Here is a 144,179-nt window from a genome sequence, read left to right as displayed (position 1 = left end):
TACAAAGACAATTTAGTGAACAGTGTGTAAAATAAGAATTATATAGATTTCTTTTTTGCAGGAAATTATGTCACCATTCTACTAGACGGCTGATACTAAGAAAAAGAAACATGTGTTTAAGATGTATGATATTGTCAAATATAGTGTATAAAAATATATATCTGCTGCAAAAGTATATGTGTTTTGTTTGTTCGTTTTCTTTTTCGTTTTTTTCTATACAAAGAATGCTTCCCTTATACTTCATAAAAGAAATATTTTAGTACATATAAATTTCCTTATAAACAAATGGCACATGCACAAAATCATTGCTAAATGGTTAAAATAGTACTATAGGCATTATATTTAATCAACAAACTGAACGTAATAATCTTTATTTATATCTCATCATTGTACAGACATATACACAATGTTAAAAAGTTACAGCATAAAAGAACAATGCCACTCCAGCATGGAGTTATAAGAGATGAAATATCTATATAACAATATTAGAATATAAATATATATAAATGCATAAATCATTAGAACAACACGTTTAAGTGATAAAACTGAGAAACCATTGCTATACATAGACTAATAAAAGGAAACATCGTGACTACCTGAAAGAAGCAATTTAAGATAGTAAGCATACAACATTAAAACTGAGAAATCGTATAAAAATAAACTAAAATAACGATTTCTTTTCAGTTAAAAAATCAAACTAATAAGAATAGCTAAGAAGAATAGCTGCAGTATTTCATACAAATGTGAAAGATATAAATATTTACACGAATAAGAAGCTATTTACATAATAAAAACCGGCGTCTTTGTCAAATATTAAAACAGGTTTGGCACAAATACGAATCATATCTATGTTTGAAAAAAGAAAACAGTATTTGTCATCATCAGACAGTGTCGAAAAGCTGTACTTAAGGAACATGCTTTAGCCAACAAATCCCGCCTTATATTATTGTAAAGAGAACAATTCAAGATAACATGTAATTCATTTTCTATACTATCAGTATTAAAAAAGGACAGATCCTGGCTTGCTCTGGTTAGCCTTCATACCTCCCCATTTCAATCCTTATGGGAGCGACCCTGATTAGGAAATTTACAGAAAGCAGGTCTATGAATTGGTGGTAATACAAGTTTACAGTATTTTTCTACTTTATACTCAGTTTTAGATTTACTATACACTCGTAACTTATTACGTCCACGACCAGAGGGCCCAACAACTTTGTTGATTTTGTTATACCAAATACTTATACAATTATTCAATGTTTTCATTTCAACAGCATGGGCAAAAGAACGGGGTAAAGGACCGATAAAACTGGTGTACAAATGTAACTCATTGACATCATAATAACTTCTAACATGAAAAAACCAGTTTCTATATTAGCGACTAGCCAGTGTGCCAAACGTTTATTAATTCTTGCCGAACTCATACATGATAGCTTAGACCAGTATAAAGAAATACATTTCCATTGTCGGACAATTGGGGGTTTCCAACCCATATCGCCTGCTATACCATCATTAGGTGAATATTTCCCGACACCAAGAAAGAAACGCATAGCTCTGTTATGAACGGCCTCGATACAAGAATATGACCGGAAACCCCATAATGGAGCTCTGTAATTAATAACTGGCCAAACGACGGTGTCGTATAATTTTGTAAAGACATCGTATGGTACACCACCAATGACTTTGCATTTAGCAATTAGCAATCCTAAAGCACGACTGACACTCTGGGCAACAAATTTTACAGTAATATCATAATCTAAATGTTCATTAAATACTACGCCTAAGTAAGTATATCTATCAACAATACAAATCTGATTCGTTCCGCAAGTAAACATAAATTTGGTAGATAATTCAGATTTATGTCGGAAGTGTACACCATTACTTTTATTGGCATTAACATTCATATTATTAAGCGAACACCAGCAATCTAGAGCATTTAATAACACTTGCAGATCCTCTGCTGATTCGAACAGTATAACAATATCATCGGCGTAAAGCATAATAAAAACATTCTCGGTTCCAATGTCTATACCTTTACCAAATGATTTAAGATAAATGGACAGATCGTTAATGAATAAATTAAACAAAAGAGGTGAAAGGATACATCCCTGACGAAGGCCACAATCAACATCAAACCAACCTGTCTTATGATTGTTAACCCTAACACATGACTTTACCGATACATGTTATAATTTTACAGCTCCAAACATTTTACCACTTATGCCTATATCAGATAAGCGCTTCCATAAAATACTTCTATCTATAGTATCATATGCCTTTTTGAAATCTATGAAAGCACAAAAATGGGATTTACGTAACTTTTTCCTAGTTTCAATTAAATTTGTTAAGCAAAGTACTTGGTCTGTAGTACTCCGACCTTTTCTTAAACCATTCTGTTCGTCAGAGACCTTATCATTGTTCTCGGACCAAGCATTTAACCTACTGTTTAAAATAGAACAATAAATTCTATACATAGAAGGGGCTAGGGCAATACCTCTGTAAGACAAGGGGTCTCTGCGATCCAATGTGGATGATTTAGGAATGGGGTTGATAATGCACTTACTCCAAAGCGACGGGACAATGCTATTATCAAAACATATATTAAATAAAACATGTAAAAAAGAGATTGTTGCATCATTATTAAGTACTTCAACAGGAATATTGTCTATACCACTAGTCTTACCTTTATGAACAGATTTAATAGCTTTTCGAACTTCTAACAAAGATATGTGAGTATTAAAACTGAGATTGTCATAAAAAATATCATTATCATTTGATGTATCCGTAACATTATTTGTCGTTTGGAACAGGGAGCTAAAATCATTTTTCCATTTCGATAAAACAATATCTATATCACCTGAGATTGATCCATCCTCTAAAACAACTTCCATTATCTTTTTTACAATTCACTCCAATTTTGCCAATAGATTTCCAAAACTCTGTGGTATTAACAGCGCACTCATCTAATAGCTGCGATTGTAACGAGTACCAATGGAAACGCTTAGCTCTCTGAACTTCGCGATCAAATAATTTACGGGTACTTACATAATTAGACTTTAATGTAGAACAATTTGCTTTGTTTTACTTGAAAGCCATGCTTTTTCAGATATACAAACGTTATTCCACAAATCTGATAACCGATCAGTCCACCATGGCTTTCCGGGGCGCCGTCTTTTTTACAATTACCATATTTAATCTCCCTAAATGGTAATTTATCGTGCATGTTCTGTTTAACAATACCATACCAATCATTATATACCTCGTCAATATCAGATTGTGTACGAAAACTACATTCAAGTTTAGAAATTGCTAAGTTAACATCATATAAAGTGTCTTGATTAATCATAAAATCAGCTGGAACATTAGTAACGTCATATTTATAATAACTTTTATCATGTGGTTTACTCTCGCAAAATACATGTTGAATACATTTATTATCAAGTATAATGTCCCATAAGAAAGAGTACTAGATGCTATGGAAGACACAAGTTTAGTTTTATTAATAAGATCTGTCACTCTTAAAACATTGAATTTCTCAAATTTCTCAAAATCATCATGACTAACAAAACAATAATCCACTACAGATCTACCTTTAGTGGAAATAGAGGTAAAATCGTTGCGCACATTGCCACGACCATTTAACATACACATATTTACATTGATTAAGAAATCTATTAATAAGTCACCATAACTATTAAGACTAAAATCAATTACTTCACGGTCAATTACATTATCAATTCCTCTAATAAAATCATCAGTATCCCCGCATCTGCTATTGAAATCCCCGCAAATACTTAGTATACATAGTTCCACAATCTTTATACTGATATACTATAGAGAGTAAAGAATACATCAAATAATCTAGAAGAGTTTTCCGGTGGAAGATAACAAACACATGGTAAGATTGTAATATTGTCTGATTTATGACACAATTTAAGAAGTAAAATGCCTTCATTAGAACTGTCAACAACAGATACCGTAAACTGTTCAAGTAAATTGTTCCTAATGAAAAAACCGACCCCACCAGAACCAGTCTTGGCATTTTTGTGTATTATGACTCTGTTGTGGCCATACCATGTGTAACCCACTAGATGAAGTACTTCGTCGTATGCCTGATAACAAATGCTTTAATTTTACGCTCAATATTCATTTGTGATAAATAACAGAGACATTTTATGTTACAGAACAGAACAGAACAACAATTTTATTCATGACTTGTACAATAAGTACATCATCACATATACAAATATATACAATATGCATAATTGTCACAGTGAAATAACATATTTACATTACATATCAATTATCATATGAGGATGAACTACAATTAATTGTAAGTAAATGTAGTTATAAGATATAAAGCATTTTTAATATACAAAGCTAGATTTTTCAAAAGTAACTTGTTTGTTGAATTTAAAAGATCTAAAATCTTATGAACGCTAGGTCTAACGTAGTAATAAGGTTTAAAAAGCTCAACATAACATGGACAAATGATAATAAAACAGATCGTGCATGTTACAATAAACGCAATAACGTTCATTCCTAGGTAACCTATTATTTCCAAACTGCCAGTATGAATAAGTAAAGGATGAGAAGACATTCTGATTTTATTCAATGCTTTGCCAACGAGTTGTTCTTGGTTGAGTGCAAAATTACCTGTATAATTGAAAACAGTTCCTAAATAGTTAAAATCATTTACACAATGTAACTTATGGCCTTTGTAAAAAAAATCCTCGGAAGGCAATAATCCTCCTCTTTTTCTAAAAACAATAACTTTTGTTTTATCAATGTTAACTTCAAGGCCCCATCTATCACAATATTCACATAATAAATTTTAACTTTTACATATTTCGTCTGGTGAATTTCCAAGTATAGCCATATCATCTGCAAATAACATTAAAATCAGTAGAATTTCATTAATTTCTAAACCACAATTGACGTCTTGTTCAAAATCATCTATAAAAAGAGAAAATAAAACCGGTGAAGTTACCTCCCCTTGTCTTAAACCTACAGCATATTCAAAAAAATCTGAATAGGTATTACATACCTTTACACATGATTTAACCTTTTGATACATATCCCTAACAATACGCAATAATTTAACCTTCATACCTAGATTATGCAATTTAAACCACAATGCTTTCCGATACACACAATCAAAAGCTTTTTTTAAAATCAACAAAAACACAATATAAACGTTTGTTATGGTCAACATAATTTTGAACAATAGAAGATAAAACAAATAAAGCATTAATAGTTGACTTTCCTTTCCTAAAACCAAACTGTGCGTCAGACAGTATGCAATTTTCCTCACAATAGTTTGTAATTCTTTTATTGATAATGGACGTAAACATTTTTGAAAAACAGCTAACTAAAGTTATGCCTCGATAGTTGTTTACATTATTTTGATCCCCTTTTTTATGAAGAGGAATAATAACCCCTTCTGTCCAACTATCTGGAAAATGCCCACTGTCAAGTATACAATTAAAAATATCACATAAATGAGACGATAAAATATCAATTGATTCAATGAAATATTCATTTAAAAGAAAATCGTTACCACAAGCCTTGCCTCTTTTAAGTGATTTTACAGCATTTATAATTTCATTTACAGTTATTGGTTGATCTAACAAAATATCACCGTTATCAATATCATTAAAATCATGCGTATTTGAAAAATATTCAGATTCCTCATCAGTAGTCTGAAAAATGTCGTTTCCTTATTCGGAAAAATATTTGAAAAAATCATCAAGTGATAGATTATGTTTAACATTACTTTTATTTATGAAAAACTTCCAAAATTCTTTTGGTTTAGAAAATCTTAATTTTTCTATTTCTCTCACATGTTTAAATTTACACATTCTACGTTTTTTCTTAACAATCGTTTTATATCTTTTCTTGTACAAATATAACTGTTCCCTATTTATATCAGAATTAAAACGGTTAAAAGCAGACAACGCATTCTTGATAAATGTCTCGAGCGATCACACTCGTGGTCAAACCAAGGCTGATCTAATGTAACGCTACTACCGTTAAATGAAACCCTTTTCTTAACATTAATTTCTTTACGAAACAATGGATCAGCTATATCATGTAAAATAGATGTGAACTTCTTTAACATAAGGTCAGTCGATTACAACTCTTCCGAGAATCGATCACAAGATTATGAAAACAACATTTTATGGTAAATGAAACTATTTCTTCAGATGTAGGTTTATTCTCTTTAAAGTCACTCTATATCATAAAGTAGAAATAAAAGTATCTTGAAAAATGTGATTCACCGGAAGCATTAAAATCAGCAAAATTACATGAAAAGTTCGGTTTGAATGAGTCTGTGCGTGAGGGATAATGAACAAGTGCGACATCCCTCAAGCCCCAAGCACCGGATTGAGCGGTACTCAACTTCCAACCCTTAAAAGTGCTGGAATTAATGATCCCGAAGGACACAACAAAAACCACAACAAATGGTAAAACTTAACCATAATATAGTTTCATATTTTTATTTTTTACATTTTGTTGAGTTTGATTCAATTATGAATATATTAGTCTACACCTTAACGAATTTCTAATTATTATGTAGATAAAATTAGATAATGATAAAAAGAATATGATATTCAATCATGGCCCTATCACTTCAGTTAAACGTCTATTCGAATCGCTTAAAGCTCTGTGACATGTTGTACATCAGAAAAGCTAATTTTATTAGAAAACTTGAAAACAGTGTGATTTTGTTTAAAAAAATATACAATTGTACCCATTGCTGTCTGGACAAATGCATATCTACTAGACGCCGCGTCGTCTTCATCATTGAATTACATATTCCTACATGGAAGTATAGCCAACGACCAATCCAATCTCTATCCAGTGAAAGTACAGAAATAATACGGCTACGTTTAATGATATACTGTGTTCAAATTTGATATTAGAAAATACATGTACAGTGTCATTAAAAAACTGGCAGTTATTTTGTTAAAGAAAATACCAACTTTTCTTCACCTTTAATAGCTTCCCGTAGATAGTTTATTCATAATTTTATTTAAATTAGATATAATCAGTAAGAATTTCCTAGATTTCAATAAAGTTTTGTGATTAAAATAATATACTCAATGATGAGCATAGATATATTTCAGTAACAACTTACTGCTGTTTTCATATACCAATTTGTAGACTTGTCATATACCTGAAGTTTGTCATAAAACATCAATTTCTATTTCTATAGGCTTTTTTTTATTTTTCTACTTAAAATGATATGAAGAAACATATTTTTCAACAATGAACACAATTTTATTCTATCTGAGAACCTTTATACTCTGGTATTGTCTTTACAAATAAATAAACTTTTTAATATGAAATGATACATGAACATAGTCAGTAAATATAATTTAAAACAAACAAAGTTAATTATTGGTGGAGGATATAATTTATCTAGTTTGAATATTTACATATTTCAAATGAAATGTGTCAACTCTGTCCCGCCGGAAATAATAATACAAAATGAGAAAAAAAGGAGAGAGAGAGAGAGAGAGAGGGGAAAAAAATCAAATATAATAATCCGATATCCAGTTGATATTATTGTCCTTCACAGCCATTCATGTATTACATGTATATTCATTTTACATTTACTATCTTTATGTATGTTGTGGCATTCAATTTGTAGCCGTTACAAGATAAATCATGGTCTGGACTTTCGTCACGGAAAAAGTTATCCCTGAGAAATTATATCTCTCTTTAAGTATGACAATTTATTGATGTATAAATGTTAATACCTTGAAATAACAGACATTAAAATTGCATCATTGAGATAATAAAACGGATGTTTTCTTCAAAGCATTTTTCTGCAAAAGCTGGCGTTTAACAACGACAAACTACCTTATCAAAACTCATTATGTCGTCCACAACGTTTAGTTTGTCGCAATTCAGAGCATATTACAGTATAATCACGTCAAAATCAGCACATATTTTCCAAAATATTATCCATTTTACTTGCAAATGTCAAAGTTGTATTGTAAGTTTACAGGGCTAAGGTTATGTTAAGTTATCGTAAAAGCCAATAAGCTAAATAAGAATTGATTTCAACCAAGAAAAAAAGAGATATATACGTAATGTGCTATTTGGAGGCATCAAAACAAAACCGAGAACGCCGAATAAAAATAAAATGTCCCAACCACCAACCAAGAAAAAATGAGAGTTTACAAAAAAAAGAAGGTTTTAAAGCTTCCTATTCAATCCGTAAATTTTTTTATGTACTTTAGGCTTCAATTACCATTATCGTCTATAAGTAGGCTCAACCAAACCAAGCATGCAACTATTTAATTTCGACGTCTTGTGGGTTCTTTATTGCTCCTGTTTTTCTCTAATTTAGTTTAGAATCACATAATTCTAAGCTTAATAAAATAAGAGAAAAAGTAAAAATAAAAAGGACAACACAAAATAAAGGGAAAACTTTAAAAAAAGAATAATAACAAACAAAAGCATTGTCTACCAACTTGTTTAATGGGCTCATTCTATTTCAAACTTGTATTTGAAACTTCTATTGTGAGTTTGTGGGATTACACGTTCAAAATGAGAAGATTGGGTAGAATATAGGGTAAAGCTTTGGCAGATATAATTTCGGCGTAGATAACTCATTACTTATGCATTTAATTGTAGAAAAATATTTTAGAATTGCTCGTAATTTTATCATTTATTTTCTTGTTATTTGTTCTAAACTGCAGTAAAATTAGGATAATTTAAACACTTATGTCATAAAATGTTTTTGTCTCTTTTATGAAGTATTGTAAATTCCAATCTTGTCTCAAAAACAAGCCATCATCCTAGATGCTATTTATTCCAATTAAACCAAATTGTTCGCAGTCATCTTTTCAAGCTACATTGTTTGTTGGAATTTTGTTGGGAATGTTGCATTATTATCATAATGTGATAGATAATTTGACACATGCTATTGCATAAATAACACTTGTATTTTGTCATTTTATAAAATTCTCAGCGCTGTTACGCTCCTAGATTTCTGTTTCATCCGGCCGATTAATTTAATGTAAAAAAATTGTTCCAAATGTGTAGTTTAAACGATGACATACACACAATTTGCATAATTTACCACACTTCATAATATATAATGATTTGGGAAAAATAATCTCGGCCATTCAACACAAGGATTTGTACAAGTGATAAGGTCTTAGGAAAAGAAATCCACTGCTAAAATCTAAAATGAAGGATTCAAATCTCAGATTCGGTAAGTATAAGAATTTGTTGTTTTATGTTTATTTGTTTGTTTGATTTGTTTATTTTATTCTTTTTTTTTTATTAAAACGCATACATCTGTTAGTGTAATTAATGTACAACTTTTTCTTGGTCATTAATTGTCTAGGGTTATTTTTTTCTAAACCGTCAATTGTTTTAGTAATATTAGATCATACTGTTCCATTATTAAAGAAACATTTAACGGCATTTAAATCAAAACCATTCCACTAAGAAAAAAGATAGGCCACTGTCAAAATATTTTATATTCTTCTAGAAAAACATACATCATGTGCACTTCTTAAATATATAGCATTCTTTTTAATCCCCACAGTAAGCCGACACGCATACGTTTCAGTTCATAAACAGAAAAATATCTGAAACATTCCAGTGTAAATTAAAATGGGTAATTAACTCAAACAAACATATTAATTTTCCATAACTTTCCATATTTGAACAAGCACTTACAACAATTTAAGTTGGATATATTAAAATTATAAAAAGGACAATCGCGAAAATCATGTGCAGATTTTAAACTTTGAGAAAAGTTAAAAACTTCTCATTGATTCTGCATGTAAATCAAGTTGAGTAGAAGACAATATGTACGCATGAACATAATTCTGGAAACAATTTCATAATTTTACCTTTTAACAGCTAAGAATCCTAAGTCCAAGAAAACCCACATCTAATATTTGACCCAAGCATGCTGATTCTTCTAAACAAAAACGTTAAGAATTTAACTTTTAAACAGACTAAAAAAGGTTCTACTCTATTTCTAAAAGCCTTGTTTTGTTTCTAAAAACGGGCGATGATCCAGGCAATTAGCAAAACACCGTGCAGAAATCTAAGCCCTTAAGTATTGAATTTATTATTGATAAAAAAGTCTTCAACTTTTCATTCAGGAATACTGATATAAACTCAAAACTATTTCAAAATATGCCTGTCCATTCTATTTCTTGTACAGGAATGGAACCAAAATAGATTTTTATCATAAAAGACAAACCTTGCTGAATGTCGTGTAAATACTCTAGAATCCACGACTTAATTCTACATAAAGAATTTCTTATTATTAAGGTATCACCCAGAGCAGAATTAAATGTACTGTTAGTACCAAATAAATTATCAACACACATGACTATCTTTATACTATAACTTCTCCAAAACATGAATTCACTTAAACATTTGTAAAAACAAAACGAGCTGTACTTATTCAAAACCGTGAGACAAAACAAAATGACCAAGTGTCAAATAGCTGTACTGATGTCATGTTCATAAAAATATTTTTTCTTCCAAATATTCTTAAGCGTTTTTCCAATCCTTAAAGGAAAACTTATCTTTCCAAAGAAATTTGTTTACCAGCCTTAAATCTAATATTAACCTTTTCTTTCCACGCTTATTTGATAGAAACATACTTGTAATATATAAACGTACAAGTTTTAATAACACATTATTCTCCCACATTTCGTCTTACGTCCGAGGTGTTTTTTAGTTGAAAATTTACTTATTCAGTACCTTAAAACCTCTAGAAAATGATGTTGATGCAAATGTTGTGTTTCTATTTCAATATAGTGTTGTTGCTAGCGGTGATCGTGAGCTGTGGAGCTGATTCAGCAGTATCAGAGGACGAATCAGAAGAAGAGATGTTCAACTGTGATAGATACGAAAACATCGTACAACGATTCTCCGAATGTTTTAGGTCAAGAAATACTACTGGTTACTCCATCTTGATGACAAGAATAGACGAGTTGAATATAGTAACAAGAGGAGCTTTCCTGGCACAAATTACGTCATTATGCAGGTAAAGAAATCTGAAATCAATACTTTCTTAGTTCCTTTCCGATGGTCCTATGTGAGTGTATGCTGCGTTCTGTAAACTTCGGTCTTCCTTGATGATCTTTGTTCAAATATACAAACTCGTAATATTACAAACTAAAGAATCAGTATTACCTAGAATGTATTTTAAATCACATATTTGCGTCCAGCACTGTTTGCCTGTTTCATTCCATAGATTTTCCCCGAAATTTTACCTCTTCTTTTTTTATGGGGGATGTGGTGGGGATACGACATGACATGTTTTAAGTGTAATATTATTCTTCAACACGATATTATTGTTGTGTTTGTGCTAATTTTAGTTACTTCTATTTGGCTTTTTTTAATTGTTGAGTGGTTCCAGTAGTTCTTACTTGAATAATGTTTACCGTAACACAGACAAAATCGCAATATTTTTAAAAGGATGCTCGATTTTCAATGAGGCAGATAACACGTATGACAAACTTGTCATTAGCACAACCGGAAGATGTGTCAAAAATATAACAAGAAAGCTTTTGACAATGTGATTTCTGGTAATGCGACTTGCGTTTACATATTTGAACTCAAACGAAAGTGTTAATTTTTGGAACCACAAATGCAAACGCCAGTACATTGCAAAGTGAAATAATGGTTCTGAAAAATCTGCTACATAAAGGAAAAAAATGACCGAAAGTACTTTCTAAAGAAATGATGTTCTTTGCGAATAAAATTACTGCTACAAACTTTATCGTCCCAAGACAGGACTCAAGTACACCCGTTTCTTATATGTTAACGCATCCGCCCATAAGTCGTACAGTGTTATTGGGTTTTGGCGTAGGAGAATGAAACCAACATCCCACATCATCTTTCTCCCTCTGACATTTTCTTTTCCCCAAATCTAGAATACTACCTGTCTGGAAAAATGTACCATTCCAGGAAGGCCGTTGGCTCAGCAATATATCAGAATTCAGATGATGAGTATGAAATATGGGTTGAAAGACTGCAAAAGTGCATTGTGGCAGATAGCGTGTATTTTGAAGATGACACATTAAATTGATCAAAACTTTCTTTTAAGAATAAATAAATAAATAAAAACAAACAAAACAAACAGAAAAAAGTCAGTAATCAACTTAAAACAATGATTACTGAAAATGAAAGCAACAGAAGAAAATAACATTTGAGTTTTGCATGATATTATGGAATCTCAGCATATACTTATTATTTTGTTAGCATATCAAAATTTTGTAGCTTAATTTGGGCAGACCGAAATAACATAAAACGCTTTAAAAAAAGCTACCGATAAGTAAAAGATATACACTTTTTAGCAACATTGAATAAAACAATTAAATTAGATAGTTCATTCGTGTGTACAAGTTTAAATGGACAAATCCTGCAATTGTAATTGAGCAGCTCACTGTGTTGTTACATGTAATTATAAAAAATACATGTATGTTACCATATTTGTCACTAACCAAATGCGGATTTTTTCTATCCGATTATTCGTATTCACCATTCTTGATATGCATGTATTTTATGAAAGCATCTATATTATGATCAGGTTAACCAGGATTTCAATTTCAAAAGTCCTTCATAATAGGTTGGCAAATGTGGACAGGCTGGAGAGCGGTAGATCAAACTTGGTATATAGCAAGCTTATATGGAAATTTGGCTATTCAGCTTGGGACTACTTTTGTGTCCAATAGGGTTAAGGTCAAAATCAAAGTTTTAAATATAACATTGACCGTTGAAACTCAATCGAATTGTTTTTCAAATCTTATTGTTATCTATCAAACTTAGGCAAAACAAAATATTATTTATGCAATTAAAAGTAAATGAAAAGTACTCTTTATAAATATGTTTACAACAAGCCAAATGTTTGCGATTTCTTGTGAAGACAGTTCTTCCGAGTATGAAATGTTTAAGACAAATCTTTTTGGAATGTGCCTCACCTTGATCACCTCGCCTCAAATAAACTTTCCAAATACAGTTTTATTTTACTTTTTGCAACTGGCCACTGCCTTACAAACACCTAAATATTTTTACTCCGACTAATTCTCTCTGATTTTCGGTACTTTTAGTGCTTTGATCCTAATCTTTCAGTGACGAGCAAATTAACGAGGCTTATACAAGATGTACAAGAGATATTGTATCAGTCTGTCCAGAGCTTACAGAAACAATCAATGATGTTGTAAGAGAAAAGGTTTCTTTTCTTTGTGAAAATAATCAACCATCCTCTTGGATCCGTGGTGGTACGTATGCACTTGTAAATGGAGCACATATATACTTTTTCTACATTCACAATATAACAACCCTTCTTATAGGAAGGCTCTTTTTGGACAGTATATGAACCATATACATATGCATTGTGATTTTTATTTAACATTTTATTTCAATTACAGTCACCGACAACCACGACTTTTTGTATTCCAAATATATTCATAATTTGAAACTCACATTTTTAGAACTTGTTTTTGCTCTTCATTTAAATGTTAACATTATTTACTTGTAACTTAAATACATTATATATTTTCAGTTTTGAACGAAGATTACATGTTAAACATGACATGTTTTCAGTCTTACGAGAATGAGGTGTTAAAGTCTATACACGATTGTTTTCGTAAAACACACGGCATGATGTCCGAGATAAAGAAAATTTATGCTCAAACTCTATCAATGGCTCGAGAACAATACAAAAGGTATTTATCTTTGCAACTACATTAAATATTTTGTAATAAGACAAATTATTTACCATAGCACGAGTTAAATTGTTTTATTATACTATTTTAGGGCCTTATCTGATTTGTTCCAATGCACAGCTTCACCTTACTATGGCGATACCACTCTATCATGCGGATCAAAGAAAAAGGAGGTACTATTAACTTACTGGATCGTCTTCTCCGTGGCCATTGATCCATTAACTCCACCCATAGGACCTCAGGCCAGAAATAAATTGACGGTAAGTTGTAGGATTTCAATCTTACTTGAGAACTGAATATTTGTGATTTATACAATTTGTAAACTTATAGTTTTACATAATTAGATTTTCTTCGGGAGTAATTCAGTAAATCTATTGATACATTGTTTTAGGGTTTATGTCCCCTTACTTTTCGTGCATATATATCTGCAGAAGCACGTGGACGTATTTAAAGCCCGAGCTCCGTTTGAGAGCGTCTGCAGATGTGAATGCACGTTGTTTATCTTAATTTTGTATGCAGAAACCATGATTGCTTGCGCCATGCTTTCCACGTATAAGTGCTATGACATTGGACAGTTATATTATGGAAATGAAATAACCTACCGTCTCTTTTGTCAAAAGCGGTATAGTAAAAAACATATCGACCTAACTAATTATACTCTAACTGTTGTACATGTTGTAAGATCGAGACCGCGTATGTTATTAACATTTTCAACATTATTGAAGCTATATGATTGTTTTTATGTTGTTCGTTTTGTTTTAATAAATGTTTGTTTTACTCTTTTTAGTAGAGTTTTACTCTTTTAAAATACCATTGTTTTATATTAATATCTCAAATTCATTCGGATGCCATTTTAGTGCCGTAAAACATAATACAAATCGAGGCAAAACAGTGTTTCTAAGTTGCTTCATATCCGTGAACACAATTTTGCAAACATTCGTCTATTTCCATATAAATATACTTCAAAAATAAATAGCCGGTCTAAAACAATGGAAACAATAGGGATCGCACCACAGACCTCTTATATGTTAGGCAATCACTTAACCGACTATGCTATTGCGTATGTGCCGGAGACCTATAAGTTAAGCTGGCGTGACTTCAAAACAGTATAGTTACATACTTCATATTAATTCTCATAAACTACAGGACAAAACCGAAGTAGGATCGAATATTTAAATAATATTTTAATAATGCTTTAATATATTCAAACTTGACAGGTCAATAAAATCTCTTCAAATAATAAACTTCATTAAAATATAATTATCGTATATATCCCGTAACCCGTACCGGAATGTTGAAATAATGAAGTTGTGCTAAAAAACACATTTATATATGCAAATTTATGGAAAAATGACTACTTCTAAAGCTGTAATATCGGGATGTATACTATCATTGAAATCTTATGCGTAAATCATAATAAGTAACCAAAAACTCCCGAAAATTAATGAGTCTCTGGTCAATATTGCCAAAAAAAACCTTATTTTAAACATGAATGCGTTTGTAACTGGCGATGTCATTCACGACGTTGGCTTAAGTTGTAACTTATTATATTGACATTGGACAATGGGGAACAACGATTATCGGACATTAGTTTTGGGATACTCAATAAAAAATTGTAAATGCGCGTGAGATGGTGGACAATTGACATAAAAATTACATCAAGAATGTTATTCAAATTCTTATTGCTCTTGTTATCTCAGCTCTTAGTTTCATGTTGTCTGAGAAGTTACATGAATGGGGTTAACTGTTAAGATCTATCTAAGTAATTGCATTGAAAAATATCAACATATTTTTGTTGCAAAATCTTGCACAAACTGTTATGATAGATTGTTGGAAGAATCATAAAAAAATTTTCAAATCATTTTTTGACACCAGCACCTTATTATGAACTTTCATTATCTTTTGCAGGAAATGATGTCACCACTCTACTAGAAGGCTCATCAAATGATATGTGTTTCAAATGAACTATATTGGCAATAATAATGAATTAAGTCACAAATAAATTGAAATAAAGTACAAAAAATACATATGTTACCCAATGTTGTGTTTTATAAAATCAAAAATATTTCAGCCTATTTCTTGTTGATGTTGATTGAGTGACAACTTTACCATCACGTGAAACACTTGGCTCTTAAATAGCGTCGTATGTAATGTTTTGGTATAATAAATAAAAATTTTAATAACACATTGCCGTGCCTGTGTAATAGCACATCAAATACCAAAGAAGAAAACAAAAACTATTTAAAATATAGAGCTATAAAACTTCCATAATACTTGTATTTTATAATACATGATGTCACTACTATACTAGTTGGGTAATACTAAAATTAGAATGTATGAAATGTGAGAGCAATGGTTCACTAAATGGCACTTATGGTTAAATCTTTTAATCTACATGTACCATCTGTACTTGAATCATACACATTCATTATGTAAGTAAGTCAAGTACACACATCTATTGATACTTTATTTTCAATAACAAATGAAAACAAATTGTAAGTCCTTCAAATAGTTCAAATAATGAAAAGTGTTCATTCTCAGACCTTATCTCCAACAAAACATAATGGAATCTTTCATATTTCATGAGAAAGAAACATGCTAAATAATGAAATCAGCAAATACACTAGTTATCAATCTTTGTAAAAGAAAGAACGCGGACGCAAAATAATTTTAAAATTCATACATAACAACTTTGTGTGACCTTCACATTGACGGAGACTCTAGGAATACTAGATCTGTGCTCTGAACATCATCTCATTATGGTTATAATTTCTGCTGAAAAGTATCCATTTATTTAAATCAGTTCAAAAGCTACAAAGCAGACACATAATTGATAATAGACTACCAGTCACATTACTAGTACATGTCTAATATTCTTTCAGGCATATAAAAATGAACCAAGATCAAACGATTATGACTTGGAACAACAATTTCAACTATCATTTACAAAAGCAAAATTGCAGATATGAAATTTCATTCATTTCAACATGTCACATAGTTATCGAATACAGATTATACTGTACTGGCATACCCAGTTGAATCTTTGTTTAAAATCAATAATAGGTCTTATAAATCTTAGTCAGGCAAAATTATTATTTTCTGGTCTGATGTTTACTTTAAAAAACAAATAGGACAAGGTATAGGGGCCTTCAAATTTTTGGAATTAGGGCCTTCTAATTCTGGGATTTGCCTATAATTTTTGACACATGCAAATACAAGGTGCAACTACAAATAATAGGTCTTATAAATCTTAGTCATGCATAATTATTATTCCCTGGTCTGATATCTTCTTTTTAAAAATAAATAGGACAAGGTAGAGGGGCCTTTAAATTATGGGAGTTGCCTATAATTTTTGACACATTCAAATACAAGGTGTAATTACAAATGATCATTTTCTATCCAAAGTATTACAGGTGTTTTAAAATTATTTATTACATTTAGAGACAAATGTATTGTATCCAGAAAAAGTGACAACAAAAGTATCTTGCATAGGTAACAAAAATTACAACACATACAAGTTATAATACAATGTATATTAAATGGAAACTGATTAGTCAATTTCTATCAAATGAAGTGACATCATATCATATAAACTTTCAAATGTTCCAGTTAAAGTTACATTTGGTGGATCTTCAAATGATAAATGGGGAAAAAATAATTCTTCTGATTTTATGCTATACAATCCATTGCATTTTAGTTTAAATTCTTCTACAAGGGAACCTGGTATACATACAAAAATCTTTTTTTCCACACTTTTAATTACATCAGAGTTTGTAACTTTTAATTTGGAGATTTTCTTTTTTTCTATTTCATCTATCACAGATTGAAAATTACTTCCCTTTAAATCTATCAATTCAAGATTTGACATATGATTTAATAACACATGTTTTGGTGGCATATAGGTATGAGAGTATATTAATGTGATTGAGGTACTGTCATTTTCCTGAAATTCTTTTTGTATCATTGTTTGCAGTTTCATAAGGCTAGGAATAACACCACCCTGGTGCAGTGTGCCAAATACCACACTCAATACAAGGTTAAAAACTACAAAAGTTAACCAGAATAATTTACTAAGTTTGGTACTAAAAATAGCAACACTAATCACAACAAGTGGTAGCAGAGGAATAAGAAACCTGGCTTCTTGATGAGGAAAAAATGACAATACCATAATAGGGAATAGAATGAATATCCCTAACATTCTCTCAAAATCACTTTTCAGTTTATTTTGGCATTTATCTTCTCGTTGACGAGGCTGTGTCTTACTGACTTGCATAGTCCCTTCATCTGATTTTGTTATTTTCAAGAGAATAAGCGCATTATTAATTAAATGTCGAGTTAAGTAAAAAAACATTGGGCCAAAAAGTAGAGGCATGTTTACCATTGAATGTAGATAAAATGGATGGTATCCATGTTCTGCTAGATTTACAGACATGCTGTTGTACAGCACAAAATTTAGAGGAGTTTTGACACACTTTTTCAACATATTCTGCCAGCCGTCTACACTAAGTAATGATGTAATATCAAAGCCAGTAAAATATGCTGTATCCATTATAACAAATACAAAAGATAACAAAATGCCTGTACATATAAAAACTGCTGCCCTTTTAAAAACATATATTTCACCTGTTGGATGCTTTTTTGCCCACCAAAAAAGTGGAAGAAAAGCAAAAATTACAAATGTTGGACGATTAAATATGCCTACAGTAACAACTAGTGCCATAACACTTATATAAATGTACACATTACTAGTTTGAACACCTTTTTTCAAGTCCTTTACATGTCTTTCATTGTGTTTTTCCACTTTTTCTGAATAGTTTTCAAATTGAAACCTCATTTCTGGTTTGTTAAATATTCCTTCTCTCTTTAATTCTACTTCATTATCAACTATCTTATTTCTGTTCCTTAAATTAAAGGCATTTTTATGTAAATCATTTAAAGAAGAATTTAAATCTTCAGTGTCTGAACTTGCATCCTCAAAGTATCCCTCAGCTACTGTTTTATCAGTGATGTTATCTAAATGGAAACTTGCTCTTGAGAATGAGTTAATTTTGTCTTTTCTCATACATATAAGAATCAGCAAGATCAGGGTAACAAATAACAAAGTTTCAAATGAATTTGAAAACGTGTGTGTTTGATAGGTCAAGGTCACATAAGAGCTTGCTAATAACACGTTGGCAGAATGACCTTGAAGTCCAATGACCTTGCAAATCTTATATACGCAGATATCAATCCATAGGCTCAAAACTGCCATAAGCAGACGGTAGCTTGTTACAAGATGACATCCTGTCATGGAGAAGCTTGATCTTTCATCAGCATACTTTAGAAGCTTGAACATTGGATGGAACAAAATCTGAGGTAGCACGGCACTTCGTAGGGGGTATGCAGATGTAAATTCCCAGGTTTGTACAACACTTATATTTAATGCATCCCCTGAAACGAACAAATTTTATTCTGTATTTAATAAAGAAGTAAATTTGTAGCTTAGCTAGGTGAGATTTCATCTTCCTTGGAGGTCAACATTATTCATAGGCAAGGGAATTAACATGAATGACCATAGCCTTGTAAAGAAATTTATTTTTTATATCAAGTGTGTTAAATTGATAAATGTTGACATGAAACATAATTTAACAGTATAGTGTCATAAAAAGTAATACCAGTACAATACAGTACACAAGAGCTGTCACAGCAGACAGCAAAGCTGGACTAATAAAATACTGGACGCAGTAAGGAAGACAAAGCTATGAAAGAAAAATCAATTATTTATAATTATGTATTAAGTTATAGTAAAAAAATAACATTTGTTAACATAAATTCCAAGTTCAAGGGGGAATAATTCTTGAAATAGTCAAGCTAGAGTTATGATCCTTGTCACACAACATGTGTGCAATGTTTTAAGTTTCAAGTAGATACCTTAAAAAGTAAAGAAGTTATAATATTTCTTAAAGAAAATCCCAAGTTCAAAGGGAGATTAATCTGAAAATAGTGCTTCAAGAGTTATGAACCTTGTCAAATAATATGTAATTGATGATAAGGAGTAAATATTTGAAGTTTGAGGTAGATACCTTTAAAACTAAAGAAGTTATAGTTAAAAATAACATTTTTCAAGTAAAATAATCCAAGTTTATGGGTAGATAATTCTAGCAACATTGGTACTAGACTTATGAACTTTGTCACATAACATGTGGTTAATGATAAGGAACATATATTTGAAGTATGAAGTGATCCCTTAAAAAATAAAGAAGTAACGGTAAAAAATATTTTTTTAAGGAAATTTCTAATTTCAAAGGGAGATAAATCTGAAAATATTGGTGCTATGAAGTTATGAACCTTGACACATAACATGAACATAGTTTTGAAGTTTGAAGTTGATACCTTAAGAAATGAAAAAGTACAGTGTGTGAAAAATACTTTACTGCACCAAAACTTTTATCTGAAATCTGGACGCGGACACCAGGGTGAGTAGGACAGCTCTCAATATACTTTGTATAGTCGAGCTATAAATGAATAACTCTATACCCATGTGTACTTATTGAACTTTTGTCAGAAAATTTAGAAAAAAACAAAACTGTAAAGAATAATTTGTGTAACGTTTTTCAATGCTCAATAATAAAACAAATTAGGTATTTACTGTATTACCACATATTCCACAATATTCATGATATCAACATTAGCTAGATAATTTTGAAACATTGTACTTAAAAAGACATAGTGTGCAGTTTAGAATTTATAGAATGGGTCAAGTCTCTCAGTAAAGATGTTTAATCTTGGGCTAGACTGTACAGTAAGAGGAAGGCTACTCCAAAGACTTCTGCTCCTAGGACATGTAGGAAAGAAAGAATTTTGGTGGTATTGTGTCCTCGAGTAGGGCATCAGGTAGTTCAGATTTCTTGTTTGAGTAAGGTGTTGGTGGTCAACACAAGAGCGATCAGTAATCACATGTGTCGCCTCATGATGGCCAATTTCATGTTGGGACAAATTTTGTGACAGACGGACAGACAGACGGACAGTGCACAACTAGACTAACAACTTTGTACTGATCATCCCTGTAAAGTTTGGATAAAATTGCACCAGTAGTTTATGAGGAGTAGTCCGGACAAGCTTTTGCGTATCTGGCAACACACAGAAAAAAACACCTTTTTATCAAAGGGCCATAACTCAGCCAAAAATCATTCAACCGGAAAACCCGTGCAATATGCACAAGGACTTGAGCTACAGATCAATCCTGTAAAGTTTCATTGAAATTACATAAGTGGTATAAGAGAAGTAGTCTGGACAAACTTTAAAAATAAAAATTATTAAAGGGCCATAACTCAAACAAAAATCATTGAACCGGAAAATGCTGACAATATGCACAACTAGACTTGGTACTGATCATTCCTGTAAAGTTTGGATGAAATTGCACCAGTAGTTTATGAGGAGTAGTCCGGACAAGCTTTTGTGTATCTGGCAACACACAGAAAAAGAAACCTTTTTATCAAAGGGCCATAACTCGGCCAAAAATCATTCAACCGGAAAACCCGTGCAATATGCGCAAGGACTTGAGCTACAGATCAATCCTGTAAAGTTTCATTGAAATTGCATTAGTGGTATAAGAGAAGTAGTCCGGACAAACTTTAAAATTAAAATTTATTAAAGGGCCATAACTCTGACAAAAATCATTGAACCGGAAAATCCTGACAATATGCACAACTAGACTTGGTACTGATCATTCCTGTAAAGTTTGGATGAAATTGCACCAGTAGTTTATGAGGAGTAGTCCGGACAAGTTTTGTGACGGACGGACGGACAGACGGACAGACAGACAGACAGACAGACAGACGGACAGACGGACAGACGGACAGACAGACGACGGAGAAGTGATCCCTATATGTCGCCACTACTCCGTAGAGGCGACACAAAAAACAATGTTGTTTTGGATTTTACAGAAGTAGGTTACAGCACTGATGTTTTGACGCTGTTCAAGAGTTTGCTAATTAAGATCATTTATCATTTTTGAGACACTACTTGTATAGTCATAATCATTAAAAATATATCTAGCAGCTGATCTTTGAACTTGCTCTATCTTATAAACTAGGTACATTGTATTTCTACCAAGGATGCCAAACTATGGAGCAATATTCAACCTGAGGTCTAACAAAAGTCTCGTATGCAGTTTCCTTTAGTTCATCTTTTTATTTGGGGTTTTTAACATTTCTTCTAATGAATCTAACTTAAAGGGAGTTATTTGCTTTAGATGTAATATTGTTAATATGTTTGGTCCATGAAAGGTCTTGACTACTGTAAATCACTTTATATTCGCGTGATCTTTATTTCGCGAAAACCCCATTCCCGGATTATTTCGCGTATTCATGAATTCGCGATTGCAGGGTTAGAAATTTATATTCGCGATTGTTTAAATTTAATTTCCGCAATATATCAGGGTAGGTTGAAGTTAATTTCTATAATGTGCCGCTCTTATTCAAGGTTAATGTTAATGGTGTTAATAAGAGACGGTATCTATCTATTTATTTTTTTTAATACAAAATGTACCTACATACATTGACTTATTATGAACGTTTTTTTAAAAAATCATTTGTCACATTTGGATTTTGTTTGCAAATGAAGTGGTTAAATGTTTGTAAGAAGATGTAATCTATTATTTATAATACTTAATTTACCGTATGATAATTGTCAGTTGATCACTGTTTTACCCTAAATCTATTGTCATCTAAACAATATGTGTTCACATTTGTCTGTAAAGTGCAAAGTTTGTGGATATTGTCGGAAAATAATGTTAGCTTTTTGTGTTTGATATGATGAATTCATGAGGAAAAAGGAATGGGAAAAATCTTTAACCTTCATATCTTTATTATGATGTAAATAAAACATTGCGCATATTAATTATTTTGTATTCAGTTATTGTATTCATTATAAAACTTAAAAAAAATGTCATCTGATTTATTTTTTTACAATGTATGTTATGTTAAAAAATTTACGCGGCATCATGAATTCGCGACGCAGCCGATTCGCGAATAATAGCGAAAATTAAAACATCGCGAAAAATACCGGATTTACAGTAATAGTGACTCTTAAGTATTTTGCTTCTCTAGCTGAGTTTAGTTGAATGTTATGGAGGGTTTAAGGAAACATTACAGGGTTTCTTTTTCTTGTTATCCTGAGAACTTCACATTTATCAGGGTTGAACTTCATGGACCAGTCTTTTTCCCATATTTCTAAAGCATGAAGGTCATCTTGAAGGGTTTGGGCATCTTGTTCAGATCTGATGGTTAGGTAGACAACAGTATCATCTGCAAAGAGTCTAACCTTACCTTTGACACTATCTGGAAGGTTGTTGTCTCGTTGATATAAGAAAGGAAAAGGCAGGGACCTAATACCTAGCCTTGGGGGACACCTGAGAGGACTGGTAGATTCCTGATTTTTGACCTTCAACTACAACTTGCTGGGAGCGTGACTTTAAGGAAGGAATGGACCAAATTTGTAACATTGTGACTTATTCCCAATCTTTCCAATTTACTCCCAAGTTTGTGATGGTCCAACTTATCAAATGCCTTACTGAAATCCATGACTATGACATCAGTTTGTTGGCCACTTTCAAGATTGTCATGAATTTCCTGGAAGAAGCTTACTCACAACTCGGTTTTGACCTGAAACCATGTTGATAGGGGCTAAGGATGTTGTGCTTATCATAAAAGGACATAATATTGGACACTAAGATGTGCTCCATCAATTTGGACACAATGCATGTGAGGGATATTGGTCTATACTTGCTGTGTTTGCATTTTGGGCCTTTTTTGTAAACTAGGGCAATTATTGCATGCTTCCAGTCTTCTGGGACAATATCTGTTTTTAGTCAGATCTGGAAGATGTACGTCAGTATGGGAGTAACCTCTAGATGGAGCTCTTTTAGATACCTAGGGGAAATTTGGTCAGGACAAATATAGACAAAACTATTTGTATATATTTATTTCCTTATAAAAAGTAAATACCTAATAAATTCTTTATTTTTTAAATTATTGCACTACAGCCTTTGTATCTTTTAAGTTTTGAGCTATATACATATGAGGAAAACCTGTGATCCTGGGTCAATTTTTTTGACAAAAGGAGCAAAATTTTTAAGTCTTTGGAAGCGGACCTATAGATGATATTAAATACCAAATGGTCCAATAAAAGATGCCTTATGCAAAATATCTAAGCTCTAGGCTTTGTGGGTCTTTAGAAGACTTTTTTAAAATCTTTTCTTATAATTTCTTTTGGTTGTCATGGCAACCTTATGGCAACTAGATTCTGCATGGAATCAAGTTCTTTGAACAACTTTTGAAGACTTAACAAGAAATCTTAAAGGCACAAAAATAATTCTAGGAGACTTTAACTTTCCAAAACTTACATGGGACTCAGAACATAATTATTCTTACAAATCTGGCTTTAACTCAAACCCCACTTATGATAAATTCCTTGAAGTCATCGAAAATCATAGCCTTACTCAAATGATAAATGAAAACACAAGACACAACAATATCTTAGATCTCTTTTTAATTTCAAACCACACACTTGTCAACAAAACAGAAATAATCCCAGGAATATCAGATCATGACATCATCACAACAAGTGTACACGCAAGACCAATTATAAACAAACAAAAACCAAGAAACTGCCCAATCTACAAAAAAGCCAACTGGCCTGAATTTAAAAATCATATGCAGATATTAAGCCAAGAAATCATACATAAAGTTGATACACTTTCAGTTGAAGAACTATGGACCCAATTTAAATCAACAATTGAAACTGGAATTACTAAATTTGTTCCAATAAAAAGAATAGGATCAAAAAAATCACTACCCTGGATAACAAAAGCAATTAAAAAACTCATGACAAAAAGAGACCATCTATACCAAAAATTAAAAAAACATAAATCAAATCATGAACTTAGACAAAAATTCAAAAAATTGAAAGCACTTATCAAAACTCATATCAAAACATCTTTTGATCAACACTTAGAACACATATTAGAACTTGATGACAATGATCCCACAGACACCCAAACTAAGTTTTCTACTAAAAAACTGTACTCCCACTTAAAAAACTCCAAACAAGATTCCCAAAATGTAACAACTCTCAAAGACCAAACAACAGGCTATCTTAAATCAAACAACCGCGACAAGGCCAATATATTGAACACGCAGTTCCAATCAGTTTTCTCCAGTGCCTCTCCACTGTCTCTAAAACAAACTTGCATGCAAAAACTTTATTACCTTGACCCCAAAAAATATTGTAAATACCCTCAAATGGATGATATATCTGTCAGCAAAAATGGGGTGCTGAAACTTCTTGCCAACCTAAAGATAGATAAAGCTGCAGGCCCAGACCTTGTTCGGCCGGTTGTCCTCAAAGAACTGAGGAATGAAATCACAGATATTATCACAATCCTATTCCAAAAATCTTTATCTTCTGATACAATTCCCTCTGACTGGACCAAAGCCTACGTTTGCCCTATTTACAAAAAAGGTGACAGCACAGATCCAGCCAACTATCGACCGATTTCATTAACATGTATCCTTTGCAAAACGCTTGAACACATTGTCGCCTCACATCTCTCTTCACACTTCAGTAACCACAACATTCTCTTCGACCTTCAACATGGCTTTAGGGAGAAACGCTCCTGTGAAACACAGCTTATTGAACTAACAGACTCCCTTGTCAACAACATCTCAGCAGGGAAACAAACAGATCTTATTCTCCTTGACTTTAGTAAAGCCTTTGATAAAGTAAATCATCGTAAACTTCTCCTTACCCTTCAAGAAAACGGTGTCTCCACACAAATTCTCAATTGGACACGTTCCTTCCTGATAGGCCGAAGCCAAACTGTTGTACTGGAAGATGAACACTCTACAGAAGTCCCTGTAAACTCTGGTGTCCCCCAAGGCTCCGTCCTCGGCCCACTCTGCTTTCTGATCTACATTAATGAACTTCCATCTTCTGTCTCCAAGTCTCAAATTCGCCTCTTTGCTGATGACACTGTGGTTTACATTACTATAAACTCGTCCTCAGACTCACAATCCCTCCAGGAGGATCTTGATAAGATGCAAATATGGGAAAGGGAGTGGGACATGGAATTCAACCCCTCAAAATGTCAAGTCCTTCACATCACTAAAAACAAAAAAGTCATCAACAACAAGTACTTCCTTCATGGCCAAGCTTTAACAACAGTTCCTAGCTCAAAATACTTTGGCCTTGACTTGTCCACAGACCTAAACTATAACACACATATCTCAAGAATTACATTAAATGCAAACAAAACCCTAGGATTCATAAAACGAAATATCAATACAAAAAATGAAAAAGTAAAACAACTAGCTTATAAATCCCTAGTAAGACCCAGTTAGAATACGCATCAACTGTTTGGAGCCCCTACACACAATCAAACATCAAAAAAATAGAGATGGTCCAAAGACGAGCAATACGCTGGGTAAAACATGACTACTCCCCCTTGTCATCAGTTACAGCCATGCAGAAAGATCTTGGCTGGCGTTCTCTCGAGCATCGCAGACTAGACTTTGGACTTATTATGTTTTTTTAAAATTTACCATAATCTAGTAGCCATTAATAATTAGCCTTCCCACCTACATTAAAACTCCATCTAGGCTTACTAGACATATGCATCCCCTCTCTCTTAGGAAAATAAAGGTTACATCAGACTACCATTTGCTCTCGTTTTTCCCCCACTGTATCACACTTTGGAACCAGCTCGCAAGGAACATTGTCACCCTGCCTGATCTAGATCAATACAAACAGGCAGTGGTTAAGATACAGTATTAGTTGACTTGTTGTGTTTTTACTTTTAAATCTTTCTTTCACCCTTACTAACAAAAATATTTTAACAATGACTAGAAGTTTTCAATGTCTCTCACTGTCCTGATCATGTTCATTTTTTAGGTTTTTACTTTCTCTCACACCTTTTACTAACACACCGACGCGCACAATTTCCTGCCTATAACACTCGCGAGAGGGGTTGGCAGTATTCAGAGATAGATAGATAGAACAACTCTGCCAAGTTTGATTGAATTTGGACTAGCCATTTTTAGAGAAAGATTTTTTAAGTTCACTATAGAACACAAAAACACACATACAGGTGAATAGCTATATTCCATCGCATCGCAGATGCTGCGGTGGCATAAAAATATAAGATGATCAACAATGTCAGTTTAAAACTAAAATTTACCAGCAACAACTTCTACAGTCTGGAAGAATTCATCTGGGTGTATATATCCACTTTGTGGCAGCACAGCCCAACCCAACCTGAATACCAACAGAAACAGCAACACATATGACATTGTTAACCAATATTCCACTTCAAATCTGTAATAAGAAAAACAAAATCATAACTTTAAGAAAACTTTATATATAACTTTTGTATAGGGCCACAAAGTGATGTTACATGCGCAAATTATTTTAGAGCTCTGGGCATTGTAGTTTCTCAGGATAAGTTTTTTAAGATATTTTCACTATACAAGTTAATGTTTCTGTAAATGAAGTGACCCTGGGGCAGAACAAATTTTAATTCCAGGGCCATGATTTATGTAACTTTTGTAGAGGTCGACTTGGCAATGCTACATGCTTATTATCTAAGCTCTGGGCATTGCAGTTTCTTAATAGTATTTTTCTTTATACATGTAAGCCTATGTTAGCTAAGTGACACATAAGGTCGGGCCATTTTTTGACCATACTAGGGTCATGATTAATGTAACTAATATAACTAAAGGACCACAAAGTGATGCTATGTGCCAAATATCTAAGCTCTAAGTATTGTAGATTCTTGGTAGAAGATTTTTAAAGATTTGATAAAGTATTTTTAGTCCCTGTGATCTACTTATGCATCAATGCATCATATTAGAATTATTTATACATTAGTTTTGTTGAGGACCACCTTATGATCATTCTTGCGAAGTTTGGTCAAAATCCAACATTGATGGATGACTAAGGACAACAAGTGATGAACACACTGTCATCACTTAAGCTCACCTCTGAGCACTTAAACCATCATAACTTTGTCAAAATTAATGTCCGATTTATGGGCCTTGGATAGTGTCCTCCTAATTTGATCTAAAGACATTTATCAAGTTTAAAGTGAACATCATCAGTAGTTTCAAAGATTAATGGTTCAACCGTTCATGTAAAACTCTAACTGGGAATTGTCAAAGTTTAAAAAATTTATATATATGTAGTGTAATGTGTGCATGACTTAGTAACAACTGGCAATGACATGGAAATATTTGCAATTCTATGTGTACTAAAACAATTATTATGTCATTATAAGAAAGTTACATGAAGCCATTATGATTATTAAAGTGGGATGCATCGTCAGTGAACTTGGGCAAATCATATTGATAACTTTTCTGTTAAAATGACCAATTCATTATTAGTGTTCTTCAAAAAAGACTAATTTATTTCACAAATACACACATATATTTAATCAAATCATTTTATAATTCTAACAAGAGCTGTCGGTATGATAGCAGCGCTCGACTATTCTTAGTGCTTGATAGTAAAAGAGCCTTGATAATGTAAAATTTTCTGAGTTAATAACAAAAGGACAAAATTTTTCTTTAAATCCATGTTACAGTTATAGGCCTTGGAGAGAGTCCTATTATGCTCTCAAAGAAGAGTATAAAATTTCAACTTGTTTCAATAGAATATGAAAATATCTGAGGTGGTATGCAAACCTAAATGTAAATTCTAAGTTGAAAAAGGGGCATAATTCTGTCAAAATGCTTGATACAGTTACCTCCTCCTGTCTACAGGTTGGGGTCATGATGGTGAACAAGTGTGCAAAGTTTCAAAGCCATATGTCAATGGACTTTGAAAATATTTGAGGTATTACAAAAACTTTAACGTAAATTCTAAGTTGAAAAAGGGGCATAATTCTGTTAAAATGCTTGATACAGTTACCTCCTCCTGTCTACAGGTTGGGGTCATGATGGTGAACAAGTGTGCAAAGTTTCAAAGCCATATGTCTATGGACTTTGAAAATATTTGAAGTATTACAAAAACTTTAACATAAGTGGTTACGCCGACGCTCGGGTGACTGCAATAGCTCTACTTATTCTTATCGAATAGTCAAGCTAAAAACTTAAGTGAAAGCACATTTTCAATTATTATTTTGAAGCAAGGCGATTTCTTACTCATCTTGGGTGAATCATCACTAAAGTGTCAGGTGAATCGTCAGTGGGGGTGAAGCGTTATTAATTCGCAAGTGTCTGGGAGGTGAAGTATCTTGTTCCCCCTTGTAATTGTATGGGAAACTTTGTAATGCTTTAAATCCCTTAATACTTAAAAAGATAGACACGTGAATTAAAAAAAAAACAACAAAAAAAACAGGGAAGAGAACCTTCTGCATATTTGAAGTTAGTTAGTCCAACTAATTGTACTGCGCGACGAGATATTGTGCTATTTTCATGTCTGGGCAATAACTGGCCTCTAAAAGCAAGATTCTGCCCCAGAACGAAAATATCTCAGAATCAAGCTTTGGCACGTCAATATATTTTGACTAGAAGATAGTCAGAAAACTTTCAGGGAGGAAACGTTTTGGGAAAAGAAACCGTGTCTGAAATTCTTTATACATTTACGCTGTGCAAAACGTTTTGATTAAATATGCAAAGGCTGCAAATTTTCAACAACACATGATTAAGAATTTAAGACGTGTTCATTTAGTGACTATTTACGTCACTACGTGGGACGAATCGCCGCTTGGAGCGAATATCCCGAAACAACCAATTTTCAATCACAACCTAAATTCAAACACATTCTTAATTCTGTGGCACTGATGTCATGCCTGACTAAATTGCATAAAGTCACATGTTGTATTAACTTCAAAACTTGCAGAAATGCCACATTTGATTAATTGTCAGATGTTTTCAGAAAAACAATAAGAAACTGTTTGTTTTAAGTGACACAATATAAATTGTCCAACTTTCACTATATCAAAATAGTCACTTGTTTAAAATAGTGGTAAAAATTTTCCTAAGCAAGTTATTTTTTTATAAAGTATTGGCTAAAGAGTTTTACCATTTACCTTAGTTCTAGGTGTATTTAAAATATTTATTTATACGATGTACCACTAAATATTCACCAGACTTTACATGGGGGTCCTTATTAATAAAATCTTATATTGTTATCAAATTTTTTCATGTGATGATTGTAGAATAATTGTTTTGTAAGCGATACCAGCTGGCAGATCTAGACAAGTTTCCATATTTGCTAATATTATAAAGTGGGGAAGGTAAAATGGCCGTAAAGATTGGATGCATTTATCATTTTGCGCCCCAAATAGTGTACTAAGAAGTGACACCTTTAACTGCCTTTTTATACACATTAACAGTAGTCATACCAATGCATTGTGCTGTACATATGTTATAACATTTAGTGTAAGTTTTTTAAAGTCTTGAAAAAAACTGTTGAAAATCGTTGAATAGACTATATTGTGAAATTTTCTACAATTTTTAGTGGCCCTGATTTATCTTTAACAAATTTTCCATGGTGATTACCCTGCTGTTTGAATTTAGGTTAAAATATTCCTGGGAGTGACCCGAGTGGGTCATATTGTTTTTATTGAATTTCTAAGAAAGATCAAGACTTGTTGAAAATGTACCAACCTGAAAATGAATAAGTATTAATAGATGCATTAATAGCTAAAATAAATTTAAAGTATAATTTCCCCTTCCATTTATTATTGGCTAAAAACAGCTTAACTGATTGAATATTGGTTGTCCCGGGATAATACAGGTGCGAATCATGAGTGGGCGAATCGTTAATCGACCATCTATTAAAATAAATATTGGTTAAAATAAGCAAGACTAACTATAAGGACTTACATGCAAATTCTCGCGATACATAAAACAAATGCAACAGAATCATCAATAAATAGCAGACCATTAGAATGTTCAATTTTTGCACCGGTTGATCGATCAGAGTGAAGACGCGCTTGCTTAAAAGCAGCTGTTCGATACAGATCAGTCCGAAGAAACGAAAGTGACTGAGGTTCAATTATTACATTTTCTGAGAGAAATGTCACTTTTAAAACCAACTGCTGGGTCGGCAGACATAAGTTCATATAGAGATCAGCATTTTAAGGTAACCTTGAATTAATATTTATTTTAATGTAAAAGTTCTTGGAATATAACAAGTGTCATATATGTCGGACAGAACATGTGGGCAAAAATTATTAAGTTCGTCCCAAGACCTGTGCGTCGATTTGATGTTGGGTCAACTCTACCCTTAGTCAATTCATTCCGTGGTCAGCTCATCACATTGTCAACTTGTCTGTAAACTTGTCACCATTTTTTTATGTCAACTTGTCACCATTTTTTTTTTAAATCAGACTGATTATTTAAGAAATATTATATATATCCAGGGTTTTACGTGACGCAGAATTCTGCGTCCCTATACAAATAAATTTTGACATGTACGCATATAAGTTATCAACTTCGTCCAAGTGTATATATGCACAAAAATAATCCTAGACAATAGATATTATTGTTTCTGACCAATATGATTTTATCTCTTTCTTCTCGAAGCTCGCAAAATTCCAATTAAAATATCTTACAGCGAGCACAAAATACTCGCATTTGTTCATTTTTGAAGTTAACATAATTGAAAGCTACTGCACATGCTATTGGTAAGTGCCCGCTGCAGAAACATATTACCGTTTACTGTGCAAGCTACAGTAACTGATGACGTTTACCGTAAAATCTATTTTAGGTAGCTGTTTTTGGTTTTTCTGTAGCTATATTTAGAAAGACTATTTATAACAGGCAATTACTATTGGTTAGCCTATCCAACAATGTCAATCTACCCGTTTGGCGAATACATTTTGTATAATAAAAAAAGATGTGGTTTTTGCAAACTTATTTTTATAGTGTTACAGAAATTAAGTCACTGGGTATGTCAATTATCGTTGGTGTAATAAATATAATGGTGTCAGCAGTGAAAACAGTGCAATATATATGCATATTTTTTAAAGGGTAAATAAATGATTTTGAGCAAAATTTAGTGGTCTTCATAGTCTTTTTCAGTGAATATAATTTTGGACCCCTAAAATTTAGGCCTGCATGGACCCCTACTTTTCTAGGCTGTGCATCCACTGGACCCCTAAAATATCAGAGAGATGTAAAACCCTGTATATCCCAAACAGTGATTTTATGGCTAAATAGAATCACTATCTGGAGTTCAGATGGGAGGGCCTTTTTTCCTTCTATAACAGGGTATAGGGCTGCTTCCCCAAAGACAATTTCTTTAAATCATGCAGTTTTCCCCAAAAATTTAATTTACATCAAGTTTTTACTTCCCCTTTTGCAAATATACCGTGTAATTTTTTTCCAAAAAATTAAGGGCTGCTGCCCCAACCTGTGAAAAAACCTGTGGGTTCGAATCCTGACAGGGACGGATTCTTTCATGTGAGGAAGCTATCCAGCTAGTTTAAGGAACGTAGGTGGTTCTTCTCAGGTGCCTGTTTGTGCCTGAAATAATGCACGGAAGGCACCTGAGGTCTTCACCAGTAAAGCTGGAATGTCGCGATATGACCTACACTGTGTCGATGTGACGTTAAACCCAAAACAAACAAACAAACATCACATATTTAACTGTTAAGTCACATGTCTAAATATAGAATGTCAACAGTGATTTTATTGTTTAATAACACACATTTTGGGTCCTTCTCTGTTTAATAGAGAAAATATGCAGGTGGTGTTAGAATAGATGATACATTAAATTTTATTAGTAAAGTGTTAACTGTAATACACATGTATTATTTTTCAGGGAAGTAGGACAGAGCAGGAAAAATTATTAAAGCAGAGCTGTACTCTGTATATAGGAAACTTGTCATTTTACACAACAGAGGAACAAATACATGAACTTTTTAGCAGATGTGGAGATGTGAAAAGAATAGTCATGGGACTAGATAAAGTGAGGAAAACACCCTGTGGTTTCTGCTTTGTTGAGTATCCTTTTGCAGAAACTTATTGTTCTTTTTACTCCCACTTTAAACCCGGTACCAATATTACAATGTAAGTGTTATTACATAAAATTTAAGAAATGTTATACATAATATATAATTATATATCAAGTCAGGACTGGTCTTTTTTCCAAGAATTTTGAAAGGTAGCCAGATGTTTTTATTTCTAAGAAACAAGGTCCTAAAGTACTGTCAGCAGCCTCATTTTCAGATGTACATGTTACATGTATTTTTGGCTAGATATAAAACTTTCAAGTATAATTGAACTGTGTGGGAACAAGTATAGGTTAGAGTGCATATTGGGTGTTCTTCGTAAATAAGAAAGCTAAAAAGGAGCGGAGCTTGCGAAGCGACTGTAGCTTTCTTATTTACGAAGAACATCCAATATGCACTCTAACCGGCTTAGTGCTCCGCCCATTTTTTTCCGCCCAACACACTGCGTGACGTCACACGATAGCCTAGAAATGTGTATAACCATATTTGGAAGAGGTAGCGGTACACATTTACGGGTCACGTGTTTTGCATAGCTTATTCCCGCATTCTGTCAAGGTAAATCAGACAATATCACGGTGCATATCCATATCGGTACCCTCTTTGCAAAATATTCTCAAACGGTACCCTCTTTGAACATACACAGGTCATTCTCTGCTAAAAACAAACCAGCGATGGATAACAATGCAGTAAAAATTCATTGTAATAAGGAAAGGAGGTATGACACGTAGAAAAGATGTATACCACGGAACACTAGAATGTTTTATTTATGTGCTGATTTGTCATGTCCCCGATTTTCATGAACTGCAACTTCACAATAAGCTACAAAAAGTCGACATGTCTTGCCCGTCACCTCGACATATTTTTCGGGCTGAAATGAACCTGTGGCTTGATTATATATGCATCATACATATTTATTATGTTCATATACATATCATCTTAGGACAAATGGCAGTATATTGTCAAAAATAAATGTAAAATTAATAAAAACACCCTACTTTCGGTTTTGCAGCGGCACGGGCTGTAATATTTACATAAAAAGTAAGAAATATTGCATACATACTTTGTTGGAATAAGTGAACTTTTTATTTGGAAATTATAAAATGATACTGGTTCCGTAATTAATAAATTATTTTTACTGTTATTTTGCCTGTTTTCGTTTCAATGAACCTCTTTTTTTAATTCTATGCCGTAGTGACGATAATCATGTGCGTGTACGGAAAAAACATGATGCATAAATATTGATTAGTAGGAGTAAACTTCAAGATCTCTGCACATGCGTATATTTCACTTTAGCGCTCTTCGAAACTTAGCTCCGCCCACTTGCGTTTTATAATATAAAACGTCCAGTTTATATAAAATCTGTTCTATTAAGATTTGAAACCTGAAAATTTGAAAAATCCTCGTCGGTGATTGGCTTAAAAAAATTGGCGAGCACTAATAATAAATAGGTAACAGGAAATTTCATTTGATGCTGTTTTAATATGGTTTTATGTGACATAAGTGTATTTTGGAAATATTTTTAGTTTTTTTTCTTTACAAAACATTTTGGGTTTGAATTCTGAGTGTAAATCTTGAATGTTTTGGCAACTTACAGAAAGTGAGTGGTGTAACTTGTGAAGAATGGTATGTTAGTTATGTTTTTCCCAGACAGTTGCCTTAATTATGTCCCCATATCATGTTGATAAAAATGATATTTTTATTGCTGCCAAGAATGACTATTAAATTCAGGCCAAAGCTAATAGGGTCAACATTAAATCTTTGAGAAAGAACAAGTGTGATAGGGTCAACATTAAATCTTTGTGAAAGAGCCAGTATGATAGGGTCAACATTAAATCTTTGAGAGAGAGCCAGTATGATAGGGTCAACATTAAATCTTTGAGATAGAGCCAGTATGATAGGGTCAACATTAAATCTTTGAGAAAGAGCCAGTATGATAGGGTCAACATTAAATCTTTGAGAAAGAGCCAGTATGATAGGGTCAACATTAAATCTTTGAGAAAGAGCCAGTATGATAGGGTCAACATTAAATCTTTGAGAAAGAGCCAGTATGATAGGGTCAACATTAAATCTTTGAGAAAGAGCCAGTATGATAGGGTCAACATTAAATCTTTGAGATAGAGCCAGTATGATAGGGTCAACATTAAATCTTTGAGAAAGAACCAGTATGGTAGGGTCAACATTAAATCTTTGAGAAAGAGCCAATATGATAGGGTCAACATTAAATCTTTGAGAAAGAACCAGTATGGTAGGGTCAACATTAAATCTTTGAGAAAGAGCCAATATGATAGGGTCAACATTAAATCTTTGAGAAAGTGCCAGTATGATAGGGTCAACATTAAATCTTTGAGAAAGAGCCAGTATGATAGGGGCAACATTAAATCTTTGCGAAAGAGCAAGTATGATAGGGTCAACATTAAATCTTTGAGAAAGAGCCAGTATGATAGGGTCAACATTAAATCTTTGAGAAAGAGCCAGTATGATAGGGTCAATGTTAAATCTTTGAGAAAGTGCCAGTATGATAGGGTCAACATTAAATCTTTGAGAAAGAACCAGTATGGTAGGGTCAACATTAAATCTTTGAGAAAGAGCCAATATGATAGGGTCAACATTAAATCTTTGAGAAAGAGCCAGTATGATAGGGTCAACATTAAATCTTTGAGAAAGAGCCAGTATGATAGGGTCAACATTAAATCTTTGAGAAAGAGCCAGTATGATAGGGTCAACATTAAATCTTTTAGAAAGTGCCAGAATGATAGGGTCAACATTAAATCTTTGAGAAAGAGCCAGTATGATAGGGTTACATTAAATCTTTGAGAAAGAGCCAGTATGATAGGATCAACATTAAATCTTTGAGAAAGAGCCAGTATGATAGGGTCAACATTAAATCTTTGAGAAAGAGCCAGTATGGTAGGGTCAACATTAAATCTTTGAGAAAGAGCCAGTATGATAGGGTCAACATTAAATCATTGAGAAAAGAGCCAGTATGATAGGGTCAACATTAAATCTTTGAGAAAGAGCCAGTATGATAGGGTCAACATTAAATCTTTGAGAAAGAGCCAGTATGATAGGGGCAACATTTAATCTTTGAGAGAGAGCCAGTATGATAGGGGCAACATTTAATCTTTGAGAAAGAGCCAGTATGATAGAATCAACATTAAATCTTTGAGAAAGAGCCAGTATGATAGGGTCAACATTAAATCTTTGAGAAAGAACCAGTATGGTAGGGTCAACATTAAATCTTTGAGAAAGAGCCAGTATGATAGGGTCAACATTAAATCATTGAGAAAGAGCCAGTATGATAGGGTCAACATTAAATCTTTGAGAAAGAGCCAGTATGATAGGGTCAACATTAAATCTTTGAGAAAGAGCCAGTATGATAGGGTCAACATTAAATCTTTGAGAAAGAGCCAGTATGATAGGGTCAACATTAAATCTTTGAGATAGAGCCAGTATGATAGGGTCAACATTAAATCTTTGAAAAAAGAGCCAGTATGATAGGGTCAACATTAAATCTTTGAGAAAGAGCCAGTATGATAGGATCAACATTAAATCTTTGAGAAAGAGCCAGTATGATAGGGTCAACATTAAATCTTTGAGAAAGAACCAGTATGGTAGGGTCAACATTAAATCTTTGAGAAAGAGCCAGTATGATAGGGTCAACATTAAATCATTGAGAAAGAGCCAGTATGATAGGGTCAACATTAAATCTTTGAGAAAGAGCCAGTATGATAGGGTCAACATTAAATCTTTGAGAAAGAGCCAGTATGATAGGGTCAACATTAAATCTTTGAGAAACTTGAAACTTGAAAACTTGATTTTACGCCTATTTCTACATATGGAATACATATTCAATGGCGTTGTACAGCTATATACCTTATATGTGCTACTCCCAGTGCTACCATACACAATACTCCCAGCAGTGCGAAGGTCACAGTGATTGGGTCAATCCCCACCAACATGTAACAGTCTACACCCCTGCACATGATAACACATGGGCTAGACTTTATTATATTATTGTACAATGAAAATAATAAAAACTGATAGAAATATACAAACATGCACAAAACAATTAGGAACAGACAATGCCTTCAGTGTCACTTAAAAAAGTGCCAAAAAAGTCCTTGAAGTAAAATGATTTCAGTTGTCTTTTTGAAAAAAAATTTCAACAGATTCACATTTTCTCATATTAATAGGTAGTTCATTTCCACAATTTTTGTCCTATCGTGCTAAAAAGCTCTGTCAGAAAAAGTCCTCTTCTTATTAAAAGGAACAACATAACAACCAACAGAGGATTCATATGATCTTAAGGTTCGTTTTGACACTTGATGAGACAAAAGCTCTATTAAATATGATGGTGCGTTTCCTACCGAACAGTTATACATGTATGTCAGTATCTTGAAACTGATTCGTGCTTTAATTGGAAGCCAGTGCAGATCGAATAATGCCTGTTTAGAACTATCATACTTGGAACGACCTAACACCAGTTTGGCACACATATTTTGAATACGTTGAAGTTTGGCTACTTCATTTTGAGATATGCCGTATAGGATGATGTTGCAATAATCTAAATGGGATATTACTAATGATAAAACAAGTGTTTCAGCGGCTCCCTTTGTCAGATACTTTCGAATGCTCTTGATCTTGAAATAGTTTAACATAGCAGTTCTACACTTTCTTTTAATGTGATATTTGAAATTTTGAGACTCATCCAAAAAAGCACCAAGATACCTTGAGAAAGAGCCAGTATGATAGGGTCAACATTAAATCTTTGAGAAAGAGCCAGTATGATAGGGTCAACATTAAATCTTTGAGATAGAGAGCCAGTATAATAGGGTCAACATTAAATCTTTGAGAAAGAACCAGTATGATAGGGTCAACATTAAATCTTTGAGAAAGAGCCAGTATAATAGGGTCAACATTAAATCTTTGAGAAAGAGCCAGTATGATAGGGTCAACATTAAATCATTGAGAAAGAGCCAGTATGATAGGGTCAACATTAAATCTTTGAGATAGAGAGCCAGTATAATAGGGTCAACATTAAATATTTTAGAAAGTGCCAGAATGATAGGGTCAACGTTAAATCTTTGAGAAAGAGCCAGTATATAGGGTCAACATTAAATCTTTGAGAAAGAGCCAGTATGATAGGGTCAACATTAAATCTTTGAGAAAGAGCCAGTATGATTAGGGTCAACATTAAAATCTTTGAGAAAGAACCAGTTGGTAGGGTCAACATTAAAATCTTTGAGAAAGAGCCAGTATGATAGGATCAACATTAAATCTTTGAGAAAGTGCCAGTATGATAGGCGTCAACATTAAATCATTGAGAAAGTGCCAGTATGATAGGGTCAACATTAAATCTTTGAGAAAGTGCCAGAATGATAGGGTCAACATTAAATCTTTGAGAAAGAGCCAGTATGATAGGGTCAGCATTAAATCTTTGAGAAAGAGCCAGTATGATGGGGGCAACATTAAATCTTTGAGAAAGAACCAGTATGGTAGGGTCAACATTAAATCTTTGAGAAGAGAGCCAGTATGATAGGATCAACATTAAATCTTTGAGAAAGAGCCAGTATGATAGGGGCAACATTAAATCTTTTGAAAAAATGCCAGTATGATAGGATCAACATTAAATCTTTGAGAAAAGTGCCAGTATGATAGGGTCAACATTAAATCTTTGAGAAAGTGCCAGTATTGATAGGGTCAACATTAAATCATTGAGAAAGAACCAGTATGATAGGGTCAACATTAAATCTTTGAGAAAGTGCCAGTATGATAGGGTCAACATTAAATCTTGGAGAAAGAGCCAGTATGATAGGGGGCAACATTAAGTCTTTGAAAAAAAGTGCCAGTATGATAGGATCAACATTAAATCTTTGAGAAAGAACCAGTATGATAGGGTCAACATTAAATCTTTGAGAAAGTGGCCAGTATGAATAGGGTCAACATTAAATCTTTTGAGAAAGAGCCAGTATGATAGGGTCAACTTTAAATCTTTGAGAAAGAGCCAGTATGATAGGGTCAACATTAAAACTTTGAGAAAGAACCAGTATGATAGGGCAACATTAAATCTTTGAGAAAGAGCCAGTATGATAGGGTCAACATTAAATCTTTGAGAAAGTGCCAGAATGATAGGGTCAACATTAAATCTTTGAGAAAGAGCCAGTATGATAGGTGTCAACATTAAATCTTTGAGAAAGAGCCAGTATGATAGGGTCAACATTAAATCTTTGAAGAAGAGCCAGTATGATAGGATCAACATTAAATCTTGGAGAAAGAGCCAGTATGATAGGGTCAACATTAAATCTTTGAGAAAGAGCCAGTATGATAGGGTCAACATTTAAATCTTGGAGAAAGAGCCCAGTATGATAGGGTCAACTTTAAATCTTTGAGAAAGAGCCAATATGATTAGGGTCAACATTAAATCTTTGAGAAAGAGCCAGTATGATAGGGTCAACATTAAATCTTTGAGAAAGTGCCAGTATGATAGGGTCAACATTAAATCTTTGAGAAAGAGCCAGTATGATAGGGTCAACATTAAATCTTTGAGATAGAGAGCCCAGTATAATAAGGTCAACATTAAATATTTTAGAAAGTGCCAGAATGATAGGGTCAACGTTAAATCTTTGAGAAAGAGCCAGTTATGATAGGATCAACATTAAATCTTTGAGAAAGAGCCAGCAGTATGATAGGGTCAACATTAAATCTTTTGAGAAAGAGCCAGTATAATAGGGTCAACATTAAATCTTTGAGAAAGAGCCAGTATGATAGGGTCAACATTAAATCTTTGAGAAAGAGCCAGTATGATAGGGTCAACATTAAATCTTTGAGAAAGTGCCAGTATGATAGGGTCAACATTAAATCTTTGAGAATGTGCCAGTTTTGATAGGTCAACATTAAATCTTTGAGAAAGAGCCAGTATGATAGGGTCAACATTAAATCTTTGAGAAAGAGCCAGTATGATAGGGTCAACATTAAATCTTCTTTGAGAAAAAGCCAGTATGATAGGGCAACATTAAATCTTTGAGATAGAGCCAGTATGATAGGGTCAACTTTAAATCTTTGAGAAAGAGCCAGTATGATAGGATCAACGTTAAATCTTTGAGAAAGTGCCAGTATGATAGGGTCAACATTAAATCTTTGAGAAAGTGCCAGTATGATAGGATAACGTTAAATCTTGGAGAAAGAGCCAAATATGATAAGGGGCAACATTAAAATCTTTGAGAAAGAGCCAGTATGATAGGGTCAACATTAAATCTTTGAGAAAGAGCCAGTATGATAGGATCAACATTAAATCTTTGATAAAGAGCCAGTATGATAGGGTCAACATTAAATCTTTGAGAAAGTGCCAGTATGATAGGGTCAACATTAAATCTTTGAGAAAGAGCCAGTATGATAGGGTTCAACATTAAATCTTTGAGATAGAGCCAGTATGATAGGGTCAACTTTAAATCTTTGAGAAAGAGCCAGTATGATAGGGTCAACATTAAATCTTTGAGAAAGAACCAGTATGATAGGGCAACATTAAATCTTTGAGAAAGTGCCAGTATGATAGGATGCAACATTAAATCTTTGAGAAAGAACCAGTATGATAGGGGCAACATTAAATCTTTGAGAAAGTGCCAGTATGATAGGGTCAACATTAAATCTTTGAGAAAGAGCCAGTATGATAGGGTCAACATTAAATCTTTGAAAAAATGCCAGTATGATAGGATCAACATTAAATCTTTGAGAAAGTGCCAGTATGATAGGGTCAACATTAAATCTTTGAGAAAGTGCCAGTATGATAGGGTCAACATTAAATCATTGAGAGAAAGAACCAGTATGATAGGGTCAACATTAAATCTTTGAGAAAGTGCCAGTATGATAGGGTCAACATTAAATCTTGGAGAAAGAGCCAGTATGATAGGGGCAACATTAAGTCTTTGAAAAAGTGCCAGTTGATAGGATCAACTTTAAATCTTTGAGAAAGAACCAGTATGATAGGGTCAACATTAAATCTTTGAAAAAGTGCCAGTATGATAGGGTCAACATTAAATCTTTGAGAAAGAGCCAGTATGATAGGGTCAACATTAAATCTTTTGATGAAAGAGCCAGTATGATAGGGGCAATATTAAATCTTTGAGAAAGTGCCAGTATGATAGGGTCAACATTAAATCATTGAGAAAAAGCCAGTATGATAGGGTCAACATTAAATCTTTGAGAAAGAGCCAGTATGATAGGGTCAACATTAAATCTTTGAGAAAGAGCCAGTATGATAGGGTCAACATTAAATCTTTGCGAAAGTGCCAGTTGATAGGGGCAACATTAAATCTTTGAGAAAGAGCCAGTATGATAGGGTCAACATTAAATCTTTGAGAAAGAGCCAGTATGATAGGGTCAACATTAAATCTTTGAGAAAGAGCCAGTATAATAGGGTCAGCATTAAATCTTTGAGAAAGAGCCAGTATGAATAGGGTCAACATTAAATCTTTGAGAAAGAGCCAGTATGATAGGGTCAACATTAAATCTTTGAGAAAGTGCCAGTATGATAGGGTCAACATTAAATCTTTGAGAATGTGCCAGTTTGATAGGGTCAACATTAAATCTTTGAGAAAGAGCCAGTATGATAGGGTCAACATTAAATCTTTGAGAAAGAGCCAGTATGATAGGGTCAACATTAAATCTTTGAGAAAGTGCCAGTATGATAGGATCAACATTAAATCTTTGAGAAAGAGCCAGTATGATAGGGTCAACATTAAATCTTTGAGAAAGTGCCAGTATGATAGGGTCAACATTAAATCTTTGAGAAAGAGCCAGTATGATAGGGTCAACGTTAAATCTTTGAGAAAAGAGCCAGTATGATAGGGTCAACATTAAATCTTTGAGAAAGAGCCAGTATGATAGGGTCAACATTAAATCTTTGAGAAAGAGCCAGTATGATAGGGTCAACATTAAATCTTTGAGATAAAGCCAGTATGATAGGGTCAACTTAAATCTTTGAGAAAGAGCCAGTATGATAGGGTCAACATTAAATCTTTGAGAAAGAGCCAGTATGATAGGGTCAACATTAAATCTTTGAGAAAGAGCCAGTATGATAGGGTCAACATTAAATCTTTGAGATAGAGCCAGTATGATAGGGTCAACTTTAAATCTTTGAGAAAGAGCCAGTATGATAGGGTCAACATTAAATCTTTGAGAAAGAACCAGTATGATAGGGCAACATTAAATCTTTGAAGAAAGTGCCAGTATGATAGGATCAACATTAAAACTTTGAGAAAGAACCAGTATGATAGGGGCAACATTAAATCTTTGAGAAAGTGCCAGTATGATAGGGTCAACATTAAATCTTTGAGAAAGTGCCAGTATGATAGGGTCAACATTAAATCTTTGAGAAAGAGCCAGTATGATAGGGGCAACATTAAATCTTTGAAAAAATGCCAGTATGATAGGATCAACATTAAATCTTTGATAAAGTGCCAGTATGATAGGGTCAACATTAAATCTTTGAGAAAGTGCCAGTATGATAGGGTCAACATTAAATCATTGAGAAAGAACCAGTATGATAGGGTCAACATTAAATCTTTGAGAAAGTGCCAGTATGATAGGGTCAACATTAAATCTTGGAGAAAGAGCCAGTATGATATGGGCAACATTAAGTCTTTGAAAAAGTGCCAGTATGATAGGATCAACATTAAATCTTTGAGAAAGAACCAGTATGATAGGGTCAACATTAAATCTTTGAGAAAGTGCCAGTATGATAGGGTCAACATTAAATCTTTGAGAAAGAGCCAGTATGATAGGGGCAACATTAAATCTTGGAGAAAGAGCCAGTATGATAGGGTCAACATTAAATCTTTGAGAAAGTGCCAGTATGATAGGGTCAACATTAAATCTTTGAGAAAGTGCCAGTATGATAGGGTCAACTTTAAATCTTTGAGAAAGAGCCAGTATGATAGGGTCAACATTAAATCATGGAGAAAGAGCCAGTATGATAGGGGCAACATTAAATCTTTGAGAAAGAGCCAGTATGATAGGGTCAACATTAAATCTTTGAGAAAGAGCTAGTATGATAGGGTCAACATTAAATCTTTGAGAAAGTGCCAGTATGATAGGGTCAACATTAAATCTTTGCGAAAGAGCCAGTATGATAGGGCAACATTAAATCTTTGAGAAAGAGCCAGTATGATAGGATCAACATTAAATCTTTGAGAAAGAACCAGTATGATAGGGTCAACATTAAATCTTTGAGAAAGTGCCAGTATGATAGGATCAACATTAAATCTTTGAGAAAGAACCAGTATGATAGGGTCAACATTAAATCTTTGAGAAAGAGCCAGTATGATAGGGTCAACATTAAATCTTTTGAGAAAGTGCCAGTATGATAGGATCAACATTAAATCTTTGAGAAAGAACCAGTATGATAGGGTCAACATTAAATCTTTGAGAAAGTGCCAGTATGATAGGATCAACATTAAATCTTTGAGAAAGAAACCAGTATGATAGGGTCAACATTAAATCTTTTGAGAAAGAGCCAGTATGATAGGGTCAACATTAAATCTTTGAGAAAGTGCCAGTATGATAGGATCAACATTAAATCTTTGAGAAAGAACCAGTATGATAGGGTCAACATTAAATCTTTGAGAAAGAGCCAGTATGATAGGGTCAACATTAAATCTTTGAGAAAGTGCCAGTATATGATAGGGTCAACATTAAATCTTTGCGAAAGAGCCAGTATGATAGGGCAACATTAAATCTTTGAGAAAGAGCCAGTATGATAGGGTCAACATTAAATCTTGGAGAAAGAACCAGTATGATAGGGTCAACATTAAATCTTTGAGAAAGTGCCAGTATGATAGGGTCAACATTAAATCTTTGAGAAAGAACCAGTATGATAGGATCAACATTAAATCTTTGAGAAAGTGCCAGTATGATAGGGTCAACATTAAATCTTTGAGAAAGAGCCAGTATGATAGGGTCAACATTAAAATCTTTGAGAAAGTGCCAGTATGATAGGGTCAACATTAAAATCTTGGAGAAAGAGCCAGTATGATAGGGTCAACATTAATCTTTGAGAAAGTGCCAGTATGATAGGGTCAACATTAAATCTTTGAGAAAAGTGCCAGTATGATAGGGTCAACATTAAATCTTTGAGAAAGTGCCAGTATGATAGGGTCAACTTTAAATCTTTGAGAAAGAGCCAGTATGATAGGGTCAACATTAAAATCTTTGGAGAAAGAGCCAGTATGATAGGGTCAACATTAAATCTTTGAGAAAGAGCCAGTATGATAGGGGCAACATTAAATCTTTGAGAAAGAGCCAGTATGATAGGATCAACGTTAAAATCTTGGAGAAAAGCCAGTATAATAGGGTCAACATTAAATCTTTGAGAAAAGTGCCAGTATGATAGGGTCAACATTAAATCTTTGAGAAAGAACCAGTATGATAGGATCAACATTAAATCTTTGGGAAAGAGCCAGTATGATAGGGTTAACATTAAATCTTTTGAGAAAGAGCCAGTATGATAGGGTCAACATTAAATCTTTGAGAAAGAGCCAGTATGATAGGGTCAACATTTAAATCTTTGAGAAAGTGCCAGTATGATAGGGTGTAACTTTAAATCTTGGAGAAAAAGCCAGTATGATAGGGGCAACATTTAATCTTTGAGAAAGAGCCAGTCTTGTGTATAATACCAGGCAGGATACATGTATGTTAACTAATAGCAGAGTTTGATTTGATATCTCACTGCAGCCTGACTTTACTTTAATTAATTAATTACTTCAATTAGTAATTCAATATTAAATTCTCTAAAATAAGTTGAAATATCAATAACATAGGCCTGGTGAAAGTTAAATATATCAGAAAAACTGAAAACTCTGAAATTAGTTTTATATAGAAATAAAGAGCCTTCAGGAGAAGAAAAAACCTGAACTTTAGGCAATAAGATATTTCAGAATTAATTCAGTACAACTTGGTTGCTCATGTATTCCGTACTAGTAGGACATAATAATATGGATATGGCTTTTAATAATAAATCAAAATATACCTTAACAAGACTATTAGATATTATATAAGAGGTGATGCAGAAAATGCTATGAGATATGTTAATGGTACCCGGCTTGATGACAGAATTATCAGAACTGATTGGGATGCTGGATTCAAGGAAGGGAGACAATATGGGAGAGGAAAAACTGGTGGTCAGGTCTGTATTATCTCCCTTGATTTTTAAATTGCATGACAAAAATCAAAACTTTGTTACAATATTTATTTTTAGTTTAATATTTGAAGATAATGTAGCTGTCCTAATCACTCTTGTGTTTAACTTCATCTGGCATTGATTTTATTCAGACAACATTATTCCTAGGCCTTTGATTTTTTTATTCAGACAGCATTATTCCCCCAAGGGTTTCAGTTTTTATTATGAAGTTTTGAAAAATTTTTTGAACGGGGGGGGGGGGAATGTGAGAATGGCAGCTCTCACTGAATACAAAATATTTCATGGATAAGATTACATAATAGAATCTGTTCTTATGTTATTGACCTTATTAAAGGTTACTTACTACATATATTATTAGTTTAGTATATTTAAGATTACAGTTTGAAGTAGATTGTGCAACATTGCATTTGCTTTTATTTCTGAAACCAGTATGTTTTATACAATATTTCAGGATTGCATTTTGAAAATATATATTAAATTGATAAAAAAATCCCAAAATGTTTTGACAAGCTTGAAGTGGATTCCTTTGTTTTCATCTTATTGTTAAATTGGTTTTATCAGTTTGTTCAACGAAAACTGCAAAATTTGCTATTTTTGATTATTTTTCCTCCGAGATTTAAACACATATTTGAAAGATAAGCTGAAAGATCTGCTTGAAAGATCTAGAATTTTAAAAAGATAGATTCAAGGTGTTTTCAAGGTGTTTATTGTTGGCATGGCAACAGCTCTAATCTAGTTTGTTTCTAACATTTTAATGGAATATTCTGGTTGGTGCAATGAGTTTCTTGTCAGCGATGTAATACAGTAAATTTGATAAGATATTCTTACTGATAAAAATCTTTTTTTCTTGTTTTGAATCATAATTTCTCGTATTTACTTTTTTATATAGAAATTTCAGCCCAACATATATCAGTAATTATACTGTTAAACATTTTGTAATTTGTAAAACTTAATCTCATTTGGTGGATATAATTTATATTTTAACAAGTTTGATAGTTAAAACTTCAAAAAACTTAATTTATTTCTGGTTGGTTGGTTGCATATAGGTTAAGTTAATTGGTTTGGTTGAGTTAGGTTTGGTCAGGTTAGGTTAAATTATGTCAGGTTTGTTTGGTTAGATTAGGTTAGTTGAGGTTAACTTTAGTTCATTGGGAATACTGGTTAATTTGTTAGTTTGTTTGTTAGACACTTACTTAGATACTTGGTTATTGATTTGTTGGTTATTGGTAATAAATTGATAAATTGCTTGTTCACATTAGCAGCCATTATCAGATTAAAGCAAGTATCCCAATTAATAAATAAGTTGTTCTTATTTAAATAACAATTATGTTATCATTTTCTCTACAGGTGAGAGATGAATATCGTACAGACTTTGATGAAGGTCGTGGCGGCTATGGAAAAATTGTTTCTAATAAAATACGACCAAGAGATTCTTTGTGACAGACTGAGGAAGGGACAAAAACTTGAATATTAGTTTGTTTTGTTATAATAGACTGGTTATGACCACTGGAAATACAGACTGGTTTAAATTTATACAAAATTTAGTTAATTCTACTGGAGTACACTAAAAATGCTAAGCGGATAAAGATCTTGGATGTATTGACAGAGAAGTTGAAATGATAAAAGGAATCTAGTTGTGTGTGTTAACCATTCTGCTTTGTAAATTTATCTCAAATTAATGTCTATTATGCCCTTAGGAGGTACAACATGTTGAATGAATGTAAAAAATGTAATTTAACTTTTATCTTTTCTTTTCTTTAAAAATAATGAACCCCAATTTCTTATCATTTGAAGTTTATGTAGTATTTAGATATTTTCATGCATTAATCATCATCTTATACAAGGGTGATTAATATACCGGTACTGATAATTTAGTGCATTAAATCTGTCTTATTAAGGTTGTTGTTCAGATTTTTAAAAATTTACTCATGAAGATGTAAGCAATTTACTTTTTTAGCATCGGAAATAATAAATCAATTGCTTTGGTAATGCACTCAGATCATAATTTTTATATTTTCAATTTTAATATCTATAATTCTGACAATGAATTATTATAAAAACTTGAATATTTGTCAAACTACATTCTTCAATGTTGTCATTAAACTGTTGTGGTGTAAATGAATAATTTCATGTCTGTTGTTATTATGTTGTATAATTTTTTCTCTCTGAAAATTGTGAAATAGTTTGTAATTAGTTTGTGTGTGACTTCTAAGTTCTTGTACATGCGTTAACTCACAACCTGCCAAATTTCTTTAATGGACTTTTTAGAACTGTCAATTATCAGTTAAGGGAACATGAAGATAGAAATTTAAAGATTTGTTAGTAAGATTGTACGGATATGCCCGCGGTTGTCTTGGTTATTCTGGTGCTGAAAAACTAATCACTTTCAGTTCCTGCAGGTAAATGGTTCATGTGCTGAGTTGAAATTTGATTATAAAAATTATAATGTAATAATGTGGTCCATGTCTTGAGTTGAGTTGAGTTGAAATAATGGTGTTACCATTTTATCATGTAATTACAAGCATTTGTGTCATTTGCCACTTTAGATGGCATAATGTTTTATTATTACTCATATGTTTCTACATATTAAAGTTAATTGGTCTATAATGGAAGATCTGTAATAGCAGAATTAACTATATTATGATAGTATGATGTTGTTGGTAAGTGTTAGATACATGATCTGTTATGACATCAATATGTCATGTATAGCAGATAATAAAGTGTTTATAGAACAAAATATTATTATTCATCATATAAATGTTCATACTACATCACTTTAGAACTGTATCAACATTTTTACTTCCCCGAAATATTTCATAAGATTAAACCAAATTATACATTCCTATTGTTTTTATCAAAATTTTAAATACTAATAAAAAATGTGTCCATTATAGACCAATCCACTTTAAAGAAAATGCTTTTTGCTATTCATTCCTTAATGTTTAAATAGCTGTCTAGCATTTTAAATTTTGAAGTTCCTCTGATAAACATTAAAAACAAATTCAAGTATTTTATACAAAAAATAGCCCATTAAATGTTGAAATATTTGATACTTTATTTGCATTTTTAGCTCGACTATTCGAAGAATATGAGAGCTATTGTAGTCGCCCTGGCGTCGTCGTCAGCGTCCGCGTCGGCGTCTGCGTTGGTTAAAGTTTTTTGTAAAGTCAAATATCTCAATTATTACTTGAGATATTCAATTGAAACTTACAATACTTATCTATAGTAACAAGGTACATCAGATTGACAAGTTGGATAACTCTGCCTACAATATTTACAGAATTATGCCCCTTTTTAACTTAGAAATTTTGGTTAAAGTTTTTTATAAAGTCAAATATCTCAATTATTGCTTGAGATATTCAATTGAAACTTACAATACTTATTTATAGTAACAAGGTACATCAGATTGACAAGTTGGATAACTCTGCCTACAATATTTACAGAATAATGCCCCTTTTAACTTAGAAATTTTGGTTAAAGTTTTTTGTAAAGTCAAATATCTCAATTATTGCTTGAGATATACAATTGAAACTTACAATACTTATTTATAGTAACAATGTACATCAGATTGACAAGTTGGATAACTCTGCCTACCATATTGACAGAATTATGCCCCTTTGGAACTTAGAAATTTTGGTTAAAGTTTTTTGTAAAGTCAAATATCTCAATTATTGCTTGAGATAATCAATTGAAATTTAAAATACTTATTTATAGTAACAATGTACATCAGTTTGCAAAATTTCATAACTCTGTCTGCAATATTTGCAGAATTATTTACCCCTTTGAAACTTAGAAATTTTGGTTAAAGGTTAACGGTCTTCAAAGATATTTACTTGAAACTTTACACATGCACTTAGGGTCATAATTGGAGGGTCATAATTGTATGTCACTGACCAAGTTCCATAACTATCTTGCATTAAGGCTGATTCATATCCCCTTTTCTACTTAGTCTCTTGGTTAATGTTTACATGCAAGTTTTACATATCTCAATAACTATTAAAGATATTTATTTAAAACTTCACATATGCATTTAGGGTCATAATTGTAGGTCACTGACAAAGATCCATAATTCTATCTTGCATTTAGGCTGATTTTTCTCCCCTTTTTCAACTTAGAAATTCATGGTAAAGTTTTGCTTGTAAGCTGTTATCTCAATAACTACTGAAGGGTTTGTGCCTTTTTTTGGACAATTTTATGCATTCATAATAATAAAGTAGTGATTTACTTGATAAAACATCTTAATAACAAGCCTTTGTACCTTTTCTGTCAAATTTATGTATTCATAGGTAATAAGTATTATTATACTCAATAAAAAACCCTTGTGACATTACCTTCCGAATAGTCAAGCCAATTCTGTATAATTAGACTCTCTCTAAGGCCTATAACATGAATTTATAAAAAAAAATTAGCCCTTTTGTGAACTTAAAAAATTTAACAATATCAAGGCTCTTTTACTATCAAGCACTTAGAATAGTCGAGCATGCTGTCCTACAGACAGCTCTTGTTTAATCAAATTCTTCTCTGTTTAAAATGTTATGATTGTTATTTTTAAGGGGAAGTACAGACTTGTTTGTTTTTAAAAATTGCATATAAAAACTGTGAAAAGTGTTTGTCACTACTAAAATTTATGTTAAAATGTAGCAAAACAGTTTTGCATGGGGATTTTAAGTTAAGGTAATTTGTAGAAAATATTCTTCCTTAATGTTTAAATAGCTGTCTAGCATTTTAAGTTAAGTTAAGGTAATTTGTAGAAAATTTTCTGATAATTTTCTTACTGGGTAACATGTTTATATATTTTACACAATTTAGTTCAACTGTCAAGGTTTGATGAAATTACAACTATCTCTGCTAAATTTATCTACTCATTGTACTTGTCAATATTTTAAAATTTGGAATTGTTCATTATAAATGTGGGGGTCTGATTCAAGTTTATTCAATACATGAATATTACATAGGGTGAACAGGCTCTATACAGGTGGCATAGTTTTATTGTTATTACAACTTACACTTAAATAGTTAACTTCTAACAACTTACACGAAAATAGTTAACCTTTAACTTTGTTGAATATATTACATGGATTTGTCCTGCTTTGAATTTAAAACAATCCATTTCAAGTTTAAGGGATTTCACTATTGAAATACAAACATTGATCTACCAACATTAAATAGAAAAAAAATGAGCTACCAACAGTATAGGACTTGGTCATACAGCCTGGTATGGCTCTATACTGGTGATTAAAGCTAATCACTTTCAGTTAGGTCAAAGTTTTTTATGTGAAGATGTTAAAATTTACTAAATGACAAAAATATCTTTTACTTATTTTGTTATTATGTTTAATTCAAACAATTAGCAAGTTGCATACAAAAATATAATGTTCTAGTGTACAGTTTCTTCTTCATTACATTACAAGACATGTATAAATATCTCAGTCATCATTTTTATATAAACATAATTATATTTTTTATGTTTCATCAATCATTTTCAGTCCATATAAATTTTGTTCATGTCTTTGTATATATTTAAGAAATAAATTTTGGACAAATTTTGGTTCTCTTGACTTGCATGTTAATATACCAAACATTGTTTATACACCTTAAACAACCTCCAAATTTGTGGGAAAAAACCTTAAAGCAAAGGCTGGATGGTCCCCAAACTCGATTACAACATCAATGGAAGTCATTACTTTTAAATTTGTCAATTTAAAAACAAAAATGCCTGAATTTTAGGTGTCTAACTCGCAGGAATTTTTTAAAAGAAACTTGTCTTGAACCATATTCAAGCTTGCGTGCTAAATCCTTTGTTGTGACGCCACTACTACGTCTTCTATCTGTCTGTCCATCACAAAACATGTACAGACTATTCCTCAAAAACTACTAGTGCAATTTCATCCATACAGGAATAATCAGTACGAAGTCTAGTTGTGATTTTAATGATGTTTTAAAAGTTTTTCTGGACTACTTGTCTTAAACCACTGAAGCAATTTCAATGAAACTTTACAGGATTGCGCATATTAAACGAGTTATGGTCCTTGAATAAAAAAGGTGATTTTTTTGTGTTCCCAGCTACACAAAAGCTTGTCTGGACTACTTCTCAGAAACTGCTGTGGCAATTTCATCAATCAGTACCAAGTCTAGTTGTGCATATCATGGTTTATATGGTTCAATAATTTTTGTTGAAGTTATGGCCCTTTAATTGTTTTTACAACCCCGCACAATGAAGTTGTAAGAGGGGTTTACTGGAATCAGATTGTCTGTCCGGCCGTCGCTTCATCTGGCCGTCCGGCCGTCCGTCGGTTTTTTCCTTGTCCGCCCAATAACTTAATATTCCTTTGACCCACAGTCTTCATATTTGGAAGTTAGATTGGTCATGAATAGTAGATGATCCCTATTGATTTTGAGGTCACTGAGTCAAAGGTCAAGGTCACAGGGGCCTTGACTCCAAAAAGCGTGTCCGCCCAATAACTTAAGATTTCTTTGACCCCCAGTCTTCATATTTGGCATGGATGTTAGTCATGATGAGTAGATGACCCCTATTGATTTTGAGGTCACTGGGTCAAAGGTCATGGTCACAGAGGCCTTGACTTCAAACAGCTTGTCCGCCCAATAACTTAAGATTCCTTTGACCCATAGTCTTCATATTTGGCTTGGAGGCTAGTCATGATGAGTAGATGATCCCTAGTGATTTTGAGGTCACTGGGTCCAAGGTCACACAGGCCTTGACTTCAAAAACCTTGTCCGCCCAATAACTTAAGATTCCTTTGATCCACAGTCTTCATATTTGGTATTTAGATTGTCCATGGATAGTAGATGATCCCTATTGATTTTGAGGTCACCGGGTCAAAGGTCAAGGTCACAGGGGCCTTTACTAAAAAAACTTGTCGCCCAATAACTTAAGATTCCTTTCACCAGAAGTCTTCATATTTGGTATGGAGGTTAGAAATGATCAGTCGATGACCCCTATTGATGTTGAGGTCACTGGGTCAAAGGTCACAGGGACTTTGACTTCAAAAGGTTTGTCCGCCCAATCATTTAAGAAACCTTTGACCCACAGTCTTCATATCTGGCATGGAGGTCGAGCATGACCATTTGGTGACCCCTATTGATTTTAAGTCACTGGGTCAAAGGTCAAGGTCACAGGGGCCTCGACTAAAAATGCTTGTCCGCTCAATTGCTTAAGAATGCTTTGGTCAACAGTCTAGAAGACATATTTGGTATTAAGGTTGTTTATGACTAGTAGATGACCCCTTGTGATTTTTAGGTAACTGTCAAAGGTCAAGGTCACAGGGATTTTACTATAATAAGATTGTCTGCTCAAATGCTTAAGAATGCCTGTCCGCAGTGTATTTATTTTGACATTTTCACATTTGAAGTATGTAGAATACATAACTTAGCAATGCACTGGTTTAGTAACCTTTAGATTTGGCAGGTACTTTGTCCTTGAGCTCTAAATGGCCACTGTTAATTCTGTCAAAGTGGTATGCGGGGGTATTCACGCCATGACAGTGGCAGTTCTAGTTATTTTTAAAAATTGTCTGGACTACTCCTCTTATACCACTACTGGAATTTCAATGAAACTTTACAGGATTAATGGTAGGTCTTGTACTTGCGCATATTACATGGGTTTTCCGGTTGAATGATTTTTGGCTGAGTTATGGCCCTTGAAATAAAGTTTGTCTGGACTACTCCTCTTTTACCAATTATTTCAATGAAACTTCACAGGATTTATTCGTAGCTCTAGAACTTGTGCATAATACACAAGTTTTTTGTTTGAATGTTTTTTGTTAAGTTATGGCCCTTGAAAAAAAAGGATTTTTATTGTGTTGCCAGTTACACAGAAGTATGTCTGGACTTCTCCTCTGAAATTACAGGTGCAATTTCATCAAAACATTAAAGGAATGATCAATACCATGTCTAGTTGTGCATCTCATCAACATTTTTCGTTCATTGTTTTTTTTTGTCAAAGTTATGGCCCTTTAATGATTTTAATTTGTCCAGCCTACTCTAATACCACTAATGGAATTTCAATGCAACTTTACAGGATTGATAAGTAGCTCAAGTTATTTTCTATATTACATTTAATAATTTTGGTCAAGTTATGGCTATGATCACTGATGTCTTGTATCCCTAACCCTCATTTATTGATGAAGAGCTTTAAAGAGCCTCTTCAATTATTTTAGCTGTGAGGGGGTATCCAGTAAATAAATAGGGGGAAGTTTGTGAATGGTCAAATGTAAAACAAAATATCTGTCCTGTTTTCAGCCCTTTCGATGTCAAACAGATTAATTTAACAACCGCCCCCGAAAAACAAAACATAAAAACATTTAGGCTGATGTTTTACTTTTTATCATCTTTTTTTCTTTTTTTATCTTGCAATATGATACACTTTACAAGCCAAAAAAATCAACTATTATAAAAAATATATACCTGAAAATTCCATAATATCTATCTGTATGTAGTCCTTGTAGTTTTATTTCCAATATATGAATAAGATGAATGATATTCTTCGAGATTTAAATAATAAATAGCAATACTAAGAATGAAGTAGCCAGCCCCAATTCTGTTTATGTTTTATTGATGTGTTTATGATATCAATGCCCATTGAGATATAAAATGTTTATTAAAACTAATTCTCAAAATCTAATGTAATTATCAAAAGTGAAAGTGAATTTCAAGTGCCTGGTTTTATTATTTAAATCTCAAAGAATATCATTTATCGTATTCATATTCAATTACAAGAACAACAGAGTGAATATTTTTTATTCAATTTAAGAAATGAAAAATTGTAGATCGTAAAGGCACATTAAGTATCAGAAATGAAAATTTGTTCCCCTTCTTTAGAAAGGTAACAAAAGTGATGTTTCAAAAATTTTAGAGCTTAGATCATATTAGATTCTTATTACCCAAAGAAAGATGATTCGTCATTAATTAGCAAAATAAATATGTAGTTTTTTGACTTCCACAGCAGCCAGTGACTTTCTCTTGTGACTATAGAGACTTCAATAGCAACCAGTGACTTCACATTCCATTCACTGACTTTTCGTTGAAACAATTGACTTTCCATAGCAACCCTTGACTTCTAAAGCAAGCATTGACTTTCCATAGAAAGAGAGACCTTCATAGCAACCAATGATTTTCCTTTGCAACCTTTGACTTTCATAGCAACCATTTACTTTCCACAGCAACCATTGTCCTCCATAGCAACCATGTGTGTTTAGTCTATGCTTAATGAGGGTTCATCCGCCCGTAAAGGCACAAAATGCAGCTTTCGCTGTTGATTACAGATCCCAGACATGTCACCAGTAATGCCCTTAAAGAGTCAATTTTGAAGCAAAAAATGGTGATAATTTACCTCCATGCAACGAAGTATTAGCCAAAGATATGAATTTTGAGCCAAAAGTCACTATGAGAACCTAAATGTACAGAAATCAAGACAATAATGAAAGGAGGTAGCCCTTACAAGGGCTCTTGGTTCCAAGCAAAGGGCCTGTCTTACAAGCCGTTATTCGTGAAAGGGGCTCACGTTCCCTAGTACCCCATCCTCGTCGACTCAAAGCCTACTTTGCAAGGCCACTGCCCTCGGCTTTAGTCAGGACACCGACAGTTAACTTCATGCAAGCTAAGTCGTACCGCCTTAGACGTTTCTCCGAGCTGTAGAAAACATGTAAACTTGCCGTCTAACAAGTAGCATTGGTTCTTCAATCATCTGGCGATGCTCTGTGCCTTCTCAACGATGTACACGTACCGAGGGGAAGAGAGAAGCCAGTGACTTCTATTGCAACCACTGAATTTTCATAGCAACCGCTGACTTCCATAGGAACCAGTGATTTTCATAGCAGCAAATATCTCCCGAGGCAACCACTGACTTTCTATATTAACATGTGACTTCGATAGCAACAAGTGACTTTCAATAGCATTCAGTGACTTTCCATAGCAACCAGTGACTTCCAAAGCAACCAGTGACTTCTATAACAACCAGTGACTTCTATTTTAACCATTAAGAAAGTGGGAGCATACTGTGATTGGTCCGGCTTTCATGTATGTATGTCACTTTTCAATTGTCAAATAAATGAATTTACAAGAAATATGCTGTTTATGTTACTTTATACAGACATTGACCATATCCCTTTTGATTTGGAGTTCAAGGGGTAAGACATTTCTGACCAGTGACTACAGAATGCTTTGACCTGCAGCCCTAAGATAGGGTGTAGAGGTTAGTCATGACTGGTAGATGTTTCATTTTGATATTTTGGTCAAAGGTCAAGAACACTGATCTTTACAATTAAAATCTTGTCCGGATCGTAACTTGAAGGCCTTGGTCTACAGTCCTTAACTTTAGATGTAGATGTTGGTCATAAATTGAAAATGATATTAAGGGCAATACGTCAAAGGTCAAGATCATCGTGGCCTTGACAACTAGAATCTTGTTTGATCAATAACTAGGCAATGCTTTGGCCTACAGACCTAAAAAGTAGTGTTGACGTTGGTCGTGACTAGTATAGGACCCCAATTTACTTTGAGTTCATTAAGCAAAAGGTCAATGTCACAGTGGCACTTTATGTTAAATTATTGTCCTACCAACCATTTGAAAATGTGGAAAGCTTATTGTTTTGAAATTAAGTAGAGAAAATGACTTTGGCCAGTAGATGCTGTCTACTGATTTTGAGGACGTAACAGTGACACGGTGAACATTTGTTTTGTCATATCAGAGAAGAAATAAGCCTTAGTTAATGAAATTTTGTACGAACATTGTCATGTAGGAAGTAGACCCCTATTTATTTTCAGGTCATAAAGCCAAGGTCACGCTGACAATGAAATACTAAGAGTTTCTGTCAAACACTTGTGAAAATTATGAGACATAATAGTATTATTACATTTTATGCATATTGCATATTAATATAACACGATATACTTACGTATGTAAATATGCTATATTTAATTAAGAGGTTTCAAATAAAAACCATCTAACTGATGCAGAAAGGATAAATATGAAGAATTATTTATCCAGTGAAAACCTTTGTTTATTTGTTTTAAAACAGCCAGGCAACATCATTTTGAACCATCAATTGCAAAACTTTTACATGCGACTAAAAGGGGCACCCCCTCCTACACTAACACCCACACATAATATCACAAAATGTAGCGCTTAAATAAAATCCCAGGGAACTCCCTGGTATTCTATGAACAAATTTAGTTTGCCCTAATTTGATATAAGTCATAGACCAAAACACACAGAGAAATAATCCCTAACCTTTATTTTCTTGTGTCCTAAAAATAAATATGAAGAATTATTTATCCAGTGAAAACCTTTGTTTATTTGTTTAAAACAGCCAGAAAACAGCATTTTGAACCATCAGTTGCAAAACTTTTCGACATGCGACGAAAAGGGGCACCCCCTCCTGCACTAACACCCACACATAATATCACATAATGTAGCGCTTAAATAAAGTCCCAGGGCACTCCCTGGTAATCTATGAACAAATTTAGATTGCCCTAATTTGGTATAAGTCATAGACAAAAACACACAGAGAAATAATTCCTAACCTTTATTTTCTTGTGTCCTAAAAATGAGTCTGAAGAAAACCGTAAAGTTTTTGTATTTTTGCAAGAAGAATATAACACCGATCAACTGCACTTTACAGAAGTCTCGAACATTTGGGGGATCTTAAATTAAGCATAAATTTATATAGCACTTCTTTAAAACTTTATTAACCATTGTAAGAACCTTCCAAATTTCGGACGGATGAATCTCAGTGATCGTGAGTTGTAAAGGTACTCGGATTACGACCATGTCTACAACAATCTGCATTATATCAGGATTATTTAAGTAACAGGAAGCTGTTTCAAATGCTTCAAAAAAGCTTCAAGTTTTATTTAGAATCTAGCTTAAATAAAATGTTTAATCTATAACATTGAATACCTCGAAACCTACCTAATGTTCCGTTCAAAGAATAAATTCAACACGTGAATTACACTAGATTTCAAGGAAGTTTAGCACATGTCCGCCATTTTTAATGTATGTAAGGCGTTATGCTTTATGTTTTTATTTGCTGCCTTGCAATTTCATGATAATTGATATCTTAAAGTAGCGGTATAAAGTGCCAATATCTTAAGATACACTGTCTGGTAATAAAGATAGTTTAAATGATCGTTTGTGGGAAGTGTTTACAGCCAATATTGTATCAACAACATCGTATCTTTTAGCAGCTGTCATATGGTTGGTAGCATAGATTGTACTTTTATCAAAATTAAAACTGTGACCCCCATTTAAGACAACAACAGCATGAAGCAAAGTTGGTGTTTTTGTTTGTTTGTTTGTATTTTTGTTTTGTTGTTTTTCTTAATTTTGATAATTATTAAAGTTTCAGAGATTATAAAATGCTACACCTGGCTCAGAAGCAACATACATGTATATTGTCACGTATTTCAGTCAGAGAGCTATTGTTTGTATTATACATGCATTACACTATAATGTTTTGTTACGTTACGTTAAGTTGTGTTTTCTTACGTTACGTTATGTAATGTAATGTTTATAATATATTGCATAATCAAACAACGATTTCTTTAAAAAAAATCACTTATACACGTTTTGGGAGAAAATAGCTTGAGGCATCGACCGAATATTATATTTTTTATTCATTTGTATATATTTATTAGTTTGTGTAAGCAATGCATTAATTTTGCTTTGATTTTATAAATCCAATAATACAAGAATCTTTTTCTTTATTTCCTTGTTTAAAACAAAAACAGTCAATTAATTATAATAAATAATGATTAAATTCATAAGTAAAACCCAGCTGAAAATTCTCCCAGGGAGGTTACGTCTTTGTCCATTATACATATACACTATAATCACAATAATGATGGACAATTGTTCTAAACAACAACTTCAGCAAAAAGAGAAAAAGACAACTTCCGAACAAATATGGAATAACTGCATGTGCGTCTGTGTGCGGCGTAGTAACGGCGGTGCAGCGGAGTTCTTTATGTAATGGAAACCACATCACTACAACAGTATTGTTGTAAGTTTAGGCACAACAAAAGCTAACTGATAATTAATTATCAAAAAATAAATTAACGGTGTAGCATTTTAAAACACTCACTGATATATCAATTGTGCAGAATGAAATGCCAGGTTTCACGTTGGGAGGCTGTTTATTCTCGGATATGTGCGAAATATATCTTGGAAAATGTCCATGATAATCTTGATGCTTTCAAATCATGGCTTAACAAAAGTAAATATCTTGAAACTAAATAGGAATTTAAGAATGCATTGCAGAGATAAAACTTTCAACGACTTACAACCAGTTTTCTTTATAGATAAAGGAATAAAACACTAGATTTTAAAAGCCGTTAAAGGGTATAAAGCTTTATCTATTAATTTTATTTAAAAAAATAGTAAAATTATGTTGTTCCCATAAGCTTATGGCTGATTTTTGAAAGATTTGTAACTAAAAATTTCTTTGTTATTTAATACATGTGAATATGTTATATAAGCAGAATAAAATGTTGTGGAACATAACATTGTGCTGCTATTTTAAGTAGCATATTTAACCGTTTGTCTATGATCTCGTGCATGCGCCATCCGTTGTTAAGGAAATATATAAACATATTTCTTTCTGGTATTTTAGAGATAATCGGTTTCAAAATTTAAAGAATACTATTGTAAACCCCAGTCGGCAGATATAGTATTAGTTATAAAGATTTTTGATAGGTAAGATGGCCCTATATACATGTAAATGTAAATTGTTGTTCGTAAATATAGCGTTTTGTATTCTGTATTTTGTTTTTGTATTTACTCTAAAGAGACATTTGCCACAAACTGTACACGACGATAAACTGTTAACAAATTAAATATTAATATTTGCATTTCTCCTTATTTTGCAAACAAGTTTCACAAACAAATTACATTTTTATCCTTTAATATGCACAGAAAGAAAACTCACCAATACTGTAATTGTCGGGAGGGCAGAACAAGAATAACAACTTCTGATGAATTGTGAGATAAATAGAATACTAGTACATGAAATAAAATCGTAAACATGTCATAAACTCGTAAATTAGGACAGCCTCCTATTTTCAATGCCTTACATAGATCAAAGGCATTGTTTCTTGGTTTTAAGGCGTCCGACTGACGTGATTTTATCTCCACTTCATGGTCATACTAAATGCTCACTAGAGTCTGTTTAACACGAGCAAAATGGCGGACTTTGCCAAAGTTCCCTAGTTTCTTTTAATACGGATACTTGAGAAAAATACCCTTTTCTCTGAATGAAAATCTTGTAATGAATGTTTAGATAAGGTGTTTACATTTAATACCTTTGAAATATTTTGCAGCTTCATTGCACCTGCCTATGCGGGAAACACTTTCGAATTTTTTTGCTCGTTATCACAAAATTTTATTACCTTTGAATCGTATAAAAGTAATTTCGGCAAAGAATGTAATTAAATGTTCTGCATGATTTTAATACACTATATAAACAAACAAAGCGAGTTTGTCGATCATATAAAAGATATAAGCACTCTAAAGAAAAAGTTGATCAAGAATTAACACTTATTCTAACTGTATATCTGGCTCACTTTTTGTGTAAAACAATTTCAATATTTTAAAATATATGTCCTAATTTCTACAGCGGTTGTTGAATGACTAAGATGTTAACTTCATGTATATCAGAGTTTATATATTCAATCTGATATCCCTATACTTGCTATTGGTATTGATCAAAAGCTCACGGAAATACCATAGGCTTATATTGAGAAAAAATGACGGAAATATATTGTTCTTTCTATCAAAAAGCACCAACATGCCTCTTCTTCTTTCTTCTTTTTAAATTTCTTATTTTTCATCCTTCTTCTTCTTCTTCCTTTTCCTTGGCAAATATGTACAATTTCATGGTTGAATGACACAGATACCTGTTAAATAATATTTGGGAAATAGCCACGGTTCTTTCAAACTGCTCTGTATATATTTATCTTACTTTTTATCTTGAGAAACAGCGTTGACTGCTCATATAATTAATAAGTACTGTAGAATAACATATTTTTATACTCTAACCAATTCACGGACAAGATCGCTTCGGAAAGGCGGAACTATAAAATTATATTTAAACTAGAACCGTACAAATTGATGTTTGCGTATCGTAACAAATGCCACATTATTGTTTTACAGCACATGTACATGGTTGTTAAAATCTAATAAAAGCTAAGATCGTGCACTGTTAACTTTTATAGTTGAAACGATCGCAGTCATCGTGTATTAGCATGTCTATATTCAGGACTACATGTAGTTTGTTAATCAATTAATTAGTTACTTGGTTAATTAATAAGTTAATTAGTTCGTCCGTCCGTCCGGACGATCTCTGGAGACAGACATTTTGAGGTTAGAGTTTGTTTACAACTTCACATTATGAGGTTCACTGTAGTTTCAGGGTTGAAAAAGGCAGCGCATATGGGACTGGAATAGTAGCTTGTAGAACGTAGATTAATACACTGAACGAACGGCTCGATACTCTAGACTAGATCTGAAAGTTCAAAAATTAAAAATATCAAATTTATTTGATGTATCTAATTTCCAGCGACAATAAACATTCTTGTGCAGAAATGATTCGCAAAAGTTGCATTTAATTCCGCAACACATCATTATTTTCTACATAAAACGCAGTGGAAATAACTTATAAGGTATTGTTACCCTATACATACAGATATGTCGTGTACATTTTTTGTCAGCAAAATGGATTTTTGAAATACGTTATTTAAGTACATTTATATTATTTAATTTCTCAACCATATATATTTTAATTCGAAATATTTACGGGCTTGGATCGTTTGATTTGATGTTTATGCGAAATTGTTTCGTAGATAAAAACCAAGGTTATGCAGCATTTGCCAACATTTAACACATCTTAATGTTTTAAAGTAAATTGTTCCAAAGTTATTGCAAAAAGATAATTCTCTGTTAAACCAGTTGGATTTAAGTTATTTGTTATCTTAAGTTTTTAATTGAAAGAAAGCCAAACTGTTTCTAGCACTTCAAGGTGTACGTTCGAGATGTGACGGTTTGTAAAGAATCGTTTGTACTTTTGATATTTACACATGCTATATTTTGGTCTTTCAGATTTAAAAACAACAAAGAAAAACTAGAGAAAAAAAACACTAGAATTCATATATTTATTGAGTTCTATGATATACTAGTATTCCGATTGCTTGCACATCAAAAGAAAATTTGTAAGGATTTCTGTCTTGTCGTTGTATTGCTTAATTTCTTCCTTTATTATATTTCAGCATAACAGTTGAATAACCCTTGATCAACTCCGCAAAACAGTACATTGCACAAGAAGTAGGAATTATTACAATACACCCAAAACAGGAAAACAAAGCCCAATAAATATTAGGGAGGCAGAAGGCCAATGCCAAAAACAATGCATAACATAACTAAGTCTATCTAAACTAAGTTACCCCTAACACGATTTTTTTTTACTTTTCGTACGTGATTTTATATCACTTTTGTGATACATGGCAAATATTTATGCTCTAGGTATTACAGTTTTCAACACCAAGAATCAAATGTGTTTCTTATATATGAGTCTATATAAACTAAGTGTCCTCCGGGTCGGAACCGATTTTGACACCAGGGACAAGGCCAATACACGAAACATGCACAGATTATGGAGTGAAGTTGGGGTTGATTATTTTGTTTTCGAATATTTGTAATGTAGAATATTATATCACAAGGTTTGGATATCAACCTTGAACACAAAATCAGAATATAAATAATCCTGGTCTATTACACGAAAAAGGGAAACCAGAATCAGAATCAACATACAAAAAATAACGATGAAAAGTGAATATGCTTACGGTTAATTGTCATCAAAATTTTATTTCTATAATTATCTTTAAAATGAAAATATAATCCTACACGAAATGATTCAAAACCAATCTACATTTCATGACGAATGTAAAAAAAAACACATGTCTTCTTTCCCAATGGAAGAAACTATTAAATACTAATTAGCATTAAAACAGTTAAATAAATGTAAAAATATATAATATAGTTTTCAAAAGCAGGTGCGTACATTTACTATCTTCTCATTCATTCATTTAAAACTTGATGATTTGCAATTAAAATAATGTTATTTTAATGCCTACCTAATTTAAAAAAAAACACAAGAAGTTATTTCTACAGTATGATATCATCGATCACTATTTCCAATTAATTTAAGCACGTTTCACCCATTTGGTCTAGCTGGTTGTAGTTGTAATTCTATGCAAAACTTATGTTCACCAAAATATATAGATATTAAATATCTAAATATTAATATAAAAATACTCTACATTCAAGTGTTATTGCATTTGGAGGCTATTAAAGTTAATCTTGTCTCAAGAAGAACGTAGGAGCTCTACAGTCAGTTACGGTACACATAAACCCCTACCATTACGACACATAAATACCGAGCAATACGACTCGTAAACCACTGCCATTACAAATTTGAAAATGATACTAGATATACATACCTCCCTGATACCAAATATTTACAAGGCAGCGCATATGGGACTGGAATAGTTGCTTGTAGCACGTGGATTAATACACTGAACGAACGGCTCGATACTTGGTTCCAAGCAAATGGCCTGCCTTACAAGCCTTTATTCGTGATAGGGGCTCACGTACCCTAGTACCCCATCCTCGTCGACTCAAAGCCTACTTTGCAGGGCCACTGCCCTCGACTTTAGTCAGGACACTTGCAGTTAACTTCATGCAAGCTAAGTCGTACCGTCTTAAACGTTTCTCCGGTCTGTAGGAAACATATGAACTTGACGTATTACACGTAGCATTGGTTCTTCAATCATCTGCCGGTGCCATGTGCCTTTCACAACGACGTACACGTACCGAGGGGAAGAGAGAAGCCAGTGACTTCCATTGCAACCAGTGACTTTTCATAGCAGCTGCTGACTTCCAAAGGAACCAGTGATTTTCATAGCAGCAACTAACTCCCGAGGCAACCACTGACTTTCTATATTACATGTGATTTCGATAGCAACCAGTGACTTTCCATAGCAACCAGTGATTTTCTATAGCAACCAGTGACTTTCATAGCAACAAGTGACTTCTATTTTCACCATTTAGAACGTGGGAGCATACTGTGATTGTTTCATGTTAATATTTTGGTCAAAGGTCAAGAACACACCATCTCTGTCCCGATCATAACTTGAAGGTTTTGACCTACAGTCCACAAGTTTAGATGTAGATGTTGGTCATATTTTGAAAATGATATTAAGGACAATACGTCAAAGGTCAAGATCATCGCTAGAAGCTTGTTTGATTACTAACTAGGCAATGATTTGGCCTTCAGATGTAGTTTTGACGTTGGTCAGGACTAGTATATGACTCTTACGTTGAATTCATTAATCCAAAGGTCAATGTCACAGTGGCACTTTATGTAAAATTATTATCCTACCAACCATTTGAAAGGTGGAAAGCTTATTTTTTTTAATTAAGTAGGGGAAATGACTTTGGCCAGTAGATGCTTTCTACTGATTTTGAGGACGTAACAGTGACTCGGTGAACATTTGTTTTGTCTTATCAGAGAAGAAATAAGCCTTAGTTAATGAAATTTTGTATGAACATTGTCATGTTGGAAGTAGACCCCTATTTATTTTACCATCATAAAGCCAAGGTCACGCTGACAATGAAATACTAAGAGTTTCTGTCATACACTTGTGAAAATTATAAGACATAATATCATTATTACATTTTATGCATATTACATATTAATATAACACTTTACTTTTTGATAATATACTTACGTATGTATATACGAGTATGCTATATTTTTTTAAGGAATTTCAAATAAAAACCATCTAACTGATGCAGAAATGAAAAAAAATAAAGAATTATTTATCTGGAGTGAAAAGCTTTGTTTATCTTTTTAAAACAGCCTTTCAAAGGCATTTTGAAACATCAATGGCATGCGAAATGGGACATCCCCCTTCCTGCACTCACCCTTACACATATCACAAATGTAGCTTTTAAATAAACTCTTAGGGAACTCTGAACAAATTTAGTTTGACCTAATTTGATATATGTCAAAACACCTTTATTTTCTTGTGTCCTAAAAATGAGTCTGAAGAAAACCGTAATGTTTTTTCTCTGCGAGAAGAATATAACTCCGATCAACTGCACTTTACAGAAGTCTCGAACATTGGGGGGCGGGGGATCTTAAATTAAGCATAAATTTATATAGCACTTCTTTAAAACTTTATTAACCATTGAAAAACCTTCCAAATTTCGGACGGATGAATCTCAGTGACCGTGAGTTGTAAAGGTACAAAATGTACTCGGATTACGACCATGTCTACAACAATCTGCCTTATATCAGGATTATTTAAGTTACAGGAAGCTGTTTCAAATGCTTCAAAAAGATTCAAGTTTTATTTAGAATCTAGCTTAAATAAATAGAGGATGTGAACACCAAAAGGTCATATTTCACTCGTGGCTGCGCCACTCGTGAAATATATCTTTTGGTGCTCACTCGGTGAAATATATTCCGATCTTACACTGAACTAAACAAATTTTCTTTTTATTATATGCAAAGAAGCGTTCTAAAAAGACATTAAACCTAATACTGAATGAAAAGCGCGCCAAATAATAATACAACGTGACGTCATTTACGACGTCACGTCATTAAGTTGGTACCCAGTTCTGTGCACGCTGGAATTTCACTGAAACAACGTAAGGGGCTTAAATTCAAAACAGTGAAATTATCAAAGTGGTAATTTCACTGTTTCAAACAGTGAAATTACCAGTTTTATATCACTGATATATTTCTATAAACCACCGAAAAGCATGTAATAAAAATGTTTAATCTATAACATTGAATACCACGAAACCTACCTAATGTTCCGTTCAAAGAATTAAATCAACACGTGAATTACACTAGATTTCAAGGAAGTTTAGCACATGTCCGCCATTTTTAATGTATATAAGGCGTTATGCTTTATGTTTTTATTTGCTGCCTTGCAATTTCATGATAATTGATATCTTAAAGTGGCGGTATAAAGTGCCAATATCTTAAGATACACTGTCTGGTAATAAAGATAGTTGAAATGATCGTTTGTGGGAAGTGTTTACAGCCAATATTGTATCAACAACATCGTATCTTTTAGCAGCTGTCATATGGTTGGTAGCATAGATTGTACTTTTATCAAAACTAAAACTGTGACCCACATTTAAGACAATAACATCATGAAGAAAAGTTGGTGTTTTTTTGTTTGTTTGTTTGTTTGTTTGTATTTTTGTTTTGTTGTTTTTCTATTAAAGTTTCAGAGATTATAAAAGGCTACACATGGCTCAGAAGCAGCAACATACATGTATATTGTCACGTATTTCAGTCAGAGAACTATTGTTTGTATTAAACATGCATTGCACTATAATGTTTTGTTACGTTACATAAAGTTGTGTTGCCTTACGTTACATTATGTAATGTAATGTTTATAATATAATAATTTTGAATAGCTGAACAGCTTGCATAATCAAACAACGATTTCTTTTAAAAAAATCACTTATACACGTTTTGGGAGAAAATAGCTCGAGGCATCGACCGAATATTAGATTTTTTTATTAATTTATTTATACATGTATTTATTAGTTTGTGTAAGCAATGCATTAATTTTGCTTTGATTTTATAACTGTCCAATAATACAAGAATCGTTTTTTTATTTCCTTGTTTAAAACAGAAACAGTCAAATAATTATTACAAAATAATGATTAAATTCATAAGTAAAACCCAGCCGAAAATTCTCCCAGGGAGGTTACTTCTTTGTCCATTATACATATACACTGTAATCACAATAATGATGGACAATTGTTCTAAACAACAACTTCAGCAAAAAGGGAAAAGACAACTTCCGAACAAATATGGAATAATTGCATGTGCGTCTGTGTGCGGCGTAGTAACGGCGGTGCAGCGGAGTTCTTTATGTAATGGAAACCACATCACTACAACAGTATTGTTGTAAGTTTAGGCACAACAAAAGCTAACTGATAATTAATTATCAAAAAATAAATTAACGGTGTAGCATTTTAAAACACTCACTGATATATCAATTGTGCAGAATGAAATGCCAGGTTTCACGTTGGGAGGCTGTTTATTCTCGGATATGTGCGAAATATATCTTGGAAAATGTCCATGATAATCTTGATGCTTTCAAATCATGGCTTAACAAAAGTAAATATCTTGAAACTAAATAGGAATTTAAGAATGCATTGCAGAGATAAAACTTTCAACGACTTACAAACAGTTTTCTTTATAGATAAAGGAATTGAACGCTAGATTTTAAAAGCCGTTAAAGGGTATAAAGCTTTATCTATTATTTTTATAAAAAAAATTGTAAAATTATGTTGTTCCCATAAGCTTATGGCTGATTCTCGAAAGATTTGTAACTAAGAATTTCTTTGTTATTTAATACACGTGAATATATTATATAAGCAGAATAAAATGTTGTGGAACAGAACATTATGCTGCTATTTTAAGTAGGATATTTAACCGTTTGGCAATGATCTCGTGCATGCGCCATCTAAGGAAATATATAAACATATTTCTTTCATACAGGCATTTGAGAGATAATCGGTTTCAAAATTTAAAGAATACTATTGTAAACCACAGTCAGCAGATATAGTATTAGTTATAAAGATTTGTGACAGGTTATATGGCCCTATGAAAAATTGACCGGAAGTAGTATTTTTCGCGCATGCGCAATTTGCGTAGGGCAAAAAGAGCCTTGCCCTACATAGAAATGTAGTAGAAATTCATAAACAATTCCGAGTAAGTTTAAGGTAAAAATTAGAAAATCATATAAAATAGCTTTTAACAGAAACACAAAAGATGCCTTTATAGCTTTGTGGCCAAGATTGCTCCAAAAAGGCATGGAAAAGACGATTGTTTAAGAATTCCCCCTTACGATCACGGACCTGACATTGAGATTATTGTTGTAAAAAATGTGAAAATATATAATATTAGCAAATAAAGAAGTCAATTTAATTGTTGTTGAAATCGTCCAAATAAAAACTATTTTTATAACATATAATATATAACATTTTTATTCTATAACATTTAAAATCGAGGTTATATAATTATAATTCTGAAAAAAGTCGTAACACATGATATAATGCATTTTTTAGTTTTCAGTTTAGCTAACTTTATCCTTTATTTGACTGTGATGCCAAACAGAAAAATTTTAAGTCACATATATTTAAATATTTTTTCAAACTCTTGAGAAAATAAGTTGGGTGGTGGAATAACACACATTTTATCTGGTTCCTCGTAACACATGGAAATGTACGTCACGCCCACTATTTGTCATATCACAAAATCATTTAACATCAAAATAAAAGTTACTTAAATTACGATTAATCATTTTCATAGTTTTAAGTAATTAACTATGCTATGGTACTAAAACGACCCGGTTGAATGATATTGTAAACTGGCAAATAACAACCGATCACGTGTCAATATGTTCGACACTTACCGCCATGCCAATCCACTTTCAAAGGAATACCAATTGTGTAATATTATACAATACATGGGTAACAAAATGTGATCTTTAACACCCTGCTGTTTTGATTTAAATTACTGATGAAAAAGTCACCTAATGATACCTTGAACAGAGGACTTTTGGTCGTTGTATTTTAAGTCCCGCTAATTTTGTATATCTGTTTTAAATATCAATTCACGTTTTAAGTACTTACCGCTTTAATTCATCTCAAAATTTCTTTTTTCTGGGTGACATAACTTGGAAATCACGCCTTTTAAAGCTTAAATGTATTCTATCGTTATTGCGCTTTTGCCCTACGCAGAATGCGCATGCGCGAAATGCAACATACGTTGCTATGGAAAAATCGTAATGTAAACAGGTCTATATACATATAAATGTTTGTTCGTAACTATAGCGTTTTGTATTCTGTATTTTGTATTTCGTTTTTTGTATTCACACTGAAGAGACATTTGCCGCGACCTGTAAACGACGATAAACTGTTAACACATTAAATATTAATATTTGCATTTCTCTTTATTTTGCAAACTAGTTTCACAAACATATTACATTTTTTATCCTTTAATTTGCACAGAAAGAAAACTCATCAATACTATAAAGGTATTGTCGGGAGGGCAGAACAAGAATAACAACTTCTGATGAATAGTGAGATAAATAAAATACTAGTACATGAAATAAAATCGTAAACATGTCATAAACTCGTAAATTACGATACAGCCTGCTTTTTTCAATGCCTTACATAGATCAAAGACATTGTTTCTTGGTTTTAAGGCATTCGACTGACGTGATTTTTTCTCCCCTTCATGGTCATACTAAATGCTCACTAGTCTGTTTAATACGAGCAAAATGACGGACTTTGCCAAAGTTTTAATACCGATACTTGAGAAAAATACCCTTTTCTCTGAATGAAAATCTTGTAATGAATGTTTAGATAAGGTGTTTACATTTAATACCTTTGAAATATTTTGCACCTTCATTGCACCTGCCTATGCGGGAAACACTTTCGAATTTTTTTACTCGTTATCACAAAATTTTATTACCTTTGAATCGTATAAAAGTAATTTCGGCAAAGAAGGTAATTAAATGTTCTGCTTGCTTTTAATACACTAAATATACAAACAAAGCGATTTTGTCGATCATATAAAAGATATATGCACTCTAAAATTAAGAAAAAAAGTGTTCAAGAATTTCAGTATACCTTGATCACTTTTTGTGTAAAACAATTTCAATACTTTAAAATATAAGTACTAAGTGCTTCAGCGGTAGTTGAATGACTAAGATATGAACTACGTGTATATCAGAGTTTATATGTTCAATCTGATATCCCTATACTTGCTCTTGGTATTGATCAAAAGTCACGGAAATACCATGGGCTTATATTGAGAAAAAATGACGGAAATATTTTGTTCTTTCTATCTAAAAGCACCAACATGCCTCTTTTTCTTTCTTCTTTTTAAATTTCTTATTCTTCCTCCTTCTTTTTCTTCTTCCTTTTCCTTGGCAAATATGCCACAAGACGTTTAGAGAATGTGTACAATTTCATGGTTGATTGACACAGATACCTGTTAAATAATATTTGGGAAATAGCCACGGTTCTTTCAAACTGCTCTGTATATATTTATCTTACTTTTTATCTTGAGAACAGCGTTGACTGCTCATATAATTAATAGTTACTGTAGCATAACATATTTTTATACTCTAACCAATTCACGGACAAGATCGCTTCTGAAAGGCGGAACTATAAAATTATATTTAAACTAGAACCGTACAAATTGATTTTTGCTCATCGTAACAAATGCCACATTATTGTTTTACAGTACATGGTTGTTAAAATCTAATAAAAGCTAAGATCGTGCACTGTTAACTTTTATAGTTGAAACGATCTCAGTCATCGTGTATTAGCATGTCTATATTCAGGACTATATGTAGTTTGTTATTCAATTAATTAGTTACTTGGTTAATTAATAAGTTAATTAGTTCGCCCGTCCGTCCAGACGATCTCTGGAGACAGACATTTTGAGGTTATAGTTTGTTTACAACTTCACATTATGAGGTTCACTGTAGTTTCAGGGTTAAAAAGGCAGCGCACATGGGACTGGAATAGTAGCTTGTAGAACGTAGGTTAATACACTGAACGAACGGCTCAATACTCTAGACTAGATCTGAAAGTTCAAAAATTAAAAATATAAAATTTGTTTGATGTATCTAATTTCCAGCGACAATAAACATTCTTGGCAGAAATGATTCGCAAAAAGTTGCATTCAATTCCGCAATACATCATTATTTTTCACATAAAACGCAGTGGAAATAACTTATATGTTTGTGTTACCCTATACATACAGATATATCGTGTACATTTTTTGTCAGCAAAATGGATTTTTGAAATACGTTATTTAAGTACATTTATATTCTTTAATTTCTCAAACATATATATTTTAATTCGAAATACTTACGTGCTTAGATCGTTTGATTTGATGTTTATGCGAAAATGTTTCGTTGATAATAACCAAGGTTATGCAGCATTTGCCAATATTTAACACATCTTAATGTTTAAAAGTAAATTGTTCCAAAGTTATTGCAAAAAGATAATTCTCGGTTAAGCCAGTTGGAATAAAGTTATTTGTTATCTTAAGGTTTTAATTGAAAGTAAGCCAAACTGTTTCTAGCACTTCAAGGTGTACGTCCGAGATGTGACGGTTTTTAAAAGAATCGTTTGTACTTTTGATATTTACATATGCTATATTTTGGTCTTTCAGATTTAAAAACAACAAAGAAAAACTAGAGAAAAAAAGACTAGAATTTATAGATTGATTGAGTTCTATGATATACTAGTATTCCGATTGCGTGCACATCAAAAGAAAATTTGTAAGGATTTCTGTCTTGTCGTTGTATTGCTTTTTTCCTTTATTATATTTCAGCATAACAGTTGAATAACCCTTGATTAACTCCGCAAAACAGTACATTGCACAAGAAGTAGATATTATTACAATACACCCAAAACAGAAAAACAAAGCCCAATAAATATTAGGGAGGCAGAAGGCCAATGCCAAAAACAATGCATAACAAGAGGGCTATGGTAGCCCTAGATCGCCTACCTGAGATCCAATGATAGAAAAGATCTTTCTGATGCACAATTAATCAGATCACATCCGGTTTGTAATTTCTTTGTATCTAAGCTCTGACCACAAGATTAAAATGCGTTTTCTCACTTGAAACAAATATACTAAACTAAGTGAACACTGGGACGGGACAATTCTACCCATAGGGGCATGATTTATAAAAACAAAAACAAATGTGCGGGACTACACGCTAATTGATATAGTAAATAGCTCAACTGTGTTATTGAAGATATATTCACTAAGTCTATGTAAACTAAGTTACCCCTAACACGATTTTTTTTTACTTTTGGTACATGATTTTATATCACTTTTGTGATACATGGCAAATATTTATGCTCTAGGTATTACAGTTTTCAACACCAAGAATCAAATGTGTTTCTTATATACGAGTCTATATAAACTAAGTGTCCTCTGGGTCGGAACCGATTTTGACACCAGGGACAAGGCCAATACAGGAAACATGCGCATATTATGGAGTGAAGTTGGGGTTGATTATTTTGTTTTCGAATATTTGTAATATAGAATATTATATCACAAGGTTTGGATATCAATCTAGAACACAAAATCAGAATATAAATAATCCTGGTCTATTACACGAAAAAGGGAAACCAGAATCAGAATCAACGTACAAAAAGTAACGATGAAAGGTGAATATGATTACGGTTAATTGTCATCAAAATTTTATTTCTATAATTATCTTTAAAATGAAAATATAATCCTACACGAAATGATTCAAAACCAATCTACATTTCATGACGAATGTAAAAAAATAACACCTGTCTTCTTTCCCAATGGAAAAAACTATTAAATACTAATTAGCATTAAAACAGTTAAATAAAGGTAAAAATATATAATATAGTTTTCAAAAGCAGGTGCGTACATTTTACTATCTTCTATTTCATTCATTTAAAACCTGATGATTTGCAATTAAAATAATGTTATTTTAATGCCTACCTAATTTAAAAAAAAAAACATAAGAAGTTATTTCTACAGTATGATATCATCGATCACTGTTTCCAATTAATTTAAGCACGTTTCACCCATTTGTTCTAGCTGGTTGTAGTTGTAATTCTATGCAAAACTTATGTTCACCAAAATATATAAATATGAAATATTTAAATATAAATATAGAAATACTATACATGGCAGTGTTATTAAATTTGAAAGCTAATTAAAGATAAATCTTGTCTCAAGAAGAACGTAGTAACTCTACAGTAAGTTACGACACATAAATACCGAGTATTATTTATACGACTCGTAAACCCCTGCTATCACAAATTTGAAAATGATACTAGATATACAGACCTCCCTGATACCAAATATTTACTGACAGTTAATGGGTTTATAATTGGATATACAAATTAACATGACATATACAAGACATTGAGCGCTCCGTGTACTTGTTAGTTAAAAATACTCCTTTAGTTTACATGAATCTTGCCTTGTTCTAGTCAAAACTTGTATATATATTCTACCACATTGCCGTGAAAATATAAAATGAGTATGTACCATAAAGTTCAAGGTTAAAAGTACATTTCAGGAAACTGTTAAAATGGCTGTGTCTTGATCAGACACAAATGGATATTACAAGATCATGCTTGTAGTGATTTAGTGTATCTATCCTAAATTCAAACAAAGAACTCAAGGCCTTTACAAATCATATATGCAAAGGTTCAAACTGTCAAAACATCACTGCAATTCTTTGCTTTTAGCTTCAACTTCTTATTTATGAAAGCATATTCTAATGAAAGGGGAAAAAATCCGGAAATAATATAATTCTGTACATTTTGTCACTAATTCAAAATGATTGTGCCACTCAGAGTTAGTAACGTAAAGCCAACTTTAGCGTTTCTCCCAAATGCATATTAATTGTCATTATTATATATCAGTGTGGAGTTCAACGTTATTTTAAAGATTCCTATTCGCAATGAGATGTTCTAAATTATTTCTCACCAGTATGATCGGTTTTTCAAGTGCTAAGTGTAAAATTAAAACAAAATATATGATAAACCTGTATATTTTAAACCTGTTTAGAAAATCAATTAAATAAATCTGAGCTTTTGATTATGCGATCCCACAAAACTACTTTACAAAACCCCTCTCTACAAAAAATACCATTTCCAATTTAACAGCTCAGAATTCTATATATACTCACAAATTCGTGAGTTTTTCGAAGAACTAAAGATAAATCTCAAAATCAGAAAATCATTTCAAAAGCAGAGCTGTACTTTACAGTTTTAGTCAGTTTCAATAGACGCTCTGTTTTTATTTTTTCACCGGAAGTCAAGATACGTGAATGAAGCAGATACATCTTTTTTATTTCGTTTGGTTTCCAGGGTAAATAGATTAGCCCGATAAGACTCCACAATTACCCACCTATTATCAAGATTTTTTCTCATCAAATGCCAGATTTATCATATCGATTTACTTGTCCTGCCTCCCCTTGAAACAAATAATGAACTAGTCTGAATTTCTAAATTCATTCTGCAGAAAAAGTCCGTCTGCTTTGAAAAAGGAACGCGCCTTCTCGGATCATTTGAATCATTTCGTGAAGGAAGTCTTTAAAATTCTTAAGATTTAAGTTTGTTGAGTGCGGGACTTTCCGAATTATCGGTAAAAGGAGAAACTTTTACAGAAATATCCCGAATCAATTTTTTCAGAAAATTTGAGTTTATTTAATTTGAATAATTAGAAATGGCAGAGCAACTAGGCGCTGGATTAGATATTGAAGGTTAGTAACTTTTTGTTGTTATTATTATTATTATTAACATCAACAACAACAATAATAATGATAATAATTATTTGTTATTATTATTATTTGAATATAGAATTTTTTATGATTATTAACAATACAAAATAGTTTTCTAAAATAATACAGCTTGAATATGCTATGATATCTATATTTGATTCTACTATAACATTTAAGTACATTTGAGAAAATCGCAATTTTTCAATGATAATGCAGTATGTTTCAAGTTCCTGCAGCGAATTAAAGACTTTACCGATTCTTTGATTTCTGTTATATTTAGCATAAAACAGTGAAATATTTCAGATGATTAGAATTGCAACTCTACATCTTGAACAGTTCAAATCCAGTCAATAAATGCATAAATCATTTATATGTATGCTTTTGTAAATACTCTGATTTAATCATATAAATTATGTGCTACATTTACCACGATGTTGTGAAAATTATTTCTGTTTACATTTTAAACCGAAATACATCAGAATAATTTTATTTCGACGAAATACAGAAGGCTTAGGTATAGACTTCTATACATCTTTTTAAGGAGAACGTTCTTGTTTTCAAAACATAAAATCATATAAAGTGGCCAGATCATGAATATGTGTCAATTGTGTGCCTTTTGTAGTTTTGCAGCCCATTTACATATAAAAATGCTATATGGCGAAAATAGTTTTAAAACAAAGATCTAAAAAAAAAAGAAAAAAATCTTTTTTCTCTCTGTAGAATAAAATATTGGAATAGATTAAAATAATAACGGAGAAAACATTTGCAATATATTCCCTTAAGGATTCAAGTAAAAGGAATGAAATAAATAATGGATTGTATTGATAAACAGGTATCTGATATAAAGCCTGAAGAACAAAGTTCTTAAATCCTTGCCTAAGTGCGTATAAATACCACAGTAACTAGCATTATCGGAAACCCTCTAAATGAATGATCGTATTAAATCACGAGCTAAACATCTTAATGATAATTGCTATAATAAAACCTCCTTCAACTCGTTATTATATACATCATATATTAATTTAACTTATTTTAAACACACATAAGAGGTTGAACACCATTATTTATCTATAGGGCGTCTGTGCTTAATGGTGCATAGCTAAACCAAAATTTGCCTATGAACTTTCATAGTTGCGGGCGGTCTGAAAATAAAAGAAAGAATCAAACAAAAAAAGGATAAACAATCTAGAAACAACCAATATTCTAAAACAAGTACATGTGTATAAGACAATGGCAGACGTTGCTGCAAGTGTTGTTGTATAAATACATACTTATGTCCTTTATAGAAATTAATATAAGAACTTTAACTTAATCAAAGGTATGAGTAAATATATAGAGTACAGGTTCGTTCCCTTGAATTACCATATGAAATAGAGCAATCATTCATACATTCTTGTGCTTAGTTCTCTACAGTAGTATAGTTCTCTACAGTAGTATTGTATGTGTTAAAATGTGTCCTAAGATAAATTATATACGTATAGCCAAATCTTAGAAAATAAATATACCAGGATAAGATCTAAATAAATTCTGATCTGTTTTCGTGCATTTCATGTCTTGTAAATTTTATCATTTTTGTTCTAAGCGATTAATATGCACATTTATATGATGAATAATAATATTTTGTTCTGGACACCTGCTATATAAATATATGTTATATCTTACACTTGTCAACAACATAATTATATAGTTCTTTCGTAGTGTGTTGTTATATCTGATACTTTATACTATCGGGGTAATTATTTATTGTATTATAAAACTTCCATTTTAGACAAATTACCTTTAAAAAAGAGATTTCACAGCGGAAGGACGTTCCATTGCATTGTTTGTCATTTCACAATGTAATTCATAGTAATTACTAATGACATGTGAACTGACTCGAATTAGATCCATATAAATCAACTAACTTCATAAGTATCTTTTGTGTGTAAATTAAGAATCAATATGTTTTAATGTGCGATTTAGGTTTGGAATAATTGAATTGCATCTACCCGGAGACAAAACATAGCTTCATGGTTAAAGTGCCCGTCACACCATGACGTTCTGGTCAACGCTCTCGTTCAATTTTTGAGCTTTCTAGAATGAGGTTGACACATCTGGCGCGTGATTAACTTGTGTCTAAAGCGTCTAACGCACAAGAAGCGTGTAACATTGACGAAGTAAGATACCCCTGAATAGTAAGCATGCATCATGACGATAAGACAAAAAGGGTGGGGCGAGGGCTTCTCTTACTAGCTACTGCCAAACCCTTTCCCCTTTACATATTCATGATTTAGTCCAACACTGTACTCGTCTTCGTCGGGGTCTTATTCCCGTTGTATGAAATCCCTCGATAATTATGTTCAGCTATGTTTTAGTACAGTACTACTTGAGTTTGGCTATGGTAAGCATATATAGGCTACTAAATCTTTCAGGATCTTCCATAGTAGGTGTTCTCTACGGTAGCCCAAAATCAAATGAACCTTGTTTTTTTTACATTTGCATGGACGTTCGTTTAACAGTCGAATAACGTTCAAATGACGCTCAATGAACGCCAAAAGGTCGTTTGTTTCACTTAGGTCACACGTTTTGTGAACCGTTCAATGATTGTTGACAGGTCACCAGTGAGTCGTTCACTGTAAAGCAAACGAAACCAAGAAGCGATTGAGTAACGGCTGACTAACGATAGCCGAACTTGTGCAACGGTCGGCGAAAGTTAGTAAAACGTTCTCAAACGTTCTTCAGCGTTTGGAAATTAAACGTTGAAGAACGCTGGCCTGAGTGAGAACTTGTGTGCATGTTCAAAACTTTTCTCCAGACCTACGTTCTCCACCGATTCCCGTCGATTACCGACGTCCACACAACGTTCTTCTGGCGCTACCCCAGGCAACCATGGGCGACTACCAATGTTTCGTCAAACGTCATAGAACGCTGACCAGAACGTCATCGTGTGACGGTCCCTTAATGTCGTTATATATGTTTTAGGTCTTAGTTCCGATTTATTAATTCCAATATTTTTTGTTGTGAAGATTAAATACCGTTTAAGTATGCCGGTGCTAGGGGGCATGAGAGCTTATGCATTTCAAATTTTCTGTCATGAACAAACAGGTATGGTGGCACAAAGGTGACATGTGTATGTGTTTATCTATCTCGTGCGCACGAGATATTAAGTAGTGCGCTCGAGATACTAGTACTATGTCGTGGCCACGAGTTACTAAGTCGTGGCCACGAGATACAAAAGTGGTGCGCACTAGATACTTTGTCGTGGCCACGACTAACTAAGTGCTGGCCACGAAATAATTAAGTCGTGTGCTCGAGCTATTATGTCGTGGCCACGAGTTACTCAGTCGTGGGAACGAGATAATTAAGTCTTGCGCACGAAATAACTTACCAGTCAGATTACAATATATATATATGAATTTTTTAAACTTAGAAAATTCCTGTTTAAAGTTTTACATGCAACATTAATCTTTGAAAATACGCGCACATAGTTTCTCGTGCGCACCACTTAATTATCTCGTGGCCATGACATAGTATCTCGTGCGCACGAGATAAATTAAAACACACACATGTCACCACTGTGGCACCGTATGCCACCGTAAACAAGGTTTACGCTATCATTGCTCTTGAGGGATCTCATCTTTCGTGGTTTTACCACGTGACTCTGGTGTTACAAAACACATTTCGGAACACCTCGCAGGTTAACCCTGTAGTCTTAACACGTGACTCGTATGTAAAGTAATTAAAGAAATCGTAAAAACCATGATAAAACTTGAACACAGTAGCTAAATAGATATACGATAACTTGTCATTACTTATTAGTCTTATCAAACTGAAGATAAGTTCTTTGATAAACGTACAGATAGAATGGTAGATAGAATGTAATTCGTGAAGACATTCTGGAATAGTAACAGGTGCGCGAAATCTTTCAATTGTATTGCATTGATAAACATCTTGGTAGTCATACTAAAGGGTGCTATATCATATTTCTGAATATCGAAAAATAACAGTATAGTTTCAGTAACATGTAGAGCTAGCTGATCTTTAAGAAGACGTTAGTGGCATTACGAAAGTTCTTCAAATTAATGCTCTAATTTTACACAATTTTACAAAAGATAAATGCCGGAAACTGCCCTCTTTAAAAAGCATTGATAACAAATAGCAATTCTGTGAAAATTCAAAATGAAAGGGGTACGCGACCCAGCGCACTCTAATAATACAATTAATGACGTTTATGGCGGCGGAAAATAAATACAAAACGTAACAAGCGTCTTATGAGGTTGCCAGTAGAATTACTGCTATGATTGAGAAAATATTTACTTATTACTTATAACATTATTTTGTAAACAATGTACATTCTATTATATATTCTAAGTATCATACTTTGTGTTACGATGATCACATGACGTGATAATTGTTTTTATTTATCTATTTGCATGACGATGTACTATGTACAGGTCTAAATAAAACGTTGTTCTGTTCTTGTTTCTGAAAGTATTCTCCCTTGTGCTCTTGGTGTCTGAATAATGAAACTATAGTTAGGCCTCGTTTAAGAAGATGTAATAAGTAAGAAAGTAATCATATTAAAAAATTCCGGTGGCCATGAGACACTGATATTTTAATTATCTAGAAATCATTTTGCTTGGACTAAGAATTTTAGTATGAATTTACACTTTAAACATTGTGATTTTTGTGATAATGTACAGTTAAATAAAAATATTTATCAGTTAATCGTATAAAGCAAGTGAAGCCTTTTTCCAAGGTTTTATTTATTTCGTCTGCTGTTATGATTAAACCTGGAGTGCTGCTAGCCGCATTTTATTAATACCGCTTAGAAAACAAAACTTTGAAATTTATCTCGGCTCCGTATTTATTCAGTTCTGTTAAGTGCGAACTGGTGTTATTTTAGAATATTAGTCAGTGTCAAAAGACGCACTTCGGGTTGTCTCTCACCGGAAATAAGATTCATGAGTTTTTATGATGTTGTGTTTTGTGGTTTAAGATGAAATTTTGCATGTATTATCTACATGTTGCCACAGAACGTCCATTTAAATATCTAAAAGTCAACGTGATAACATACATAATATGAGTAATTAAGATTATTTTAACTCCTATACTATAAAATGTTTCTGAATAAATGCCAACCAGCCAGTTTCTATTTGTAGAAATATTTGATAAGTGCGTGAATGGTCTTTCTGATTCGTAAATAAATTCTGGATGTAATCAAACAAGACTGTTTGTTAGATAAAGTTATATAACAATAAGTATTTCTCTTAAATAAATAAGATACAAAGTAAATTCTAGCTGTTCCTAATAAAATATTTGGTAACTTCTCGATCATTTGTCCTACATTCTTGATATGTCAGTGAATTGTAAGGCCAAGCCGTCAAAGACTCGATTTAAATAAATGTATCAAATAAAGAACCAGTTTCAAAGGACCTTAACATATATCATTTCAATATCACTGAAAAATTATTGCGCGTACGTATTTACGTTTTTGAGTGACCAACTGTAATGAAATACCACCTGTTCCACTCTATTAACTTACCTTTGTATACATACAAATGCTTGACTGTAATATGAAGATAATGATTATTTTTATAAAAGAGCAGGTATATAGTTAAACAATCTTATGATACTATTATGTCAAGATGGAATGAGGAAACCTCAGACATAACTAGGTTTACAGATATTTGAAATGTTCTTTATTTGATTTGTTTTGACTGGAGATTAATGTTGTTTACATTAACAGTGCATAAAGATGTACATGCATTTGTTTCATCATATGTTGAAAATGAATGAGTTTTCCTTCACACATGGCAGGGTGTTTGGCAGAAGTTTTGAGACTGTGAGGAAACAGAAATTTCGAAAATCAATAGATTTCATAATTACCCTTATAATAGTAATATATTTTTCACGCACATTATGACTTAAAATCTTTATTCATGAAAAGAAATCCTGATGCTTCGTTTTTTAACAGCATTCCTTGCAGATTATTTCGAAGGATATCGCGTTGACCTTTTCTTTCTCAAATTTAGATCAAATATTTGCTCTTTGCGTAGTTCATTAAGACAAAGTGTTGACAGAAGTTTGCAGAAAAGCAGCAAGATGATGCACATGAATACTTGTTATCATTTCTTACCTAGGCGCTTCAATGGCAGGTTATATGATCTCTAGAAATGATCAAAGTTTAAATATATCATATTCATATACCTTTATCATTCTGGCTGCAAGATTTTAGTCCGATGATTAGACAATGTAACTAATATAAAACATTCGATTCCCAGAACAACACAAATATAAATTAATGAATTGTGTTTTCTCCAATTTAATGTGTTTTCTCCTTTTGATTGTTGATTAAAACATTGATTCTAATCGACTCGCATACAGCTGTTCGTGAACGTAATACTCATCAAGTATGATTCAGTATTGTATTCAACAATGTATAATAAACTTATGATATGTAATTGTTATATTTATACCATGTTTGTTCATAGTTCTTCGACTTATTATAGATACTTTCCTGTCTAATTTCTGCATTAACAATGTTGTGAAATGTTCATCTACTACAAAGGACTCTAAATCGATTACCCCATTGTAAAATACAGAAAATTTACAACAAGCCGAAGTTTTGAATGATGATGGTTGAGATAATAGAATTGGTGAAATTTTCTTTAAATTTCACAGTGGAACTTTCTACACGACGCATGTATTATTAGTGTATTGTTAAACTAGCTTAATGAACATTTCGTTGTGTTATCATGTAAATCTGCTTGCAAAAAGAGGCTATACCTGCAGTACTAAAGGAGTACTTCGATGTCTTAATATAAATGTAATACAAATATAATGATTTGGTATGGTTCTGTATTTTCTGATCGCAGATCAGGAAATACAATGCTGACATTCAATCTCAGGCTTCACGAAAAACCTAACAAGTAGTTCTCACAACAGCTTAAAACTAGCGATGTAAAAGAAAGAAATATTTTTATTTTGTTACAAGTATCCATCAAATAACCACGCATTCAAAGTTGGCTTATAGATTTGTCAATAAATGCACAACAAAAAATACACGGATGAATATCATTTTAATCAATGAAAATGGCTCGTCTATTTCCGTAAAGCTTCAGATAATTGTGATCGGAATTATACACCCCTAAAGTAACATTTGTTATTTAGACTTTCTGAAAAATTAAGGACGTTGACCGAAGTTATTAAAGACTACACAAATAAATCTGACTGTCGAGTAGTTAAATTTATACATGTCGGACTGTTTGGGCGATAAGATTTTTGCCAAATCATTAACATCAGTGTTAAACAACAGGTTCACTTAGAAATTAATAAGAATTACAAACTATAAACTGAAATTCTAAATTTAGAATAATATGGTTTTATTCAGGATCATTTCATATCACATCACCGTGACCGAGGGGTTACACGCTCGTTTATAATGTGAGAGGTCTGGAGTTCAAATCTCAGTCATGGCAACTATTTTTTAGCGACTTGATAAGGAAATAAGCAGGATATGCAAGGATAAAGTGAGGCTGTCATAAAAAAAATGAACCATAAAAAAAAATGAACATAATTGATTTCATGATGCAAGTAGAAACTCTGGTCATGCAAAATTCCGTATTTATCAAACTGTTAAAGCAAAAAGTCTAAACGCAATTGCTGCAACTCGGTGCCCTGCAAGATGAATTATATTATTTCAAAATAAACTTATACAGGAAAATACATACAGATATACAGTACTATTTAGATTGCAAATATCAGAAAATACCACAGTGCTCGCAGCCCTTTGATGATATAATGTTTTCTTTTGTTCGCTATATATTTGACAGTATATTGTTAGAACAGTGCTCTGTAACATTTCTATCATCAGTTGATATGGTTTAATTACAAGGTAGATTATTGTTTACTATATCATGTTCTACATCATAAACAATGTCGGGTAAACTGTTTATATCTCATCCAGTAGAGTAATTATATTGAACCTTTCATTCGAAAAATTCTCCTGCAAACATAGTTGTATAAGCAAGTTTTTCTTATGCTACCTTGCGCGAATTCACGTGCATGCATGCACAATGTGTCGAAACAAAACGATTTAGCGTATTCGTCATTTTCTGAAAATAGTTTGCCACAATTATACATATCTGTATTTATATTGAAGAATCATTTTCTAAATGTGTTTTGATTTCTTAACGATGTTATTAACATGGCTCGTTTTATTCTTTACTCTTCGCGTTTATTGAGAATAAAAACACTGATTCTGAAAATTTGTCATCTAAGTTAAGACTGAGCTAAATTCTTTCAGAATTTGTCAGTTTGTCTGACAAAAAATTTCTTGTTTCTAACATGACTCCATGTTACTTGAGATTCTGAGAAAGGGATAAGTGCCTTTTTCATGAAAAATAGCAATTTCTAAATCAAAACATTCCCAAGAAATTATATGTTTTTTTTTATAAACAATGATTGGTTATCAGAACGTTCATTTACAAGTTCGTTTAGAATCATACATGGCTGTTAGAGAAGTAATTCTATATTTAAATGTGTTTTTTCAGATCATCTTCAACATAGCAGTGTCTGATACCTCAAAATGCAGCGTGTGCATGGTTGTCTTAACCGAACAATTATGTGTTTATTATAATTTTATAGCAAAATATTTATGCACAGTAAGATCTGTTTTATATAACCGCCAAATTTAATGGAGGGAATAAAAAACGTTACCTGGTGTGCATAAAACTGACAAAGACTGCTGCTTTTAAATATTTTATCTCTCTATAAATGCACCTGGCACATTACACTTCTTGCGCCTAAAATATAGTTCCTTTAGAAACCGCAAGTACTTAATCAAAGTAATCACTGACCGATATAAAGCTCAAAAATAGTTCTTAGACATCTATGTGTTCTTACATTGGTGATAAAGCATGCACTGTTTATTACAGCAAACACTTTTATATGAGCGGTAAATACTTTCATAAACTAAAAATGCTTACACCAAAGTGATTAAAGCAGTGTGTAAACAAAACGATACACAAATACAAAATAAATTTAACAAAGTGCATGACGGAGAAACGCAAAATACGAAAAATTGTAAGGACAATGACACAATAACAATAAATTTACCATCAATATGAAAACGTAAAAGATCCTGTATGTTGTAATTAAGGTTGTTACCACACTTAAGTGAAATTTATATATGTATATAATTATGCTTCTGCATCGAAGAATATGTAAAATATGTAATCATTAAAATATATGCATTCATTTTTTATTGAAAAATTTGACTTTTGACTCTAATTATCTCCCTTTATTAATATGAAATGTAAATTCGGTAATATCTTTACAAATAATGCTTTTTGGAACTTACAATATTGATAAATCTTCATTTGAGCATTATATTAATGATATAAAACCATAAGTTACAGGATATTTAATGAACCTTTAACCAGCTTCTGTTAATCTGAGAAAAATGTGACTGCATCTCTGTTTGATTTAATATGAATGCTCGTCTTCTTTGTTTCAAGGTTACAGAAAAAGTCGTTCAGCCAAACAATTTGAAGGAATCTCCAAGTTCTAGATTCTGTTATTGCTCAAAGCGACATTTATTTATTGCCTGTACCATACAGTACTATACAAATAGTTTCTGTCTTTCATGAATTACGGTATCTCGGGAACAGTTTTTCAGAAACGAAAAAAGATGACAGAAATAAATAAAATTACATTTAAGTCAAATATGAACGGTTTAAGATATTTTGTGTTTTGTTTAGGTTTGTTTACCCAAATAGACATAACCATATGGGCGTGCTTTAAAGCTTGTTACCATTTCATGCGTCGACTGACTATTGTGAGTCGACATTACATGCAAATAAAGTTCGACAGCTTGCGGCTTGTTGGACATACATACGAGTATTTTGGCATATAACTCAAATTTTACCAAGAACAACGTGAATTTTCTAGAAATTGTACCATTTTGTGAAATTTAGAAAGAGGTTTTGTTGCATATTCATTTTTAAATCACGTTTCATATTATATTACAAGGTAAAGAGGCCTTATATCTTAAAGGACCTTCACAGCAAATTTTAAAATTTCTCACATTTTTTTTTTTCAAATTTATCATTGGTAACTGAGATTGGGGTAGAAAGTTTACCACCATTAGACATGACCTTTTACATTTCTTTATAATATGTAAGATGTACATTGGTGATTTACGTAAAGAACCTGTCCACTTCTCACAAATAACCTTTGAATCTTGTACAATCATTCGAAAACGCACAATGACTAGAATATTTCTTAGAGTTACGTAACGTCGAGTACATTTTATTTTTATAATCTGTGTGTGTTTTTTTTTTTTTTGCTTTGTTTTTTTTTTGTTTCTTTTGTTTGTTTGTTTGTTGTTTTTTTTTGCCGCAGATATTAATTGAATATTACACTTTGTTTACGTTTTAATTTGTTCCAAATTGTTGCAGTATTAACTCCTAATTATTATGGGGTTATAGTCAATCATTAAAATTTCTTATAACATAACATAACATAATTATTCTTATTTGGCATAAAACGACAATATACATTTATAGCCAATACAGTAAACAATCATGTAATGTAAGAACATGATATACAATATAAATACCTTAACGAATTTTAATGTTTTACAGAGAAAGTTCTTGTTGCTACAAAATTTGAATAAATTTAAGTTCCTGTTATCTTACAATGGAAGAACATCATTAATAATTTAAAGACCTTGACAAAGTTGAAATGTTGTATTTGGTGCTACAAAACTTGAATAAATTTAAGATGCTAACTGTTGTCATTTCTTTCTTAAAATGGAAAATACAAAAATTTGATAAGATACTAACTGTTGTCAGTTTTTTCTTAAGATGAAAAATACAAAAAAAAATTGACAACTGAATAAATTTAACCTACTAATTGTTGTCAACTCTTTCTTTAAATGAGAAATACGAAAAATTTGGCAAGTAAAGTAATAACTGTTGTCCATTTTTTTCATGTGAAAAATACAAAAAAATATATGACAAAGTCAAAAATATGCTAAATGTTGTCAGTTCTTTCTTTAAATGAAAAATACAAAAATTTTGACAGGTTATTCAACATTTGCGTATTTGTTGTAGACATTAGTTTTTCAAATTTATGAATTGATGGCCAACGACAATAGTATGGTTTTAAATATTTGCGACGTAAACTATAGTATTTGGGGCAAACTTGCAAAAAATGGAATTCATTTTCTATCACGTTTAAATTGCAATTCGTACATAGTCTGTTTTCTCGCGCTACGTTTTCGTATCGACCCGTTTCTATTGCTAGGTTATGGAATGACAATCTAAATTTTGTAAGCGCTATTCGAAATTTGTTTATGTTAACTTTATTAAGATAGTCTTCAGTTTCGAGTGAGCGTTTATAGATGCTGTATGACGATAGTGTACTAGAATTTCTTATATTGCTATACCATTCTTGCTTGTAAATGTCCAATATTCTATTCTTAACTTGTTGAAAATTAATTGTTATATGTTCTTGATTAATCCATATGTTCGACATTCCTATATCATTTAAAATCTGTTTAATTTGGCATGCCCAGTTGTTACCACCATAAGAAAGACCGCTTTCTGCATCAAATTTTAAGACATTATACATACGTTTAAGCAGACAGTCATTTTGTAAACTAATTAATTTTGTCCAATATTTTAACATTATAAATTTACGTTGTATTCGCATTGGATGTCTACCGGTTTCGCCATAAAGACCACCCAGGTTTGTTGCTTTCTTAACACATAAATCTTTTCTGAGAAATTTACAATGGATCGTTTCTATATTTTTTCCTTCTTGATATCCATAAACTTCAGCACCATAGTTTAAAACTGAGCCTACCATACTATCAAAAAGTTTAAATTTGTCTCCAATAGATAATTCTAATTGATTAAACACTGTAAATAAATTATGTAATGAAAACGAAGCATGTTGTGCTAATTTCTTTTGAGTTCTATTCCAATGTAAATTATAAAATAGTCTTTATAATATATGTGTTCTACGAGCTATAAATGAATGATTTATATAATTTTGACAGATTCAGAAAGGAGGGAATAGATGGTGACAGATTTAGAATAATTACAATTAGATGTTTGTTTTTTAATCATCTCTAAATAAAACTTAACTTACTTTCATTTGCTTAAAACAGTAATTGAATAAAAAGTAAACCATATTTCATGTTTTACTTATCAGCTTAATTATAAAGCACATGTTTAATTAAGTGGATTCATTATGATCTATATCTCACGTAGAGATTGACTTAAGGCACAATCTGTACTGTACAGAATGGAAAACATAGGTAAAGTATTGAACTAACGTATCATTTAGATATTTTAGAGCCAACTGATTTTGTATTACTTTTAGTCGATCCTATGTTTAAAAACTACCATAAAACCATAAACAAGACAATGTGCTTATTATATAAGCTCTTTGATTTTTACGACATGACGTTACAAACCAGCATACGAGTATTTATCTATTTTATGTCATGCGGTATTTCCACGAAATTCGACAATGCGAAAATACAAAGATCTTTGTGCTTTCGCTAAAATTGCGAAAGAACTTCAAAAGAAGGACGACAATACAACACATAAGCACATAAAATGTGTCGTTTACTTGCCTCATATGTGTCGTATATTTGCTTTTTATCCGTCGAAAATGGAACAATTCGAAAACAAGTCAAATTGTCATGTTTTCGCATTGTTGCATCGTCGCAATTTCGTGTTCCGTCTGTACAAGCGCCTACACCAATAAATAGCAACAGAGAGAGCATTTGCAAATTTGATGACATATGATTTTAAATGTTAGTCATTTAAACCATTACAGTTTCAGTAATTCATCAACTAGTACGTTGACTGCGAAAACACGAAGATACCACAAAATTTAACTTTGTTGCATCTATCTTTGTGTTGTCGCATGTCGCATTTTTGTGGCGATCATTCGAAACTACGACCTAGGGTAAACAGGCCTTTATACTTATACTTGCTTTTTACAAAAAGAACAAAGTGTAAGCACAAAAGTAATATGGTTAAAAGACACTGACTAGTTTTGAAATCTAAATCATAGTTTTGAATTGAAATGGTATCGTCAGCGGCATTAAAGTCAAACGGATTATTTTGACAAGTATGGTTTTAAATCTACCTTATGAAACGAACTACTTTTACATATTTCTAAAACTAAATATTTTACTGTATAAGGGGAGAACGCCAGATTATACTGTAATATATATTAGACAAATTCTTTTGTATATTGTAAAGTAACATACACTTGTAAAATCTGCATGTTATGTATCAGCAATAAAACATCATTAGATTAAACCTTTTCAAAAAGCAAATTTCGAAGATAAAAAGCTATGATATTGGCAATATTTATCAAATAGAATGAGTTATCTATATTAACATACCGGGAATACGCCGCCGATTTCTTTGCCAGTTGGATTCTTTACTACAGCGTTTCTTGAATATCAATCACTGATACCGAAATAACTGAAAATAAACAAGTACAAACTATAAAATCATCCCCAATCAGTGTATCATAACAATGGCTAGCATTGTTGATATATTATACGGTGTAAATTGAGAGATAAATAATTCTGGTAAGATAGAATTGTTTGGTTATATATAACTATTGTCAACTAACTTGGACATAACACATTTCAAATAAATCTCAGAAAAATTTGTATTGTTGAAGGAACGTTATGCCTCATAAACAGATAAATTTTTATTTTTTTTTTGGAAAGGGAAAACTTTGGTTATGTTTTAGAGCATGTTAGATGCTTGTTACCTGAAAAAAGTAGAGCTGAATGAGAAATTATTTGTCATAAAAGTAGCAGAATGTAAACAAAGCAGTCTTAAGAATTCCATACAAAATACAAGTTCACTACAAATGTACATAATTGTCAAAATGCAACAGAAGAAAAAGGTTGTCAAGCTAATGGCTTTGGAAATTATAAAAGTTCAACTAAAATAAAAAGCTTTTGAAAAATTAAATTAAAAGGATTTCTTTCTGGGGCATAATGGGCCTTTAATGTTTGAATCTTTATATTCATTTTTGCGAAGGGACGGGATTTTAAGTTACGATTCAGATAGAAGATTCACAGCATTATATTTATTTTGTAAACAATAAGACAACAACGACGGGAAGGAACGCAGATTTTTTTTATTGTTTGAAGTCTTTACCTAGCTTTATCTTTAAACATGCCAGTTACAAAAAATATGTGCCCGTAGGAAATCGACATTAGTAGTAATAAATATCTGATACTGTTTGTAAATAGCCTGATGACTATCTGAACACTGTAGGAATCTGTTTAATAGTTGCCATAGAATTACGTTAACAATTCGTAGACAAAATTTGTTCTGTAATAAAATGATTTCATATTTTATCATAGAAATTCAATTGATATTTTTTGACATGACGGAACTGGAAATACGAGCCGTAGTTTTCGCGATTTGTGTATCATGTGATGTTGGTCAATCATCCACTCATCCCATTTTTCCAGATAAATCATCTTGATTAAAAATTACTTGCGATTATCGATTTATTTCCGAGTATATTTCTTTATCATCGTTTGCAGATTTTTTACCTCACTTAATCTTGTAAAAAGTCAATTTTTTGTTTTTATACTTTTTGACCTTAGTGACCGAAGATGGTCTCAACATGACAAACGTTTTTTATAGTCATGCAACTGCGTAGACAAAGTCCTGCGACATACACATTATTATATTTGTTCAAAAAGTTGAGCTACTCCTTTTGTCTACATAACAATCCTTCACATTAGATCTTCGCCTGTCCTACAGCTTCGTCAGCTATACGTCAACCCAAGGCAGGTGATAATACAACGTGAAAAAGTGGATAGTTTTTTTTGTTTTTGTTTTTTAAGTATCAGGGGTTGGATGGGAAGTCATTTTGAGTAATGTTTTTAATAAAATTAGGTCGGAGAATACTTTTACATTTATATAATATTATTACATAGAGTATCATCAGCCTTGTAACACAATGCTATAATGTGACTGGGTAGAGTATGATTAGTCTGGCGATATTATATTATATGACTACATAGGGTAACATATTGGTCTGGTTACACTATAGCATGGCTACATATGTCACTGGATAGGTTAACATGCATTTTAAGATATTCAAATGACGTTGTTATTTAAAAAGTTATCTTTTTATTTCTTTATCAAAACAGAAAAGAAATCACAAAGGATGACATGTGGAATTAAAATTTGAACAAAAAAAGGTGAAATTATTGAGTTTCGAAATGATCGCTTGATGGATTTATTTGGCAGAGATGTTTATATCATAAACATTTTGCAGTATAGATTGATTCTCTTGTCAAGCATTGAACACATATTCGACCTCCTGTTGTGGAATATAATCTCTGTTTAGGGCACCATCTTCAATAAAAGAGAACGTAAATCCGAAGACTCCGGGAGTTTTAAGTAATGCACTGCAAAATTTAACGATATAAAAGTTCGAACTCTATCCTGCATAAGTCACCGGGTAACATTGCCTGTTTTTAATTGACTAATTAATATTTAGCACAGCATGTACTGTATATTGGTTAATGCAGGCTTTAACTTGTTAACTCGTTATTTAGCTGCCTTCATTCTTTATAACCTCAGTGCGTATAAATCTATGGACATTTCGAGTATTTAGAGCAGAAATTCTAACAGGCACATTTAATGTTTACAAGACATTATTTAAATAAGGCCGATGCCTCTTCACGGATCCCTGATTGTGCCCGAGTTAATACACGTAGAGCAAGTAAAGGCTTAGTATACTAGTAGTAGCTCAAAGTGCAAAACCGCCATTTAGCAGCTTATAGAGAAAAATACAATGAAATTTTATCTACATTGTCATGTTGGAATTATCCGCAAAAGAGCACTGTCAATTCTTATAATTGACACAGTGGCTGACAAATAGTTTTAAGACTCATTTTATATGTATCGGGTTTGCATTTATGTTTGGTTGTTACTTTTTCATACTTTGTGAAGAGTACAGTTATTTTACACCTATTAGAACCGGTATTAATGTACTCTGTTTATTGTTACATTGTGTGTTTACAATATGGCCTCTTTGATCAAAGATTACTGACAACAACTCTTATCAGTACTCTATCATCAATGTAGCCATGCCTTATTTTATTACACTTGACAGAAACGGTCTTCCATAGATTAATAACTGATTGCAAAATACCCACTGAAATCAAGGTAAACTATCTACCTGTATCATTTTACATACATTTTTCAAAGTTTTATTTCCGAAAAGTCATTCAAAAGGAGAAAATATGAGTTGGTTACCTTATTATTCTGTAGTATTACATATAGTTTTTAATTATGTAAATAAGTTGACATTTTGTATAATTTAACCCTTTACCTCATATAGACGTGCTTTGACGGCTTTGCGAAACCCCCTTTCTTTGAGGCCTCAAACAATGAAAACTTACCCTATTTAGGCCTCAAACACAGTTTTTCGTTTGCGAAATGTTGTTAAAAAAAGTGATTATTTATTCGGCGACGCCCCCTATCAAAAAGGTACATCACGGGGTTGCCAGAAGGGGGATGTGCTCACAATATGCTCATGAGGTAAAGGGTTATACAAAAGTAATCCATTATTAGCGATCAATGTGCTCATCAATAAACCATCACAGATTAATTAATATTTTTGATTATATTCAATAAGTTAATATGAATTATCTATTGCTACAAGATCCCATATCTATCAATCAAGCTTTACCTTTCTATACTCATCTAGGTGCCTTTAGTCTGTTTAAATTGCACTTTATACAAATGGTTGATTTTAAGAACAATTTATGTTCGTACGCAATGCTATTTCACATTAAACACATTAGGAACAAAGCGTGATGGTTTCCATTTCATGATATGATCTCATAAATGAAAAAAGTTACATGCATGCTATGTAGCGGTGAAAATTGGCATTTTTGAGTAAATACCTAGATGGAAAGACAAATACCTTTGTAATTACCTCACCATTTACAAAAACGTTACCTTTATTTCAACAAACCGCATATTATGATTTTTATGAACGTCGTCATGAGAACATAAAAGTGGTATGCTGTAATTAGAAATGCCTTTTTATATGATCGTTGTTATAATGTGACCGAAACTAACTGCTACATGGTGGTAACATCGCTACATATGTTAAAATTCAACTATATATCTCGTAAACATGCTTTCTTTATTACTCAATTTCACTGTCTAGTTAAAATTGGTATTTTACCAAGAAAATCGATTAAATCAGAATGCAGTATTAATTTGCTATCTGAATAGACTGTTCAAGACATTAAAGAAAGTGCTCTATCATCCTCTATGCTGAATGAGTAATGTATAGCATACGTATTACATTCAATTTGATGAAAATAAGTGAATGACTTTCTTTAGTTTTAGCATTAAAATCGTTGCTTATTCGAACACTGTCGGGTCCGCGACCTGCAACTACTATAATATAATCATAATGTTTCCATAAAAGTTGTAACCAATGTAGAACTCGAACCAATGCAAAACCTTAACAACTAGGCCACCACCTGATTCATTGACTGCTTTACTGTTGAATTTGCTCAAAATACGTCTGTATACGTCAAAATAAGTTTGTTTACTCCATTAGTCTGTTAACTACTGTGCATTCATTTTAAATACATTTCCCCTCTTGATAAAGTAATAAAATCATTGACTCTCATCGACACACATATTTATTTTTATTATAATTTGAATGGTGAAAAATGTTTATTTCAGAAATAAAAGATTTCAACTATATGTTCATGAATAGAGTTCAAATCATTCTCTTTTTAAAATTTATGCAGGTAAGATAAAACGGTAGTATTTCATTTGATATGAGGATATTATGTACATGTAATCATTCTACGATAAGTTCATTGAATAAATGCATCAGGGTAAGGGTCAATATTAATGAGCTTTTTTTTCTTTTTGCTTGAATCAAAACTGAAACCACAAACACTAATCATAGACATATAATGATAAATTACCTAGAAGAGCTGTAAAATATTGGTGGTAAACATTACTGACTGGATATACTACATCACACTAGGAAAGAAAAACCTCATTACAATTTTAATTGGTTCTTAAGAAATTCTTTGATTGAAGGAATCTAACAATAAACAAAGTTAGAGAAAAATGATGTATGGAAGACGGAAGCGGATGTTAAGTCTTATTAACCTGGTTTTCTTAGAGAGCACATTGAATTGATTCAGAATTCTTCTCTGTAAAGAAGGAAATATTTTTTCTGTTGCAAACTTGGTAGAAAAGCTTTTTATTGCAAGATCTATTGTGTAGTATTGTCTGTAATATGCTAGTCTTTGACCTTGAGCCTTCATCCTCCATGTATTAAGGTCACATTTCCATTGCTTAGCATTAAACATAATTGTTTCAATTGCGTTACTAAGTTAGAATTAATAATGAAATAAAATTATGATACGGGCATATCAAACAGGCTAGAGTCATCTTACATGTATGTTGTGTATATATTATCTATGTAAAATCTGTCAGATTTACTACCCTTTGTTCTAACTACATCAAAACGCCACTGGTTTGTCTGAAACTGAAAAATAACGTTTATTTTTTATTTATGTATTATTTATGTTGCTGTAGAAAACTTTAACTTTATGCCCCGGTCACATATTCACGGATAATGCCACGGAAGAGCTACGGTCTAATCGTTCACGGATTACTACGGAAATGTGAAATTCCGTAGTCCGCTACGGTTCCAGTACGGACACACAACGGTATGTGTACGAAGTCCAACGGATTTACCACCAAAGTCCCCCGGAGAGACACGGATTGCTACGGACTGACACGGTTTAATACGGAGCGACACGAATCAGGACGGACGCACTACGGATACACTACGGTCTGCTACGGTATAAGCACGGGTTAGTACGGATAAGTACGGTCTGATACGGAAAAGAACGTATTGATACGGAGAAAAACGAATTGCCACGGATCTATACGGACTTAATACATCCGTCCACAACCTCTTGCTTTCTCATTTTCAAAATGCTTCAAAAGAAAAGAACACCTAGAAAACGAATTGCAGCGTGCTGAGCATTCAGCCTAATCGCGTCCGAACCCCGAGACACATCAGGTCCAATTAAAGTGAATTTCTTGAAGGACGCTGGATCCTCAACAAGTTCGACCATGAGAGCCTCATACTTAACATGAAGGGGTCTTCGTAAAAGCCCATCTCTAATCCACCATCGCGTCTGTCTTCTAATACCTGATTAGATATGGACTAGTAATCATTAATAAAAAATGTTGATCAATACTGCTTCTCTTTTAATTTTAAGATTTGCTGTTTATCTTAAAATTACATTAATTATCGTGATGTTTATGTAAAAAGCTTGTTAATTAATCTTATTATCACTCAAGGGCCAGTGTCCGAGGCTTATGAGACACTTCGTTTTATGTACATATTTACTCCATTTTTACGATCCAATGTTTGTAAAATATGTAACATTAAATGTTATTCTATTTCTTATGAATTCTAGTACGATATTAATATAAATTTACTTCTATGCATGTCATCAAGCAACTAGACCACTGCCTCCGCATTCTGAGCCATTTCAATATAAAGTTGCAGCCAGTAAATGGCAATTATCATTTATTAAATGTTTGTGCAAATACATATGTCTGTTTTTAACAAGAAGGTAGTATTTATACACTTGAAAAAGTACATGATACTTAATTAATCCGTACTAAACAGTGATGGGCCGTACCATTCCGTACCGTTTCGTGTTGCAACGCAATAAACCGTATAAGACCGTGTTAATCCTTGCCTCTCCGTAGTACAACGTATTACGATCGTGGCTTTCCGTGGCAATGCCGTATTAATCCGTATTAAACCGTAGCTTATACGTAGGGTCACCGTACAAATACGTAGTTCTCCGTACCAAACCGTGGAAATCCTTGACAAGTTGGTGGACTACGAACCAGTACGGACTATTACGGTTTTCGTACGGACCAGTACGAATCAGTACGGATTAATACGGACTAGTAGGGATACGCTACGGTTGATTTTTCCGTAGCAAATTTTTGTGCATGTTCAAAAATTGTCAAGGATCGCTACGGATATACAAGGACTACTACGATTGATTACGGTTTCAATACGGAGAGCTACTGACCAGTACGGGTAGCTACGGACGATGCCGGAATTAATCCGTGGCTCTTCCGTGGGCGTATTCCGTGAATATGTGACCGGGGTATTAGAGAAGATAAAAGCATAATCCCGGTGTAGCTAGCAGATTTGTTACCTGTATGTTACCTGTTCACGCCGATCATGTGGCTAAATTGGCCGGGACGTTGCATCTTTGGCATTTATATCTAACGGTGTCTGTCAGAGAACTAGTTCATCGATATTCTTAAAGTATTCGTGTTTACAACCTTTGGGACTTTTATATGTGTAACATTGCCTATTTTTTATATGTGAAACATTGTCTATTTTTTATATGTGTACCATTGCCTATTTTTATATGTGTAACATTGCCTACTACCAATCGTTGCACTACCGGAATAGAGTTTTATTGCAAATAGTTATGTCTGAACTGGCTTTTTATTATCAATCGTGCTACCAAAAATGTTAGATTTTTTCAATTATTCCACCTATAGAATGATATGCTCAAATTATTTTGCTCCGTTAATATTGATACTTAGTTCCTGCTCCTGTCTGACAGAGACAACATCTTGCACGCGAAAACAGCGCAGCTTTGCCTCCAGGAACCTCCAACACACATATTCATAACCATGATATCAAATTCTTTTTTGACATTGACTGAATACAATTGCATGCTTGAGGAAAATTATGATTGAAACAAAATGATGGAATAAATTTTGGGGTTGCCTTCCTACTTTTTAGTCACTAAAATACTAAAATTTAGGAGCGCCATACCTTAAGATAAATCGAATGTATTGATTGGTTTTATCAAATAAGTAAGTCGTATAATACATACTGATGTGTAAATCATTGTATCAAATAAATTTACATCTTCACATATCATAAAATAAGTGTAAGGTTTAGATACCCTTTGCACTATTATTTTCGGTTAATTCGGCACAATTCGCACGTGCAATTAAAAAGCAATCATATTTAAGCTTCAGTTAATTAACAAGTTTACATTCAATATTTTTGGATTCTTTGCAATATTAAAGTACTTGTGTTTTATTTGTGAGGAGTGTATTGTTTTCCAGTCTGCTCTTCAACTCTTCAAATATTTCAGCGAATGTTTGTAAACAGACGCTGTGTTTATATTCATGCCACCTATCTTCTACAGGCTGTTCATGCTTCTCATTAAAAGAAATTGACTGGAACTAAAATTCTTGGCATTTTTATCGGGCAATTTTATAAACAATTTCAGTTAATGTAGAAAATATTCAAGAAACGCGCAGTCAATATCAGTGGTGCAAGATATACAACATTGTTGCAATGTATAAAACAATCAATGTTAGCTATTAGTGTGAAAACATTGATACCGTATTAATGTCGATACGTAAAAAATGATATCGGTTATAGTAAGATTTGTAAGTAATTAATTCTACTTAAAGTGACATTATGCCCATCCAAGGGTATATAGTGAGTGAACGGGTGAAGATCAAAATATGTTTTCATTTTGCCATAATCCCTTTTAATTAAATAATCAAGTTCGCATAGTTTGTAAAAAGAGAGGGGCAGTCTTTTTAAATTTTAGGCAGATTTATAATTTTATTCTAAACATTTTCCAATATCAACTGTTGGTCAAACACCATTTTGACAGTCAATCTTTTGAAATATAAAGTCAATTAAGTTCAACTTGACTATGAAAATTTGAGTATAATGTCACTTTAAGACGGTGCTAGTGGGCTTGGACAGTGGTTTACATTTTTTATTACCGTAAATGAACAGGCTCGAAGTACGTGGTACAGAAAAGTGAATTTGTGTTAAATCTAATGATTCAGCCTCTATACATATTTTATAGGAAAAATTAAATAAACTTCTTCGTAAATGTTCGAAACAATATTTATTTCGAGTGCAATCACCGGACTTTTCACCCTGAAGATCTTAAAAAAGGACTTTATTTACGCTCTCACCCTTTTTTCAAAACATACTGACATCAGTTTGGCACCGCCCAAAACACATACTGATACCAGCTGAGCACCGCCCAGAACACATACCGACATGAACATTAAAACAGGCATAGGCACTTCCGGTGTATGTAATTCAAATTCAATTAAGTGAATAATGACGGCATCAATATTATCAAAACAGGTGTAATATTATAATATATCGTGTAGATATTCAATAAATCATACTGGCAATAAAACACAATATTTATCAAGAGTATATTCCGAAATCATAATTCTGATATCAGTTTCAAAACAATCTTGTATGCTGAACGTTTTATTAGTTGTTATATTGAAGTTTTAAGTATTTTGTTGGCATTCGTCTTGTTATTTGTTTTAATTAAAAGTGTTAGATACTCTGCTGACTGGTATACAACCTGTATGCAAGAACTGTTTACCATTGACAACAATCTGGATACAAAGTAATCCCTGGGAAGCATTAATCACAACAAAATTACATGAAAACTGCAGATTCGGTTTCATTGAGGTTGTACATGAAGGATAATGAATAAGTGCAACATACCTCACGCCCACTAGCACCGACTTGAGCGGTTCTCAATTCTCAACACTTAATTGTACTGGAATCAATGATCCTGTATGACCAGAAAATATAACAACAAAACTATTATGTTTTATCACATTTTCCAAGACCTTTCAAATAGAATTCTGCTTGAAAGACCCTGCATTTTCAAAGTGCTTTGTGTATTGCAAATCGATTTGAAGTCTGAGTGTGCGGTTGTGAGAAAAAAAAAGAAATGTAACATATTTTTGTGTCTATTTTGTGGTGTATTTGATGTTTCTTTCATTGTTTTCTCGTAGTTACAAGTCCTTCTCACACATTTTCACTCGATGACACCCGGTGTTATATGCAATGTTTGGATATTTAAAGGACATAACGTTCCCTCTTCCAGTGGGTAAACAGACTGTCAAAAATAATACAACATGAATTAATTCATTGAGCATTTACCAAAGTATTTCAAGTATTTCCTATTTTATCAGTTCTATTCAATTTTCAACTGCACACATACTTCATACTCAAGATAAAAAACACAAAATAAAAACAACAACAAACACGTCAAGTATGTAAATTTCAAATAAACAAACTTATTTATTTATGGATATTTGTTCTTAAAATATAATTTATTATAGTGATTTATACGTCTATTCCCAGATTCTCAAACAGAGTTTTGTATGGAATTTAAATCATTACAGATAATCAGGAAACGCCGTTTATTACCTTCCAACTGGCTTAATTACAGACGGAATTCCAAGGTCTATCATTCATGATAAATAGGGTACCATTTTATTGTAAAAACAGAGATCTTACAAACCAATCTATCACTGCGATTATAAGAATACTTTGCTACAATATTGTGTCTTTTCAAGACAGAAATTATCAATATAGCATTAATTTCTCTAAATGCACAACCGCTGAATTAAAAGTAAATATCTTTAAATGTAATTCTGATTTATTCATGATTATTTGATTTATTCTAGTGAAGGGTTTTTAAAATTCCTTTCCATTCCCATGATTCCATTCCATTGCCATGATTCCATTCTATTTTATTCTATTCTAGAACGTGTGTCAGTAAATGATGCACCTTATTCCGTAGTTTTGAATAAAAATGTATTCAAATATTCAAATGCAACTCTTCTTCGTATGATCCATTTTACTCAGGACCTATAACTTCATCGATACATCTAGTATAATAAAGTAAAGGTCGTTCGAATAAAGTCCAGAGAATCAAGAAAAAAAAAAGAATGATATTTTTGAATAATGGTATGTTTGTTTCGATAATCTAGAAATTGTGAGTACAACAGAACGCTGTTACGGTATATCTGTTCTTAGTTTTTCGTAAAAAAATATAACAAATTAGATATACTGTAACGGCGTTCTGTTGTACTCACAATGTCTAGATTTTTCAGGGTTGTAGCAGGTGTCCAGGGGCGGGGTTGAGTTGGGTGTCCAAACACTGATACTGCCACCTGTGGGATGTACCAACTTGCCGTGCTCTATACTGGGAACCAAGACCAGTCTATTTTGGTTCAGCTAGTGAAGGATCAAAGAAATTAATCTTTAAATTTTATCCTCATTTTATGCAATTCACCAGTCGCTTTTACATTTCACCTGTTTCTCTGCTGAAATCATGCTCATTAAATGTTTAAAGAAATTATAATTATATAGCACAAAAGAAACTGAATAACAATTAGTATCAAACTTGTTCATGTAAGAAAATGCAGACTAGGTTTACTCTAAAACGGTGCCATAGACAACAATAATAAATTGTACTTGAAATAAATCAACAAGATCAATTATCATCATTTAATTTGTGTTTAAATCTATAAACTTAAAATGCGCTGAGATTGGAATATGTGCAACCATAGCAAAACATTTCCTAGACTTTCACGTTTTATAGGTGAACTTAAAAACAAAAACCTTTTAACACAAGAATTCATTGCATCTTTAACTATTCAATTTCAAATGTGAAAATTTGCTATATATACAAATCAGTGAAGATCAGTGGTGAATGGTTTTAAATCAGATTATATTGGCAGTGAAACAACTAGAATGTCAGGGTTTGTCTGACAGTGCTGACTTTGATCGCACAAATATTACAAAAACCGACGATTTTATCTGGATAATTTTAGTGGTAAGGTATGCCGTGAATTGGAAGGTGTTATAAATGCAAAAAACGACGTCGTTGTTGTTTTAGTTGAAAAAGACAATCATGTACATTATGTACTTACATGAGTTGCAAGATGTTTAAATGTTCTTTGTCAATAAAATTGAATACATGTATTGCTCTAACCGGTGGATGCATGAAATATTGAGAAAAGTTCACTGTAAATACTTTTAAAGTAACAGAGTATATAAATCTTGTTTTCACTGTGGCTCAATTATATTTTCTTACTCTTGATACTAACTACAGCAGATCCCAGTGTTGTATGGAAGCTATAAATTTTGCCATTTACTTTATCATGACATTGGTATTTCTATCTGATCATGTGTTGACTGCGATAACTCAGCGACTTGTCATTTACATTAACCTACCTCCGTTCTAATCATTTACTGCACTTTCAGTGAAAATATTTTATCCTTTTAATTGCATGTAATAGAGTCTTTGACTGAGTGGTTGCAAGGTCATTGGATTCTTTCATGTAATGAAGCTATCCAACTAGCTTACGAACCATACGTCGGTAGTTCTACCCAGGTGCCCGCTCGGGCCTGAAATAATGCACGGAGGGGCACTTGAGGTCTTCGTCCCACAATAAAGCTAGAAATGACCATATGAGCTTGACAGTGTTGGTGCAACGTAAAACCCGAACAAAAAAACAACAACAACAACAACAAAAAAAACAAAAAAAGCACTTGGCGCTTCCGAAGTTAATTCTAGAGTACAGTTTGTATCATTCCGACAACGATATATATAAGGTAAATAGTTCTTAAAGCTTTATAAATGCTATTACAATGTATATATTTCAGACGTTCGCGAGGTGTTTGACCTTTTCGATTTTTGGGATGGCAGAGACGGATTGATAGGTGCTGAGAAAGTTGGCGATCTCTTGAGATGTTTAGGCTTGAACCCAACAGTCGCGGTTGTTAAGAAACACGGTGGCACTGAAAAACCAGGTCAGGTTCAATTATTTTTTATCCAAAAAAAGAGAAGAAAAAGACGGGTTTATTGTCGACAGTATCATGCATAAGTCATTTACATTGCAATGATAAAAAATGACATGTATACGATGATTTCCAAAGTGAAAATTTCAAAGGTTCATAAAATTCTACCATAACTTTGTTATATATGTATTTAAAGATTTCGGGCCACTTGTGGCTGAGCGGTTACTGTTAATGGTTTATCCCTACGTGATTGTAAAAGGCGAGTAAATGGGTTCAAATAATTGGAGTATATGCATCTCTTAGCACAGCACGTGAGGTGGTTTCGACCCCTGGTGTTGCTTTGAAGTTTGTAACATCCGAGGTTAGCTAAAATCATCTTTCCTTTTTCTGCGCTATATGACGCTGTCAAATACAGATTTCGCACGAGAACATTTGTGTTTTACTTACTCTCACTGCGCACCACATTAATTTTATGCTCCCTGTATGCTTGTTAGGTCGTGATGACGTTTATGGCGTAACTTTAAAAAGCTAATATACGATGTTAAAAAAGGAGAAAAAACTTCATGTTACTGTAGAAATTATTTTTACAATAAGAAAAAATGTAACGATGAAAAACACGTTTTCAAAGTCATATTGAAATCTATACATTGCGTAAATAACTGTATAGATCTATATATGTTTTAATGAATAATTTTAATGTAATACTTTTTAGCTCACCTGAGCTTGCTCAGGGTGAGCTATTAGGATCGGTGAATGTCCGTCGTCCGTCGTACGTCCACAATTGCTTGTGAACACACTAGTGGTCACACTTATGACTCAATCATCATCAAACTGTGTCAGGATGCTTGTTTAGTCAATTGCTCGGATGAGTTCGAAACTGGGTCATTTCGGATGGAAAACTAGGTCAAAGGAGCTAAAAATAGAAAAACCTTGTGAACACTCTAGTGGTCACATTTTTGAACCAATCATCATCAAACTTGGTCAGAATGCTTGTCTAGTCAATTGCTTGGATGAGTTCGAACATGGGTCATCTCTAATGAAAAACTAGGTCACAGGAGCTAAAAATAGAAAAACCTTGTGAACACTCTAGTGGTCACATTTTTGACCCAATCATCATCAAACTTTGTCAGGATGCTTGTCTAGATAATTGCGCAGATGAGCTTGAATATTGGTCATCTCTGATGAAAAACTAGGTCACAGGAGCTATAAATAGAAAAACCTTGTGAACACTCTAGTGGTCACATTTTTTACCCAATCATCATCAAACTTAGTGTGGATGCTTGTCTAGTCAATTGCTCAGATGAGTTCGAACATGGTTTATCTCCGATGAAAAACTAGGTCACAGGAGCTATAAATAGAAAAACCTTGTGAACACTCTAGTGGTCACATTTTTTACCCAATTATTAAGAAACCTTGTCAGGATGCTTGTTTAGTCAATTGTTTGGATGAGTTCGAACATGGGTCATCTCGGGTGGAAAACTAGGTCACAGGAGCTAAAAATAGAAAAATCTTGCGAACAGTCTAGTGGTCACATTTTTGACCCAATCATCATCAAACTTTGTCAGAATGCTTGTCTAGTCGATGCTTGGATAAGTTTGAACATGATTTATCTCGGATGGAAAACTAGGTCACAGGAGCTAAAAATAGACAAACCTTGTGAACACTCTAGCGTCACATTTTTGACTCAATTATCATCAAACTTGGTCAGGATGCTTGTCTAGGTAATTGCTCGAATGTCAAGCTCGAATATGGGTCAAAAACTAGGTCACACTGCTCAAATATGGATAATCCTTGTAAACACTAGTGGACACATTTTTGACACACCTGTCATGAAACTTGGTCAGAACGCTTGTCTAGGTAATTGTTCGGATGAGTTTGACGGGTCAGGTGAGCGATCTAGGGCCATCTTGGCCCTCTTGTTTTATTTAACAGGAGAAAAACAGTTCAGTTTCGAAGAGTTCCTTCCAATTGTAAAATCAATTCTGAAAATTGAAGACACTGGTACATATGCTGAGTTCTGCGAGGCGTTTAAATCATTCGATAGAGAAGGCATGGGATTTATAACTGCCGGGGAGATGAATTATATGTTGTCAGCAATGGGTATATCTGATTACTGTGATTTTTGTATCGTTGATAATTTGTACAATCTATGATACAATGAAGAAAACTATATTAATACAAAAAGTATATACTAAAGTATAATAACAACAATTGAGACCACACCCTTTGAAAATTAAGTTACAATCATGGCTGCGTATTGTGTTCACAATGTCTAACCAAATTAATGGATCGGGTCTTTAAGGTGATAGCTTAAAGTTAATATTCATAAAAAAAATAGAACGATTTTAATAATGAATTAAATCGGCTGACATGATCATTGTAGGTGAACGATTGACGGACGCAGAAACAGATGCCATAATGACGGATACAGACACACAGCCTGATATTGACGGTAATCTAAAATATGAAGGTATGTATCTCTATATATATACTATATTGTTGCGTTAATTACTAAAATATACATCAATATTGACCATGTTACATATATGAACTGTCATGGAACTTTGTTAAATAGTCAAAGAAAATTGAAAGTCTTTGACATACGTACCCGGGTCAGTCTTTATGATGATACCTTATACAGACTGATATAGGCATCTATATCTTGCCTTCAGAGGAAACGACGTATCCTGACGTCAATGTCGTATAAAGAGAAATACAGTATCACAAACTTAATGCTAGCACACAATCAAAGTACGCGTAACTTAAAAAATACACTTAATAATGATAAACTACTGACTTACACAGAATTTGTGTGTATTAATGAGCCAATTACTTATGATTTTTTTATTAAAACAAATGGAGATATTCTCAAATAAAAAGGGTTTCCTGTTTTAAGATTTATTTTTTTTCCAAAAGAGTCCATCTGTAATATTTTTGTGATAGTTTAATTGATATTTGCTTGACTTTTGATATTCATACTTGTAATGGGTGTATGGAGAAAGATTGTTTTGTGGGTTTTACTTTGATGGGAATTTTCTTTCAAACCAGATAATTGTTATTTAATATGCAAGAAAGGCAAAGTTTACACTGATATTGATATTTAAAAGGCACGGTTAAGCATAAGACTTACAGTTACGTTTGTTTGAAAGTATAATTATTCATAGTCTATCGTATGGGTCTGTGGTTGTAAAGATACATCTATTATTTCTCAGTTGGAACTGCAAGTTCACAATATGACATTGAATCTTCAATCAAATATCAGAACTGTTTTTGGTATTGGACGAATCGGGTGTAACCTCAATTGAACAAAAAGTTAATTCCAGATGTTAACTTTTTAAATTGGAGTAATTATAGGAAAGCCTAAAAAGATTTTTTTTTTCACTTTTCTTTAAGGTTGTCTATAATATGCATTCCAAGAATGAATTTACAAGCTCTTGGCTTGTAGCTTGTAGATATTAAAACTTTGTTCGACAAAATTGGTTGCTCAGAATATTGGTTAGTTAAGTCTGTTTCATGTATCATTTTTTTAAAGAAAAGTTAAAGTCTTTTTTTACAAGACCATGTTTTGCAATCTTGGCACAGTTCTGCGAATGATTCTTCGAAATGTCTAAATTTTTTGTTTGTTTTTGTTTTAAAAAGGAAAATTCCCAAATTCCCTTTGGGGCCTTTGTCGGACCGTATTTGGTACAAAAACGAATATGGTACAAATTTGTACCATATTCGGCCGAATATGGTACAACTGTCTAATTGTACCATATACGTATCTGCAGTTTTGGGGTAAAATGCCTGACCAAATATGGTACAAACTTGTACCATATTCGGATGAAAAATGTACCACATTCGTTCCGAATATGGTACACACTCATCATCGTCATCATCATCATCATCATCATCGTTATCTCATCATCATCACCATCATCATCATCATCATCATCATCATCATCATCATCATCATCATCATCATCATCATCATCATCATCATCATCATCATCATCATCATCATCATCATCATCATCATCATCATCATCATCATCATCATCATAACTACAATTTGCATCAACGTCATCAATACCATCATGAAAATAATCATCATCGTCATCTCATCATCATCATCATCATCATCATCATCATCATCACCATCATCATCGTCATCGTCATCATCATCATCGTCATCATCATCATCATCATCATAACTACAATTTGTATCAACGTCATCAATACCATCATGAAAATAATCATCATCGTCATCATCATCATCATCATCATCATCATCAGCATCATCATCATCATCATCATAATCATCATCATCGGCGGCCGGTAATCATTGGCGGCAACATAATAAAAAACTTTTTTCATCATCATCATTATAATCATTATCATCGGCCGATAAACATCGCAGTTATCATCATCACAATCATCAAACCCCAATCATCATCACCATTGTCATCATCATCAATTACATCATCATCGTCACCATTAACACCATCATCATCATCGTCACCATTAACGCCATTATCATCATCATCGTCATGATGATGACAAAAGTTTTGATGATGATGACGACGATCAAAATTACCGTCATCATCATCATCACAAACTTTTATCATCATTGTCATCATCATCACCATCATTATCACCACAATCATCAAGGTCATCATCATCATCAACACCATCATCATCATCACCATTATCATCATCGTAATGAAGATCACAAAAATGTGATGATGATAATTGCGATGTTTTTCGGTCGATGGTGATGATGATGACAAAAGTTTTGTAATGATGATAACGACGGTCAGCACATCATCATCATCATAATCTACCGATAAAAATCGCCGTCAGCATCATCAAAACACATTTGTCATCATAATCATCATCATTATTATAATCATCATCGACCGATAAACATCGCTGTCATAATCATCAAAATACGTTTGTTATCATCATCATCATCATCATCATCATCATCACATCAATTATCAACACCCCAATGATCATCATCGTTGTTATCTTCACCAACACCACCATCAACATCACCATCAAAACAAACATCATCATATCCATTATCATGATCGTAATGGTGATCACAAAAGTTTTTCTTGTGATGATAATGACAGCGATGTTTTCGGTCGATAATGAGGATGTTGTGATGATGATGACGACGATGAGAATATCATCATCATCATCGGCCAATAAACATCGCCATCATCATCATCACAAATATTTTGTTATCATCATCATCATTATCATCATCGTCGGCCGATAAACATCGCCGTCATCATCATCTAAAATCTTATCATCATCATTATAACCATCATCATCGTCCGATAAACATCGCTGTCATCATCATCCCAAAACGTTTGTTATCATCATCATCATCATCATTATCATCATCATCATCACCACAATCATCAAACCCCAATCATCATAACCACTGTCATCATCATCACCACCACCATCATCATCACAATTTTTTTACCATCATCATCATCACAAATGTTTTGTCATCATCATCATCATCACATATTCATTTTACATTTTGTATTTTATAATTTGTTTCATTCAAGAGATTCAACAAACTTGTACTTTTTTCATTTATTGGTATACTGACAGGATTTTTCAAAGTAATATTGAAGAACATAGAACAGCATTTAAATTTTAATCCAACTGTAGCATTTTGACCAGACATAATATACATATATACATTCATTTAAGTAGCAGCCAAAATATCCCAAATGTGCTTCGTAAAAAGTTACCATTAAATGAGCAAATGACAACAAATCATCAATCACAAAAATAACATAACAGGTTTCCAAACACCGATATACATGTATATTTCACCTGTAATGTCTGTACATGACATCTATGATATCATACCAACCGATTCCACTAACACGCAAACGCAGCCATGCGTTTGCCCATTTTGGCCCCTTGATGATTTCTTTTATTGCCGAAATAAGACCGCTGTTTCTGCCCGCTCTTGTTAATAGGAAACGAACGCTAACAGGATTTCTGTTACTAGTATCTAGTCCAATATCCGGCCGAATGTAAATTCTAGGTGTTTGCAAACTCATTGACCTTATTAAATCTCTAAAGGGTTTGCCGACCTTCGCCAACACAAACTGGATTGACGGGTTTGATTGTATGCAGAACTTAAAAATTTCAACTTGAATGTGAAGTGGTAACATCAGAAATGGAAAAGTCGTTCGCCTCTGTGCCCTCCTATTGTTTATCATATCTTGAAGCTCTTTCAGGGCTGAACACACAGAGACGTCACCGTTGTCGCCAGAGTCACCGTTGTCGCCGGAGTCACCGTTGTCGCCAGAGTCACCGTTGTCGCCGGAGTCACCGTTGTCGCCGGAGTCACCGTTGTCGAAATCATTAATATGGCTGACGCGACTTCATTCGACCAATCGAATGCGACGTCGACATTCCTGCAACGACGTTTGCTTAAAGCAATCATATCTGGACAAAACCTACCAATTATTATTAAAATGTATTAAAATATAAGCATTAATACCGAGGGGTATTAAACGATCAAATTTTCCAAGAAGCGCTGGCGCGCTTCATGGATTTGCTCGCCTACCTTTAGAAGCGCTGGCGCGCTTCATGGATTTGCTCGCCTACCTTTACCCTTACAAGTTCACACTCTATGAACATAACCAAAATGCGATAATCCTCAAACTTTTACAGAGTTACCTGGAGCAAGCACGTCTCTAGTCTTAGAGTACTAGTACTTAGTAACCAGTACTAAGCAGATACATTCGCCAGTAATTGACAACTGCCCTACTTGAAACAGCGGTAGGGGAAGAATGGCCGTAGAAATCATTTCGTGACCAATCTCCACGAAAGTATCTGGCCCGCCCGGGAATCGAACCCAGGCCGCCTGCGTGCCAATCTGACGCGCAACCGACTGAGCTAGCCGGCGAAACAGTTACACAACCAGCAAAATCCATGTAAAGTGTGGTTAGGTTAGCTGTTTCTGTTACTGCTAGTTACGACGACGACGACGACGACGACGACGACGACGACGACGACGACGACGACGACGACGACGACGACGACGACGACGATGATGATGATGATGATGATGATGATGATGATGATGATGATACTTTTGTCACTTCCAATATTAGGTTAATACAATGTATTTGAGTTTGAAAAAAAGTTTACACATCGGCAGACTATTTCATTTATTAAGAAATACATAATTTATGTACCATATACGTAGGCCATTTTCATTTTATGAGTTTTTTTGGTATGTACCAAATACGTTTTGGCGAGCATAGAAAAACTTATTCCAACCGAATATGGTACAATGTTTGTACCATATTCGGTCGAAAATTGTACCATATTCGGTCCGAATATGGTACATTTGTACCATATTCGACCGAATATGGTACATTTGTACCATATTCGTTTTTGTACCAAATACGGTCCAACAGGCCTTAATTAACAGTGATGTGCACAGTCTGCAGTAGTCATTAACTTGATGATGAATTCCATTATGTTTTAAAATCTTCTCACTTCAGTACTGAGAGGACAAAGATATGTTTTATTATCACTTGCTGTTTTAAAATTTGAACAGCTTATGTCAACTCCTGATATACATGTTCTTGTTAAAATCATTCTGCATTCATTAAACTTCACTCTATCTTCCTTATCAGTAACATCCCTTAAAATAAAAAAAAGAAGAAGATAATTCTAGTTATTCTACTTATTAATGCATTAGGGTATAGTAATAGATTTTCCTTTAAATGACATGCAGTAAATAACTTCTTGGTTGTAACAGCATGTCGTTATAATCATATTTGCATAGTATTTTGATGTCTTTTGTTTTTAACTGTAAGTCTTATGCCTATATTGGCTGAAATAGAGTGGAGGTCACTGACCATGGATAGATTGTACTTTTTTCTCTAACGATGTTCATCTAATTTCTTTTTTTTTTTCCAGATTTTATAAAGAAAGTGATGCGAGGTCACGAGTGGAAGAAATAGACTACACAGTATTGTTCCAATGATCTGAAAATGTTCGCTAGACATCATCGTGTTTTTTTTTCTCTTCTTGTATTTCATGTTCTCTTTGGACGAGTTTTGCTTTTAATATATAGAGAGTGAGCTTATTTGATCTTTTAGATATGATTTTTACATTAAAATCATATGAACACAGTATCTTACTTGGGCATTATAATTAACACGTGTTATCCATATATACTGAGATTCTGACAGTCAGGAGAAGCGAAATGCTGTTTACGTCCTTATCAAACTTAAAATTTAATTAATCATAGTAAACAATAGGTTTTTAATACATCATATGATCAAACATCATAATATCAACTCAGTAAATTTTTCATTGTGTCATCTATTTTTCATTCATAATATATATGTCTATTAAGCACAGTTTACGTCATTTCAAAGACAACGTGAAAATCTTCAATGTATTTCATTAGTATCACATATCAATAATGAGCTTTGTATAGTTTTAATATCACTACGTCTTAGATAACTACACCACATATAACCACCAAGCCCGCAATTTTAACCCTACCCACGTAATAATGCCAACATTTGTCAAATGTGTCTAGTTTAATTAGCCATGTTTGAAATAAAATTTCAGACAACGTGTTTGATTTTTTCAACCTTCTTTTCAAAATTCAGTCAATACTTTTGTACACTATAAACTCAAACGTTTTGCCTGATATGATAAAAGAAGATACTTTTTATTTCACCATGAAACATAATGTCGTATAAGAATAGCAAAGTTTATTCTCTTCGTTTCTCATCCTATATTTTCAAGCTTAGTTTATATTATGTCATGTATATTTAACAAAATGCTATAAATTTAAACTATAAATTAGCGTCTTATCTAAAATAGAGTCCTTAACATTAGAAAGTTAATTGTCCATTTTGACAAGCTGAAAAAAACTGTCATTAAGTGAAACGATTAACATTTCCCTTGTTTCTTCATACTTTACTCTTCATTGTAACCATTAGAGTGTTGATCCTAAATGACATCTGGTAGTTTCTGTAAGTTTTAGATCTGTTAGTTTGGTTCACGGATCAAGGACACTTTTGGGAGAAAAAATAATACCGGGTTGACAAAGCAGCAAAATACTGTACATGTCTGATATTTCTTGAAGTCATGAAGTCAAATTTAGTCTTATGGTCATGCGAAATGACAGAAAATCATATAATAAATTGTACACAGTCATATGGATAATATTACCACCTGTCATGACGGATCAATTACTGTAATTCATTTTTATCCAGCATGATTTAACCATAAATAATTCCAAATTTTTTGGGCAAATGGATTGTTTGTTTTGTCTAAGGTGTTATCATAAATCATGTCGTTTGCCAGCATAAATCTAAAAATAATTTTTTTGTGAGGTGAACTTTTGGATTTCGAAAATGAAAAAGAGGACAAAAAAGAAGTCATTACAAGTAGTCATTAAAGTACCTCAGAAATGAAATGTTGCAGATTTATTTTTACTGACCCTGTTGATAATCTTAACATATACGCACCTCTTGAACACCAACATGATTTATGAACACTAACGAGACCACCCTGAATTATCTAACCATATCCGAAGTTATTTCATCAGACTCAAGCATCTGGTCGAAATATAAATATTATCCGAAAACCCGTGTGTTTGGATTGTTAGTTTTGTATTTTAATAAAGCCTTAACTCTCACGCCCACCCATCCTATACATTCAAAGTTAGTCTCTAATAACAGTGTTCCTTAACAGAAGAGTTTTTCCTGGATTTTTATTGCCCTTCCTGGTGTGTCGGATTTGTACCCTATATAAAAGTTTTAACACTAAATCTATACCGGAGTGTTCCTACCGTTTGAAATAACACATTACCTACTGCCCATCTTCACCATGCATGTTAAATAATCTTTTCACATATTCATTATCATTTTCTGTCTAATGTTCACCTCTAAACATATACATTAAAAGACAGTGTTTCAATTTTACCCTTTGATTTTAGTTACCTTAAATGTCCTTTTTCAATTTCATTCTTACAGACATATTTTGTTTTCATTGTGTTTTTTTTTTTCAAATACAATACTAACTGAGTTTTATCAGTTTAAATTAATCAAAATCATTAATTGTATCGCATTTCTTGTCCGTTTTATATAAAACTAAATAGGAACATATAGATATTCTTTTTTCTTAATGTTACTTATATTTACTTGCACAGCAGGCACCTGAGATTTAAAAAAGTACTTATATACATGTATATATCTCTTTTTTTCAATGAGATAATGTATGAGTTATCTGATTATCATTTTTGCTTAAAATGATTAATATATCTAACTAAATTCGTGACCGACCCATCCCGTCCCTCTCATCCCGTACTACGATAAAGTCTGCTTCATTTTCCAGAAACCACAATATCTGACGTACAAACGCTTTTTTTTGTCTAGATCATGTGCTTATTTAGATATGTGTATATTTAAGTAATTGTTTTAAAATCTTGACTTCATTTATTTTTGTCAAGTTTGTCTTTTATATATAGAAATAGCAGCAAAATGTAGCATATTTATACAAGTACTGGTATTGTACAATGTTATGCAAAAATAAAGAATTAAACTAAAATAAATTCGTTGTTTTCTTTTCTTTTGATTAATTAATATTATAATATATTTAGATATATAATATACTGCAAAAGGGTAACTGTGCACATTAATACCTTACTCATAGGGATAATTTCTATATGAAATACCGCCTGGACTAGAGCGATTAATGTCTCAACGTAGATAAAGAAACATCAGTATTACTAGACCTGTTTACTGTCGTATAACGTTAGAAAAGCAACATATATAAAGTTTTGGAAGCGAGAGCTAGTCTCAACACCTTCAGATGAATAAGCATATTTTAAAATAATGAGACTCAAAACACAAACACGCGCGCGCGAGCACGCGCGCACACACACACACACACACACATGAAGAACTTTAGAAATGTACAAATATGACAAACACAGGAGACGCTTTACAGGTTTTATGTAAAATAGGACTTAATTAATAGCTACAAGTTGATGTGTGGGTGACTATTTTAGCCCTGGTTACATCTTGTTGAATGGAGCAGAACAAGTTTAGCTGTTGTTGTATATAGAACTATACAAGGATCGGCGGTCAGTCCAAGTAAGCATTTTTTCAGTTAATTAAACGGTAATTACCAAGTCAACCTCAAATGAAAAGCACTAAACACGTTAAGGTTAAGTCACACCGACACTCTAATGGCAACCTTGAAGCGTTACTATTGGAGGAAGACTTCACTCCATGTATTATTTCTGGTAAAGGGCACCAGAGTAGAAGTAACGACCTTCCGAACGCTAGCTTTTATCTGGAATATACGATAACGTATGTCCCAGCTTTTATGAAAAGATCTTACATTTAAACGGCTTCTTGAGATAAACAAAATATGTTTCCTAAGCATGAACTTCTCTCCATGATAACCAACGTATGAACATATCTGCGGATGCTTCTAAATTCAAATTTTACCATTTTCATGTTTAAATGTTGAATTCTGCTTCAGTCGGTGCTAGGGGACGTGAAAGTTAGTTCGCAATTACCACTACCGTCCATGAACAGACTCCATTAAATCGAGCCTGCAATATTCTTATTGGTGGAGGAAGACCTCTGGCGCCCCTCTTTGCATTATTTCAGGTTCAAACAGGCACCTAGGTAGAACCACCGACGTTCCGTAAGCTAGCTGGATAGCTTTTAAACTCGAACATACAGCGGTGAGAGGCAAGTGATTTGAGGATAGCTTCCTCACATGAACGAATTCAAAGTACCTGGCGGGGTGCGTAATTTCTGAACCAGTTGAGAGAGACCAATGTCTATTAGACTCATGTCCGAAACCAATAGCCACGGACATATTTCGCCTCGTCTGAGGATCAAATCTGTCATACGTGAATTACAATTAAAACATTCTTCGAGATACGACAGTGGAAAGAATTTGTAAATAAATCACAAAATATCAAAAACAATTAAAGCTCAATTCAACTAAGGAATTCACAGGAGTGACGACTCCCCCAGCTGACCTCTATCACACAGGAATTTACTATAACCTTTGATAATCAAAGCACAGAAAGCGCTGAATTTGTTTTGGGTCTCAGAATCAGAAAGGTGAAGTTTGTGAGATTATAAACCAGTTTCTTTTTGTGTAGTGCCAGCAATGCCGTTTCCAGTGTTATAAATGTAGAAAATTGGCTATAAGGCTAATTGCAACACTGATATTCTGACGACCCAAACAAATAACAAGAAACATGGCAATGCCATGAAACCAGGTTTTCAATTATCACCATTGTAGATAAATATGTTGTATTTGAAATACAAATACAAGCAACAAACAATGTAACTATGTGCAATGTAAAACATGAATAATGTAGGAGGAATTGCCACTGAAGAAGTGTTCACTATAATATTATGTATAAGGAAAAAAACAAAGGGCCATAATTAGGTCAAAAACTATCCAATCACAAAACCCCGACAATATGTGCCAGGGTGCTTGATGACAAAGCTTCTGTGAAAGTTTGAACAAAATCCGTTGAGAAATGTAGGACGAGTTCAGCACAGAAGAATTTGTTCACTATAATTATATTGATAATTCTGTATAATGAAAAACAAGTTACAAAGTAGACATGAAATAATATATCATATCTTTTTTAAATTACCTCCAAAGATGATATGACCTTTGACTGCCAAATCAAGTTAAAATCATGTAAACAGGATTTTCAATGTTAATGTCACTGTGACCTTGACCTTGGAGCCAGCCATGCGGAACATGCGTTCTGCACGTCATCTTGATGTGGTAAACATTTGTCTGAAGTTTCATCAAAATTCTTCAAATGGTTGAAGAGTTACAGAGCGGACAGGATTTTCAATGTTAATGTCACTGTGACCTTGACCTTGGAGCCAGCCATGCGGAACATGCGTTCTGCACGTCATCTTGATGTGGTAAACATTTGTCTGAAGTTTCATCAAAATTCTTCAAAGGGTTGAAGAGTTACAGAGCGGACAGGATTTTCAATGTTAATGTCACTGTGACCTTGACCTTGGAGCCAGCCATGCGGAACATGCGTTCTGCACGTCATCTTGATGTGGTAAACATTTGTCTGAAGTTTCATCAAAATTCTTCAAAGGGTTTAAGAGTTACAGAGCGGACAGGATTTTCAATGTTAATGTCACTGTGACCTTGACCTTGGAGCCAGCCATGCGGAACATGCGTTCTGCACGTCATCTTGATGTGGTAAACATTTGTCTGAAGTTTCATCAAAATTCTTCAAATGGTTTAAGAGTTACAGAGCGGACAGGATTTTCAATGTTAATGTCACTGTGACCTTGACCTTGGAGCCAGCCATGCGGAACATGCGTTCTGCACGTCATCTTGATGTGGTAAACATTCGTCTGAAGTTTCATCAAAATTCTTCAAAGGGTTGAAGAGTTACAGAGCGGACAGGATTTTCAATGTTAATGTCACTGTGACCTTGACCTTGGAGCCAGCCATGCGGAACATGCGTTCTGCACATCATCTTGATGTGGTAAACATTTGTCTGAAGTTTCATCAAAATTCTTCAAAGGGTTGAAGAGTTACAGAGCGGACAGGATTTTCAATGTTAATGTCACTGTGACCTTGACCTTGGAGCCAGCCATGCGGAACATGCGTTCTGCACGTCATCTTGATGTGGTAAACATTTGTCTGAAGTTTCATCAAAATTCTTCAAAGGGTTGAAGAGTTACAGAGCGGACAGGATTTTCAATGTTAATGTCACTGTGACCTTGACCTTGGAGCCAGCCATGCGGAACATGCGTTCTGCACGTCATCTTGATGTGGTAAACATTTGTCTGAAGTTTCATCAAAATTCTTCAAAGGGATGAAGAGTTACAGAGCGGACACAATTTCGTTTGACGCCCGCCCGCCCATCCGCCCATCCGCCCGCCATACCCCAATCTAATAACCAGGATTTTCAAAATTGAAAACCTGGTTAACTAGAACTCCGCGAGTCAGATGTGTCGCTTTGTGAACAATATAGTTTAGGAGAAATGGCTAGGACAAAAATGAAATATGAAAACTAACAAAGGGCAATAACTCAAAAAATAATAGGTGCAGAGCAGCAGTTTCTGTGCACTGCACTTCTTATCAATAAGATCAATCATTCTATGAAGTTTCAAGTCCATATCTTTTATAATTTATGAGCAATGGCCGGGACAAAAATAAAGTATGAAAATTACCAAGCAATAACTCAAAAAATAAGAAATGCAGAGTACCGGTTCTTGTGCACTGCACTTCTTCTTAATGAGATCTATCATCCTATGAAGTTTCAAGTCCATAGCTTTTATACTTTCGGAGAAATGGCCTGGACAAAAATAAAGTATGAAAATTAACAAAGGGCAATAACTCAAAAACTAAGAAATGCAGAGTACCGGTTCTTGTGCTTAATGAGATCTATCATCCTATGAAGTTTCAAGTCCATAGCTTTTATACATTAGGAGAAATGGCCCGGACAAAAATAAAGTATGAAAATTAACAAAAGGAAATAACCCAAAAATTAGGAAGTGCAGAGTATATGTCCTTGTGCACTGCACTTCTTCTTTATGAGATCAATTATCCTATGAAGTTTCAAGTCCATAGCTTTTATAGTTGGAGAGAAATAGCCCGGACAAAATTAAAGTATGAAAATTTAAAAAGGGCAATAACTCAAAAATTAAGAAGTGCAGAGTACCGGTCCTTATGCACTGCACTTCGGGTTATTAAAAGAAGCATGCATAACAAGTTTGAAGTCAATCCGACTTACAGTGACTAAGTATTGCTCCGGACAAGCTTTAGGGGAAGCCGACGACGATGACACCGCCGACAAAAGAAACCCCTATATGTCGCCTTTTCAAGGCGACACAAAAAATAAAGTATTTTGGCATCAATGGAAAAGTAACAATATCATGACTTCCAAAAAGTCAAGCTTAAAATAATAAATATACACAACTCCAGCAACACGTTAAAGCAGCCTTCAGCTTTTTTTCTGTTGGAAAAACAATTCTGTGTTGTTTGAAACTAAGTATTTCAATAATTTTATCTTGGAAAAGTCTACAACATCATTGTTAAGCCTTCTTCAAAACAGTGTCTAAACAGCTATTTATAATGCCTCAGTGATGGTTCTTTCTAAAAGTAGAAGATCAGGAAAAACAAATCCTCCACTTTACTAATAAAATATAGAGAGCAGACAGGTAGGTTTGAGGTATGACAGTATACCAACTCTATTACAAGTAGAGAAACTGATAGCGAACAGCATGGATCCTGATCAGACTGCGTGGATGCGCAGGCTGGTCTTGATCCATGCTGGTCACAAACGCACTATGTTGGTTTTGTTGTGACGTGGCTCATATCTAAAAATAACATACATGTATTTAACCTTAGAAAAGCTGAAGGCAACTTTAAGTGGTTTAGGCAAAAGACCCCATAAGGTGGACACTAGCCCACTTAATAAGCTAGAAGGGCTAAAACACCTCAAAACCAAAACAAGCTATAAGGGCTAAAAGGCCTCAAAACCAAAACAGATCTGATTTACTTGAAAACATTTATTCATCACATAGTTAACATGTATAAACATAAGCATATAAATTAATGATATTTTCATACATATACAATACAGAGAAAAAATACTTGGACGGAATGCAGCATGTATTGTTACACAATAAAGTTTACATTTTGTATGATCTACATGATAAGAAACTTTTAACTACTAGTACTTAAAGTGCATTGATGAAATACAACACTATCTGAAAATTATTCACAAAATCTATAATTATATTTGTAAATCATTAGCTGGTGGTAAATATCCATTTCAGTTTATTTTTAAAGAAAATAAGTAAAGCATTCACAACATTTATTGGCTTACAGATTGCCAGACTTACGATCACTAAATAAAAGAGAAATACAATTGTTAAACTATTTAACAGCATTAAATTACATCATTTAACCTTATTTATAACAACTTTTACAGTCAATGAATTATTTCTGTATTTAACTTTTTTTTTACTTTACATATCCAATAAAGAACAATACAGATAAGAATTATTGCCCTTCAACAGTTTCTATTTTATGAGAGTTACATCCCTTTTATTATAAGTCATTATCATCGTAGAAAATGTAGAAATGTTGTCAGATGCTGGCTATGGTACATTCAATAATAGAACACTCCAAAAGCTGCTGCTACACAAAATAATGAGTCCTGTAATATAAAAATATATCAGCTCTGTCAGCAATAATGATGATGATGATGATGATGATGGAAAATGGCCAGCTCAAGTCTCAAAACACATGTATATCAAATCATAATAGTTTTTACATAAAATACCATAAGTTCTTTTTTAGATGAAAATATAAACTTTTAAATTTAGCTGATATAAAGGCACAACATTTTATATTCTTCCAATAATAATTGACTTACATTCATGTAGATATCTTGTGCATAGTTATCTGTATCAGAGTCCCAGAAACATCTAGCCCCCATCCTGTAAATAATATGTTCAATCTTTACCATAAAATTTAAATATATGCAATTAATCATATATAATAAGGTAAAATCTTGCCAAAAATGTATCAAACATGTGATGATATTATTGACTGTTCAGTAAACATAAAGATAAAATTTGATTAATATGTAAGATATTATTCATATCTCTCATCATATATCACTTTTCATATCACTGCATGTTTGTAATGTTGTTTTTCATTGGATAATCTTGATGTTTATATAATCTATATACACTTTATTATAAATAAGTAATTTTCGTTTTTACTAATATAAAGTAAAGCTGCTGTATTATAAATTTGTTACAAAAATATCTGAGAAACGATATATCAATGGTTCAATGGTTGTTTGCAATATAACCCCCTAAAATTAGCTTAGGTTATATAACCTTTCAACTGTTTATACTATGCTATATAAACTGTCAAAAATAGTTTTCAATCTATCAATATATCACTATAATTCACACACTTTATGTCATTGACACTATATCACTTATTTTTATTGCTCACTGATTATCACTCACAGTTTAAAACTCACTGTTTATCAAATAGACAAATACTGTTTATATCTCACTGTATATCAAATACTGTACAGTACGCTCAGCGCGACTTTTTCAAAACCCGCGTGACCCCGCGGATGAGGTTTACCGCGGACGAAAATTTGCTCAGATATTGTCCGCGTGACCCCGCGGACAGAAAATTTTCACCACCGCGGACATAAATCGGCGGCTGAAACCGTTTCCCCCGCGGAGCGCACTGGTAAATTGCGGAGGAACGCGGCGGTCAAACACCGGTCAACGCAGTGGAAACCTTAAATTTTAAAAATTAATTACTGTATTTAAACATCAGTATACGTACGTACATGTACTGTAACATGTACTGTACATATACATGTAACTATATGTAAAATTTGTTTGTTTTCTTTCTTTTTTGTTGTAATAAAAGTACATGTACAAATGCAGTATTTTTCTTGTTCTTCTTCTTGTTATTGTGTTGGGTAATGTATAATATGTATTAGACATCAAGATAAATCATTGTCGTCGCAACTTCATGGTAGTGAGAAACTTGAAGTCAAATAATGAAACATTCGGCATATGACATTTATGAAAAAGATACTACAACAATTTATATGCCAGCTTTTGTTTCTTATTTAAAAACTTTGAAAACGTAACCCTCAACAATTTTATTCAGGCAATATTCCAGGACGTCTCTTTCAATTGTCAGATGCGTTTTACTGTTTCTGTTTATTTGCATGTTGATCATAAAGTCTTATATTTTATTTGGAACATTAAAAGAAAGCGTTTATTTCACCAAAATATACATTAAATGATATTTTGATTTATCTAATTACAGGTGTGAGTGTAATGTATATGTTTTGAAGTTTGTATCAACTGTTGAAGCTTATTTTCATTTTTGTTTTAGTAGTTTGTTTGCTTGTTCTTTTTTATTTTTTTATAGATTTTTTTTGCAGAATTTTGTTAAACTTGACGTTATACTTTTGTTATTTTATTATGAACAGTATGCATGTACATACATGTATATAAGGCAAACGAGCACATGGCAGTTATTTTCTAAGAACTTCCATCGACCGATTTTCAAGTTAAAAATATTTCATTTTAATTTTATCTTAAGATATTATTGTTCATAGGAAGAATAGTATTTGTAGACAACATGTAGTTTTAAGTACATACAATTGAACGTATATAGATGGTTTAAATATATTTTTCTTTTATTTCTAATATATTTACATGTATTTTATTTATGTCTTGTCTTGTATTCACACACATCGGCCTCTTACAGGACATGTACTGTAGCGTCAGTCATCATTGAGAAATCAGCACAAATGTCCTTTTTTTTTACTAAGTATCATATTTACCAGGCTCCCATATAGTTTAACAGCAATAATACTTTGAGAACCACAAGGAATGAAAAAGTAAAGATGACAGTGATAAATGACGATTTCAGTTGTAAAAATATTGGTATGTGGATGAATAGTTTTGTGGACGTTTATAACAAAAATATTAAAAACAACAACAAAAACAGGTACAGCTGTAATTATTTTTATTTCAAATTCCGTTCAAAAAAATTAACGTATAATAACGTTTAAGGAGACGATTGTGGTCAATTTTCAAGTCATTGTGTAAAAAAAGATGACGTTAAAAAATAATAAAACGTCTATTATTTTTAGAGCTGTCATTGATTCAGTGCAAAGCATATCAACGATATATCGATATCAAGTGACTAAAATCAATGATACACCGATATATCGATAATATCCTATACTCACTTGTCTGTCATTCACTTTCATACCTGTTTCAATGATTTCAGTCAAAAACATGTTCTGTACAGTGTCTTGTCCACTGCATGATTTTTACCAGACAATATTTTTGTCACCATTGCTATGAAATAATTCCACTTTATAACAAAAGCATAACATTAGATATAAATAACTGTTTCTGCATATTTTTGGGTGAATTGTATAATTTCTAGACATTTAATGTATAAGTCAAAAGTATCGATTTTTTAAAATTTGTATCGATTATTGATCGACAAAAAAATATCAACGATACATCGATATTGTCGATATCGATGACAGCTCTAATTATTTTTGGAGGTTAATTTATACTGACCAACTGACCATGGCGTTCCCCCGCGGGAAACGGGTGACTGATTTTATCGACGAATGAAGAACGGTCGTCAGAATTTTGTCCGCGGTGGAAACAACTGAACACCGGGGATCGCGGGGGAAATTATGCTTTCATCGCGGACGAACCCCCGCGTTTGTCCGCGATAAAAAAAAATCGTCCGCGGTGGTATCGCGGAAAAAGCAAAACCCGCGGTGAGCGTACTGTATATATATATCTCACTGATTATTAAATACTGTATATATCTCACTGTTTATTGAATACTGTGTATATCTCACTGATTATCAAATACTGTATATATGTCACTGTTTATCAAATACTGTATATATCTCACTGTACATCAAATACTGTATATATCTCACTGTTTATCAAATACTGTATATATCTCACTGTTTATTAAATAATGTATATATCTCACTGTATATCAAATACTGTATATATCTCACTGTTTATCAAATACTGTATATATCTCACTGTTTATCAAATACTGTATATATCTCACTGTTTATCAAATACTGTATATATCTCACTGTTTATTGAATACTGTATATATCTCACTGTTTATCAAATACTGCATATATCTCACTGATTATCAAATACTGTATATATCTCACTGATTATCAAATACTGCATATATCTCACTGTTTATCAAATATTGTATATATCTCACTGTTTATCAAATACTGTATATATCTCACTGATTATCAAATACTGTATATATCTCACTGTTTATCAAATACTGTATATATCTCACTGTTTATCAAATACTGTATATATCTCACTGTATATATAAAATACTGTATATATCTCACTGTTTATCAAATACTGTATATATCTCACTGTTTATTGAATACTGTATATATCTTACTGTTTATCAAATACTGTATATATCTCACGGTATATCACAGTCACTACATATAATATAATGTATAAGTAGATATTTCTGTCTGTCCAAAAGTTAGCCAATCTAAAATGCCAGACGTTTCGTGTGAGAAAAATATTAGCAAATTGTGCAAGGGTAGAATTTAATGACATGTTAGTTGATATTTACACTGGGGGAAATTTTAGAGACTTTCCTAAATTCGTGATATTCACCAATAATTCTACATCTCTAACTTAACCACTTATACAATATATCAACTGTTACATGTTATAAGAATATGACAAAATATCATTGTGTTTATTGATTATAAAATAAATGGAACCTTACTTTACACCCTCTCCTCTCTGTTCACCTATAGCAACTTGAACAACAAACTTATATCTATCATATCCCATATCTGAAATAAACAACACACAATATTGCACATTTAAAGTGCACACACATGTAGTTGGAGTAGAAATATTGTCAACATGTTTTGTTTAATTCACTTTATAATTTGAAATGATGAATTCCAGAACACACTATAGTAACTATAGTATGTCAATATGGGCATCTCTGTCACTGATTGAGTCACAAGTCTCTTTGTTATATTTTTACATAATGCAGATTATAATCATACATGTGAACTTTTTTCCATGATCAAGTGGGAGATTTTTATTCAAAAAGAGGGAGGTTTTAGAATTTGCAATAAACAAAGAAGGACGTTTTGACATCAAAAAGAGGGAGATTTCTTTAATTTGTGAAAATACCCTTATTTTAAGAGGAATCTTTGAAAATATGACTGCAGAAAGTGGGAGTTTCCCACTTAAAGTGGGAGAGTTCACATGTATGTACATATAATAAGAGCAAAAATGACCACAATATAAAATTTTGTTTGCATTAGTACAAAAAACAATCCCTGTAGATGAACACTGTACTGGATGGAGATCACCAATACCGGACAACCACCAAAGCCGGACAGCATTGAAAATGCCCGATTTAGTTTTTGTTATTTGTTCAGTGGTTGTTGACTGATCAGTCGCTTTTATATCAACAATAACTGCATGTTTGTTCTATAATTAAGTGATTAAATTTATTTCACTTTTCATAAATGGAAATATTTAAACTTCTTTTTCAAGAACGTGACATTGAAAATTCGGACGTCAAAAGTGTAATAACTGACCTCTTATACTAGCAATAATCATTTGCAGAGTGAATAATAGAATATCCAAAACTTCAGCATTTGCTGCCAAAATATTTTATATCATGTAAAATAAAAAAATTAAAACACCAAATCTTTTATTAAATTAAATCAGCATCATGGACATATCTGTCTGGACACATGGTACTGTAGTGTGGACAATTCAGGTAATTTTGGTACCCTCCTTCACAGGCCTCAGATATAAGTGTCAACATAATTAGAAATAAACAAACTAGTCTGTTAGTTCAGAGAAGAACCTAGATGTGTCAAATTTTCAGAGCTCTATCTTTAAAATAATTAAATCTGTATGAAAAAATGTTCAAAATGTGTCTGGTTGTTGTTCCCAGACCAGTATTAATTATTTCAAATAAATAAAAAACTTTTTTTCATTTTAAAGCACTGCTTGTATTTTGTTTACCTTTAAGTTTTGTTTTAATATCATCAGAGATTGTTTTTGTCCAGTCCATTATTTCCTCTGGATCGTATGTTTTACCATCTAAATGCTCATTTAACACGGCATGAATACACTCTTTCACAGATACTGGTCGAAATCTGAAAAAAAAGACAGCAATTTTTAATTCTCTTACAAAACCACTATACCTGGCTTCAAAATTTGTCTAATTACTTAGGTCAGAATCAAATTGAACTACGCAGAATACTATTCCTGTAAAAAAGAAAACAACTGGCAAAACAAAAATTGCTAACTGATGTATTTGTTTGTCCAGCAAAGTTAAAGAATTACTACCAATAGCCTCTCAATGACATGTACTTAATAATACTAAGGACATCATGATAAAGCATATTTTTAAGATTTACAGTTTATACAAAAACACATTTATAAGTAACGCTTTTCAAGAGCAGTTGATTTATTGCAAGATGAATACCTGGCAAAGTCTTGTTTAATTTTTCAATGCATTCAAAAATTTAATAATTACAACAACAGGTGTCCAGTGATTATACGGGAGAGGTACAAGATTGCCCCATACTTCAATCTCAGTAAAGGGAGACCATTGAGAAAATCTGTTATTTAAATCTATGGTTTTAAAACACAACACTACTCATTGGCCTATAACACTGAATGAAGTTTCTATATCAGATATACCACTTACAGTTTCGGACTTATACTCAAGCATCTATCTCAAAAGTAAATAATTCAAAACAAAGTAAGCTATAGTTATACATCTTTGACACTGCACTCATTATCAATAGTCTCTATCACAGTGTGAATTTGAAATGTTATCAAACTAGCGTACAGGGGTTGTAAAATGTGCACAAAATAAGGCAAAATAAAATCTAATTAATCTTGATATTCTTAAATGCAAATACATGTAATATTTCTCGGGATACTTATCCTAATGATTGGAAAATAACTAAAAAACACCATTCATAGCAAAATAACAATCTTAATCTATTTCTAAAATCTATTAAAATATATATTTCAAGAAATAATTTATTTACTCAAAAACTATTCTCAACCTAATATCATTCTAAATCTAAACCTATCCTTCATTCCCCTACTTTTACATTTCAACAATCTCATGTCCTATATTTCTAAAAATACAATACTTCGAACATTAATAAATTGTTCCTTATCAATCATTTGTCATAAAGATATAGCATCCTTAGTACCAGATATCTGAGATTTCTGTGTACTAATAACTATAATCTTTAAATTCAGTCAAAATACTATTTCTCATCAACCTTTGCCCGAGAGGTCTTACAGAAACAATAGAACATTTTAGTACCAGATATCTGAGATTCTGTATACATGAAAATGCTACTATCATTATGATCCGACTCTTACAAGGACATAACCAAACATATTTCAAATATCATAATCTCATATATTTTTCAAATACAAATAGCAAACTTATAGAAAAGGGAGGCAATACGGTAACCCATAAAGTAATTTCCATCACATAATTAATTACTAAGGTTGGATATCGTTCTTCACGAAACGGTCCGATACCGATACTGACGAAACGATACGGGTATTTTATCGATACTGATACTGATACTTTTACAATACCAAACCCTTTGCTGCAAGTATAAGAACTGAAGAGATATAACATGTTGTGCTAGAAAATAAATATGTTACATTACTGGTCTTTCTGAAATTTCATGCTGTAAAGTATACTTTTCTCAAGTTCCATATTTTGTTGTTTTGTGTTTACTCTTTTTTACAACATTTACACATGTTAATTGTAAAATACTTTTACTTTTTCATCAAAAGAACATTACATAATTTAAACACAGAAAAATATCTTATGCAGGACAGCGGTCTGCAGCTGAGAAGTCTACAAATTATTGTTTTTAATCTTGATATCTCTACATCTGAAAGAATTTAAGACAGTTGGTTATCTATTATTTTCTTACAGCAATTATTATTATTACAGTGTAGAAGTTTTATTCTGATGCTGATATTCTTTTTTAAATCACTGCTTACTGTCATAAATGAAATCACTGGATTGGTTGGCTTACTTTGCAATTTTGAATTACATGTAAGAAATTTCATTAGATGTTTTTTCAAAGTCACTTCTGTTTCCAGCCTGTTCTACTACAACAGCACAAACATATTTTCTACCAGAAAATAATAAAGAAATTTTGAAATACATGTATATGCACAGTCAGCACAGACTGTTTCCAAAATGACTTGTTTACATTTTCATGTTAACCTAATATTAGTCCTTGTAGAAGTCATAAAGCAAATACCTATGCTTTACAAATAATAAGGATTTGGTATTTATTAATATTTACTTTTCAATTTTATACATCTTTTATTTTTCAATAGCATGCACCGTGAACATCTTGCTACAGAAGAAAAGGGTATTGTCCTTACCAAATTGCATAATTCCACACTGATCAAATATGCAAAAATACTAGCCAACATTTGCAAAAAAAAATCCTACAAAACACTATATGAAATATGTTTCAGTTGTTTAAAGTATCACAGATCTAAATGTGTAATGCACACAAATAAAATAGAGATATACAGAATCCCTAAAGAAAGGCCAACACGACAAAATTGAAAATGTTGCAGGCTCGACCTTTGACAGGTGCATAATAGGCTATTCAAAAGAATATGCCTCCCTTTGATGTTGTTACTCTATCACCATCAAAGAGCCGCCGACATTCACACTTTTTGATTGAAGTTCTGTCAGCACTCTTTTGTTAAGAAAATGTATACATGTTTAATAATAGTCCAGTGTTACACCAAAAACAAAAGGAGGCATATTTTGTTAGAATATTTCGGCCTCATTTATGTTCAAATCGTAATTCACGTGTGAATTTGCACATGTGGTCATGGAAGAAAAGAACCTGGAAACATTAAATATGTATTCATTATGAGTGTTTAGAGACTTAAACCGAAAAAAGGATTTAATTATTTTTTAAAAGCATTGTTTGAATAAACAATGTCATATGTTGGATTTACATTGTCATTGCGGCAAAAGCTGTGTGCGATGTGTTTGGAAGGACTGTGTGCGATGTGCCGATGATTACTCAAGTATTTGATTTGCTTTCTCGTTGTTTCTTTGACATTTAAAACTTACAAACTTTTACCAAAATCAGTTCAAATAATTATATTTCCCTGCCGAGAACAAAAATATTATTATCTTGAACATAAGCGGCACAATACTTTTACAAAAATATCGCCGCGTCACAAACTTCAACTTTGCCGTACTCGCCGCATGATAATAGTAATTCATAGTTTGTTTTACGTGTTTGTAGGCTGTTTTATATAAAAATCTTCTTATTTTTTTTGACATATTGACTATTAAATTATTTTTTTTACAGAATTACAAAAGTATCAAATCCAGAACCGGTATTTTACGAAACGGTATATACCGGTAGTTTACGAAGTTACTATTCGGTATAGGACCGATACCGGGAACCGGTGTCCAACCCTATTAATTACGTATGTTTTCTTCATAACTTTGGAAAATAAATATTTCGAAAATCAAACCTGGATCATTTTGTACCGGGCTATGGTACAATTTCACATAAACTGCACCTGTTTATCCGGACTATATTTAGCTACCCCCAAATACGTCATTATGTGATAAGCGAAATATAAACAATGGAAACAATATCATCAGTCTTAAAAATGAACATATAACATTAAGGTAAATTGATGCCAATTATTTTTTCTAATTTAAAATATTGTATTTTTACACCGAGCATTGGTCCACACACTCTAATAATGCATTATGCAGGTTACATGGGTAAAACAGCTGACAAATATCAAAGACAAAAAGCTGCATTATGCGATAATTTTCATACACTTTATGTAAAGTGAAATGGAAGGAAATCAAAGATTCTTGCTAATTTTAGCTTATTATTTTGATCGACCACATTTCAACCGAGTCTGCTTAAATTATAATAAAACACTGCAACAGGATAGTAAAGTAGGCACTATCCGGAAAAATTGTTTCATCCAGATACTATTCATTTTAAAGTCGCATAAATGCAACAATTATCATAACAGAAATTAAATCATACTTGTGTTGAAAATTTGGCCTTATCACATATGTATTACTCGCTGGTGGAGGTTGCTCTGCTACTTCCACGTCAGCCATAATTCGGGTAATACAACAAGACGATCGTGAAAAATAAACAGACAAAATGGCGTACCTAACAACATGGACTGGTCTTCTGCCTATATTACCCGAAAGGAATTTTTACTGAAAAAATAATGATATGCGAATGCGGCTGGAATGACTTTTTTTATCTTTTATAACTTAATATGGTAGTAATTATTCCACAGATATATTTCGTAAATTACATGTTGAAATCATTCAAGCACCTTTATAATACAAGTCACTTACTATCAAGGGTCATTATACTGTACTGTACTTTAAAGCTATTATTTTTTTAAACAACATGGACACTTGTATATGATATGAAATTTCAACACCTTAGAAATGTAAGTGTAGACAACAAATATCATATCTTGATTTAAAATTGCAAGTATACTGGAAGCATTGGATTTCAAGTGCGCCAGAAAATCATGTAAGTCATGAATTTATAGAAGCAGTACGTGCATGATAGTTATCTTCATTTTATACAAGATACAGAAACGGCCAAAGACCAAGTACATTAGATCTTGTTTTCTCATCAGAAGAACTTTTAGTGAACAATATTGAACACTTCAGTTCCTCTGGGTAAAAGTGACCATAGTGATTACCTTTGGTATTGATTGTAATTCAAACAAATGAGGCATACATGAAAGAGTCATTTACTTACGATCGAGGAAACTATGATGAAATGAAAACTGACTTGAGTAATGTTGATTGGATAAGTGAATTTCAAGGTAAAGAAGTGAATGAAAATTGGATATTTTTCAAAGATAAAATAACAGAATCAATGAAAAAAACATATTCCTGTTAAGAAAATCAGATCATCAAATAGGGATAATAAACCAATTTGGATGACTAGAGAAGCTCTTAAAGCTGTGAAAAAGAAACATGGGGCAAGGAACAAATATAGACAAACAAATGAACATGTTCATTTTCAATATTTTTGTCGTCAACGTAATAGAGCTACCCGTGAATGTCGTAAAGTCAGAAATAACTTTGAAACAAAAAATGCAGAGGATACAAATCAGAAAGCATTTTACAAATACGTGAATTATCGCAAAAAAGTCATATAAACAAAATCACTGTTATATGTTTATAGTAAATACTTTTTTATTCATAGTGTATATACATTATGTATTTTAATGCTGAAATGCTTCATTTAAATGCTTGCTTGGTTCAATTATAGAACACCTACAGATACCAGAAAGCCACTGTCAGTCCCAGTTCTGACTCCTCAATCTGATAGGAAAACAGATCAACAAATAAAGAAAGCAAAAGTAAGACTACTTCCAAAATTCCCTTGTCAGACAAGAAGTGGAATGTCTGTTGCTGTTGACACGGCCTGGCACAAGCGAGGATTTGATTCTCTAACCTGTAAGTTAATTATTTTAGAAACAGTTTTTGTTTTTCTCTAATATTGCATACATATACTATGTGCTATAGGCATAAGTGATGGCAGGTGCTTATGAGTATGTGTGGTGTTAATGTAAGAAATAAATATTTTGCATTCAGTGTCTAGAGATCGTACAATTTTGATACATTACTTTGAAATAATCAGTTTTTAGCTACATATAGAACTATTTATATGTTTTTAGTGTTTGTTGTTTATTGTATTTTTTTTGTCATTTCTCACAGCTCACACTTTTTTCATGACCACTGGGAAATCCAGACAGCCAAAGAAAGTTGTTAAAACAATAGTTAGCCATCGGACCTGTGGTGTTTGCAATTGGTGGAGACGCAAAAGGCCGGGCCAGAAAGTACGTCCTCATGCATGTGTCAGAAATCATAGGGGCAGTGCAAGAGCTATGGAAGCAACAAGTGGTGTGAAAGGGGTTAAGGAACTTTTAGCTGAAGGTATTCCAGTGGAATACTTGGAAGGTGATGGTGACAACACCCTTATTTCTAGATTAAAAACTGACCTTGGTGTTTCAATGAAGAAACGTTTTGACAAGAATCATGTTGTAAAAAACTTTACAAAAGGTTTATATAAACTGAAAAGTGAAAAAGGTGTGAAACTTAGCAAAACTGTAATTTCTCATTTAGAAAAATGTTTGAAATATACATTTTCAAAAAATCAAGGCGATAAAATTGGAATGGAGGAAAACCTAAAAGCTATAGTTCCACATCAGTTTGGTGATCATTGTGTAATGCAAGGTTTTGTGGTTACAAACGGAAGCCTGGTTCCAGCTACACACATCGTAGCCTTCCATATAAAACTTCACTCCAGGACAGTAATCTCAGACAAAAATTACAACAGTTGTTTGATCCAATAATATATAATGCTGGTCACTATATAGATCTTGGCTCGAGCCAACAATGTGAGCACGCAAACAAAGAGGTCACACTAAGAGCACCTAAAAGTCATCACTATGGAAACTCCAGTAGTCTTGATTATCGTGTCCATGTAACAGCAGCATTCATAAATGAAGGAAGGCAGTATATTTCTAAGGTATGGTTTGCTGTTTTGATTCTACTTTTCTTTTTCATTTGTTTTACAGTTTATTGATGTTTTTCAGTTTTCCGTTATATTTCAGTTACCATGTTAATATGGATCTTTTTTATAGTTGCTGTTTTTGATCATAATACAATTATTTTTGTTGATCATGTTTGTTTACTTGTTGATCATGTTTGACTTGTTGATCATGTTGAAGTTGTTTATTTGTTATCATTTCAGAAGTTTTTGTTGTTGTTCTTTACATATACCTGTTTGTTGGACCTATTGACATAGACTTCTGTGAAGTCCAGAATGTAATGTAAGTAAATAAAGAATTTAAGTTTTCATTATTCAATCTACAAACAAATGCATAGTTAAACAATAATTTTTATAAAAGATGTACTAATATGTTCTTAAATATCAGACAGGATTTTCTATTATGCACACATTGCAAGAGAAACTTTTCATCCGCCACCAATAAAAGACAATTTGCTAACACATGATGTCATAATTATGAGTAAAATCATAGTCTTTGTTACTATACAAAATAAGCTGCTACTAGTTTTCATAATTTCTTTCCAAAAAACACCACATAACTATTGTTATCAAATGATTAAATTATTAACTTGTAAAAAACAGGGTTACTCAATGTTGGGTCTTTCACCTGGGACTCATACAGTTCGTCATGCAGAGAAATGTATGAAACAGCGGGAAAAAAAGAGAGAAAAGGCAAAATCCCCCTCCACCAAACTTAGACGATTGTTGTTAAAACAGGAACGGGCCACTAATCAGGGTGCAAATGAGGCACTGGAAGGAGATACATATCAGTCTGGTAAGTTTATATGTAGAACACTTTAGAACATATTATAATGCATATGATGTATATATACAGAGAACATGTAGTACCCATGAATGTAGGGGCGTCCGTAGCCGAGTGGTTAAGGTCGTTGACTTCAAACCACTTGCCCCTCACCGCTGTGGGCTAGAATCCCGACAGGGACTTTGGATTCTTTCATGTGAGGAAGCTTTCTAGCTAGCTTACAGAACGTCGGTTACTCAGGTGCCCATTCGTGCCTGAAATAATGCACGGAAAGGCACCTGAGGTCTTCCTCCACCAGTAAAGTTGCGATATGACCTATACTGTGTCGATTTGACGTAAAACCAAAAGAACAAAAACAAACAAATATGAATATATGCAAAATACTTTTTTAATACTAGCCTTAAGGTAGTACAAATCTAAAAATATGTAGAACATATGTAGAACACCTGTGTTGCAAATGTAGAATTCATACATTGACATATGTTGAACAAATGTAGAGCACAAATATAATGCTTGTTGAACACATGCTCTATACATGTTATAAAAAAAAAACACTCAAAATCCAGAATATGTTTTGTATTAGAAAATATAGAAATTACAGTTTATTTTGTTTGGATCAAATAGAGTTTTGAATAATTTGTTTGTTTTCAGACAATGGCATTTTACATAGAGCTAAACCTAAACAGTTTATTTCATGATATACAATGTTAATTATTGAAAAATGAATTCTACAGGTATTGGTCATGAAGAAACTGTCAATGTCGAGAAAATACCTGATTCAATTCCAAGGGGAAATTTCAAGTCTGCCAAATTCCATGGAAAGCCAACTATAATATCCTTTGACTTGGAAACAACTGGGCTAAGTGAGTTATCATTTTTACAAATTTCAATTTACACATGATTTTAAAGTGCTTCAAAGATCTTGATAACTAACATTATTTCATATCCTTTATTTGGTTTAAACATATATTAATTCAAGGTAATATATACATGTTAATAATTTACAATTTAAGCAGAAGGGAATACCCTTTATTTGTATTTTCAAAGACTTTGTTACTGCCTATATGAATTGTGGATGAATTAAAAATTTAACAGCTTTATTTTTCCAGCAATTCACCATACAAACAGTTATAAAATGGGTTTTTTAGTTATATTTTAATGTATGTTACAGTTCAAGGAGGAGTCCTACCTCAGATAACACAAATTTCGGCAGTAGAAGTTGTGTCAGAGCAACAATTCAACACATATGTCAACCCTACAGTTCCCATTGATAAAACAGCAACTAGTGTTACTGGAATAGCATATTTTGAAGGCCAGATGACAGTTAATGGAACAAAGGTTCAATCTGTGAATATTAGATCAGCAGTTGATGATATGATCGCCTGGATTTCTAAATTTCAAAATGTGTGTTTAGTTGCACATAATGGACGTAGGTTCGATTTCCCAATTTTGGTAACAACGCTCACAAATCTCGGAGTTTTTGATAAGTTTTCAAAGTGTGCATTTATTGATTCTTTGTCTGTGTTTAGAAAACTTTATCCTAAGCAATCTTTGAAACAAGTTGACCTTGTATCCACTATTCTTGGTGAAGTGTATGATGCACATAATGCCATTGAAGATGTAAAAGCACTCGGAAAGTTAATTCAGCATGTGAATCTCCCAACTAAAGATTTGATGGAACATAGTTTCAGTCCATCAGCAGTAGCCAACAACATCATGTTCAATAAGGCTAAAGCTTCAAATTTACCATCATTGAATCCTTTGATTTATACAGGAGTAATGAAAAGACCTACTGCTGAAAACATTGCAGGATCTGGATTAAATTTGTCACATTTAAAGCTGTTGTATAGTCGCGGTGGGGAGGACGCTTTACGGGATGTTTTCACAGCTAAGAATTCTGAAGGCTTGCCAAGAGTCACAAATGTTAAGAAATTATTGGATGAAATTATTCCTAAAATGTCAATGTTTTTTTAGTAAAAAAAATGATTAGGTAACTTGTTTGACAAGTACTCAGAAAAAATATTTTTCATACATGTGTGTTATTTATTCAAACATCGAGGTCAACATTGACACTAATAAAGACATTTTATAATATACTTTATGAACAGCCACGCGAGGAATAACAAACTATTAAATTGTGTTTAATGGCCATACCATACTATAAGGTATGGCCTCTGTTTATTGTTTTAACCAACAATACTTAAACATGTGCAAAGAATAGTACATACATCAATATTATGCAAATTAATACAATATAGAAAATACACATGTAGGAATTATAATTAAAAAAATTTTTGCTTCCTCTTTCTACGCTTCTTAGTAATTGATAACTGGTTTGAGACAATTTTATGTAGGGCTATTATTCGTTCAGCCGTTTTTACGAACGGCTAAAACCCGTACCTTCCGTGGCGGCGCATAAAGTTCGCTGATGCTATTTGGCATAGCTTATATTTAATGAAGTGGGGTTATGGAACTTGACTTATAGCTATTATATTTATGATTTGTTGTATATAATCTCAGGAAGTTCAACTATGTCTTAGTTAGATATGAAAATATTTGCAATTATTCACTTATATTTTTATCATTCGCTAAATTTTCATAGAGTTGTAACCAGGAAAAATTTCAAAACAATTATGAATATCAGCTTAGAAATTGTTCTACTATGTCTTTTTAAGGACATAAATCATATATATTGTGATTCTATGACTGATATTATCATTATTTATAATATATATGAACTCGGTATATTTTCAATAATTGAAATTTGGAAATAAATGATTATTTTATTTTCCGCATGTTATGCTTTGTTCACCTTTTTGTTAAAATAATGCGGGCAAATTGTTTGATTGGCCTTTATTTCCCTAAGTAATAGGGTGTTGATGAAAAATAAGCGCTTAAGTTTTAATGAATATTCATGTATTTGAAAAAAATATCAATAATTGGAGGTGGTACTTTTTTGTCTATAGTCAGATGGCGGCCATTTTTTTTCAAGTCATTTCAGAAAATCAATTTTTTTTTCTATTTTCCCCTATCAAGATTCATTTTTAAGCCTGATGTTTTATAAAATGACCCTTTCTGATTCATATATACTAATTTTTGTGGTAAAAACAACATTTTTGAGTAAGAAATGACACTTTTACCTACCATACAGGTAAAACAAGACTAGAAGATTTTCAAAATACGGGGGGTGATAAAAAATTACAAATATTTTTTTTATTTACATGGAAAGATGGTCTTAAATTTTGAAGATAAGTCAGTAAAATAGTACAGATTATGAAAATAATATGCAAAAAAAAATTTGAAATGATGTCCATTAGAGGTGTGCTACCTTAAAGAGAGACGATGGTTCGATTACGTAAAATGACTTGGAAAAAACTGAAGAACTAAATAGGTTTTTCAAGATGGTATTTACTATTGAAGATTTGAACAATATTCCATATATAAGTGATAGAAGTTCTGGTAAAAGTATCTTGGAAGTACAGTTCAATGAGCAAATTACCAAGAAATTACTTGAAAATCTTAACGTAACTAAATCATGTGGACCTGATTTCTTACACCCTAGAGTGCTGAAAGAAGTTAAGGATGCAATATGTTTACCATTAACTCGTTTATTTCATCAATCTTTTGAAGAAGAAGAGAGAACATTTCTGCATTTCACAGTGAAATCTTTCGGGAAACTATTTAAAACCCTAGTTAGGCCTCATCTAGAATATGGAAACATTATTTGGAATCCTCGTTTTAAGAAAGACATCAATGCAATTGAATCAGTACAAAGACGAGCAACAAAACTAGTTGGTCAACTAAGAGATCTGTCATATGAACAACGACTTAAAACACTGAAATTGCCTTCGCTAGCATATCGTCGATTTAGAGGTGACATGATTGAAGTTTTTAAATTGTTACATCATAAGGAGGATATTAACTATGAAGTGTTGTTTTTTTTAATTAAAGAACAATGCAAATACAAGAGGTCATGGGTATAAACTGACAGTGAAATCATGTAGAACTGAGATTAGAAAGCATTTCTTTACTCTACGGGTTATCTCGGACTGGAACAATTTACCAGAAGTGGTTGTGAATGCTCCTTCACTTAACAGCTTTAAAAACAGGTTGGACAAATTCATGGGAGCAACACAGTATACCACCGTACCGGATCAGAACTGGGCACAAAGCCATGGGGGTTATAGAAGACGATGATGACGTCTTGCGACCTCAACTCCAGTAAAGAAAAGTACATTCATAAAGAACCTATATAGTAGATAAGCAAATGTCACAACTTTATTTTCTTACAACATCTTATCGGACTGCCCATTTCAACGGAATGAATGAAAGTTATAGCAGGCTAAGTCATATTTTTTTATAAATATTTATCTATTGCTCATTATAATCTATATTTTATACAAACAAAAAATAAATATACATGTATTGCTATAGTTGGGTATATTTGGGTGTATTTGGGTATATTTGGGTATTTCGTGCCGCCGACTGTATAGTATTTACATTCCCCTCAATTTGTGTTTAATTTGTGCATGGAATTTTTATGCATATTTAGGATGAGACTAAAAAATGCTCATTTTAGCCGCTGGTTAACAAACACTCGATGGTATATCTTACCTCTACTCACAAGAACTAAGTCATTTCTAGTTGAAAATAAGTGATTGCTTTTTATGCCTGAGTTTCTGAATTTTAAAAAGCTAAAAGTCATTCTCAATTTGTACTTAAAAATGTGTTTCTTCTTCTTCTTCTTCCAGTATAGGACAGGCACCTTCCGGCGTATACTCGTACTAGCGCAGCGCGGTGTGAGAAGTGTCTACACAGTATATAAACGATTTGTACCCCAACCGGATCTTGTGAGAAGATCTCAACATCAGTTCAGTACAAACAGGCGAGGTGACCAATAAAACTTTTTAAGACGGCTTGCATTTAATCTGAGACGGTATGTAAACATTTGAATCATATTTAGAAATATTTTTTCTTTGCTTATAGATACATTTATATCCAGCTTCTTTAAATGTATGCGCATAAAACGCTTTGCTCTTCGCTTCGTGTTTTGTTTATGTCAACACGGGCCGAATACACAAGCAAATTTATGCCTAAAATTGTTTTATGTCACTATAACTCATATCTGAATCTTAACTTTTTTGTCTAAACTTGTCTTACCGCACAGACACTTGTGTGGATATCTTTGAATATTGATAAAAACACAGTAAATAAAAGAGGCGAACATTCTGATAACTGTACCGTCTTGCTGATCTGTACCCTACTTGTGTTTTCACTGAACCATAACTTGCGAGTCACTTTTGATGATTTTTATTGTTTTTGTGCTATGTTCCGAATTATATCTTGCAGAATATGAAGTTATTGTGTCACAAGAGCATGACACATCTTTTAGTCCTATATAAGTAACCAATAATGCACATGAATGGACCTTCATCATGTTCTCACTCATGGAAATACAAGCATGAAGTAGCTGGTTTCTAATTCGAAAGAAAATTATTTCTTGACAGGAATTATCAACCAACAAATCTTATCTTCATTTACCATTCATTTTTCTTTGAAAAGATATAAAGCTAAGATATAACATAAGTACTATAAACGTTTCTACTATTAAGTTCAACGGCATTGTTGTTAGTCTTGACGTGACCGTTATATAACGTCACATATCAATCCATCCTCCTCGAAAGATCATCACAGGATTACTTATTTCAACATCACGCCCGGCAAACTGTCGCTCCACTTCAAAATTGTGGTGTACGGTAAAACGAGCGAACGGCATTTCCGAGATAGAGCGGAAGGCCGAATTAAACGGCTAATTGTAAGTATTGTTTATGTTTTTGTTTTGTTATTCATTTAAGTTTTATTTTTTCGAAAAACGGAAAATGTAGTTCCGTGTAGGATTTATTTAGGCTTCCAATTATCTAAGCTGTTACAAAAAGAAAATTATATTAAGCCCGGGAGAACTTTTCTCCCTGACGAAGCGAACGACGATTTGTAGAGTATTGAACTTCCCAACCATAGAAATGTCATACCCTTCAGATTTCTTGAAAAAGTGTACATGTATTAGTAAAATATCAACCCGTAATAAGAACTTGTCCTCCATTGAATCATATGCATGGCGTAATACAGGATGCCACTTATTCGAGGTCAATCATGATTTTTGACACGGTTATGTACATTTAAAAACGTGTGTCCGTGCAAATTCGACAAAATCGAATATTTTCAGTTCTACCCCGAACAAATGTTTACGAGCAGGCACGTGTAACGCGATTGTTCACGCCAAAATGTTATGTTTTTCGAAAAGTTAGATATTCGAGGTGCAGAACAGAAACAAAATTATGCAATGCACGGGACACATTACATTAAATGGATCACTACTACCGATTTCAGTTCACAATGACTTTCTGTAATTAATAGCTCTAACGAGCAAACACAAATAAGCCACGTTTTCAATTAACGGAATGATTTTAATGAACACGAAATTAGTTCACACCTTTATGTGTATTGATAACGTGATGGTTTAAGCCAATGAAAACACATCAATACTATTACAATCAGGCAGAGAAAAAGTTTGCAAAGAGTAAATCGATAATCTTTATGTAGCAAACAAACTTTGAATTGCAAGTATTTTTTCATATCTTTTCGGCAGGATAAACTGTCCGAGGAGGGCCAGGCATTTTCGTATCGTAAAATGGCTGCCATTTACAGTATCAAGTGATTATCCCAAGCACCACCGCGACTTAGCGCGGGAATTATTAATATAGCTAACCTTGGCGCGTCATATAGGATTGAAAATACCTTTTTTCATATTTCATTGTAATAAATATTTACAAACTGTGTCTTTCGGTTTTTTTTATCAATATATAACCAATAATGATGTTAATGTGAATAAATAATCATATCTCAATTCTGCGACTATGACTTACAATGAAATTCTATCTTTAGTGTATTAAAAAGGTAAGGTTTTTAATTTCCTGTAATTTTATTCTGTGATTATGCTTCAAGGCAGTCAATAATTGACCGTGAATTTTCTTTTTATATTTTGATTTCCTTGAAATCATTTTTCTCATCTGAAGGCATGCAACTTTAATATGATGATACATTAATTACATTCCATGAAAATGTTTAAAGATATAAAATATCTCATGACATGTATGTTCATTTTACATTACACCATAATGCAGCAAGCATAAAAAGTCTTCACAAAAAGTAGTATGCAATCGTACCTATATTACATACAAATGTATGTAATATTTTTCTTGTTTATTTAGAAATAGAGCTGTTATGAGTTTAGTGGACTATCTTTTAGCGAATTTCGAAAAAAAATATATATCGAATTCTCATATCACTGTCATATCAGCAATTAAAAAAAAGTATAGGAGTCCGAAAAATGTTTTGCAACATTTTGGAAGGAAACGGACATTTGTTTGAAAATATATGTGATAAACAGTGTAGTATAAACTTTATCTCAATTGATAGATAGATAAACTTTATTCATACAAAGGCAATATGCCCATCAGTACACAGTAATAATACAATCAGCAGTTACATATTAACATCAATGGCATGATATAGCATGGTATACATAAAATAGTTCTATTAAAAAGTCAATACTTATTCATTATAACATATCTAGTCTATTATATATGTGATACATATAAAATGTATATAATAACATCAATGACTTGATATAAGCATCATATATATGAAATAGTGAGAGGACAAGGTTATCGTTGATACAATGCACTGTCTCTTTTATCAAAACTTTTGTAAACAAATATTGCTAAATTTTTAACAATCCAAATATTTTCAGATTCAAATAGTTCTCTAAATTTAATTACATTAGGTCTCTTCTAAAAATATTTTTTCATATGCATTTGTCTTATATCTTGGTACAGGGGACATTCAAATAAGAAATGAAACTCATCCTCTAGAGTATTACAAAGTCTACATTTTCTTTCGTCAAATGATATTTTTTGTGGCCTATGCCATCTACCCGCTTCTACCTCTAAATAATGGGATGACACTCTCAGTCTTGTTAATGCTTTTCTAAATTTAGTAATTTTAACAATGTCTAAATATGGCTGATATCTAAAACATGAAAAAAGTTTATACGTCCTGGCTCTTGTCGAGCGTTCCATAGTTGTAAACAATTATCATACATTCTTTGCTTAAATACATCTATAAAAATATTTTTGTTTCCAACTCCTTGGAATAGCCACACATGATTAAAACCTAATGAGTCTAGTAAAAGTTTAATATTATAGGCCCATGAAATCTTATTAGGATACATTTCTAAGTCTCTTAACATCATATCGTATACATGTCTTATATATTTTGTGCATTCGCATTCTAATATTTTAAACCAGAATCTTACTATACATATTAGCCTATTAGAAAGTAAACTTGTTCGACCTAATTCTCCATAGACAAAATTATTCTGGGTTTGGGCACGTACTCCTAAAAGTTGTTTACAATATTGTAAATGTATTCTTTCTATAACATTTGTTTCTTTGAATCTCCATATTTCACATCCATAGTTTAAAATAGGAACAACTAACTTATCAAATAGTTCTAAGGAGTGCTTAACATCAATATTAGTGAATTTAACTAAATAAGACTTGAGTTTGTATATTGCCTTCAACGCCTGGCCTGCTAATGCCTCGTGCGTTGCGCTTAAAGAACCACCTGTGGTAAATATAATACCTAAATAAGAAGTTTTTTTAACAATGTCTACAGTGTGACCATTATATGTGAAGTTCATATTTCTTCTGTTTGTGCCGCCTTTTCTAAATACAATTACCTTTGTTTTTTCAACATTAACTGTTAGTGTCCATTTCATACAATAGTCAAATAACAGATCTAAACCTTTTTGTAAACTAGTTTCGGTTTCAGCAAAAATCATCAGCATACAGCAAAATGAAAAGTTTGAACATATCTAAGTTTACACCATCAAATCCATGTAATATGAAATGCTCCTCAATGTCGTTTAAGTACATTGAGAATAAAAAAGGCGAAATATATTCTCCTTTACGAACGCCCAACATATTATCAATCGTTCCCATATTTTTCGGAAGCCTGCCTGTGCTTCAATATACACATTATAATCTTCGGCCCAACAATTTAATCGGTTATTCAAAATCTATGACACTTCTACCTTGCTCTTTTACACATGTAAATTTACCCAAGTTTTTATCAGCGCCGGTTCTCCCATTTAAAATTCTCAAACCAGTGGCCTTACAAAAATTTAATAAAAGTTTGCCATGTTCATTTACTTGCTTATCCTGGCTTTTTCTTAACATAACAGTATCTGCAATGTAATGTAATGTAAAGGGTTGACAATATATGAAAGATATATTCTTTCGGGAAGAATTGTGTTGGTTCTAAAAAGAACCTTTTTTTAATTTTATTATTTTTTTTATATTTTATTGTTTTTTTAACTTCACTGGCTATAAAACATTCACTGTTGTTCAGTGTGCTCACTGGTTTGCTGCTCAGTACTATGTGGTTCAGTACTGTGTGGTTCAGTACTGGTCTGTTCAGTACTGGTCCGTTCAGTACTGCCCCGTTCAGTTTGCCGTTGTTGCTGATGGTGTCCTAAAGGGATAACAATCCCATAGTAGGGCATGAATCGTAGCTGTTGCCTTCTTCTTTCGTTTTGTCTTTCATTCTGTTTTTTTCTTTCCTCTCTCAGCTCTCTTTCGGACTTCTCTCTATAGGACTGAGCATTTTGTTGCATGGTCTCTGTATTTCTACAACGGTACATCAATCTTTCCATCTCTTGTTCCACTAGTGTATGAACTTCAGCATACAGTTGTAGACTTTTGAATTCAACAGCTTTAATCTCCGCAATCTTTTCTTCAACCATCTTCATGTTGCCTATGGTGTGTGGTAAGGTGTGTGCCATGTTGACAAATGATGAACATTGATGGTAGTCCGCTCTTTATATAAAACTTGAAACTTGAAACTTGAAAACTTGATTTAACGCCTATTTCTACATATAGAATACATATTCAATGGCGTTGTACAGCTATATACCTTATATGTGCTACTCCAAGTGCTACCATACACAATACTCCCAGCAGTGCGACGGTCACAGTGATTGGGTCAATCCCCACCAACATGTAACAATCTACACCCCTGCACCCCTGCACATGATAACACATGGGCTAGACTTTATTATATTATTATACATTGAAAATAATAAAACACTAGAAATATACAAACATGCACGAAACAATTAGGAACAGACCATGCCTTCAGCGTCACTTAAAAAGTGCAAAAAGTCCTTGAAGTAAAATGATTTCAGTTGTCTTTTGAAAATTTCAACAGATTCACATTTTCTCATATTAATAGGTAGTTCATTCCACAATTTTGGTCCTATCGTGCTAAAAGCTCCGTCAGAAAAAGTCCTCTTCTTATTAAAAGGAACAACATAACAACCAACTGAGGATTCAGATGATCTTAAGGTTCGTTTTGACACTTGATGAGACAAAAGCTCTATTAAATATGATGGTGCGTTTCCTGCCGAACAGTTATACATGTATGTCAGTATCTTGAAACTGATTCGTGCTTTAATCGGAAGCCAGTGCAGATCGAATAATGCCTGTTTAGAACTATCATACTTGGAACGACCTAACACCAGTTTGGCACACATATTTTGAATACGTTGAAGTTTGGCTAATTCATTTTGAGATATGCCGTATAGAATGATGTTGCAATAATCTAAATGGGATATTACTAAAGATAAAACAAGTGTTTCAGCGGCTTCCTTTGTCAGATACTTTCGAATGCTCTTGATCTTGAAATAGTTTAACATAGCAGTTCTACACTTTCTTTTAATGTGATCTTTGAAATTTAGAGACTCATCCAAAAAAGCACCAAGATACCGTATACAATGTTGTGATTCAATAACATTACCACATATATTGATTTCTTTGGTGTTACACTTATTCAGCTGTGGACGACTTCCGAAAAGAATAAACTCTGTCTTTGAATTGTTCATTTTTAACTTGTTGCTGTTCATCCACTCATTTATATGCACTGCACAGTCCTGGAGGTCCCGAATTGCGCTTGCTTCTGCGGTAGGTGATGGTTTAAAACGTTTATTCGCAACGTGGTCGTCGGCAAATCCGTGCACGGAAATGGAGGGAGGTACAATGTCAAAGATAGTTCCTGCGTACGTCAAGTAGAACCAAGGGCCCAAACAGCTTCCCTGGGGGACACTACAGTCAAGTTCCCGTTCTGATGACACATTCGAGTTAACACTCACTCGACAGCTACGCGGCCTCAAATATGAATCTATCCATTCCAGCGCAGATCCAAAGACGCCATATTGACTTTCAAGAACATTTAACAGTATGTTATGGTCAACAGTATCAAAAGCAGCACTTAAATCTAGAGCTATCAGTGCAGTGACCTCTTGATGCTCCATTGCATCAAGAATGTCGTTTACGAGTCTAAGAAGGGCTCGGGACCGGATTGACCTCATTTTACATTAATCATGATATCAAAAATTATGATAACCAATTATGACAAAGAAGACATGGTGTTATGGACCAATCAAATGAGAGCTATGATAGAACGTGAATTTTTGAATGTCAGTGAATTATGAACAGTGAATTATGAACATTTTTACTGTATATATGAAATTAAGGGGACTTATATATAATTATATATGAAATTAAGGGGACTTATATATAATGACTGATATTTGTATGACAACATCGATAAGATATTTTCTTTCTGGATGAAAATAGGGTGGCCCTTAAAAAGGCCGTTTTTTAATATTATAAGGGGAGAAAAAACACCACCCGGCTTACTTCTTTTTCATCATCTTTGAATGAGATCCAAGACCAAGACCAACATCAGTTTTTCTTTTATCCGATGATTTACTGGAGTCATCAGTCGTTGAACGGTGACTGTTTTCCCCGTATTTGAATTCCACGGGAACGACAACGGTATCTGTCTTGAATTTCAGCGGGATTGTCCGTTCACGCAGTGCATTTTCTAAATTGGTCATATTGGTGTTCATTGACCGCATTTCTTGAATCAATTGTTGAAATAGTTTCATCATCTCACCCCTGGTTTTGTTGAATTGCTGTTGTTGCTGCTGCTGTTGTTGTTGTTGTTGTTGCTGTTGCTGCTGCTGCTGGTACTGCTGTTGTGGGCGTTGATACTGATTTCTCGGTGTCTGCGCTTGATGTTGTTGATAGTCAGCTGTTTGATATGAACCGTAAATCGGTGTGCCCATATAATTAGGATCACATATCACGTCTGCTTGAACAATTTGCGCCGAATTCGCCGCCTCTGTTAAGATATCTGTAAAATCTTCCATGCTGAAGCTAAGGAGGAATGTGTCAAATAAAAACGAAGGTCTGTATTTACGTGAACTGAACGAGTGAACCGGATTGACCTCTGCGACAACGTTCCTGTAAATAATTGACCAATCAGCGAACGTTACGTTAATCTGAACTTTTCTGAACGTGGCACAAAACTGAACGTTATTTGTGTTTCTTTGAACATGAAAAACTTGATATAATGATATGAAAATGAATACCAATATGGTTCAATTTATGATTTTCTTACTTATACCATTCAGCCCAACACATACATGTATAGATATTGATTTTTTCTATCCGTATAATAATGTAAACTTAAAAAATAACCCTCTTAGACTGTGAGTTTAACAGTGTTTCTCATTTAAACCTGCGATTATTCTAATTTGTTTTTTATATATGAATATTAAAATTACACATGATGTATGCAGATATCGTAGATATTGACTATGTAAAAATAAAATAATGTTTTACATTTTATAGAAAGCGAAAATTCGCTATATTTAATTTTTAACCTGTGTGTAAAAAATACACAGATCGGGGTATTGTTTATATACAATGTAGTATCGACGTGACCTCGGTACACTTTTTTAACTGGGTTATATAGTGTATTGATGAATTAACATGTTTACAATATTTTTTTTTTAATATGATGCTATATAATAAACAATATTTGAATAAGTCTACTATATATAAGTTTGATAAACACTATTTTGATCTACAGGTTTAAATAAAACAATATACTGGCATGCGAGCAGTTCCCGTACAAAAATCGTAGTTACTTAAACATTATTTTTTATTACGCTCACTCACCAAAATTTGAACGTTACACATTAATATTCGGCTCGTCACACAAATCATGGAAATTCCATCATGTTCTAAACATAGAATAGAGTTACTAGAGTTACAGAAGGAGGTGGAACGGATGCAGAGACAAGAGATGGAGAGAAGAAGGGAGGAGGAAGAAAGAAGAATGGAGGAAGAACAGAGGAGGCGGATGGAGGTAACGCCGGAGCGGGAGGTGCAGACTCCTCACCAAACGCCCCAAGATGATGATGATGATGTTATTATCATTGATGGGGAGGACTGGTCATCCGATGATGAGCCTCCATTCCACCTCCAGCTTGGCCCAAGCAAAAAGAAGTGGGCCAAGCTCCAGTACTGCCCTGCCTGCAGGGGCACTCACTCTCAGGGTGAGTGCCAGTAAATGGCATTTGCCACAAAACGGCCCTTTTCAGGGCCACCCAAATAGTGTCGAAAAAAATACCTCAATATATTGTCACACAAAGTCATGATCTATAGTCTAAACCCCCTGTATTAATTTATAAAACTAGTAGTATACTGAGTATACTGGTATACGAGCAGTTCCCGTACAGAAGCAGTACCCGTATTTTTCATTTAAACGCTTGATTTTTACATGCATTCTTCAAAAATTCATTTCAAATCAAGCAGATACATAAACGAAACAAAATCTAAGTGTCAGTTCGGCAGTACGTATAAAAAGTCTCATTTTTAATCACTTTCACCTGTGCGTTGTCAAAACCTGACCTTGTTTCATCTGGGGGATTCCGTCCTTGCGCGCATGCGCAAACATACATACGCGTGAGGCATGTTAAAGGGTTTTCCACTTATACCACCTGTTTACAGATAAGAAGGCAATGTGATGAAAACTTGTTAAATTATCAGAATTTTGACCAATATTACTATATAAAATAATTTTATGGCTTTGATGCGTAAAATATCATGCATACAAGCATGCCATCGCATGTGAATGCGTTGGGGGTAACGGTACCGGGTAATAGATACACGCGTTTAGTCTACGCTCTTTTTCCAGAATTACATCTATTTATCTCTTAGAAAATGGTCTGTTCAACAATTATAAATGAAAAATAGGTCCGATATAATAAAATTGTATAATTATAATGGGTGAAATTTTATGTACGGGAACTACTTCTCTTCATACAAAATAATGGATAATTTCGGTACCCCATATGAGGCCTCATAACTAAGGGTTATTCTATGTTTAGAACATGATGGAATTTCCATGATTTGTGTGACGAGCCGAATATTAATGTGTAACGTTCAAATTTTGGTGAGTGAGCGTAATAAAAAATAATGTTTAAGTAACTACGATTTTTGTACGGGAACTGCTCGCATGCCAGTAGATTCATATTAAAAATTTGTTTAGTATAAAAATTTTTTATAATTATAACAGAAATATAATTTGATGTATTGAAAATAGTTGCTGTAAGTTTTATCCAATCAGATTGCATATTTAATTTTTTACATTTTGCATGTAGGTCAATCCGATTTTTATATTTTAGATGTGATATTTACTTTTCTACATTTTGAATGTAGGTCAATCCGATTTTTTGTAGAAATTTTTTAATCCAATCAAATCATTTTTTAAATATTTTATAAAATTAACTATAATATGTATGTGAATGTAGGTCAATCCGAAAATGCTTATAAAAGGGGCAAGTGAGAAAATGCATTTCTCATTTCTCTAGAACCATGGGTTTGAGAAAGATATTCCGTGCCATGAAGAAATTCTTCTTCAAGAGAGATACGACTCCTGAGTGGGTGTATAGAGAGATAGAGAAGAGACAGAGGGAGACGGCCCTCAAGGAGTTCTTCGCCAGGCGTGGGGTGGACTGGCCGAGAAGAGCTGTGAAACCTAACAATATTGTTACGGCTTCACAGTTGAAGCCTAACAATATTGTTACGGCTTCACAGTTAAAGCCTTCCCAACCTTGGAAGGTGAAACTGATCAACCTATACCCGGATTTATCCGAGTTTTATTAGGTTGAAAACAAACGGCCCTTTTCAGGGCCCATCCAACTATTTTCGAAAAGAAATGCCTTAAAAATATTGTCAAACATAAATCTAACCTTACAAAAAATTATTCCAATATATATTCCATTATCCATTTTTTAACCTGTGTTAACTACATGTATATACTGATCAGTCTACACACTACACATCTCGCGTTTAAATTTCTAGGAACTCAATGGTAGGATACTACGTCATCGCGCACCTGCTGAATGCTCCCACTTGGACCATTTTTTCGTCGATTCGAAGGTAAAATACAATTTTATTATAAGAAAACGTAAGAGTATCAAAAAATCGTGTAGCGCACCAAAGAATGGCTATAGTACTTGAGATAATTGTAATTTTTTTTTATAGATTTATTGCCTAGTTTAGGCCTGAAAACGGGATAAGTGTTTTTCTCTGAATGCTCCCACTCGGACTTTTCCCAAAACATATTTGAAATAAGGTTGAAAACCTTCTTGAAAATTATTTTTAACGTACCGGAACATAAACCGAGTCATGTTTACTCATTATTCTATATAATTTTCAAATATTTCTATTCAGAAGTCAGTTTTTCTTAATTCTTTTTATAAAAATGGAAAATGCTCCCACTCGGACTCAACTTCAGAGATGCTCCCACTCGGACCTAAATATATACAAATTTTGAAAGCACATTAATTGCTGTGTAAACTTATTATTATTATTTCAAAATATCTTTATATTAACGTTCATATATTCATATAATCAGTTAGAATTCAATGAAACAGCATTTTTTAAAATACGATACTAATATTTAGATCACTAAAGTTGTGACATTTTATCATAACAGTCTCGTAAATATGTCTTCTTAGAGGATCAGTTACGGGCCTAAGA

At 32.9% G+C, this 144,179-nt stretch overlaps 7 protein-coding genes across 8 annotated transcripts in view; 5 read left to right on the top strand and 2 right to left on the bottom strand.

Moving 5' to 3' along the window:
- LOC132731894 (uncharacterized) overlaps window positions 1-175 on the top strand; it is an 11,071-nt gene extending 10,896 nt beyond the window's left edge. The window contains exon 6 of the mRNA XM_060718192.1: window positions 62-175. Within this exon, the coding sequence (XP_060574175.1) occupies window positions 62-85 (24 nt within the window). The 3' untranslated portion in view covers window positions 86-175. The remainder of the gene's footprint in view (window positions 1-61) is intronic.
- Window positions 176-9,070: 8,895 nt separating this feature from the next.
- Window positions 9,071-15,752, top strand: LOC132731893 (uncharacterized). The gene is made up of 6 exons (XM_060718191.1): window positions 9,071-9,229; window positions 10,804-11,032; window positions 13,123-13,271; window positions 13,556-13,718; window positions 13,810-13,978; window positions 15,627-15,752. Exons 1-6 carry the CDS (start codon window positions 9,205-9,207, stop codon window positions 15,648-15,650), a joined length of 759 nt encoding a protein of 252 aa, XP_060574174.1. The 5' UTR covers window positions 9,071-9,204; the 3' UTR covers window positions 15,651-15,752.
- Window positions 15,753-17,130: 1,378 nt separating this feature from the next.
- Window positions 17,131-30,822, bottom strand: LOC132731891 (GPI mannosyltransferase 4-like). Of its 2 annotated transcripts, none has more exons than XM_060718188.1 (3): window positions 30,584-30,822; window positions 26,935-27,071; window positions 17,131-19,148 (listed from the first exon to the last, which is right to left on the bottom strand). In XM_060718188.1, exons 1-3 carry the CDS (start codon window positions 30,820-30,822, stop codon window positions 17,269-17,271), a joined length of 2,256 nt encoding a protein of 751 aa, XP_060574171.1. In that variant the 3' UTR covers window positions 17,131-17,268. The 2 variants fall into 2 exon arrangements, with proteins under 2 accessions (XP_060574171.1, XP_060574172.1); XM_060718189.1 differs by lacking the exon at window positions 30,584-30,822 and adding an exon at window positions 28,895-29,465.
- LOC132731895 (nuclear cap-binding protein subunit 2-like) lies at window positions 30,709-50,449 on the top strand. Its single transcript, XM_060718193.1, has 5 exons — window positions 30,709-30,842; window positions 32,526-32,707; window positions 44,755-44,893; window positions 46,256-49,582; window positions 49,649-50,449. The coding sequence occupies exons 1-4, from the start codon at window positions 30,777-30,779 to the stop codon at window positions 46,346-46,348; spliced, it is 480 nt and encodes a 159-aa protein (XP_060574176.1). The 5' UTR covers window positions 30,709-30,776; the 3' UTR covers window positions 46,349-49,582; window positions 49,649-50,449.
- Window positions 50,450-73,056: 22,607 nt separating this feature from the next.
- Window positions 73,057-109,685, top strand: LOC132731904 (myosin catalytic light chain LC-1, mantle muscle-like). Its single transcript, XM_060718202.1, has 5 exons — window positions 73,057-73,300; window positions 98,942-99,088; window positions 101,009-101,176; window positions 101,460-101,546; window positions 107,030-109,685. Exons 1-5 carry the CDS (start codon window positions 73,264-73,266, stop codon window positions 107,071-107,073), a joined length of 483 nt encoding a protein of 160 aa, XP_060574185.1. The 5' UTR covers window positions 73,057-73,263; the 3' UTR covers window positions 107,074-109,685.
- A 4,966-nt stretch (window positions 109,686-114,651) lies between these two features.
- Window positions 114,652-124,989, bottom strand: LOC132731898 (dynein light chain Tctex-type protein 2B-like). Its single transcript, XM_060718196.1, has 5 exons — window positions 124,830-124,989; window positions 120,748-120,881; window positions 119,477-119,546; window positions 115,539-115,602; window positions 114,652-115,319 (listed from the first exon to the last, which is right to left on the bottom strand). Exons 1-5 carry the CDS (start codon window positions 124,904-124,906, stop codon window positions 115,272-115,274), a joined length of 393 nt encoding a protein of 130 aa, XP_060574179.1. The 5' UTR covers window positions 124,907-124,989; the 3' UTR covers window positions 114,652-115,271.
- A 2,063-nt stretch (window positions 124,990-127,052) lies between these two features.
- On the top strand, window positions 127,053-130,200 carry LOC132731900 (uncharacterized). The gene is made up of 4 exons (XM_060718198.1): window positions 127,053-127,355; window positions 127,980-128,172; window positions 128,895-129,023; window positions 129,332-130,200. The coding sequence occupies exons 2-4, from the start codon at window positions 127,989-127,991 to the stop codon at window positions 130,132-130,134; spliced, it is 1,116 nt and encodes a 371-aa protein (XP_060574181.1). The 5' UTR covers window positions 127,053-127,355; window positions 127,980-127,988; the 3' UTR covers window positions 130,135-130,200.
- The last annotated feature ends 13,979 nt before the right edge of the window (window positions 130,201-144,179 follow it).

Source organism: Ruditapes philippinarum, unplaced genomic scaffold (assembly GCF_026571515.1).
Source record: "Ruditapes philippinarum isolate M1 unplaced genomic scaffold, ASM2657151v2 ctg481_1_1_1_1, whole genome shotgun sequence".
In the NCBI taxonomy this organism is placed as follows: domain Eukaryota; kingdom Metazoa; phylum Mollusca; class Bivalvia; order Venerida; family Veneridae; genus Ruditapes; species Ruditapes philippinarum.
Note: the sequence above shows the minus strand (reverse complement) of the source record. Positions and strands in the feature narration are given on the sequence as shown.

What these genes read in the sequence shown, in the direction of transcription:
- LOC132731891 (XM_060718188.1), bottom strand. Translation starts at nt 30,822, where the DNA reads ATGAACTTATGTCTGCCGACCCAGCAGTTGGTTTTAAAAGTGACATTT. An exon ending in TGTATCGCGAGAATTTGCAT is followed by an intron (nt 27,072 to 30,583) that starts GTAAGTCCTTAT and finishes TTCTTATTACAG; the next exon opens with ATTTGAAGTGGAATATTGGT. An exon ending in GACTGTAGAAGTTGTTGCTG is followed by an intron (nt 19,149 to 26,934) that starts GTAAATTTTAGT and finishes TGTTCGTTTCAG; the next exon opens with GGGATGCATTAAATATAAGT.
- LOC132731898 (XM_060718196.1), bottom strand. Translation starts at nt 124,906, where the DNA reads ATGGCTGACGTGGAAGTAGCAGAGCAACCTCCACCAGCGAGTAATACA. An exon ending in TATTAAAACAAAACTTAAAG is followed by an intron (nt 119,547 to 120,747) that starts GTAAACAAAATA and finishes TGTTTATTTCAG; the next exon opens with ATATGGGATATGATAGATAT. An exon ending in CACAAGATATCTACATGAAT is followed by an intron (nt 115,320 to 115,538) that starts GTAAGTCAATTA and finishes TTTATATTACAG; the next exon opens with GACTCATTATTTTGTGTAGC.
- LOC132731904 (XM_060718202.1), top strand. Translation starts at nt 73,264, where the DNA reads ATGGCAGAGCAACTAGGCGCTGGATTAGATATTGAAG. An exon ending in TTATATGTTGTCAGCAATGG is followed by an intron (nt 101,177 to 101,459) that starts GTATATCTGATT and finishes TGATCATTGTAG; the next exon opens with GTGAACGATTGACGGACGCA. An exon ending in CGGTAATCTAAAATATGAAG is followed by an intron (nt 101,547 to 107,029) that starts GTATGTATCTCT and finishes TTTTTTTTCCAG; the next exon opens with ATTTTATAAAGAAAGTGATG.
- LOC132731900 (XM_060718198.1), top strand. Translation starts at nt 127,989, where the DNA reads ATGTTGGGTCTTTCACCTGGGACTCATACAGTTCGTCATGCAGAGAAA. An exon ending in AGGAGATACATATCAGTCTG is followed by an intron (nt 128,173 to 128,894) that starts GTAAGTTTATAT and finishes TGAATTCTACAG; the next exon opens with GTATTGGTCATGAAGAAACT. An exon ending in CTTGGAAACAACTGGGCTAA is followed by an intron (nt 129,024 to 129,331) that starts GTGAGTTATCAT and finishes TGTATGTTACAG; the next exon opens with TTCAAGGAGGAGTCCTACCT.
- LOC132731895 (XM_060718193.1), top strand. Translation starts at nt 30,777, where the DNA reads ATGTCACTTTTAAAACCAACTGCTGGGTCGGCAGACATAAGTTCATAT. An exon ending in ATAGAGATCAGCATTTTAAG is followed by an intron (nt 30,843 to 32,525) that starts GTAACCTTGAAT and finishes ATTATTTTTCAG; the next exon opens with GGAAGTAGGACAGAGCAGGA. An exon ending in TGTGGTTTCTGCTTTGTTGA is followed by an intron (nt 32,708 to 44,754) that starts GTATCCTTTTGC and finishes CAAGACTATTAG; the next exon opens with ATATTATATAAGAGGTGATG.
- LOC132731893 (XM_060718191.1), top strand. Translation starts at nt 9,205, where the DNA reads ATGAAGGATTCAAATCTCAGATTCG. An exon ending in ATCCTCTTGGATCCGTGGTG is followed by an intron (nt 13,272 to 13,555) that starts GTACGTATGCAC and finishes ATATATTTTCAG; the next exon opens with TTTTGAACGAAGATTACATG. An exon ending in AGGCCAGAAATAAATTGACG is followed by an intron (nt 13,979 to 15,626) that starts GTAAGTTGTAGG and finishes TATCTTTTGCAG; the next exon opens with GAAATGATGTCACCACTCTA.